Consider the following 144,179-nt stretch of genomic DNA (forward strand, 5'->3'; position numbering starts at 1 on the left):
AATATTTGCCTTGTAATTAAGCTAGTATCTTAAGTACTAGTATCTACTAGTAAGTGTATTATCTTTATTTTTCTTGTAATCATTTCTGACTGTTATGCCTCGTTATTTGTATTTGCTTAAGTCAAAATCTCTCTTTATAGTTAATAACTTGTTTTACTGTTTTATCTAATCCAGTGTGTTTAAATTGAAGTATCTGGGTAAATCCATTTAAGATAATAAACTGGCATATTATTCCTTTAAAGGAATAATTAACTTAATATATTTCTACTGTCCAGAAAAGGGCTGGGCAGTACACGATATACATTTCTGGGGAAGAGCTGGGATTGTGGGTGTGTTGAGGTCACCTTGCAGTATAACTAGTATTCCTCATTTTTGGTTTTTAACTGATTTTCACCAATAAATTACCAGGTTTTTTAAATAAAGGAGTTCGGTTTTTACTGATTTACACCCGTTTATCAAGCCACTCAGTATTTTTTTCGAGTGCTTACTTTTGTTAAACATTAACGTCCTGCAGCTCTGAGATTGAAGCAGTTCCACAGTGCAAAACACAGAACACACACATGGTGAAGGTTAGAAAATCAAACAATGTTAATATCACGCTGTGATTGGATCACAGGTAGACGCTTTCCACCTATTTCTTTGCATCCATTTAGTACAGTGCTGAATTTAAACAATCAATCCTCCACAAATATAGATAAGGTAAAAATGGGGCAAAACTACAAATCTATGCCTGAATACCAACAGGAAAATCAGTGCTAAATTTTCAAGGAAAGTAAAGACGGGTGTGAAGAGGATGCATTGCACTACAAGTACTGCACCATTCAGGTCAGTGCATGTGCTGACAGAATAAAGGACCATGTCAAAAGCAAGTGACACAAGAAGTTTAAAGGAGAAAGTGCGCTTTGGCATAAACCATCAATATCAGGAGCTTTCACTAGGGCTTTAATGAAAGAGGACACAGCACAATTGTGTCAATGAATTTGTGTGTGCTCTTTATTTCACCAGACAACTGAGAGGGGCCTGTTTGTGACTTTGTGTGACAATATTGTCCAGCAGCAAAAACCCTTCCTTATGCAGACCACCTCACTCATAAGTATATGAAAGCATGTGATGATACTTTAATATCTAAACTGATGGAATGACTTGATGGAAATGTGGTGTCTAGTCTGATTTTTGATGAGTTTCCTGATGCTTTTCACCATCCAGTTATTGGCCTTTTGTTTTCCTTGTTTTATTTCAAAGCGAATAAACCCGCATTGTTTTGTGCTGATGTGATATTCATCCTCTCTGCTGACAGACGTTTTGTCGATGCAGCAGTAACTGACATATTTGAGATGTGTGATGCTGTATGGAATATGGGAGACACCTCATGATATTGTTGACACCAATATTTTAAAATTGCAAGAAATCTGACCAGATATGCCACATGAGATATTTGCAAAAATGTTACAATTTCCAAATATGATAATCTTGTTTATATGTTTTTATCAACTTTGTATTACGAGTTATAGATATGTATGGTATATCTGTATTTCCAAACTTGTGTTGTATTTCTGGGTGACACCCCCAGACAGTTGGCATCCGCATTGCCTACCCTGTTTGATGGCTTATCAGAAGTCATCAACTGTACAGTGAACCCATTGAAAGGTGATCAGAAACAGTCAACATGGATTCACCAATGGCAAGTCATGCCTGACCAACCTGACTGCCTTCTATGATGAGATGACTGACTCTGGATTTGGGGAAAGCGGTGGACATGATATACCTTGACTTTAGCAAAGCTTTTGATACGGTCTCCCCCAGTATTCTTGCCAGCAAGTTCAAAAAGTATGGACTATAAGGTGGATAGAAAGCTGGCTAGATCGTTGGGCTCAGCAGATAGTGATCAATGGCTCGATGTCTAGCTGGCAGCCGGTATCAAGCGGAGTGACCTAGGGGTTGGTCCTGTGGCAGGTTTTGTTCAATATCTTCATTAATAATCTGGATGATGGAATGGATTGTACCCTCAGCAAGTTTGTGGATGACACTAGGCTGGGGGGAGAGGTATCATAGAATCATACAATATCAGAGTTGGAAGGGACCTCTGGAGGTCATCTAGTCCAAACCCCTGCCCAGAGCAGGACCAATCCCCAACTAAATCATCCCAGCCAGGGCTTTGTCAAGCCTGACGTTAAAAACTTCTAGGGAAGGGGATTCCATCACCTCCCTAGGTAACGCATTCCAGTGTTTCATCACCCTCCTGGTGAAAAAGTTTTTCCTAATATCCAACCTAAATCTCCCCCACTGCAACATGAGACCATTACTCCTTGTCCTGTCATCTGCTATCACTGAGAATAGTCTAGATCCATCCTCTTTGGATCCACCTTTCAGGTAGTTAAAAGCAGCTATCAAATCCCCCCTCATTCTTCTCTTCCATAGACTAGTTCCCTCAGCCTCTCCTAATAAGTCATGAGTTCCAGACCCCTAATCATTTTTGTTGTCCTTCGCTGGACGTTTTCCAGTTTTTCCACATCCTTCTTGTAGTGCGGGGCCCAAAACTGGACACAGTACTCCAGATAAAAGAAAAGGAGTACTTGTGGCACCTTAGAGACTAACCAATTTATTTGAGCATAAGCTTTCATGAGCATCCAATGAAGTGAGCTGTAGCTCACGAAAGCTTATGCTCAAATAAATTGGTTAGTCTCTAAGGTGCCACAAGTACTCCTTTTCTTTTTGCGCATACAGACTAACATGGCTGTTCCTCTTAAAGTACTCCAGATGAAGCCTCACCAATGTCGAATAGAGGGGAATGATCACGTCCCTCGATCTGCTGGCAATGCACCTACTTATACACCCCAAAATGCCATTGGCCTTCTTGGCAACATGGGCACACTGTTGACTCATATCCAGCTTCTCGTCCACTGTCACCCCTAGGACCTTCTCTGCAGAACTGCTGCCTAGCCATTTGGTCCCTAGTCTGTAGCGGTGCATTGGATTCTTGTGTCCTAAGTGCAGGACTCTGCACTTGTCCTTGTTGAACCTCATCAGATTTCTTTTGGCCCAATCCTCCAATTTGTCTAGGTCCCTCTGTATCCTATCCCTACCCTCCAGTGTATCTACCACTCCTCCCAGTTTAGTGTCATCTGCAAACTTGCTGAGGGTGCAATCCACACCATCCTCCAGATCATTAACGAAGATATTGAACAAAACCGGCCCCAGGACCGACCCTTGGGGCAGTCCACTTGATACCGGCTGCCAACTAGACATGGAGCCATTGATCACTACCCGTTGAGCCCAACAATCTAGCCAACTTTCTACCCACCTTGTAGTGCATCCATCCAGCCCATACTTCTTTAACTTGCTGACAAGAATACTGTGGGAGACCGTGTCAAAAGCTTTGCTAAAGTCAAGGAATAACACGTCCACTGCTTTCCCTTCATCCACAGAACCAGTTACCTCATCATAGAAAGCAATTAGATTAGTCAGGCATGACTTTCCCTTGGTGAATCCATGCTGACTGTTCTTGATCACTTTCCTCTCGTCTAAGTGCTTCAGAATTGATTCCTTGAGGACATGCTCCATGATTTTTCCGGGGACTGAGGTGTGGCTGACCGGCCTGTAGTTCCCAGGATCCTCCTTCTTCCCTTTTTTAAAGATTGGCACTACTTTTGCCTTTTTCCAGTCTTCCGGGACTTCTCCTGATCGCCATGAGTTTTCAAAGATAATGGCCAATGGCTCTGCAATCACATCCGCCAATTCCTTTAGCACTCTCGGATGCAACGCATCCAGCCCCATGGACTTGTGCACGTCCAGCTTTTCTAATTAGTCCCAAACCACTTCTTTCTTCACAGAGGGTTGGCCACCTCCTCCCCATGCTGTGCTGCCCAGTGCAGTAGTCTGGGAGCTGACCTTGTTCGTGAAGACAGAGGCAAAAAAAGCATTGAGGTAGATACACTGGACAGTAGGGATAGGGTACAGAGTGATCAGACAAATTGGAGGATTGGGCCAACAAGGACAAGTGCAGAGTCCTGCACTTCGGACAGAAGAATCCCATTCACTGCTACAGGCTGGGGACCAACTGGCTAAGTGGCAGTTCGGCAGAAAAGGACCTGGGGATTACGGTGGATGAGAAGCTGGATCTGAGTCAACAGTGTGCCCTTGTTGCCAAGAAGAATAACGGCATATTGGGCTGCATTAGTAGGAGCATTGCTAGCAGGTGGAGGGAAGTGATTATTCCCCTCTATTTGGCACTGGTGAGGCCACAACTGGAGTATTGCATCTAGTTTTGGGGCCCCCACTACAGAATGGATGTGGACAAATTGGAGAGAGTCCAGTGGAAGACAATGAAAATGATTAGGGGGCTGGGGCACATGTCTTATGAGGCTAGTCTGAGGGAACTGGGCTTATTTAGATTGCAGAAGAGAAGAGTGAGGGGAGATTTGATAGCAGCCTTCAACTACCTGAAGGGGGGGTTCCAAAGAGGATGGAGCTAGGCTGTTCTCAGTGATGGTAGATGACAGAACAAGAAGCAATGGTCTAAAATGAAATGGGGGAGATCTAGGTTGGATATTAAGAAAAACTATTTCACTAGGAGGATGGTGAAGCACTGGAATGGGTTATTGTAGCGAGGTCGAAGACTCACTGGTGAGGCGCCTCCTGCTGGTCATTTTGGGAATTAGCTCTTCACCAGCTTTGGAGCTCCCTCTGCTGGCCAGTGTCTTGCCTGCCTCAGGCCACCCATGTCCCTCCCAGACCCCAGTTCCCCTTTATCCTGGGGTTCTGCCCACTGCAGTACCCCCAAACGCTGGGTCTCCACTCCCAGGGGAACCCCCAACCCTCTAAGCCCACCTTGCCTCAGTGGCTGCTGCCAGTCATCATCTAGACCTTGCTCATTGGGGCAGACTGCAGTCTGTAAATCACTCATCACTGGCAAGGGGGTTTGGACCAGCTGCCTCTGCCTAACCCCGGATGGTACCTCTGCAGCCCCAGTAGCTTCTTTAGGCCTTGCACAAGGCCTGCAGCCTGAGGAGTTACCAGGCTGGAGCTCCCCAGCTCCTCTTGCCTTTCCCCAGCACTACTCTACCTCAGGCACCCTTCTCTCCCAGACAGCCTGGTCCTTCTCTCTCCAGAGAGTACCAATGACATAGGGAAGGGTAGAAGAGATGTCCTGGAAGCCAAATTTAGGCTGCTAGGAAAGAGACTGAAATCCAGGACCTCTATGGTGGCATTCTTAGAAATGCTTCCAGTTCCAGGTGCAGGGCCGGGTGGGCAGGCAGCGCTTCAGAGTCTCAATGCGTGGATGAGACGATGGTGTAGAGAGGAGAGGTTTAGATTTATTAGGAACTGGGGAAACTTTTGGGATAGGGGGAGCCTATACAGGAAGGATGGGCTCCACCTAAACCAAAGTGGATCCAGCCTGCTGGCACCTAACATTAAAAAGGTTGCAGAGCAGTTTTTAAACTAAGAGATGGGGAAAGCCTATGGCTGCAGAGGCGCACGTGGATCAGACAGAGACTTCTCTTAGAGGAGAGTCTATTGATAGAGATTCTCAAGGTTTTAGTCAGGAGGAGGGGATGGAAGAGGATCAAGTATGGGCCACATCAGACGAGAAACATTCACATAAAGAATCTGACACATCAGAAAAAGGCAGACAAATAAACAGTGACAAGTTTTTTAAAGTGCTTGTACACAAATGTTAGAAGTCTAAATAATAAGAGGGGTGAACTAGAGTGCGTCATGTTAAAGGAGGATATTGATATAATAGGCATCACAGAAACCTGGTGGAGTGAGGACAATCAATGGAACACAATCATTCCGAAGTACAAAATATATCGGAAGGACAGAACAGGTCATGCAGGGAGGGGAGTGGCACTATATGTGAAAGAAAATGTAGAATCAAATGAAATAAAAATCTTAAATGAATCCATATGTTGCATAGGATCTCTATGGATAGTAATTCCGTGCTCTAATAAGAATATAACAGTAGGGATCTATTATCGACCACCTGACCAGGACAGTGATAGTGACGATGAAATGCTAAGGCAGATTAGAGAGGCTATCAAAATAAAAAAACTCAATAATAGTGGGGGATTTCAATTATCCCCATATTGACTGGGTACATGTCACCTCAGGACGAAATGCAGAGACAAAATTTCTCGGTACTTTAAATGACTGCTTCTTGGAGCAGCTGGTACAGAAACCCACAAGGGGAGAGGCAACTCTCAATGTCGTCCTGAGTGGAGCGCAGGCTCTGGTCCAAGAAGTAACTATAACAGGACCGCTTGGAAATAGTGACCATAATATAATATTTAACATTCCTGTGGTGGGAAGAACACCTCAACAGCCCAACACTGTGGCATTTTATTTCAGAAAGGGGAACTATGCAAAAATGAGGTCAGTTAAACAGAAATTAAAAGGTACAGTGACTAGAGTGAAATCCCTGCAAGCTGCATGGACACTTTTCAAAGACACCATCATAGGAGCTCAACTTAAATGTATACCCCAAATTTAAAAACACAGTAAAAGAACTAAAAAAGAGCTACTATGGCTTAACAACCATGTAAAAGAAGCAGTGAGAGATAAAAAGGCATCTTTTAAAAAGTGGAAGTCAAATCCTAGTGAGGTAAATAGCAAGGAGCATAAACACTAACAAATTAAATGTAAAAATGTAATAAGAAAAGCAAAAAAGGAGTTTGAAGAACAGCTAGCCAAAAACTCAAAAGGTAATAACAGAATGTTTTTAAAGTACATCAGAAGCAGGAAGCCTGCTAAACAACAAGTGGGGGCCCCGGGCCAATTGAGATCCAAAAGGAGCACTTAAAGACAATAAAGTCATCGTGGAGAAACTAAATGAATTCTTTGCTTCAGTCGTCATGGCTGAGGATGTTAGGGAGATTCCCAAACCTGAGCTGTCTTTTGTAGGTGACACAGCTGAGGAATTGTCACAGATTGAAGTGTCACTAGAGGAGGTTTTGGAATTAATTGAGAAACTTAACAGTAACAAGTCACCAGGACCAGAGTTCTGAAGGAACTCAAATGTGAAATTACGGAACTAACTACTATAGTTTGTAACCTCTCCTTTAAATCAGCTACTGTACCCAATGACTGGAAGATAGCGAATGTAACTCCAATTTTTAAGAAGGGCTCTAGAGGTGATCCTGGCAATTACAGACCGGTAAGTCTAATGTCAGTACCGGGCAAATTAGTTGAAACAATAGTAAAGAATAAAATTGTCAGACACATAGAAGAACATAAATTGTTGTGCAAAAGTCAACATGGTTTCTGTAAAGGGAGATCATGTCTTACTAATCTATAAGAGTTCTTTGAGGGGGTCAACAAACCTGTGGACAGGGGGGATCCAGTGGACATAGTGTACTTAGATTTCCAGAAAGCCTTTGGCAAGGTATCTCATCAAAGGCTCTTCCATAAATTAAATTGTTATGGGATAAGAGGGAAGATCCTTTCATGGATTGAGAACTGATTAAAAGACAGGGAACAAAGGGTAGGAATAAATGGTATATTTTCAGAATGGAGAGGGGTAACTAGTGGTGTTCCCCAAGGGTCAGTCCTAGGACCAATCCTATTCAACTTATTCATAAATGATCTGGAGAAAGGGATAAACAATGAGGTGGCAAAGTTTGCAGATGATACTAAACATGCGGACTATGTGGCTCTGGGAAGAAGGATAAAGGAGTTGGAGGCGCAAGTGGTGTTCTCATCTGTCCTCCCCGTGGAAGGAAAAGGCCTGGGTAGGGACCGTCGAATCGTGGAAGTCAACGAATGGCTACGCAGGTGGTGTCGGAGAGAAGGCTTTGGATTCTTTGACCATGGAATGGTGTTCCATGAAGGAGGAGTGCTGGGCAGAGACGGGCTCCATCTTACAAAGAGAGGGAAGAGCATCTTTGCCAGCAGGCTGGCTAACCTAGTGTGGAGGGCTTTAAACTAGGTTCACCGGGGGAAGGAGACCAAAGCCCTGAGGTAAGTGGGAAAGCGGGATACCGGGAGGAAGCACAGGCAGGAATGTCTGTGAGGGGAGGACTCCTGCCTCATACTGGGAATGAGGGGCGATCAACAGGTTATCTCAAGTGCTTATATACAAATGCACAAAGCCTTGGAAACAAGCAGGGAGAACTGGAGGTCCTGGTGATGACAAGGAACTATGACGTGATTGGAATAACAGAGACTTGGTGGGATAACTCACATGACTGGAGTACTGTCATGGATGGTTATAAACTGTTCAGGAAGGACAGGCAGGGCAGAAAAGGTGGGGGAGTAGCACTGTATGTAAGGGAGCAGTATGACTGCTCAGAGCTCCGGTACGAAACTGTAGAAAAACCTGAGTGTCTCTGGATTAAGTTTAGAAGTGTGTGCAACAAGAGTGATGTAGTGGTGGGAGTCTGCTATAGACCACCAGACCAGGGGGATGAGGTAGATGAGGCTTTCTTCCGGCAGCTCACTGAAGCTACTAGATCGCATACCTTGATTCTCATGGGTGACTTTAATTTTCCTGATATCTGCTGGGAGAGCAATACAGCGGTGCATAGACAATCCAGGAAGTTTTTGGAAAGCGTAGGGGACAATTTCCTGGCGCAAGTGCTAGAGGAGCCAACTGTGGGGGGGGCGCTTTTCTTGACCTACTGCTCACAAACCGGGTAGAATTAGTGGGGGAAGCAAAAGTGGATGGGAATCTGGGAGGCAGTGACCATGAGTTGGTTGAGTTCAGGATCCTGACACAGGGAAGAAAGGTAAGCAGCAGGATACGGACCCTGGACTTCAGGAAAGCAGACTTCGACTCCCTCAGGGAACGGATGGCCAGGATCCCCTAGGGGACTAACTTGAAGGGGAAAGGAGTCCAGGAGAGCTGGCTGTATTTCAAGGAATCCCTGTTGAGGTTACAGGGACAAACCATCCCGATGAGTCGAAAGAATAGTAAATATGGCAGGCGACCAGCTTGGCTTAATGGTGAAATCCTAGCGGATCTTAAACATAAAAAAGAAGCTTACAAGAAGTGGAAGGTTGGACATATGACCAGGGAAGAGTATAAAAATATTGCTCGGGCATGTAGGAATGATATCAGGAGGGCCAAATCGCACCTGGAGCTGCAGCTAGCCAGAGATGTCAAGAGTAACAAGAAGGGTTTCTTCAGGTATGCTGGCAACAAGAAGAAAGCCAAGGAAAGTGTGGGCCCCTTACTGAATGAGGGAGGCAACCTAGTGACAGAGGATGTGGAAAAAGCTAATGTACTCAATGCTTTTTTTGCCTCTGTCTTCACTAACCAGGTCAGCTCCCAGACTGCTGGGCTGGGCATCACAAAATGGGGAAGAGATAGCCAGCCCTCTGTGGAGATAGAGGTGGTTAGGGACTATTTAGAAAAGCTGGACGTGCACAAGTCCATGGGGCCGGACGAGTTGCATCCGAGAGTGCTGAAGGAATTGGCGGCTGTGATTGCAGAGCCATTGGCCATTATCTTTGAAAACTCGTGGCGAACCGGGGAAGTCCCGGGTGACTGGAAAAAGGCTAATGTAGTGCCAATCTTTAAAAAAGGGAAGAAGGAGGATCCTGGGAACTACAGGCCAGTCAGCCTCACCTCAGTCCCTGGAAAAATCATGGAGCAGGTCCTCAAAGAATCAATCCTAATGCACTTGCATGAGAGGAAAGTGATCAGGAACAGCCAGCATGGATTCACCAAGGGAAGGTCATGCCTGACTAATCTAATCGCCTTTTATGATGAGATTACTGGTTCTGTGGATGAAGGGAAAGCAGTGGATGTATTGTTTCTTGACTTTAGCAAAGCTTTTGACATGGTCTCCCACAGTATTCTTGTCAGCAAGTTAAGGAAGTATGGGCTGGATGAATGCACTATAAGTTGGGTAGAAAGCTGGCTAGATTGTCGGGCTCAACGGGTAGTGATCAATGGCTCCATGTCTAGTTGGGAGCCGGTATCAAGTGGACTGCCCCAAGGGTCGGTCCTGGGGCCGGTTTTGTTCAATATCTTCATAAATGATCTGGAGGATGGTGTGGATTGCACTCTCAGCAAATTTGCAGATGATACTAAACTGGGAGGAGTGGTAGATACGCTGGAGGGGAGGGATAGGATACAGAAGGACCTAGACAAATTGGAGGATTGGGCCAAAAGAAATCTGATGAGGTTCAATAAGGATAAGTGCAGGGTCCTGCACTTAGGATGGAAGAATCCAATGCACCGCTACAGACTAGGGACCGAATGGCTAGGCAGCAGTTCTGCGGAAAAGGACCTAGGGGTGACAGTGGACGAGAAGCTGGATATGAGTCAGCAGTGTGCCCTTGTTGCCAAGAAGGCCAATGGCATTTTGGGATGTATAAGTAGGGGCATAGCGAGCAGATCGAGGGACGTGATCGTCCCCCTCTATTCGACATTGGTGAGGCCTCATCTGGAGTACTGTGTCCAGTTTTGGGCCCCACACTACAAGAAGGATGTGGATAAATTGGAGAGAGTCCAGCAAAGGGCAACAAAAATGATTAGGGGTCTAGAACACATGAGTTATGAGGAGAGGCTGAGGGAGCTGGGATTGTTTAGCCTGCAGAAGAGAAGAATGAGGGGGGATTTCATAGAATCATAGAATATCAGGGTTGGAAGGGACCCCAGAAGGTCATCTAGTCCAACCCCCTGCTCAAAGCAGGACCAATTCCCAGTTAAATCATCCCAGCCAGGGCTTTGTCAAGCCTGACCTTAAAAACCTCTAAGGAAGGAGATTCTACCACCTCCCTAGGTAACGCATTCCAGTGTTTCACCACCCTCTTAGTGAAAAAGTTTTTCCTAATATCCAATCTAAACCTCCCCCACTGCAACTTGATAGCTGCTTTCAACTACCTGAAAGGGGGTTCCAAAGAGGATGGCTCTAGACTGTTCTCAATGGTAGCAGATGACAGAACGAGGAGTAATGGTCTCAAGTTGCAGTAGGGGAGGTTTAGATTGGATATTAGGAAAAACTTTTTCACTATGAGGGTGGTGAAACACTGGAATGCGTTACCTAGGGAGGTGGTAGAATCTCCTTCCTTAGAGGTTTTTAAGGTCAGGCTTGACAAAGCCCTGGCTGGGATGATTTAACTGGGAATTGGTCCTGCTTCGAGCAGGGGGTTGGACTAGATGACCTTCAGGGGTCTTTTCCAACCCTGATATTCTATGATTCTATGATTCTATGCTCAAGATAGTTAAGACCAAAGCAGACTGTGAAGAACTTCAAAAAGATCTCACAAAACAAAAAAGTGATTGGGCAACAAAATGGCAAATGAAATTTAATGTGGATAAATGTAAAATAATGCACATTGGAAAAAATAATCCCAACTATACATACAATATGATGGGGGCTAATTTAGCTACAACTAATCAGGAGAAAGATTTTGGAGTCATCGTGGATAGTTCTCTGAAGACGTCCACGCAGTGTGCAGCGGCAGTCAAAAAAGCAAACGGGATGTTAGGAATCATTAACAAAGGGATCAAGAATAAGACGGAGAATATCTTATTGCCCTTATATAAATCCATGATATGCCCACACCTTGAATACTGCATACAGATGTGGTCCCCTCATCTCAAAATGATATACTGGTATTAGAAAAGGTTCAGAGAAGGGCAAATAAAATGATTAGGGGTTTGGAATGGGTTCCATATGAGGAGAGATTAAAGAGGCTAGGACTTTTCAGCTTGGAAAAGAGGCGACTAAAGGGGGATATGATAGACGTCTATAAAATCATGAGTGGTGTGGAGAAAGTGAATACGGAAAAGTTATTTACTTTTTCCCATAATATAAGAACTAGGGGCCACCAAATGAAATTAATGGGTAGCAGGTTTAAAACAAATAAAAGGAAGTTCTTCTTCACTCAGTGCACAGTCAACCTCTGGAACTGAGGAGGTTGTGAAAGCTAGGACTATAACAGGGTTTAAAAGAGAACTGGATAAATTCATGGAGGTTAAATCCATAAATGGCTATTAGCCAGGATGGATAAGGAATGGTGTCCCTAGCCTTTGTTTGTCAGAGGGTGGAGATGGATGGCAGGAGAGAGATCACTAGATCATTACCTGTTAGGTTCACTCCCTCTGGGGCACCTGGCATTGGCCACTGTTGGTACTGGGCTGGATGGACCTTTGGTCTGAACCAGTATGGCCATTCTCATGTTTTTATGAGCTAGAGGGAGACTGACCCAGCTCCTCCCTGATCCCTTATAACAGGACCAGGTGTGGCCTGATTGGGGCATGGCCCCAGCTGTGGCTGCTTCCCCAATCAGCCTACTTTTCCCTCATTGTTCAAGAGTGGGGTACAGTTACCTAGGGAGGTGGTGGACTCTCCATGCTTAGAGGTTTTTAAGGCCCAGCTTGACAAATCCCTGACTGGGATGATTTAGTTGAGGTTGGTCCTGCTTTGAGCAGGGGATTGGACTAGATGACCTCCTGAGGTCTCTTCCAACCCTAATCTTCTATGATTCTATGAAAGGAGCCAGGGGATACATGGCTCAGCAAAGCATGTAGGGGCATGCCTGTGAACTGAGAACTCTAAGGCCTTTCCAAGTGCTATAAAGTTTGTGTTTGGAACAAAGGAAGTACCAGACACATGGCAAAAGGACTATAAAAGGCAGCTGCATCACCTCCATTTTATATTCAGTCCTGCTTCTTACCTCTGGAGTAACTTTTCTACAAACTGAAGCGCTGAACAAAGGACTGAATGACTTATCCGAGCTGTGGATGTGTTCCAGCGGGACTTTCAAGACAGCAAATTCACCAATACTGCTAAGAACCTGACATATGGACTTTGAAGTCTTTGTATGTATGTGACTGCTTTACCATTTAACCACTCTCTTCTTGTTCTTTCTTTTTTCATAGAATCATAGAATATCAGGATTGGAAGGGACCTCAGGAGGTCATCTAGTCCAACCCCCTGCTCAAAAGCAGGACCCATACCCAATTAAATTATCCCAGCCAGGGCTTTCTCAAGCCTGACCTTAAAAACTTCTAAGGAAGGAGATTCCACCACCTCCCTAGGCAACGCATTCCAGTGTTTCACCACCCTCCTAGTGAAAAAGTATTTCCTAATATCCAACCTAAACCTCCCCCACTGCAACTTGAGACCATTACTTCTTGTCCTGTCCTCTTCCACCACTGAGAATAGTTTAGAACCATCCTCTCTGGAACTACCTCTCAGGTAGTTGAAAGCAACTATCAAATCCCCCCTCATTCTTCTCTTCTGCAGACTAAACAATCCCAGTTCCCTCAGCCTCTCCTCATAACTCATGTGTTCCAGACCCCTAATCACTTTTGTTGCCCTTCGCTGGACTCTCTCCAATTTATCCACATCCTTCTTGTAGTGTGGGGCCCAAAACTGGACACAGTACTCCAGATGAGGCCTCACCAATGTCGAATAGAGGGGGACGATCACGTCCCTCGATCTGCTCGCTATGCCCCTACTTATACATCCCAAAATGCCATTGGCCTTCTTGGCAACAAGGGCACACTGCTGGCTCATATCCAGCTTCTCGTCCACTGTCACCCCTAGGTCCTTTTCCGCAGAACTGCTGCCTAGCCATTCGGTCCCTAGTCTGTAGCTGTGCATTGGGTTCTTCTGTCCTAAGTGCAGGACCCTGCACTTATCCTTATTGAACCTCATCAGATTTCTTTTGGCCCAATCCTCCAATTTGTCTAGGTCCCTCTGTATCCTATCCCTGCCCTCCAGCGTATCTACCACTCCTCCCAGTTTAGTATCATCCGCAAATTTGCTGAGAGTGCAATCCACACCATCCTCCAGATCGTTTATGAAGATATTGAACAAAACCAGCCCCAGGACCGACCCCTGGGGCACTCCACTTGACACCGGCTGCCAACTAGACATAGAGCCATTGATCACTACCCGTTGAGCCTGACAATCTAGCCAACTTTCTACCCACCTTATAGTGCATTCATCCAGCCCATACTTCTTTAACTTGCTGACAAGAATACTGTGGGAGACCGTGTCAAAAGCTTTGCTAAAGTCAAGATACAATACATCTACTGCTTTCCCTTCATCCACAGAACCAGTAATTTCATCATAGAAGGCAATTAGATTAGTCAGGCATGACCTTCCCTTGGTGAATCCATCCATTCTTTAATTTTAATAAACCTTTATTTTAGATACTAAAGGATTGGCTGGCAGCGTGGTATTTTGGGCAAGATCCAACCTAATACTCACCAAGCAATGTGGCTGGCCCTGTGGGGTTCAGAAGAAAATTTTGTAGTGAGAAGAGTTTTTAAGTAACTCCTCACCTTACTGCACCTAGGTCCTGACTGGGAGCCAGAGAACTGGAATGCAATAAAGGGGGCTGTTTGGTTTCTTTTTTTGCTTCTTGATAACCAGTGTGGGGGATCAGAAGCACAGTTTGTGACTGGTTGAAGAGTTTAACTTTCGTGTTAACCACCAGTCTTGGGAATGTCTGCTCTCTCTTTTGCAGGTTGCCCTGACCTTGGCATTTCCAGTGAGGGCTACCCTAGGCTCACCGGGTCACACGATGTACCAATAAACTTGGAAAATGTGGCCACAACTAATAGATTCTGCTTCCTACATAGCTAAGTGGGCATGGAGATTAAACTCAATTGGAAAACGGAGCTGCTACATAATACCTGTCCTGCTGATCTGATTAATGTTGCGCTGTCAGCAGCTACTACTACAGAATCATAGAATCATAGAATATCAGGGTTGGAAGAGACCTCAGGAGGTCATCTAGTCCAATCCCCTGCTCAAAACAGGACCAACACCACCAAGAAGAAATGAAAGACCTGAAATCTTGCATCATTGGATTCGGGGCCATTTTCAAGCATGCAAACAAGTTGAAGGCTTTGTTTTACACAGTGCGAGAAGAATACAGAGACAACTGCTGCTTACTTACCCCTGTTGTGCCACATCAGTGGATGAGCTTGTACTTTGCTACCTGTCATGTAAATAACATGTAGCCTGGGCTAATGCATCTCCTTGATCACGGGTTCTCCACCTTTTTCTTTCTGAAGATCCCCTAAACATGCTATAAAAACTGCAGGATCTGGGTGGAGGGGACTTGGGACTCCAAGGCAGGAGGGGACCTCAGGCATAGCGTAGTTTAACTTCTGTATTTGGAGGGCAGGGGCTGGTGGGGCTCAGGCCATCTCCACATGGCAGGGTCCAGGGAGGGAGCGCAACCTCCACCCCCTAACTCACCTGTCTGGGTCGTGGTGGAGCAATGAAAAATTATAACTCAAGGGGTGGGGCTCAGCTCAAAAAATTTGAAAGTTGCTCAGGATGCATGTGCCGGGGAGCTAGGGGCTGTGTGCAGGGAGGGGATAGCTAGGGGCTGCGTGCGGGCAGAGGGGTAGCTCAGGGTGCAGGGAGGGGGTAGCTAGGGGCTGTGTGCGAGCAGAGGGGTAGCTCAGGGTGAAGGCAGAGGTAGCTAGGGGCTGTGCAGGCAGGGGGTAACTCAGGGTGCAGAGACGGATTAGCTAGGGGCTGTGTGTGGGCAGAGGGGTAGCTTGGGAGGGCCCCCTTGTCATCACTGCTACCCAAGGACTCTGCATCCTCTGAGCTGAATCCCCCTGCCTGGGGGGCTCTTACTGACTGCATGAGCAGTCAAAGTGGGCTGGGAGCTTAGGAGCAGCTGCAATCCCAGGCAGCAGCAGGAGACGGGACCACCGCTGCTGCCTGCTCCATGGCACCATCCAGAGCAGCAGCTGCCCCACACTGCCCGGCTTTGACTTCCTGCCGCCACAGGTGCTGGAACTAGGTGTTGAAGTGGATTACATTCTATACATGGTTTACAATTTGGTTCAATGGCTCTCAGCACCCCTACTATAGAAATTGTTCCTGCACCCCTACCCGCCTCCGACCCCTTCCCTTCCCTTCTCTTCCCCCTACCCCTTCAACTCCACCCTTGGGCTCAGAGCTTTTGCCCCGCTGAGAGCACTGGGGCTCAGGGCTTCAGCCCCACAGCTCCCAGCTTTAGCCCTGCATGGGCTCCAGGTTTCAGTCCCTCGGCTTCCAGCTTCAGCCCTGCAGGGGGAGTCGGGGCCGCCACAGACCCCTGATTGAGAATCACTGTCTTAGATCATGCTGAGTTTGTTGGTTCTAAAGCAGAAACTCTGAAGAGGCTGGCAAATAACTGAAATGACCACCAGATTCTGCGCACCAAGGTAATTTCATAATGGAAAACTTAGAATCACTGTGTAACACACAGAAAACACAAGTTTTCTGCAGTTACTGCCAACACGTTTGCCACTACAGATATTTACTGGATCCTAACAACCAAAATCTCAACTAAATTTAGCACAAAAGCTGCAGGAGAAACATACGGTGAGAAAACTCAGCTGTTTTTGGAAATCCTTCTGACCCCCGTAACATGAGAAAACTAAAAAATTGTTCAAAAGCTTCAACACAACGCTCAGTGAGAAATGGGAGAGAACTGTGACCCTGAAATGTTTGGTATGTCCAGAATTGAAACAAAACCAAATTGCAAAATACCAAACTTTCTTGTGAAACCCCAAAGTTTCAGCCAGCTCTAGTTGTGAGTGTGACCCTGGCAGGAAGCAAGAGGCAGGGCTTCCTTTTGAATGCAGTACTTTTTGGGGAGAGAGGCCATGTCTACACTAAAGAGCCTACAGCAGCACAGCTGTACTGGGAGAGATCTGTCCTGTCAACATAATTAAACCACCTCCAACAAATGGCAGTAGCTAGGGTGGCGAAAGAAGCGCTCCCACCACCCTAGCACTGTCCATACTAGTGCTTCTGTCGGTGTAACTTATATTGCTGGGGGGGGAGATTGTCACACCCCTGAGCTACATATGTTATAGTGACAGAAGTGCTAGTGTAGACATGTCCTTTGATTTCTGAATAAGGAAACTGCCTGCTGTTGTTTGTTTCTGCTGTGTTCATGGAAACAGGCCTGTGCGGCCATTCTTTGTAAATGAACGGGATTGCACCAAGGAAATAATGACCCAAATAATCAGTTTCTTCACCTAAAGTCTCTTTAGACAGTCATTTCAATACCCTCAGCCAAGTCCATGGAGCACGTTGAAGACAGGGACTGAGACCTTGAACTTGTTTAAATTCTATAGGGAGCCAGAGGAGGCAATGCAGGACAGGTTTGATGTGTTCATGGTAGCCAGTTTCTGAGGAGACACACTGAAGCATTTTGTACTAGTTGGAGTTTCCTAGGTGCTGAAGGCTTCAGGCCCAATATATTGCCTGGTTGCTGCTTTGTAACATGCAGGAAAATAACCTGCTAGCAGAGAGATGTGGAGTTTCCCCATTCATCAATGCTTAGTGCAGGAATCAGGACTCCTGGGTTCTGTGCTGACTGAATTATTTATACCAAAGCAGGAGGGGGTTGCACTATTTGGCAGTGCTGCAGCTTCACTGCTAATTTTTATTTAATCAAACCCCAGCCACAGGGCTATGTGCAGTAATGTATCCAAGAGTGGTTTGTTCTGGCGTTTTAACCACCTATCCAGGCTGTGCAACACACTCTGAAGAAGGGGAGCACTGAACATGCTCAGGCTTGTCCCTTCAACCTGTTCCCAGTTGGAGCTAGAGGGGTACATAGGTCCCTGCACCCATGCTGGTCATACAGGCAGTGGGGCTAGGATCAGGGCACAGGCAAATCTGACCAGCATATGGGACCAGTTCACACAGGTCTGGGGCTGCCCAGAGCCACTAGCTCCTTCTGCTTGCCCTCTGATCACCTCAAATACCACTAGTCTTCTTCTCCCACTCCTAGCTTCACCTCTGTCTGTTCTTCTATTGCCCTATGCATCTGTCTGTCTATCACCATAAACACCTGGCTATCTATTTATCCCCATTCACTCCACACCACCACCACCATAGAGTCCGACAGATGAATTGACTTCAGTTTAAGTGACTGACACTGGAATGTGTGTGGCCTTAGCTGGGGAATTTGAAAACATTTCCCATGTAAGCCACTGGGGATTTATGTAAACACAATGAAGCAATCACATGGGCGCAGCGGAGGATCAGGAAAGGCAAAGAGGCCCTTCACCATGCTAAACCAAGAAGTGTATTGTATTGAGTTTTGTATTTTACAGTTCCTTGTGTGCAAAGGGTCACTTTTCGCCCCCCCCCCTTCTGTGGGGATGAGCCTGCCCTCCCTGAGATGGCCAGGAGGACTCCATCTTCCCCCAGGTCTCATTGTAGATAGTAGCTGCTTCAGAGTTAATGTGACAAGGGGGCCACAATAGATAGAAACAGGCTCCAAGGAGATGAATTAACAGAAATGGGAACAGAATTCAGGATTCCTGACATCCAGCCATTCCCACAGTCAGGAATACAACCCAGGCATCCTGACTCCCAGCCTGTCCCAGAGTTGGGAATAGAATCCAGGAGCCCTGACACTCAGCCCTCCTTCACCCAATCTTGTCACTAGAATCCCCACTCACATCCCAGAGCGAGGGATAGAACCTAGGAGTTCTACTCCTACTCTGCTGCTACTCTGAAACCTAGGAGTCCTGACTCTCAGCCCCCCCCCCCCCCCCCAAGATCCTATTGTCGTCTCTAAATAAAACTTGTGACCCTTTTGTCATTAGACTGTCAGATAGCTTTATTCAGGAAAACCTGCTCCCAGCACCCTACGGTGCAATCCCACTAGGGGGACAACACTCCCCCACAGTTAAAGACCCACTTTGGAGCTAGTTAAGAAGGAGAAGCAGTTGCTCACAGAGGATTTCAATGAGGTGCTAAATCTGCAGGGGCCTAATGTGACTGCAGTACACCGCATCTAGCAGGTCCAGGGCATCCAAAGGTGCTCCTTCATCTACTTCCCACATTGCATCCTTCCACCCACTGTGAGAGGTCATGGCCCTCACAGTGTTTCCTCCAGGCCAGCCTGAGAAGGATAAACAAAGAAAGCAAGATCAGCTGGCATTGAGAGCAGTGCTGTCGCATTGGGCCAGGATGGGCCAGTCCTAAGATGCAGCCCTCTGGGCGGGGCAGCTGGGTAACAGCTATGCAGGGTTTACTCACCAGGCTCTGAGATGCAGCTGCCTTTCGGGTGGGGCAGCCAGGTTACAACCACACAGTGAAAATGTATGGGGATAACTCCCAGGGTGCTGAGCAGTAGTTGCCTCCGGGGTGGAGCATTTGGGGAACAGCAACACTGCATAAGGATTGCTTGTCCAGCACTGAGATGCAGCTGCCTATGGGCAGGGCAGCATGTTAACAGCCTTGTTGCTCTGTGGAGTTTTGTCTTTTGTTTGGTTGTATAAACAAAGTACTGCGCTACACTGTATGTTTTCTTTACACTGCATTGTATCGTGGGGTTGTCTGGTGTAGTGCCTTGTTGCACTAAATACAGCTGTATAACATTGTGTTTCATGGCATTGACTATGTAGTTCCGTGCTGTAGCAGTACATTGTGTAAAGCTGTATAGCGGTGTGTAGTGCTGTGCGGTTTCATGTTGCGTGCTGCAGAGCTGGGTGGGCAGCATAGTGCCATGTTACCCTGTGCTGCATATTTTGCCATGCACTGCTACACTGGCACTCCACCCCCACCCCTCCACCAGCTCCCCCTTACCAGGCCCCCATTCCCCTTGGCTGTTGCACAATCTGCATGGCACACACGATGTCATCGTTGATGTTACTGGTCAGCAAATCTGGTGGTGGGGGAGGAGAAGAGAGTGAGGATAGGGCATAACCCTTGGAAGCTCAACACTGTAGCATGGGAGCCCTGGTCCTCCTAGCAGGAGATACCACCATTCAGCCAACCAACCCAGCCCCCATTGTGCTGCCCTCTGCTGTCCACTGAAGGCAAGGGTGACCTTCCTTTGCCATTCCAAAATGTCTTGGGCCTGACGTTGGTTCCCCTGACTACCAGGAGGACTTGCCCCCTACAGGCCCCACCCTGCTCCCTGCCGCACAGGTCTCTAGCACTGAGCCATGGCCTAGGGGTCAGGACCAGGACTGGAAAGGAGTTACTCACCACTGCAGTGCATGTGACAGAGGTTCCGGGCGGAGCGCTTATAGTCATCACACCACTGGCGGCTGTTGATCTGGAAGATGCCGTTGTCAGTGCTGCCATCAGCTTCATGATCCACGGTGTCCGTGTTGAACCGGCTTTCATGGAACGCCATGCACAGCCCTGGTACAGGATTTAGTAATATACGGGGAGGGCGGGGGGAGGGATATGCACAGAGCCCCATGCAGGATGGGGCCGGGGGAGTAGGGTGACCAGATGTCCCGATTTTATAGGGACAGTCCTGACATTTGGGGCTTTGTCTTATGTAGGTGCCTATTACCCCCGACACGGTCCCCATTTTTCACACTTGTTGTCTGGTCACCCTAGGGGGAGGGATACGCATCGAGCCCCATGGGGAGGGCAGGGGGAGGGATACGCACCGAGCCCCAGGGGGAGGGCAGGGGGAGGGATACGCACCGAGCCCCAGGGGGAGGGGAAGGAAATATATGTACAGCCTCATGAGGAGGCCAGGAGATCACTCACAATCAGCCAGGCTGTAGCCTCGGAACCCATCCATCCCTGCCTGGTGCAGCACCTGGGCCAGCTCGCAGCGCCGGAAGATCTTTCCCATGTTCCCCACAAGGAGGCAGGCCACGATGGACAGGAGCACGAGCGCTGCCATTCCTGCAGTGTGGCCAGAGCTGGAGGCTGCACTCTAGGTGATGTCTGAGCACAGCTGGGGCCCCAGGCCCAGCACAAGCTGCTTACACAAGGTGCACTGTGAAGGAGGAGGCAAGCAGTTGGGTTAGTGTCTGTTGTGGGACCTTACCATCAGCAGGGCAACCATAGTAATGAGAGCCTGGAGCCTGTCTGCCCACTCTGCTGGGCAGCCCTCAGACTAGGCGCCATGGCTAGGCCAGCGAAGAGGGCCCAGGGGGCCAGCACTGCATGGAAGCTGACAGCCCCGGGGATCATGGAGTGTTGTCAGGGCTGCAGGGGTGCTGATGGCTGTCCTTCCCCCTTTGTGGGCCTAGCTGGAATAGGAACTGTGAGTTTTGGCCCCTGCCTGGATTCTTGGATCCCGTTCCAGATAGCTGCTCACTGGGCCTGTGGAGTGTAGAGCAGCAGCAAGTCCCAGATTCCTCCTGAGTGCCAAAGTCAGGGCTAGTGTTCCAGAACCCCCTGGGAACTTGTGATGTCATGGCTTCACTGCTTCTAGAACCTTCCCTGTCTGAGGCATGGGTCTGTTGTCACTACTGGGCCTACAAAGTGTACCCTTACTGTGAGCTCCAAGATAAAAGTATGGTTCTAGCCCCAGCTTCAGGGGTGGAGCCGGGGAGTATTGGTCTACTGTGTTAAAGCTGATCAAGTACAGCTACACCAAAAGTTCTAAGTTACAGTCTATCTTTCTCCTTGTGGTGACAGACAATTCATATCACTTCTAGGGTGCAACAAACAGAAAGAAAAACAACAGAAAAGTACCTGGGGATTACAGTGGACGAGAAGCTGGATATGAGTCAGCAGTGTGCCCTTGTTGCCAAGAAGGCCAATGGCATTTTGGGATGTATAAGTAGGGGCATTGCCACCAATCGAGGGACATGATTGTTCCCCTCTATTCGGCACTGATGAGGCCACAGCTGGAGTACTGTGTCCAGTTTTGGGCCCCCCCCCCAGTACAGAAAGGATATGGACAAATTGGAGGGAGTCCAGCGGAGGGCAACGAAAATTATTAGGGGGACTGGGACACATGACTTATGAGGAGAGCTGGAGGGAACTGGGCTTATTTAGTTTGCAGAAGAGAAGAGTGATGTGGGATTTGATAGCAGCCTTCAACTACCTGAAGTGGGATTACAGAGGATGGAGGTAGGCTGTTCTCAGCGGTGGCAGATGACGGAACAAGTCTCAAGTTGCAGTGGGGGAGGTCTAGGTTGGATATTAGGAAAAACTTGGAATGCTCAGCTTTGTGGTTCACACAGCAAGCTTACACCCTTCTCTGAGAATGTATTCATCTTTCGTATGGCAAGAAAGGTGATTAGAGATATTCAAATAACCTAGTCCAGATTAGTGAGCCAGAGGGCACCTTCGGAAATGGCTTGATGTAAATCTGATATGCCAGTAGCAAACAATCAAAGTGAGCACTGATTTACAGTGTGGTCCATAATTTGTGACTGGTGTCAACAGTCACAATGTGTGTTGACTCGCATCTTCCAAAGGTGTATGAGATGACAGCATCTGCCATGCAATGTTCTAAAATGGTTCACTGGACTCGCCTTGTACATCAGTCATGAATCATAGAATATCAGGGTTGGAAGGGACCTCAGGATGTCATCCAGTCCAACCCCCTGCTCAAAGCAGGACCAATCCCCAATTAAATCATCCCAGCCAGGGCTTTGTCAAGCCTGACCTTAAAAACTTCTAAGGAAGGAGATTCTACCACCTCCCTAGTGAAAAAGTTTTTCCTCAATATCCAATCTAAACCTCCCCCACTGCAACTTGAGACCATTACTCCTTGTTCTGTCCTCTTCTACCACTGAGAATAGTCTAGAACCATCCTCTCTGGAACCACCTCTCAGGTAGTTGAAAGCAGCTATCAAATCCCCCCTCATTCTTCTCTTCTGCAGACTAAACAATCCCAGTTCCCTCAGCCTCTTCTCATAACTCATGTGTTCCAGACCCCTAATAATTTTTGTTGCCCTTCGCTGGACTCTCTCCAATTTATCCACATCCTTCTTGTAGTGTGGGACCCAAAACTGGACACAGTACTCCAGATGAGGCCTCACCAATGTCGAATAGAGGGGGACGATCATGTCCCTCGATCTGCTTGCTATGCCCCTACTTATACATCCCAAAATGCCATTGGCCTTCTTGGCAACAAGGGCACACTGCTGACTCATATCCAGTTTCTCGTCCACTGTCACCCCTAAGTCCTTTTCCGCAGAACTGCTGCCTAGCCATTCGGTCCCTAGTCTGTAGCTGTGCATTGGGTTCTTCCGTCCTAAGTGCAGGACCCTGCACTTATCCTTATTGAACCTCATCAGATTTCTTTTGGCCCAATCCTCCAATTTGTCTAGGTCCTTCTGTATCCTATCCCTGGCCTCCAGCGTATCTACCACTCCTCCCAGTTTAGTATCATCCGCAAATTTGCTGAGAGTGCAATCCACACCATCCTCCAGATCATTTATGAAGATATTGAATAAAACCGGCCCCAGGACTAACCCCTGGGGCACTCCACTTGACACCAGCTGCCAACTAGACATGGAGCCATTGATCACTACCCGTTGAACCCGACAATCTAGCCAACTTTCTACCCACCTTATAGTGCAGTCATCCAGCCCATACTTCTTTAACTTGCTGACAAGAATACTGTGGGAGACCGTGTCAAAAGCTTTGCTAAAGTCAAGAAACAATACATCCACTGCTTTCCCTTCATCCACAGAACCAGTAATCTCATCATGATTTTAAAGATATTTCAGTTCTGGAATAATACAAGACCAGTGTGTCTCTGTTGCTGCAATAAGAGTCAGACAACTGACCATAACAAACCTCCAAATAATGAATGGCCAAAGCTTTCACTTCTGTCTTTTTCCCACCCTGCTGCTTACGGTGGTTACCTTAATAGCCACCACCTACAACGGGGCTATAGTACTGTCCTGCCCTCAGGTGACCAACCATCAGACCCATCCTTTAAATTCTCTGGGAATTTTGAAAATTCCCTTCCTGTTTGCTCAGCAAGGCATGGAGTGCTCTCAGCTAACCTTTCCAGCTGACCATGCCTCCACGCACCACGTGATCCCCAGTATGGAGCAATGGCGAGGTGCTGGACCTCATCAGTATTTGGGTGGAGGAAGCTGTCCAGTCGATTCCTTCGAGCAGATATCAAGGGACATGATGGAAAGGAGCCATGACCGGGACGCACTGCAGTGCAGGGTTAAAGTGAAGGAGCTATAGAACACCTACCACAAAGCCTGCAAGGCAAACGGCCGCTCCAGTGCTGTCCCCACGACCTGCCATTTCTACAAAGAGCTGGATGCAATATACTTGGGGGCAACTCCACCTCTACTCCAAGGACCACCCTGGTCACTTCAGAGCCCAGTTCAACAAGGCAGGAGGAGGAGGAGGAAAGCGGGAGCGAGGGTGCTGAGGAAGAGGGAGACACCCCGGCATCCCTAGATGCATGCAGCCAGGAGCTGTTCTCAAGCCAAGAGGAAGGTAGCCAGTCACAGCGGCCGGTGCTTGGGGAAGGACAAACACCAGAGGAGGTTCCCAGTAAGCAGCTTTTATTTTGGGAAGGAAGTTGTTCAGTGCGGACTCTTGGGGCAAGGAGGGTTAGGGATACATGCATGCCTAGATGCGGAATAGGACGTTGATGTGCTCTTTCACATTCCGGTACAGCTGATTCAGACCCATCAGTTTGTATGTATAGTTGGGATTGTGTTTTCCAATGTGTATCATTTTGCATTTATTTACATTGCATTTTGTTGCGCAATTTAGTGAGATTCCTTTGTAACTCTTCCCAGTCACCTTTGAACTTAACTATCTTGAGTAAATGTTGTATTGTCCACAAATTTCACTACCTAGCTGTTTATCCCCTTTTCTAGAGCATTTCTGAATATGTCGAACAGCACTGGTGCAGTGCAGGTCCGTAGGGGAACCTGGCTATTTACCTCCCTCCATTCTGAAAACTAACCATTTAGTCCTACCCTTTGTTTCCTATCTTGTTTGGAAGTCTGGATCCCAGCTTCCATTTTTGCTGCAGCAGGGCAGGGAGCACTTTCTGTTACGCAGTAAATATCATTATGGGATTCAAATGCTGACCGCCTGGTCCATTTGAGGACTTCAGTACCCGTGTACCACTATCAGATAAAAGTGCTGCTTCTCTAGCTCAAGTAGCTATCTGTGCATGTGGCTAGGATTTGAACCTGTGGCTACTTGCCTATGAGACAGACAGCTTTCAGTAGCCCAAGGTGTTTGTACTGGCTTGCTAAGCAGAAAGTTCTGATTTTAGCAGCGATATTATGGTGTTCACTCCACACTGACCTCCTTGGGAAGGAGGTGTGTTCCATAGCCTCTAGAGGGAAGACTGCCAAACACTCTGTTATGAAGCCAAGTTTGCCTTGCCTTTGTTATGCTCCCAGACTCTCCAGATTGGAGCATTTTATTGGAGAGAAAAGATTGAGCCAGGCCCCTCTGCCTTGGCTATCCCACCACAGCTAGTGATGGAATTCGCTCTAGTGGAGCAGTGTGTCCATTGGGAGGGGGAGGCAATGACAACCCCTGAGGGATTCTCGCCAGACAAAAACCCTTCAGAAGCAAGAGTTGAGGCAGTTGCATCTGAAGAAGTGGGCTTTTTACCCACGAAAGCTTATGCCCAAATAAATCTTAGTCTTTAAATTGCCACCGGACTCCTCATTGTTTTTGTGGATACAGACTAACATGGCTACCCCTCCGATAGTTGAGGCAGACACACCCCAAAAGCCCTCAGGGAAGGAAGCAGCCTTCCCCATCCCATGCAGAGATGGTCTGTGACAATCTGAATGACCTTGAACAGGATGGAAGAGGGAGAAATCTTCATCTCACCTCAGCATGTGGGAACAAAGGTTAACCCAGCGGGAGGATGGGGAGGTCAATCCACTACTCCCTGTACCCAGAGAACCTGGGAGGATGCCACAGGATCCCCAGGCCCTGACCTGAGAGGAGATGGAGCAGAGTAGGGGCTTTGGCTGTGAGAGAGGGTCCCTTACCAGAGGTTGGGCTCCCTCCGTGATTTCAAGCAGTGTGCATGGTTCAGAGCCAGGCCTTGCCTGGTCCCCATAATGCCCCAAGAGAGTGAACTCCAGGGCAGCACCAGGGCTGCTGATGCCTTAAGGAACAAAGTCACCATCCCTAGGCACCGGGTGGGAGGAATAGGTCTCAGGTTCACATCCAAAGGTTTTGGGGTGACAGATATAAGGGGGGCATGGGAGACCTCTGCTGCAAATCCTCTCTGCAGGGTCTAAAACGAACATGTGTATATGGGGTCGTTGTCAACCAGCTGGTTTATGAATGATGTGCCAGCTTGTTATAAGCTGATTTATTATCTGAATAGCTGAAATTTGAAATTACCAGACATAGTAGCAGACATGGCACAACCTGCAGGCTTTCCCAGGCTACTGGTCCAGACCGCTTGCTGGCCCTTTTCCGAAAGGGGAAGCTGTGACAGAGATTTTGCACTCTTGGCAGGGGGCTCAGGGGGCTGTTTTTGTTAGTGACAAAAGGGAAAATAGAATGTTTGAAGTAAAATGTCTCAGGTATTCCATATGTGGGGTCACCTCTGAGAATGTTCTGGACCTTTGTAGAACCTCATGGAATCTTCCAGACTTTCTGAGAACTACATTTTCCTCCAATGTCCTAGATATCTGGACCTTTGTAGAACCTCATGGAATCTTCCAGACTTTCTGAGAACTACATTTTCCTCCAACGTCCTAGAAGGTCAGCCACACCCTTATGGGTATATAAGTGTAAGGGGACTGTTGCCCCCTTACTAACATTCAATGGGGTTGTTTTAGTTGCTAGCTCCCAGTACTAAAAAGGGGGAAGGGTCGATGGGGAATCAGGACCCTGAGACTGACAGCCCCCAGGAACAATGGGGAGAGGCCAATGCTCCAGGTCAGCCTGAATGACAAGGGGAGCAGGCTAATCAGGGAGTCAGGAGGCCAGGGAGGTCCTGTCCTCTGTGTGAGCTGGAATTGCCTGGGTCAGAGTGGGGCTGAGCCAAGGAGAAAGCAGGGGCTCAAGCTGAGCTGGGGTGCAGAGCTGGGCCAGATCCAGAGGAACCAGAAAAGCAGCCCAGAGAGAACAGACCCTGTCCTGGAAGCAGAGCTGCAGCCCCAAAGCCAGAGGCACAACCCAGAGAGAGCAGACCTGCAGGAACCAGAGCCAGAGGGGCCAGAAAAGCAGCCCAGGAAGCAGGTCAGTGCTGGGAGCAGAGTTACAGAAGCACCCTGCAGAGCAGACCTGTCCTGTGAGTGGAGCTGCAGCACCCAGAGCCAGAGGGGCCAAAGAAGCAGCCCAGGGAGCTGGAGGCAGAGCAGCAGCAGGGCTGAGACCAAGTGGTGGAGCTGGAGCTGGAGCCGTCTGGAGCTGGGTGTGGTGAGCAGCTGGGGAGACCGAGGGGGACCCTGGGCGTGGGCCCAGCACAGGGAGACACCTCAGCCAAGAGGTTCTGCAGGCCAGGCTTGGATCGTAACCCCGACAGGGCGGGGGTGACGCTGGGAAGAAGGGTCCTACCACTTAGAGCCTGAGCGCGTGTGGCCACCACCAGAGCAAGTGTCCAACCCACAGCATCCCTACAGCACAGCCAGGGCCGGAGAAGGGGCCTGGGACTTACAAGGAGCAGACTGTGAACTGCCCTGACACTTCAGAGACACTGTTTGTGGTGTTCCCTGCCACAGAGCGGGCTGATGTGTTTTCTTTAACCTTTCCCATTTTGCCTTATCCTTTTTAAAATTAATTGTTGATTAAATAACTTGTATTTGCTTTAACTTGTATGTAATGGTCAGTGGATCAGAGAAGTGCCTAGTGCAGAGAGAGTACCTTGGAGTGGGGACACCCTAGCCCCTGTCCTAGGTGACCACAGCAGGGTTGGGGATCGAGCCCCCCAGGAATCCTGGGCCCAGCCTTGTTGGGTTTACGAGGACTCTGCCAGACAGGAGAGTGGAAGGGGAGTCCTCAAGGGCAGGGAGGCCTCTAGGTAAACGAAATGGGAGCGAGGACTCAGATCCTTTTGCTAGCCCACTTCACCGGGGTAGTGCAGAAGCCAGGAAAGTTCTCCACAATAGCGGGACTATTCCCCCGCTTACATAATTGGTGTCACGAACAGGATCCTATCCACAGGGTCCACCCCATTGGTTTACTGGTTGAGTTCTGATAGCACTGTCCAGGCCTGGTCAAGAACCCTACCATGGCTGGAATTGAAGAACTATGGGCCCAGTTTGCTGAACTTCAATGCAGATTGTCAGACCAAGCTGAGGCATTACAACAAGCTAGAACAGAACAGAGAGAAACCTTATCACTGGCTAAGGCGGTAATAGACCAACAGGCAGCAGAAGCTAAGAAACCCCCTACTATTTATGTCCCACAGGAGTGGAAGGTCACGGAGTTCGGTGGCTTTCCGACTAGACCAGGAGACATTACGGTAGAGGAGTGGGTCAAGTCTGTGAAGGTGGCTCTGCGTGTGCTAAGAGTACCTGAAGAAGATCATGTGGACTTCGTAGAGGAGCACCTCAAGGGCCATGCCAAGGCCACAGTAAAGTTCATGGCAGTGGCAGACAAAAAGGAGGTGGAAAAGGTGTTTGAACTCCTCCTAGAAGTGTATGGAGACAAGGTACCTATTGGAACCCGACTAAAGGAGTTCTTTGAGTGAAAGCAGGAACCCAGTGAAACTATCTGGGCATATGTGTATGACCTCCAGGAGAGAATGAGCAAAGTGGAGTGGCGAGACCCTCAATGAGTTCCAGACCCAGATACGGTTCTGAAAGAGCAGTTAGTGCTGGGGCTCCAGGATGATTCCTTCCACCGCAAAATGAAAAGGAGGTTTAAGGAAGAGCCCAGTAAGAAGTTCCATGAACTCATGCAGGCTGCCATTATGTGGTCAGAAGAAGAGGAAGTTCCTGTGACAGAGACAGCCAAGCCTAACCCCCGTACACGAAGTGGGGAGCCTAGTTAATGCAGCTGCTGGGGAAAAGGCCCTACCCCAAACACAGTTAACACTGGAAAGTTTAAGTGAGGTTGTCCAAAAACTGGCGGTCCAACAGGAGGAGATGATAAAAGTGATGACTGAGTTAATGAAGGAAAAAAATCCCATTAGTATATCAAAGTATCCAAGGACACCGGGATCCCGAAGAGCCCCACCAAAGGATGAGCTGGGAAGGTACATCTGTTACACTTGTGAAAAGCCAGGGCATACTAGCCGGGAACGTCCACTGAGAGGGAGAACAGAGTCCCAGGCACTGAAAACCAATGGGGCACCAGGAGCGAGTGGTCCATCTACAGTAGAAGGCCAAGCAGTGGCAGAAGGATTCCTAGGCCTCTCCTTGGTGGAAAATCACTCTGCATACAGTGTTGAAAGGAATGTGGGCAATGCCAGCATACCTAATGACTTCTGTAAGCGAGCATTTGGAAACTGTCTAACTGCTGAAGTATGTATAGCAGGGGTGAAGACCAGATGTTTGTTAGATACTTGCTCAGAAGTCACCACCGTCACTGAGTCGCATTTTCAAAAATATTTGAAAGACAAGGAACTGACCATGCACAGCACACAGTTTGTACGTCTAACAGCAGTTAATGGACTGGCAATCCCAGTGGTGGGATGCCTCGAAGCAGACATAGACTACACGGGCCAGACACAGCCAGGGAAATGCATCTTCATCCTGAAAGACAGAGACTCTGAAGGGAGCCATATGGGAGAAGGAGTCCCAGGGATTTTAGGGATGAACATCATTAGTGAGCTGAAGGAGCTACCATTGCCAGAAGAAGGAACCAGGAGGATGAACCGTGATGGGCACTCTAAGAAGAACGCTGTGCTGAGTAGAGTGCTGGCTTGAGCACAGAGACAAAACCATTCATTGGGCCCTGCGGGGCAGATTGGAAATGTTAAAGTGGGCAGAAAACAGAAGACTGTTATTCCTCCTCGGAGAGGGAAGTTCCTTGATAAACACTGCTGTGTATCAGAAAATGCCAGTAGATATCGAGCTGTTGTAAAGCCTACATCTGGGGTAAACCTACCTAATGGACTTCAGTCAGCCAATGTACTGACTAGTACCATCAAAGGAAGAGTACCAGTGAGTCTTCTAAACTCAAGCTAGGGAGTTGCAGCCTGAGGAGGTGATCCCTCAGGTGAAGGTAACATTTGGGGAGAGGGGAGAACAATTTGCCTTTCCTCAGAAAAGATGTGATGGGAGACTGCTAGTTCCAGTTCAAGCGGCATGACAAGGGCTGATTCCTGCACAGGTGGCTAACTTAAGGGTGTTGCCAGAGAAGCATCAAGAAGCCTTTTCAAAGGATGAGGTGACCAATTTCGATGACTGGGTCAAAGGTGTCCACAAGACAGCCAGTGAAGTTGCTCAGTACAGCTAAAGACACAGCCCAAAGTAGGAAAAGGACTTATGATCGCAAGTCCAGTGGGGCTCTCATCAGACCTGGTGACAGCGTACCAGTTCGTAGCCACAGACACCAGAGACGTAATAAAATACAGGACAAATGGGAGCCAAGTCCCCACACTGTGGTCACCCACAACAATCCTGAACTGCCAGTGTATGCTATCCAGCCTGAACAAGGAGGTCCTGGGAGAGTAGTACATAGGGACCAGCTAAAGTATTGGACTTTTATTCTTACCAGGGCTCGTAGGAGGCACAGAGCAGCATTTCCAGAGGAGACTAAAACCAATGGGGTAAACCCAAACCCTACTGGGAATGGCCAGATCCCTCAAACTCACGCATTTTTACCCGAGAACAGGGAATTGGAAAATATGAGTAACGAACCACCAGTTTTAAGAAGGTCCCAGAGGGCTAATAAGGGTGTACTTCCTCTTAGACTTAGAGATGATTATGTTATTGGTTTCATAGAATCATAGAATATCAGGGTTGGAAGGGACCTCAGGAGGTCATCTAGTCCAACCCCCTGCTCAAAAGCAGGACCCATACCCAATTAAATCATCCCAGCCAGGGCTTTATCAAGCCTGACCTTAAAAACTTCTAAGGAAGGAGATTCCACCAACTCCCTAGGCAACGCATTCCAGTGTTTCACCACCCTCCTAGTGAAAAAGCTTTTCCTAATATCCAATCTAAACCTCCCCCACTGCAACTTGAGACCATTACTCCTTGTCCTGTCCTCTCCTACCACTGAGAATAGTCTAGAACCATCCTCTCTGGAACCACCTCTCAGGTAGTTGAAAGCAGCTATCAAATCCCCCCCTCATTCTTCTCTTCTGCAGACTAAACAATCCCAGTTCCCTCAGCCTCTCCTCATAACTCATGTGTTCCAGACCCCTAATCATTTTTGTTGCCCTTCGCTGGACTCTCTCCAATTTATCCACATCCTTCTTGTAGTTTGGGACCCAAAACTGGACACAGTACTCCAGATGAGGCCTCACCAATGTCGAATAGAGGGGGACGATTACGTCCCTCGATCTGCTCGCTATGCCCCTACTTATACATCCCAAAATGCCATTGGCCTTCTTGGCAACAAGGGCACACTGCTGGCTCATATCCAGCTTCTCGTCCACTGTCACCCCTAGGTCCTTTTCCGCAGAACTGCTGCCTAGTCATTCGGTCCCTAGTCTGTAGCTGTGCATTGGGTTCTTCCGTCTTAAGTGCAGGACCCTGCACTTATCCTTATTGAACCTCATCAGATTTCTTTTGGCCCAATCCTCCAATTTGTCTAGGTCCCTCTGTATCCTATCCCTGCCCTCCAGCGTATCTACCACTCCTCCCAGTTTAGTATCATCCGCAAATTTGCTGAGAGTGCAATCCACACCATCCTCCAGATCATTTATGAAGATATTGAACAAAACCGGCCCCAGGACCGACCCCTGGGGCACTCCACTTGACACCGGCTGCCAACTAGACATGGAGCCATTGATCACTACCCGTTGAGCCCGACAATCTAGCCAACTTTCTACCCACCTTATAGTGCATTCATCCAGCCCATACTTCCTTAACTTGCTGACAAGAATACTGTGGGAGACCGTGTCAAAAGCTTTGCTAAAGTCAAGATACAATACATCCACTGCTTTCCCTTCATCCACAGAACCAGTAATCTCATCATAGAAGGCGATTAGATAAGTCAGGCATGACCTTCCCTTGGTGAATCCATGCTGACTGTTCCTGATCACTTTCCTCTCATGTAAGTGCTTCAGGATTGATTCTTTGAGGACCTGCTCCATGATTTTTCCGGGGACTGAAGTGAGGCTTACTGGCCTCATGAAGTGTTTTAATGAATATTGTTATGTATAGTATGAAGAAATAGATGTGAAATGTCAAATATGTTAAATGTTCTTTTTGATAATTGTTAATGGGTTTTTAATATGATACGATGTGGGTATATGGTGTTACTATGGGGCCCGGATGTACTGGTGTGAATATTGTGGCTGTCGCAGAATTTTAGCAAGGGGGAATGTAAGGGGACTGTTGCCCCCTTACTAACATTCAGTGGGGGTGTTTTGGTTGGCTAGCTCCCAGTACTAAAAGGGGAAGGGTCAATGGGAAATCAGGACCCTGAGACTGACAGCCCTCAGGAACAATGGGGAAAGGCCAATGCTCCAGGTCAGCCTGAATGACAAGGGGAGCAGGCTAATCAGGGAGTCAGGAGGCCAGGGAGGTCCCGTCCTCCGAGTGAGCTGGATTTGCCTGGGTCAGACAGAGTGGGGCCCAGCTTTAAGGAGAAAGCAGGGGCCCAAGCTGAGCTGGGGAGCAGAGCTGGGCCAGATCCAGAGGAACCAGAAAAGCAGCCCAGAGAGAACAGACCCTGTCCTGGGAGCAGAGTTGCAGCCCCAAAGCCAGAGGCACAGCCCAGAGAGAGCAGCCCTGCAGGAACCAGAGCCAGAGGGGCCAGAAAAGCAGCCCAGGAAGCAGGTCAGTGCTGGGAGCAGAGTTACAGAAGCAGCCTGCAGAGCAGACCTGTCCTGGGAGCAGAGCTGCAGCCCCCAACCCAGAGGCACAGCCCAGAGAGAGCAGACTTGCCCTGGGAGCAGAGCTGCAGCAACCAGAGCCAGAGGGGCCAGAGAAGCAGCCCAGGGAGCTGGAGGCAGAGCAGCAGCAGTGCAGAGACCAAGTGGTGCAGCTGGGGCTGGAGCAGTCTGGAGCTGGGTGCAGTGAGCAGCTGGGGAGACCGAGGGGGACCCTGGGCAGCGGGCCCAGCACAGGGAGATTCCTCAGTCAAGAGGTTCTGCAGGCCAGGCTTGGATCATAACCCCAATAGGGCGGGGGCGACACTGGGAAGAAGGGTCCTACCACTCAGAGTCTGAGAGCATGTGGCCACCACCAAAGCAAGTGTCCAACCCACAGCATCCCTGCAGCACAGCCAGGGCCTGAGAAGAAGGCCTGGGACTTACAAGGAGCAGACTGTGAACTGCCCTGACACTTCAGAGACACTGTTTGTGGTGTTCCCTGCCACAGAGCGGGCTGATGTGTTTCCTTTAACCTTTCCCATTTTGCCTTATTCTTTTTAAAATTAATTGTTGATTAAATAACTTGTATTTGCTTTAACTTGTATGTAATGGTCAGTGGGTCAGAGAAGTGCCCAGTGCAGAGAGAGTACCCCGGAGTGGGGACACCCTAGCCCCTGTCCTAGGTGACCACAGCAGGGTTGGGGGTCGAGCCCCCCAGAAATCCTGGGCCCAGCCTTGTTGGGGTTGCGAGGACTCTGCCAGACAGGAGAGTGGAAGGGGAGTCCTTAAGGACAGGGACGCCAGTGGGTAAAGGAAGTGGGAGCAAGGACTCAGATCCTTTCGCTAGCCTACTTCACCGGGGTAGTGCAGAAGCCAGGAAGGTTCCTCACAATAGCGGGACTATTCACCCGCTTACATAAGGGTCGGGGTGTTGCCAGCCAGTCAGTGAGAAATAAGAATGAACTGAAGTGAAGGGAGAGCCCAGCTGCAACTTTATATATATATATAATTGTGAAAGTGTTGGCTCCTCTGATGCTGTGCTTTAGCTCGTGAGGGCAAAGATGAGAAAAGCAGCCTTCTGAACGAGTGTTAACATTCTCATACTCTCACCTAGTGTAACTCTGTTTAATACTGGTCTACATAGTGCTGGTGCACAGATCAATTTCTTGATGTTAGTAAATTTCAATTATTCTTAAAATTAAAGTTTCTATAAGCTTAGCTGAAACAAAATTTTTATTTGCTTAAAAATGGCATGAATATATACACATTTACAGTTCCTAGCATACTAATTTATCATCTTATATGACAGGGCTAAATCATGCAAATTGTGCATCAAAGTCATGAAATGGGCACAAAGGCAATAAATAAGGTATTGAAAAGTTTAACAAATGGTGGAGGGGGGGGGCGTGCGGGATTTGGTGTAGGGCTGGCCCTGCTCTTGGGCTCACAAGGCCATGGTATCAACTGTATAAAGGTTGTATGTGTTCATGTAGGCTGGGGATTGTATTCTGTCCCCATGGGAGTGTCCTGCAGGAACTAAAACCACTGTGGGGGGTGATTAATGGAAACCCCTATGCAGTGGATGAGCAACTGGATATGAGTCAGCAGTGTGCCCTACTTGCCAAGAAGGCTAACAGCATATTGGGCTGCATTAGTAGAAGCATTGCCAGCAGTTTGAGGGAAGTGATTATTCCCCTCTATTCAGCACTGGTGAGGCCACACCTGCAGTACTGCATCCAGTTCCCGCCCCCCCCCCCCAGAAAGAATGTGGACAAATTGGATAGAGTCCAACGAAAATGATTAGGGGGCTGGAGCACATGACTTACAAGGAGACGCTGAGGGAACTGGGCTTATTTAGTGTGCAGAAAAGAAGAGTGAGGGGGGGATTTGATAGCAGCCTTCAACTACCTGAAATGGGGTTCCAAAGAGGATGGAGCTAGGCTGTTCTCAGTGGTGGCAGATGACAGAACAAGGCGCAATGGTCTCAAGTTGCAGTGGGGGAAGTCTAGGTTGGATATTAGGGGAAAACTATTTCACTAGGAGGGTGGTAAAGCACTGGAATGGGTATCTAGGGAGGTGGAGGAATCTCCATCCTTAAAGGTTTTTAAGGCCTGGCTTGACAAAGCCCTGATTGGGATGATTTAGTTGGGGTTGGCTCTGCTTTGAGCAGGGGGTTGACTTCCTGAGGTCTCTTCCAACCCTAATCTTCTATGATTCACATACTGCTCTTTCCAGGAGAGAAGGCTGCTGCGTCCGTGTGTGTTTGTGTACACACGTTTGTATCTGTGCACAGATGTCCATATGTGTAGCCCTCCAGCTGGCTCACCCAAACTGGCTGTTCTCTGTGACTCAGCCAAAGCAAGAGCTGCCCCGTCAGTTCCCACTGTGCTGTTGCCTTGGTGGTGGTGGTGAAGGGGTGGGGTGGGCAGTGCTGGGGATCAGGGTTCACCCCCTCAGGGAATAGGTCAACCCCACACACAGCTGGGGGCCAGGGCCTAAAGGTGTATGTGAAGGATCCATATACAAACAGCCCCAGTGCCTTACCCCAGCAATGGACTCATCTCTGCTTCAGGTGAACAATCCTTGTATAAACAGCCTCTGTGCCTCACTGCAGAGGAGGCTGCATCTCAACACTGGGTGTAAACAGCCCGGGCCACACACCGAGCCCCAGACAGATCCCTGGCTGACAGCAGAACCCAGAGAGGGTAATGAGCCATAAGGAGCTGCATTGGCTGAGGACCCCAGAGACCTAGGGGAATTGTGGACCACTGCAGCAGAAGACAAAGTAGGAGGTAGCCCAGGGGACTGAAACATTGCTCCAGTTGTAGAACCAGGGAACCGGTCAGCATGTTTCAGGAGGATCCCCATTGCCAGGGCCCTAAAGTCTATGCAGAACCTCACCGTCCCTTCAGACTTTGGGATCAGGACTATTGGGCTTCATCATTCACGCTGGGACTCTTCCATTATCCCCCAGGGCCAGCATTGCCTCAAGTTCTTTCTGGACCACTTCCCACCTTTTTCTGGGAAGTGGGCAATGCTGGGTGCAGACCTTCTGCCTGGGAATGGTGTCTATGATGACTGGTAATGTTCATCTGCACTAGATGGAAAGATAAAATGGAGGGAAAGTCTTGGACCAACTTTTGTAGCTTTGCTTTTTGTTCCGGGTCTGAGACCTGCCAGGGCCCTGCTTTGGGACTCTGAGGAGCAGGAAGGATCCCAGTTCCTCTACCGCAGATACCCCACGCTCCTAGGTGGTGTCCTGCTTCCCTGATGGGCCAATAGGCCACACATCCCCATGGAGGTGGGCAGCTTTGTTGACTCTGGCCCTTGGGCCATGCAGCCCGTTAAGGAAGGGCCACTTTATTGACTCCAGCCACTGGCCCACAGAGCCCTGTAAGGAAGGGCTACCTATTGACTTAGGCCATCAGGCCACACTGCCTGAGAGTGAGGGAAGTCTAAGGGAGTCTAAATACTAGACAGTACTAACCTGCTTGGTAGTCAGTCACCATTATGGAATCTAGCCGGCGGCAGTACATCCCTTCTGTTTAACCATTCGTGACCTGACACCCTGTGACAGGGTGTACCTACGCTGCAATACAAGGCCAAATTGTCCTGACTCTATGGTTTTTGTTTCCAGCTTATGGTGGCTGAGCATACATGGTTATGCTAAAGCCATACACAAGTCCAGGTCTCTCATAACATATATTTTTCTTCCCCATTGATTTAGTTTCCTGTAGCACCAGCTATTCAGAGTGTGGGGATAGCAGGTTAGATTCCTGAATCAGGCCCTGGTGAGCCCCAGCTGCACCGCCTGCTGAGCCCCAATGCATACTGGACAGGACCGTGCAGACTCCCTGAGGGGCCCCAGTGCATGCTGGGAGAAAGCAATGGAGAGAGGCCTGCTCTGCAGCTCAGCACTGCTGCCCTACCCTCACCCACCCCCTCAGAAGGGGGTAAAAATCGTATCTTTCTCACTCAGGTTTAACCCTTCTGTCAGGTGGAGTCAGCAGCAACAAGGGCCAGGTTCAATATCTAGGGATGCCTCTTAATAGTACAAAACAGAAATAGCTTCAACCTCCACCCAGTAATTTGGGAAAATTAAATATCACCCCTGGGCATCTCTAAGAGGTAGACTCACAAGCATTGAGTCTGTGTACAACAAAGAACATTTTTAGTAAAACGGGAAAAGGAACCCAGCATTAATTTTGGAAAACACCACAATTCAAAAGTATATGACCATGAGCAAACACCCATCTCAGAGTACACGGGGCAGTACTCTTTGCCTCAGTTTCTCATCTTGCAGTGTAAAAACACACCACTCTCCCCAGTGCACCCTCCTCACAGTTACTGTCCTCAATCAGTAAAGACCCATAGTTCAGAGGTGTGTTCACATGAGTTCACCCCAAAAGCGTTGAGCACTGCTTCTGTGCTCACCATTGCAACTGTCTCATAGTTGCTAGTGTTCACTGGGCCAGGACTGTTCACTGGGCCACTGCTACTGCCATTTCTCTGCTGTGATATCACATTCTGAGGTGCTACTACTTAAAACAGCTCTGTGATTTTAAGAGGTGGAAGGAACCTCACGTCTACCACAGACTTTGCAATTTCTTTCAGTCCATTACTACCATACCCCAGATCTAACACTCAGCACCTAGTTATCAGTGATTTCAGCTCTAGTGATCACTGAACCCACACAAAAACTCTAATCAGCTCTATTTTTAAACACTACAGAGAACAGTAGCAAATAATACCTAGGACTCCCTAGTAAGACCCCATACCCCCAGACATGAACACTCACTTTTACTCTCTTTCTTCTGCCCTAGGTATTGGCATCCCTGCCCCCTGCATAGCAAGTGAGATTCAGTTTAGGGTAAGCCCCTCAATCAGGGCAGGCTAAGTACAGTTCTGCTGCCCTTTACTCATATAATAGGGATAACAACATTTCATTACCCCTGCATTCAATAAAGTGATTTGTAACCCAAGACTAGCAAAAACTGATCACTTTGGCAAAGCAGCTCCATCATGCTGTGCACCTAGAAAGAGTAGGTGAGTTTATGAAAATACAGTCTGTTCCTGAAATCTTTTCATCTTGGCTCATTGCTAGATGTCAGAGGAGAGTTCATTCAGCCTTTGCTTACACAAGTAATCCTTGTCCTGTGGCTTCTGGCTGGATCCCCCTGCAGGTCACATCCTTCCATGTCATCCAAGGGGGATGGTGGGGATGGGGAAATCCATGACTCCTACCCACCCCTGGCCAGGTGCAGGTCTCTGCTGTTCATAGACTGCTCTTGCTGTCACTGATGGTTGAGGTGGGATACTTCTTCCTGCTGAGGGCACTGCTGTGCTCTTGCAGAGATGGGGTGTCACTCAGGCCCACAGTGTCTTGACTCTCAGCCTTGGGAGGCTGGGATGATGAATCTTTCTGGAGTCTGGGTGTGGGGGCAATTAATAATGCAACTAGAGAATTAAAAGCCCCATTCAATTATAGTAATCCCTCTCCCAGTGTAAACCCTCTCTGCAAGTTATTAGTACCATGCTATGGTCATGCAAAGAGACCCTGTCCAAGATCAGGGCCTCTTTGGTGCCAGATATTGTCCAGACCCTATCCAAGATCAGGGACCCATTGTGCTGGATGCTGCATAGACCTCCAACCTAGACTGGGTTCCCCATTGTTCTGGGCACTGCACAGACAACAAACAGGCACTGAGAGAAGTAGGGAATTGCATAAGGTCTCTGGAAGAGGAAGGAATAGAACCCAAGTGTCCTGATCCCATGTGTCAGACATGAGGTGCTCCTGGACCAGCCCTCACGACATGGGAAATAGGGTGGCAACATTTTCTCCAATAAGCAAGGGGGCTGCACTGGGATCCCAGGGACTGAACCTGAGCAGGCGCACCCTGAAGCCCCACTTGTATTTGGAGGAAATAATAAAACCACATTACTGGGAGATTCAGTTTGGCTTTCAGCCCTGAAAGCTACTTCCAGCAGAACTGTGCCCCCTACTGAACCTCCATCCAGCTCCCTGCAGCACTACATCCCCTTCTGCAGCGGTTCTCAACCAGGGGTCCATGCGCCCTTTCGTGGGGGGGACGGGACGGGACCCTGTGGCTGAAACCCAGATCCCAAGCCCTGGCACTCTACGTCATGGGGCTGAAACCCTGAGCCCCAGCACCCCCCACCACGGTGCTGAAACTCCAAGCCCTGGTCCCCCCCACCAACTGCAGTGCCAGAGCAGGACAGTCCCTGGGGCAGCTCCCCACCCCACTTCCTCCTCTCCCTGCCCCTGAGGCCCCCACCCCCTGGCCAGGTTGGAAGCAGGAAGCCAGAGTCTGGGCAATGCGGGCAGCTGCTGCTCTGGCTAGTTTCATAGAGCAGGCAGCCTAGTTTCATAGAGCAGGCATTCCCCTGTCTGCTGCTGCTGGTGCCTGGGGTTGCAGCGGCTCCTCAGCTCACACATCTGGTAAGAGCTGCCCAGGCAGGGGGACCCTGCGCTGTGGCCAGCAGAGCCCTTGGGGAGCAGTGACCGCAGGGGAGCCCTCCTGGCACACAGCCCCTAGCTACCCCCTCCCTGCACCCTGAGTTACCCCCTGCATGCACACAGCCCCTAGCTCCCCCCTCCTTGCACCCTGAGCTACACCCCCCACCCACAGCCCTGAGCCCCCCCCTCCCTGTACTCTGAACAGTTTTCAAACTTTTGGAGCTGAACCCACACCACACACAACCCAGACAGGCTAGGTGGCCTGACGTGGTGAGTCAGAGGGTGGAGGTGGCGCTGCCTTCCTGGACCCCACTGTGCGGAGCTGGCCCAAGCCCCACCAGCCCCTGCCCTCCCCCAATAGAAATCAAACTACGCCTATGTCCAGCGGCCCACTCTTGGTCTGGAGCCCTGATTCCCCTCCCCCTCTGGACCCTGGAGTTTTTATAGCATGTTGAGGGGGGCCTCAGAAAGAAAAAGGTTGATAACCCCTGTTCTACTGCACCCCTGCCACCCGACTCCATACAGCATTGCGCCCCCTATTCAGGCCCTGACCCTCTCCCTGAACCCTGGTGCCCCCTACTGACACCCTATCCCAATCCCTGAACAACAACACCCCATACTGAGCCTCCACCATGATCCTTGAAGCACAGCTCACACTACTGACCCACCCGCTCCCAGCAGCAAGGGGCCTTCTACTAAGCACCCCGCCCCACTCTCTGCAGCACAGGACCCCTTATTGCCCCCGCCCCACTCCAGGCAGCACAGGACCCCTTGAATATTTCATGTATGTCTCCTATCCTATCCAGTCCCACTTGGCCTGTATGCTGCAGCCTGGGGCAGGCACCATCTTGGATCCTGGGGATGTTCAGGCCCCTCACCTGTTCTTGGCCGAGGCAGCACGGTCCCGCTGTCGGCGGTTCTTGAACCAGTTCCCCACCTGGGTGGGGGTAAGGCCAGTGGCATGGGCCAGATGGCGCTTGCAGGAGGGGTTGGGGTAGGGGTCCTGCAGGTACCATTCCCGCAGCAGGTTCCGTGTCTTCTCCTGGGGACAGAGAGAAGGGCAGTGGGATGGGTATCAACACAGGGATGGGGTCAGCAGGGAGACCCTTATACCCTATCCTGATGAGCCTTCCCAGCCATGCACAGGCCCATATAGAGCATTCACCATCCTGGTGGGCAGCATAATCCACTGCAGTCTATTCACTGGGTGGTGGTTGTGGGAGACAGAATCATCCCCTCCAGTCTGTCCCACCTGAGGAGGAGGTGGGATTGCCCTACAGAGCATTCCTCTTGGGGAGGGGGGGCAGAGCTGTCCCCAGCAGTCTATTTAATCATCGCCCACAGTCTATTCCCTGGGGGTGGGGGATTGTACCCTACACTCTATTCTCTCACCAAGGAGCTGTCAATCTGCTGCTCATGACCCTCTTCCTCTCCTGCCCCACCACCCGATGCCCTGCTCACCTTGAAGCTGCTGGCCCTGTGCTGGATGTTGCTGTTGGAGAAGGATAGTCTCCTGCATGATGGGTACTGGTCCAGGCCCCCCAAGGTCCCTGGGGCCCCACGGGGTGAGGCCTGGCTGCAATAGGGTGCCAGCAGGGCTGCGGTGTGGGGGCCCAGCGGCCCCAGCTCAGGGCAGGCCCGCACCCATGGAGGGACCTGGTGGCACCTGTGGGCAAGGGTAGGCGGCAGGGCCCAGAGGAACCGTGCCAGACGCTCGAACTCCCCACTCTCCTGCAGGGCCTCACAGACTCGGGCCACCTGCCCTGGGGGGAAGAGTGACAGACCAGGTAGTGGTAGTGGCATAGGGCCAGTGGGGGGATGGGACCAGGGCAGAGAAAGGTGTAGGTTTGAATATGGGATGGAGAGGTAAAGTGCAGGAGGCAGGAGGGTATAGAGCAAGAAAAGGGGAACAGGGCAGGGGATCGGGATGGGAGTATGGGATGGAGGAGGGATGAGGCAGGAATCAGGGCAAGCGGGGATGGGGCAGTTTTGTGTCGGGCTGGAATGAGAGGAATGGGACAAGCAATCCGAGTATGGAACAGAGGGTTATGGGTCTGGGATTGGGGTGTGAGGAACAGAGAGGGACAGGGCAGAGGATTGAGGGGGAGGCCTATAGGAGGCAGACAGAGGGAATTGGACAAACTGAGGATGGGAGAGAGAAATAACAGAAATGATGTTAGTGCCACTACCCAGTAACTAGGCAGAGCTTTGCATCAGTCCTTCCCTTGCCACCCACCCACCCCCCGCACCCTGGGCAGTGCCATGGAGGGCCACCTGGCTCAGCCAGATGACATGGCAGCTCTGAGGTTTGATCTCCAGACTCACCAGCTATGCTGACTCCCTTAAAGCCTCAGCTCCTCAGACGGGGGTGGGGTGGGGGGGAATCTCAGCCTCCATGGAGGAAAAAGGCACTTTCTAATCTTTGTGTTTGTAGAGAGAAGGCTGGGGACATGACCCCCACCTCCCACGAAAGCTGGGGACTCAAACTCCCCCCCCATCCCACCGAAAGTTGTTGATGTGATATATGCCCATCCTAACTCCCCAAGGAGGCTGGAACCAGACCCCTGCCCCTCAAGAAAGCTGGAGATGTGATCCCTGCTCCCTCCCCACAAAGGCTGGAGACAACCCCCAGGCCCCCCTGAAGGGTCACAAAGCAGAAAGCAAAGAAAGAAGCCAACATGGATTACTTTTAAAAATCTTGGTTTGAAGCCAATCTCATGCAATTTTGAGTGGCTGACTCTGCTGGCCCAGTCAGGGACCCAGAGAAAGCAACTCACCTGTCATGTGCAAATGGTGGATTGGTTGGAGATGGTTAGAAAGAGGACCAGACGCCAGGCCATCCAGCTAGGTACTGAGAATATAGATAAGACATATGGGCTGGGGACAATTTCTGGGCCCTAAGGACTCAGGAGCCCCAATGAGAACCAGCAGACCAGTGACTCCTAGTGCGATATCATGTGAGAGCGATTAAGAAGGAGCAGAGTGGTGGGATCCCTTGGGATATGACCTTAGTCAGACTAACAATGAGTCCTGTATCTGGCTTTGGGGTGCACACTTCAAAGAGGATGGTGACAATTTGACAATCCAATCCATAATAGTGAATAATTAGGAGTTTTAATAAAGAGAATTTAAAATACTCTTTATAAAGAGTAAAGAATTAATAATAATAATAAAATAATAAAGAATTTTCAATCCTTGAGGGGGCCACTTGGGATCTGGGGCAAAAATTGGGGATTGGTCCTGCTTTGAGCAGGAGGTTGGACTAGATGACCTCCTGAGGTCCCTTCCAACCCTGATATTCTATGATTCTATGAAATACGATCTACCTATTCACCCTCTCTAATATACAGCCACTATACATCCAAAACGTATCTATCCATCCAGTCCATATCTATCTATCCAGTCATTGTGACAAAGTCAGCTGGACAGCTGCAAGAGGGTGTGGGAAGGCAGGCATGTTAGCCCTAGAATGTTAAAGGCCCTCTTCCCTATAAGCTGAGAAGGGGTTACCTCAGGTCAATTAGGAACACCTGGATCCAGTAAAGGGCTGCCTGAGAACTTTTAAAACTGGAAGGGAGAGAGAGACAAGCTGTTACCAGGCTAGTGGCAGCAGGGAAGTAAGCTTCTCCAGAATGGGAGGCTACACTCCTCCCCATAGGGGAAGCAGACAAGCCTGAGTGCCTTCTAGGGGAAGGACTGACATCCTGGGGCAGGCTACAGGGCAACACCCAGCCTCAGTGAGGAGGCAGGGGAAGGTATCATCCCTTTGTTTTCATGTTTATGGGACTATTGCCCTTTTGTTTGTGTAGGATCACCCAGTAGGGCCAAAGGAGCACAGATAATGGGAGGATGAACACTCCTCGGAGTAGGGTGGGGCTGATTTACCCATCACCAGAGGGGGAAGTGCTTGGTCCAGCAAGGCGAAGGAGGTGCCTTGCCACACCATCCACCCACCCCAATATACAGCTATCCATCCAATACACATCTACGGGGTCAGTTCTAGGGGTGGACAAGCAGGGCAGTTTGCCAAACTGCTGGGCGTTTTTTTTTTGTTTTTTTTTGCTCAGCAATGAGGTGCCCAAAAACATACAGATTTCAGAGTAACAGCCATGTTAGTCTGTAGTCGCAAAAAGAAAAGGAGTACTTGTGGCACCTTAGAGACTAACCAATTTATTTGAGCTACAGCTCACTTCATCAGATCCATACTGTGGAAAGTGTAGAAGATCTTTTTATATACACACAAAGCATGAAAAAGTACCTCCTCCCACCCCACTCTCCTGCTAGCAATAGCTTATCTAAAGTGATCACTCTCCTTACAATGTGTATGATAATCAAGTTGGGCCATTTCCAGCACAAATCCAGGTTCTCACCCCCCCACCCCCCACACACACAAACCCACTTCCTTGCCTACAGACAGCCCCCCAACCTGAAGCAAATACTCACCAGGAACCACATACCACACAACAGAACCACTAACCCAGGAACCTATCCTTGCAACAAATCCCGTTGCCAACTGTGCCCACATATCTATTCAGGGGACACCATCACAGGGCTTAATAACATCAGCCACACTATCAGAGGCTCGTTCACCTGCACATCCACCAATGTGATATATGCCATCATGTGCCAGCAATGTCCCTCTGCCACGTACATTGGTCAAACTGGACAGTCTCTACGTAAAAGAATAAATGGACACAAATTAGATGTCAAGAATTATAACATTCATAAACCAGTCGGAGAACACTTCAATCTCTCTGGTCACGCGATTACAGACATGAAAGTTGTGATATTACAACAAAAAAACTTCAAATCCAGACTCCAGCGAGAAATTGTTGAATTGGAATTCATTTGCAAATTTGATACACTTAACTTAGGCTTGAATAGAGACTGGGAGTGGCTAAGTCATTATGCAAGGTAACCTATTTCCCCTTGTTTTTTCCTACCCCGCCCTCCCTTAGACATTCTTGTTAAACCCTGGATTTGTGCTGGAAATGGCCCACCTTGATTATCATACACGTTGTAAGGAGAGTGGTCACTTTAGATAAGCTATTACCAGCAGGAGAGTGGGGTGGGAGGAGGTACTTTTTCATGCTGTGTGTGTATATAAAAAGATCTTCTACACTTTCCACAGTATGCATCCAATGAAGTGAGCTGTAGCTCACGAAAGCTTATGCTCAAATAAATTGGTTAGTCTCTAAGGTGCCATAAGTACTCCTTTTCTTTTTGCAAAAACATACATTAACTACAAATACATGTCTATCTATCCACCCTCATAAACATCTATCCATCCAATACACATACATCTACCCAAATCCCATAGCCATCCCCAACGTGCATCTATCCCTCTATCCCCAATAAACTTCTCGCCGTCCATCCCAATACATATCCACCCACACATCTGCAATATGTATCTATTTCTCTGTGCATCCCCAATTTGTATCTATCTGTCTGACACTCAATACATATCTTCAATCTGTGATGGCTGGGAAGGTGCTCCATGGTGAGAGTGTTGATCTGTACCCCAAAACATGGTTTATGTTGAGCGGCGGAGAACCAGCTGAGCAGCGGGGACAGCAGAGCAGCACACAGCAGGAGTTTGCCTGGGACTGGTAAGTATCCGAGTCTGTGTTTGTTTGCTTGCTGAGGAAGTATCCGAGCGTGTGTTTGCTGGGGGGGCAGTGTGAGAGCCTGAGTGAGTGTCTGATTGGCTGCTAGCCTGCAGGGGGCGGGCAGTAGGGTGTCTGTTTGTTTGCGACAGGGAAGCCTGGCTGTTTAAAAATAGCCAGAGCTTCGCGAACCAGCTGAGCGGCGGAGAACCAGCTGAGCAGCGGGGACAGCAGAGCAGCACACAGCAGGAGTTTGCCTGGGAGTTCGCCTGGAGGGAGCCCAGTGAGGCTTACGTCTTGCAAACTGCTCTGAGGAAGCTCATAGTAGGAAGGTGATATGGAAGGGGGGGGGTTCAGCTGTTGTGACCTGCACTGGATGTGCCATGTTTGTCTTTCTTCCACAGGACAGAAGCGACTTTGTCTGTACAAAGTGCAAGCTGGTCTCCATATTGGAAGAGAAGATTGAAGGTCTGGAGCAACAGATAACAACCCTGCGTTGCATACGGGAAACTGAGGATTTCCTGGACGAAACTCAGGATAGGCTTCTAGGGGCACAAAGCTCTACAGATATAGAGCAGGTTGCACAGAGGAGCCAAGAGGCCAGTGAAGAAGCTTGGCAACATGTGACCTCCAGAAGAGGTAAGCGGAATGTCCGGGTTCCAGTAACACAGACACAGGTAACTAACCGCTTTCATGTTCTCTCCACAGGTATCGTTGCGGAGAGTGGACCAGATGATATGTCTGGGGCGAGAAAGAAGAAGGGGACTCCGCTGGTTGGAAGGCATGAGATGCGCTGTCCTGAGGTTGGGGGTTCCACGACCACCACCCCCAAGAGGAGAAGGCGGGTGGTGGTGGTCGGGGACTCTCTCCTCCGGGGGACTGAGTCATCTATCTGCCGCCCTGACCGGGAAAACCGAGAAGTCTGCTGCTTGCCAGGGGCTAAGATTCGCGATGTGACGGAGAGACTGCCGAGACTCATCAAGCCCTCGGATCACTACCCCTTCCTGCTTCTCCACGTGGGCACCAATGATACTGCCAAGAATGACCTTGAGCGGATCACTGCGGACTATGTGGCTCTAGGAAGAAGAATAAAGGAGTTGGAGGCGCAAGTGGTGTTCTCGTCCATCCTCCCCGTGGAAGGAAAAGGCCTAGGTAGGGAGCGTCGAATCGTGGAAGTCAACGAATGGCTACGCAGGTGGTGTCGGAGAGAAGGCTTTGGTTTCTTTGACCATGGGATGGTGTTCCATGAAGGAGGAGTGCTGGGCAGAGACGGGCTCCATCTTACGAAGAGAGGGAAGAGCATCTTTGCCAGCAGGCTGGCTAACCTAGTGAGGAGGGCTTTAAACTAGGTTCACCGGGGGAAGGAGACCAAAGCCCTGAGGTAAGTGGGAAAGCGGGATACCGGGAGGAAGCACAGGCAGGAATGTCTGTGAGGGGAGGGCTCCTGCCTCATACTGGCAATTAGGGGCGATCAACAGGTTATCTCAAGTGCTTATATAAAAATGCACAAAGCCTTGGAAACAAGCAGGGAGAACTGGAGGTCCTGGTAATGTCAAGGAACTATGACGTGATTGGAACAACAGAGACTTGGTGGGATAACTCATATGACTGGAGTACTGTCATGGATGGTTATAAACTGTTCAGGAAGGACAGGCAGGGCAGAAAAGGTGGGGGAGTAGCACTGTATGTAAGGGAGCAGTATGACTGCTCAGAGCTCCGGTACGAAACTGCAGAAAAACCTGAGTGTCTCTGGATTAAGTTTAGAAGTGTGTGCAACAAGAGTGATGTAGTGGTGGGAGTCTGCTATAGACCACCGGACCAGGGGGATGAGGTGGATGAGGCTTTCTTCCGGCAGCTCACGGAAGCTACTAGATCGCATGCCCTGATTCTCATGGGTGACTTTAATTTTCCTGATATCTGCTGGGAGAGCAATACAGCGGTGCATAGACAATCCAGGAAGTTTTTGGAAAGCGTAGGGGACAATTTCCTGGCGCAAGTGCTAGAGGAGCCAACTGGGGGGGTGCTTTTCTTGACCTGCTGCTCACAAACCGGGTAGAATTAGTGGGGGAAGCAAAAGTGGATGGGAATCTGGGAGGCAGTGACCATGAGTTGGTTGAGTTCAGGATCCTGACGCAGGGAAGAAAGGTAAGCAGCAGGATACGGACCCTGGACTTCAGGAAAGCAGACTTCGACTCCTTCAGGGAACGGATGGCCAGGATCCCCTGGGGGACTAACTTGAAGGGGAAAGGAGTCCAGGAGAGCTGGCTGTATTTCAAGGAATCCCTGTTGAGGTTACAGGGACAAACCATCCCGATGAGTCGAAAGAATAGTAAATATGGCAGGCGACCAGCTTGGCTTAATGGTGAAATCCTAGCGGATCTTAAACATAAAAAAGAAGCTTACAAGAAGTGGAAGGTTGGACATATGACCAGGGAAGAGTATAAAAATATTGCTCGGGCATGTAGGAATGTTATCAGGAGGGCCAAATCGCACCTGGAGCTGCAGCTAGCCAGAGATGTCAAGAGTAACAAGAAGGGTTTCTTCAGGTATGTTGGCAACAAGAAGAAAGCCAAGGAATGTGTGGGCCCCTTACTGAATGAGGGAGGCAACCTAGTGACAGAGGATGTGGAAAAAGCTAATGTACTCAATGCTTTTTTTGCCTCTGTTTTCACTAACAAGGTCAGCTCCCAGACTGCTGCGCTGGGCATCACAAAATGGGGAAGAGATGGCCAGCCCTCTGTGGAGATAGAGGCGGTTAGGGACTATTTAGAAAAGCTGGACATGCACAAGTCCATGGGGCCGGACGAGTTGCATCCGAGAGTGCTGAAGGAATTGGCGGCTGTGATTGCAGAGCCACTGGCCATTATCTTTGAAAACTCGTGGCGAACCGGGGAAGTCCCGGATGACTGGAAAAAGGCTAATGTAGTGCCAATCTTTAAAAAAGGGAAGAAGGAAGATCCTGGGAACTACAGGCCAGTCAGCTTCACCTCAGTCCCTGGAAAAATCATGGAGCAGGTCCTCAAAGAATCAATCCTGAAGCACTTGCATGAGAGGAAAGTGATCAGGAACAGCCAGCATGGATTCACCAAGGGAAGGTCATGCCTGACTAATCTAATCGCCTTTTATGATGAGATTACTGGTTCTGTGGATGAAGGGAAAGCACTGGATGTATTGTTTCTTGACTTTAGCAAAGCTTTTGACGCGGTCTCCCATAGTATTCTTGTCAGCAAGTTAAGGAAGTATGGGCTGGATGAATGCACTATAAGGTGGGTAGAAAGCTGGCTAAATTGTCGGGCTCAACGGGTAGTGATCAATGGCTCCATGTCTAGTTGGCAGCCGGTATCAAGTGGAGTGCCCCAAGGGTCGGTCCTGGGGCCGGTTTTATTCAATATCTTCATAAATGATCTGGAGGATGGTGTGGATTGCACTCTCAGCAAATTTGCGGATGATACTAAACTGGGAGGAGTGGTAGATACGCTGGAGGGGAGGGATAGGATACAGAAGGACCTAGACCAATTGGAAGATTGGGCCAAAAGGAATCTGATGAGGTTCAATAAGGATAAGTGCAGGGTCCTGCACTTAGGACGGAAGAACCCAATGCACAGCTACAGACTAGGGACCGAATGGCTAGGCAGCAGTTCTGCAGAAAAGGACCTAGGGGTGACAGTGGACGAGAAGCTGGATATGAGTCAGCAGTGTGCCCTTGTTGCCAAGAAGGCCAATGGCATTTTGGGATGTATAAGTAGGGGCATAGCGAGCAGATCGAGGGACGTGATCGTTCCCCTCTATTCGACATTGGTGAGGCCTCATCTGGAGTACTGTGTCCAGTTTTGGGCCCCACACTTCAAGAAGGATGTGGATAAATTGGAGAGAGTCCAGCGAAGGGCAACAAAAATGATTAGGGGACTGGAACACCTGAGTTATGAGGAGAGGCTGAGGGAGCTGGGATTGTTTAGCCTGCAGAAGAGAAGAATGAGGGGGGATTTGATAGCTGCTTTCAACTACCTGAAAGGGGGTTCCAAAGAGGATGGCTCTAGACTGTTCTCAATGGTAGCAGATGACAGAACGAGGAGTAATGGTCTCAAGTTGCAGTGGGGGAGGTTTAGATTGGATATTAGGAAAAACTTTTTCACTAAGAGGGTGGTGAAACACTGGAATGCGTTACCTAGGGAGGTGGTAGAATCTCCTTCCTTAGAGGTTTTTAAGGTCAGGCTTGACAAAGCCCTGGCTGGGATGATTTAACTGGGAATTGGTCCTGCTTCGAGCAGGGGGTTGGACTAGATGACCTTCTGGGGTCCCTTCCAACCCTGATATTCTATGATTCTATGGTTTCTGTGACAGGTGCTGAGCCTGCTGGAGGGAATGGTCAGTTTGAACACCTTTCTCAGAGACAGATGCAGTCATAAGAGGAGTGATTTAACCCATTTAGATTAAATTGTTCCAGATGCCAAGCAATGGAACAGCCATCACAGGCATTCTTCTAGATCATTGGTTCCTAAACTGGGGGGCAAGAAGAAATTCCAAGGGGGAACGTGAGGCTGCCTGGCCCTTGAGCTCCCTGCTGGGGAGGCTAGCCCCCAGCTCCTCCTCTGCTGTCCCCCCCGCCCCCATGCCCCTCGCAGCCATGCCACCATGCGGGCAGCGCGGCTTGTGCCCGTCCACCTCCCAGGCTTTCCAGTAAGCCAGTCCTGCCACTCTGAGTGGCCTGGTAAGGGGGGTGGGGGGGTGGGGGTTGGATAAGGGGCAGGAGGTCCCGGGGACAACGTTCCCTCTAATTTTTGACAGGTCGTGTGTGCAAAAAATTTCTTCTGTGCAAATTTTTGAAGCAGAGTTCAAATTTGTGCACCATGAGGCAAATGCACTCAAGCGAGTAAAATGCTTATACATTTAAAAAGTTTTAATTTGCAATTTGTAATAATAATAGTTTTACACCATGTTATTTTATAAATGTCATTTTAAATACTTAGAAAAAGGAAATTTAACCATTCTTCATGAAGCAGAAGTTAGTTTTAAGCATTACCCTTTATGATCTTTTTTATAGACAATCACGAGCATATATCAAGCACATATTAATCATGATCATTATCAGTCCATAGGCTTCTGCCCATTGGTGTCCACTTTCACCTTTCATTCTATACACATGTCCGAAAAGACTTTGATAAACATATGATAAAGAATTTAATAAGTATGCCATTATGTCCATTTATATGGGTTTTCAGATAGAGACATCATAAGTTAAAAAAGCAAAACAAGAGTTTGTGTTTTAAATTTAAAATTTTCCTAAAAAATATCAATAAATGATTATCAGCCAAGAATAAGATATGTAATTACAAATGCATTTTAAATTTTCTTATTGGTTGAAATGTCAAAGACTGCTAAACTAACCTTACTGTTTTTCCCTGCGATCTTTTTCATTTGCACATTCAATATAAACTCTGTCCAGATCTATCAGTCCTCCATCCAGCTGGTAACTCTTAATATACATCTGCATGTTCAAATGATCTACTTGTAAACGATTCTGTAGTGTTTTTTAGAGTGTTCATTAAGCTAAAGCCACGCTCACAGTCTGCACTTGATGCTAGGAATGTTCCTCCAATATCCATCAACTTTGCAAGATCCTGAAACTCTTCGTTCGGGTGAGCAAATATCACCATATCCGGGAAACTTAAAACCAGTTGGCTTTTGATTCTTTTGGCTACTGCAAACTTGAAATCGTTGTACTGACTGACTATAACAATCTCTTCAGCAAGAAAGTCTTTGTATTTTGAACATAGGGATTTGACAGATTTCGCTTTAAGAAATCCAACTTCCATACATCATTCCACATTCTTCCTGTTGAAAATTCTCCTGAAGCTCTGGCGTCTCGACAATAGACACAAACCACTCCGTTGTCCTCATGATATGTGAATATTTCACAAAGTTTAACAAGCATTACACTTTCAGAGTAACAGCCGTGTTAGTCTGTATTCGCAAAAAGAAAAGGAGTACTTGTGGAACCTTAGAGACTAACCAATTTATTTGAGCATGAGCTTTCGTGAGCTACAGCTCACTTCATCGGATGCATACCGTGGAAACTGCAGCAGACATTATATACACACAGAGATCATGAAACTATACCTCCTCCCACCCCACTGTCCTGCTGGTTATAGCTTATCTAAAGTGATCATCAAGTTAGGCCATTTCCAGCACAAATCCAGGTTTTCTCACCCTCCACCCCCACAAACTCACTCTCCTGTTGGTAATAGCCCATCTAAAGTGACAACTCTCTTCACAATGTGCATGATAATCAAGGTGGGCCATTTCCTGCACAAATCCAGGTTCTCTCACCCCCTCACCAAAATCCACACACACAAACTCACTCTCCTGCTGGTAATAGCTCATCCAAAGTGACCACTCTCCCTACAATGTGCATGGTAATCAAGGTGGGCCATGTCCAGCACAAAGAAAGCCTGGATTTGTGCTGGACATGGCCAACCTTGATTATCATGCACATTGTAGGGAGAGTGGTCACTGGATGAGCTATTACCAGCAGGATAGTGAGTTTGTGTGTGGGGTTTTTGGAGGAGGGTGAGGGGGTGAGAGAACCTGGATTTGTGCAGGAAATGGCCCACCTTGATTATCATGCACATTATGAAGAGAGTTGTCACTTTAGATGGGCTATTACCAGCAGGAGAGTGAGTTTGTGTGTGGGGGGGTGGAGGGTGAGAAAACCTGGATTTGTGCTGGAAATGGCCCAACTTGATGATCACTTTAGATAAGCTATTACCAGCAGGACAGTGGGGTGGGAGGAGGTATTGTTTCATGATCTCTGTGTGTATATAATGTCTGCTGCAGTTTCCATTGTATGCATCCGATGAAGTGAGCTGTAGCTCACGAAAGCTCATGCTCAAATAAATTGGTTAGTCTCTAAGGTGCCATAAACATTACACTATGTGACTTCGGTGTAACCGTTTCTGTAGTCTCATCCAGTCTTCCAGATTTAAATGAAGTCACTGTTCTTTTACGCTTTAGACCTCTAGACAGTGACATTTTGGGATTGATTTTTACCAGATTGGTTTATTTAAAATTAATACTTTTATTATACGGCTACTATTTCAATGGGCTTAGCAGCGTGACTCGACAAAAGGGCAAACAGGAGATCAGTCAGATCAGGATACCTGAAGTTTGTGCATAGCTCCAATCATGCCCACGCATCTGGGGCAAAAAAATGAGGGAAAATGGAGATGTGTGGGTCCGACCTTCCCAACATGATCAACGTTCCACGTTTGAAATGCTGGCAGGGAGGGGTATGATTCATTGCCCTCCTTTCCCTTTTCTCCCCTTGCCAGCTAGTAGAATCTGGCTGTGTTGACAGATGGCAGGGTAACAGTGTCAAAAGTCGCCCGTAAATGATATTTCGGCCTGACTCCAATAGAGTATTTCATTTTTTGTGCATGTGGTGTTTCGCTGTGCACGGGGGGGTTTAGGATCTGTGTGTGCGTGCACAGCGAACCAGGAACAGTGTCCAGGGGGCAGTCAGGGGACAGGGAGTGGTTGGATGGAGCAGAGGTTTTGGGGGGGCGGTCAGGAGACAGGGAACAGGGGGGTTTGGATAGGTGCGGGAGTCTCGGGGGGCCTGTCAGGGGGCGGGGATGTTGATTGGGGTCAGGGCAGTCAGGGGACAAGGAGCAGGGGGGTTGGATAGGAGGTAGGGTCCCGGGAGGGGGTAGTCAAGGGTCAAGGAGATAATAGACCAACAGACAAAATTATAATTATTATGTATACATAATAAGTATTCATAAAATTGTCCAATTACAGGTCTATATTATTTAACTACAATAAAGTATTAACAATCTTCTCGTTTCTGATTATGAATATAAGTAGACAAGAATAAAGGTATAACATAAAGTACAATAATAAAACTACAACTATAAATAAAAGTATATAACTGCAATGTTTTCAAATTTCATACCACAAAATGGAATATTTTTTTTTTTTTTGCCTTTTGACGTGTCGGAGTGCCATATCAGTCGGTGAGGAAGCCGAAGAACGATGTAGAAAGCAAGGGAACTTTTAAAAACTTCCTAGCTCACTTGCGAGAGTATTCAAGACTCTCGAGACTTCGAGAGTGTTCTATCATGGGAGTGGTTATCTCCACCACTCACAATGCAAGATCGGCTACTTGCCGGACTGGTGGTGGGGTATATATAGGGCAGCACGCGTCCCTACGTAATAGTAGTAGTAGTAAATAAATGTTTGCGACAACTCAAATTAACTTGCATCCGTTATTATTCATGAATCAGGAAAATTATTTTTATAGATTTTTTTATAATGTATTATGGCCACGATTAAGAAAAGGAAGTATGATGAAGACTACATTAAGTATGGTTTCACCATCATGGAAAAAAATGGGATCGATCATCCTCAATGCATAGTATGCCACGCAGTTCTCAGCAATGATGCCTTGAGACCTAGTCGTCTTGAGTGACACTTGGCAAAGAGCCACAACGCTTTGAAAGAGAAACCAAAAGAGCTTTTTGCTGCTAAACTTCAACATTTAAAATGCATGAAGCTGGACACTACTGGAGCTTTTCATTAAGCGTCGGCCAAAGTGGTAGAAGCATCTTATGAACTGTCATTGCTCATCGCTAAAGCTAAGAAAGCGCACATAATAGGAGAAACTCTTGTGAAGCCTTGCTTATTGAAAGAAGCGGATATTGTGCTTGGTGCTGAAAGCAAGAAAAATATATCGGAAATTTCGTTTTCTGACAATTCCACGAAACATCGCATCGATGACATGGCGAAAGATCTAAAACTTCAAGTTGTGGAGGCAGTGAAAGCTTCTCCTTTTTTCGCAATTCAGTGCGACGATACCACTGATGTAGTACAATGCTGTCATTTGTTTGTCTACGTTTGATTCATTAACGATGGAACTGTGAAAGAATAACTGCTTTTTTCGAAGGAATTGATGACCACATCAAAGGCTTCGGATGTTATGAAAACGTTTTCTGACTTTTTTTTTTTTTAAGAGAATGGCCTTTCATGTGAAAAACTGGTTGGTGTATGCACAGCCAGTACTCCAGTGATGCTTGGCTCTTGCTCTGCATTTGTGACCTTGGTGAAAGAAAAAAAATCCAGCCATAACCATGACTCACTGTGTCATACACAGATAAGCATTGGCTGCTAAAACCCTTCCAGATGACTTACATGACTCGTTGAATTTGGCCAAAGTTGTCAATTTTGTGAAGAACAGTGTTTTAAATACGAGACTTTTTGCAGCTCTTTGTGCAGATTTGGGAGTGGATCATAAAATTATTTTGTTTCACACAGAGGTATGATGGCTTTCCAAAGGGAACATGCTTTCGAGATTATTCGAACTGAAAGATGAAGTGGAAATTTTCCTCAAGCAACAGAAAAAAGAAGAGTTATAGCATGCATTTACAGACCACACGTTTCAACTTTCACTGGCATACGTCATGGACATTTCTGAATCTTTGAACAATCTCAATTTGAAGTTGCAAGGAAACAACACTGAAAACATTATAGTGCACCACGGTGCCATCAAAGTGTTTGCGGAAAAAATCAAGCTTTGGAAACATCGAACACAAGCCCAGATGCCTAACTTTTTGTCTTTTCCAACATTTTCATCACTCGCTGAAAATGAAGGTTTCCAAGAACTTTGTAAAGAGAATGCAAAGAACAAAGTTGTGTTTCATCTGGACTGCCTTGCTGACGAATTCATCTGCTATTTTCCAGACAACTTTTCTGGCAACCCTGTTCATAAATTAGCACATAATCCATTCAGTGTTGATGTCGATTCATTGCCAGAAGTATTGCAAGAACAAGCACTCAAAATGAAATACGATTCAAGTGCAAAAGATAATTTTGAAAACTTAAGCCTGGAACAATTTGGGATAAAATATTTCCCAATTTACCCGAAAAGTTGGAGAAGAAGCACTACATATTATTCTTTCGTTTTCGTCCATGTACCTCTGTGAAAAAAGCTTTTCAAGTTTAGTCATAATAAAAACAAAACAAAGGAATCAACTGGATGTCAAAAACAATTTGCGTTGCACACTTTCATCTTTCAAACCTAGGATTTCCCAACTCATGAAGAAAATGCAGCATCATCCTTCACATTAAATTTGTTTTGTTTATGCTATTTCTTATCTTAAATTTCATTTTTATTTAATTTTTGTGCCAAGAAAAACTATTTGTGCTTATTTTTAATTTTAAATTACAAATTGAATTTGTTAAAAGGGGGGTTGGATGATGGTAAAGGAGAGGTGGGGGGCGTGAGGGTTTCTTGAAAATTAAAAAGGGGACACGATGCCAAAAAGTGTGGCTCACAATCGTTCCAGACTACCTTACCCATTTTAAGAGTCTGATTTGTCTTGTGTACCCCTCAAGATTCACCTCTTAAAAACTTATAAAATCAGACATAAAAATTCAAAAGTGTCACAGCACACTATTTCTGAAAAAATGGCTTACTTTCTCATTTTTACCATACAATTATAAAATAAATAAATTTGAATATAAATATTGTACTTATATTTCAGTGTATAGTACACAGAGCAGTCTAAACAAATCACTGTCTATGAAATTTTAGTTTGTACTGACTTCACTAGTGTTTTTTACGCAGCCTGTTGTAAAACTAGGCAAATATCTAGTTGAGTTTTTGTACCCCTTGGAAGACTTCCGAGTACCCCCAGGGGTACACGTAACCCTAGTTGAGAACCACTGTTCTAGATGGTTCAGCTGACCCACTGCCATTCTCATTGTCTACCCTGGGAAATGGGACAGGGCAGAACAAGCCAGCTCTCTGGGTGGATACTGTTACAGAATAAATGTTACTGAATTCCAGAATCATTGATCTGCTCCCTATTTCCCCATACAGACAAGGCCTAAAGAAAAGGCAAGACTTGGCACCATAGTTGCATCGGGATGATTGGGACCAAAGACCCAACTTCCCTGAGAAATGGGAGACCAACATGCAGGGCAAGCTGAGGTTATGGCTACAGATCCAGAAAGGTGTGATTGTGGCACAGTTAGGCATAACATGCCAGCTTCAATCTAGCTAACATGGGTAACAACAACAAAGAAGTTGCAGCAGCGTGGACCCCTGTCATTAGCCAGCCACTGGAGTACATCCCTGGCAGGCTGGTACTGGGGCAGCGAGCCCATGATGCCACATGTTCACTACCAGCATTATCTGCACCTGCTAGACTGAAGTTAGCATGGGCCCCATGGCTTCCTACATGACTGTGAGCTGGACCCATTGGGTTCCAGTAGCTCAGTGAGATTAGAAGAGACTGGATGTGTGTGTTCCTAAATTTTCTCCAAAGTTTTGTTTCTGCTGCTGAATATGGTAGCTGGATTTAAGAGGATGCACTTGTGACAGCCAGGTGGACCTGCTCAGTAAGAAGGGTTTGACACAGACGGGGTTGTACCCAGATCCCAGGTTAAGTGTGGGAGAATTGTGAGATTCCCACACCCAGACAAGTAAGGGCAAGAGATCAAACACCTGATGGGATGCAAGGAGGTTGACCGGACTGTGGCTACCCTGTAAATATGACAGCATCTATCTGTCTATCTAGACCAGGGGCACTTTTAGATCAGAACAAAGTAACAATCTGGGCTGCTTTATTTATTGTGGATAAGGGATATGGATTGCTTTAGCAAATCTTTAACTTCAAAAAATTCTAATTATATTGCAGAAAAAATGTGGGATTTATTAATAATAATACAGGGGCCTATCAGTTGTCAAACTTGTTTCCAAAAATTAGGAAAAAGAATGGTGAAAAAGAGAGGGATAAAGCGAAAGATGGGTGTGTTTGGCAATTGATAGATAGACATAGCATGATGGGTCCCTGGTATCAGCTGGAGCCTTTATCAAACCAATAACCCCTCTACATTCAGATCAAATGTAACATCTTTTTAAAGGATGTAGAAAGGTCTTTGCTGGGAAAATTCACATAAGATAAAATAGTTAGCAGCTTTAAAAGGATATCCCCAATCTAGCATTATTTGTTTATCCAATTTGTGGATGACACTGTCTTGTGTCTCTGCCTGCTTTCTGTCTCTTCCCCTGTCTGTCTATTTCCTCTCTGTCTTTCTAGGTCCTTGTCAGTCTAAGATTGTTCCTGTCCCTCCAGTATCTGATAAAACATTTGCATTCTGCTAATAAATTGTTTAAGAAATCTGGCTCACCAGTTGCTACTAAAGAGAGCTCTAAAGTGCGCTAGGAATCCTAAGCCTCAACAATGTTCCAAACTTTCATCCAAATTAAGAAATAATAAATGCCTTTACTTAAAAAAATAACAGCATAAATGTATTTCATTAGTAAAATAATACATGCAGGTCAGCTTTCCAGCAATGTTGGAATGACAGAATCCATTCCAATCCCAAAGCGCTGGAATAAGGAGGACGTTATTCGAGTTAATGATTATTACTGAGAACTGGACTAATGCTACCCGGAGAGGTGGCTGAGCCCCACTTCAGAAATTTACAAATAACTCAGCATGAGGGAAATTCGTACTTTGTTGATTTGTTCAATTGTCAAGTCCTTTCAGAACAAAATTCCTCTCTTAAGAATCTTTTAGCTGAAACAGTGACTCGGGTTGAAGGAAAATGTTCCGAAATAGACTAAACTCAGAGTCGCGAAGATCAAAACTTGGCAGGGAAAGGAGCTCATAGGCGGTGGGTGCCAGCGGAGAAGGGGTGAAATGAACCTGCGCCCCTGAACGCACACACTCGAAGGCCCCCTTCCGCGGGAAGGTTTGGCGCCCACCCCCAGCCTTCACAAGGGGCTCCGCTCCCGGTCCCGCGCCCGGGGTCCCGGCTGTGGCCCAAGCCTGGGCCCCCGGCCCTTACCCCTGTCCGGGTCCCCACTCCCGGAGACACGACTGTGCTCCCAACCCCACTGAGCGGGGCGAGACACGAACAGGTCTCAGGTGGCAGCTTTCAACACCCCCACCACTAAAAGCTGGAAGAGAGGGTCAGTACGTCCGGGAGTTACCTGCGGCAGCTGACGAATTTCTCCGGGTGGAGGCTCAGGGGTGAAAGCCGGAGGACCCTGCACTCCCCCACCGAGACCGGCGATGCTCCGCGATGAGCGGAAGCCCGGAGGTTTCTATGCGCTGTGCCCTGCGGCTGCGGCGGCGGCTAATCGCGCTGCCCAGGAGTTTCCGCAGACCAGGCGTCTCGCTCCTAGCCGAGGACAGGAAGGCGAGTGCGAATGCTGGGCTGGGGGGGGAGGCAACTGAATGAACACGGAGGGAGCTCAGTTTCTCCGGGGACAATTCAGAGTCACCCCTGGCCTGGGGGGAGGGCCAGATTCCGGGCACTTCGGGTGGATATTGGGTGCAGAGTGAGGCTGATGACCGGGGGAAACCCACATCTGGCAGTGGGGTGTGGGGCCTGTGATGGAGGGAGGGATAATCCGAAGAGTGGTGTCCCCACCGTCTTTTGCTCCTCTCCAATTGGTATAAAGAAAAGGAGGACTTGTGGCACCTTAGACACTAACAAATTTATTTGAGCATAAGCTTTTCTGAGTTACAGCTCACTTCATCGGATGCATTCAGTGGAAAATACAGAGGGGAGATTTACACGCAGAACATGAAACAATGGGTGTTACCATACACACTCTAACCAGAGTGATCAGGTAAGGTGAGCTATTACCAGCAAGGGGGGGAGGGACCTTTTTAGTGATAATCAAGGTGGGCCATTTCCAGCAGTTGACAAGAACATCTGACAGGTTTCAGAGTAGCAGCTGTGTTAGTCTGTATCCACAAAAAGAAAAGGAGGACTTGCGGAACCCTAGAGACCAACAAATAAATTTCATCTCAGGCACCCTGACAGCAGGATTGTCTGGCTATGTAGACTCCCTCCTCAGGCCCTTCGCTACCAGCCCTCCCAGCTATCTTCGAGACACCACTGACTTCCTGAGGAAACTACAATCCCTCGGTGATCTTCCTGAGGACACCATCCTGGCCACTATGGATGTAGAAGCCCTCTACACCAACATTCCACACAAAGATGGACTGCAAGCCGTCAAGAACACTATCCCTGATAATGTCACGGCAAACCTGGTGGCTGAACTTTGTCCTCACCCATAACTATTTCACATTTGGGGACAATGTATACCTTCAAATCAGCGGCACTGTGATGGGTACCCGCATGGCCACACAGTAAGCCAACAGTTTTATGTCTGACAGAACAACGCTTCCTCAGCTCTCGTCCCCTACTGCCCCTACTCTACTTGCACTACATTGATGACAACTTCATCATCTGGACCCATGGAAAAGAAGCCCTTGAGGAATTCCATCATGATTTCAACAATTTCCGTCCCATCATCAACCTCAGCCTAGACCAGTCCAAAGAAGTGGTCCACTTCCTGGACACTATGGTGCTAATAAGAGATGGTCACATAAACACCACCCTATACCGGAAACCTACTGACCACTGTGCCTACCTACATGCCTCCAGCTTTCATCCAGACCACACCACACGATCCATTATCTACAGCCAAGCTCTTCGATACAACCGCATTTGCTCCAACCCCTCAGACAGAGACAAACACCTACAAGATCTCTATCAAGTATCCTTACAACTACAATACCCACCTGCTGAAGTGAAGAAACAGATTGACAGAGCTAGAAGAGTACCCAGAAGTCACCTACTACAACAGGCCCAACAAAGAAAATAACAGAATGCCACTAGCCATCACCTTCTGCCCCCAACTAAAACCTCTCCAATGCATCATCAAGGATCTACAACCTATCCTGAAGGAAGACCCATCACTCTCACAGATCTTGGGAGACAGGCCAGTCCTTGCTTACAGACAGCCCCCAGCCTGAAGCAAATACTCACCAGCAACCACACATCACAGAACAAAACTACCAACCCATGAACCTATCCTTGCAACAAAGCCCGTTGCCAACTGTGCCCACATATCTATTCAGGGAACACCATCACAGGGCCTAATCACATCAGCCACACTATCAGAGGCTCATTCACCTGCACATCTACCAATGTGATATATGCCATCATGTGCCAGCAATGCCCCTCTGCCATGTACATTGGTCAAACTGGACAGTCTCTACGTAAAAGAATAAATGGACACAAATCAGACGTCAAGAATTATAACATTCAAAAACCAGTTGGAGAACACTTCAATCTCTGTCACTCGATTACAGACCTAAAAGTTCAATTCTTCAACAGAAAAACTTCAAAAACAGACTCCAACGAGAGACTGCTGAATTGGAATTAATTTGCAAACTGGATACAATTAACTTAGGCTTGAATAAAGACTGGGAGTGGATGGGTCATTACACAAAGTAAAACTATTTTCCCATGTTTATTCCCCCCGCCCCCATTCCTCAGATGTTCTTCAAAGAGAAAGGGAGTACTAGTGGCACCTTAGAGACTAACAAATTTATTTGATGGTCTCTAGGGTGCCAAAAGTACTCCTTTTCGTTTTTCGGATACAGACTAACACGGCTGCTACTCTGAAACCTCTAATTAGTATGTGTGACTTAAATGCTCTCCCCTGCCCTTGCTATGCTCATCTCCCCCGTGCCATGCTCATCTATCCTCTGCACCCGCCCCATAGAATATCAGGGTTAGAAGGGACCTCAGGAGGTCATCTAGTCCAACCCCCTGCTCAAAGCAGGACCGATCCCCAATTAAATCATCCCAGCCAGGGCTTTGTCAAGCCTGACCTTAAAAACTTCTAAGGAAGGAGATTCCACCACCTCCCTAGGTAAAACATTCCAGTGCTTCACCACCCTCCTAGTGAAAAAGTTTTTCCTAATATCCAACCTAAACCTCCCCCACTGCAACTTGAGACCATTACTCCTTGTTCTGTCATCTGCTACCACTGAGAACAGTCTAGAGCCATCCTCTTTGGAACCCCCTTTCAGGTAGTTGAAAGCAGCTATCAAATCCCCCCTCATTCGTCTCTTCCTTAGACTAAACATCCCCAGCTCCCTCAGCCTCTCCTCATAACTCATGTGTTCTAGTCCCCTAATCACTTTTGTTGCCCTCCGCTGGACTCTTTCCAATTTTTCCACATCCTTCTTGTAGTGTGGGAACCAAAACTGGACACAGTACTCCAGATGAGGCCTCACCAATGTCGAATAGAGGGGAACGATCACGTCCCTTGATCTTCTGGCAATGCCCCTACTTATACATCCCAAAATGCCATTGGCCTTCTTGGCAACAAGGGCACACTGTTGACTCATATCCAGCTTCTCATCCACTGTAACCCCTAGGTCCTTTTCTGCCGAACTGCTGCCAAGCCATTCGGTCTTTCGTCTGTAGCGGTGCATGGGATTCTTCCGTCCTCTGCACTTGTTGTTGTTGAACCTCATCAGATTTCTTTTGGCCCAATCCTCCAATTTGTCTAGGTCCCTCTGTATCCTATCCCTCCCCTCCAGCGTATCTACCACTCCTCCCAGTTTAGTGTCGTCTGCAAACTTGCTGAGGGTGCAATCCACACCATCCTCCATATAATTTATGAAGATATTGAACAAAACCGGCCCGAGGACCGACCCTTGGGGCACTCCACTTGATACCGGCTGCCAACTAGACATGGAGCCATTGATCACTACCTGTTGAGCCCGACAATCTAGCCAGCTTTCTATCCACCTTATAGTCCATTCATCCAGCCCATCCATCCCCATCATGCTCATCTACCACCTCCCATCACCCTGCTTATTTACCCCAGCCCCCATGACCCCCACCACACACATTTATCCACCCTGCTCATTTACTCCCTGCCCCCCACCACACACATCTACCCCCCCTTGCCATGATCATAGATCCCCCATCCTCCACCCCTCCTGCTTATGGACTCCCTGCCTCCAACTCCAACCCCCACATGCTATGTTTATCTACCCCTGCCACCCACTCTACTCCACAGACACACTCATCTACTCCATGCCCCCCACCACCCTACTATGCTCATCTACACGGTCCACCACCCTGCCACACTTATATACCCCCTGTCCCCAGACCCCACTCTGCCACACTTATCTACCCCTGCCCCCATAACTCCACCACACTCATCTACACTGCCCCCCACCCCTCCACCACCTCACCATGCTCATCTATCCCGTCCCCTTCCTCCTTGCAATACCAGCCCCCACGCCAAATCACAAACCCACCATTCACCAAAGTCACATCTCTCTTTCCCTTCACCACACCCCCAGTCCAAAACAGGAGTATTGAGGTTATATTTGCTCTGTATTTGGCACGGATGCAACCACTAGCCAAAAGTATAACTGGGTTAAACAAATTAGAAAGTTCATGGAGGCTAGGTCCATCAATGGCTATTAGCCAAGATGATCAGGGACACAGCCCCTTGCTCTGGGTGTCCCTAAGCCTCTGACTGCCGGATTCTGAGACATGATGACAGGGGATGGATCACTCAATAAATTGCCCTGTTCTGTTCACTCTCTCTGAAGCAGCAGGCACCAGCCACTGTTGGAAGGCAGGACACTGGGCTGGATTAACCATTGGTCTGACCCAAGGTTGTCCTTATGTTCGTTGCTGGAATTCTGTGTCCAGTTCTGGTGCCCATAATTCCAGAAGGATGTTGGTAAACTGGAGAGGGTTCAGAGAAGAGCCATGAGAATGATTAGAAAACATGGCTTACAGTGATGGACTCAAGGAGCTCAGTCTCCAAAGGAGCATAACAGAAAGAAGGTTAGGGGTGACTTGATCACAGTACCTACATGGAGAACAGAAATTTATCTACGTCTCTTCAGTCTAGCAGAAAAAGGTATAACCAGATCCAATGGATGAAACTGAAACTAGACAAATTCAGACTAGAAATGAGGTACAAATTCGTAACAGTGAAGGTAATTAACGAGGCTCATTGTGGATTTCCGTCACTGGCAATTTTTAAGTCCAGATTGGCTGTTTTTTAAACTAAGTCCAATGGCCTGTGTTATGCAGGAGGTCAGACTAGATGATCACAGTAGTCCCTCTGGCCTTACAATCTGCCCCTAGGGCTGGGCCCTGCAGTCTAAGCATGTCGCTCAGTCCTGGTTACATCCCCCTTTTTGTTCTTTCAGTTCAGGAGGGGTTTGTTCGGAAGGACACTTCGGGCCCTACCTATGCTGCCCCCTGGCTGGGGGGCAGGGGCGGCTGTGGCAGTGAGGGGAGTGGCAGAGCTGTGTGTGTGTGTATGGTGTGGCTTTGCAGGCCAGTGCTGTTAGGAGTTGGAGCCAAAGCACCAGCTGTGTTAAATAGCCTCTCTCAGGATCTGAGCCGCAAGCTGCTTGCAGCCAAGCAGGAATTGATGAGCCTTAAGGGATTAGGGGGACAACAGCCTCGCTGATCAACCACTTAGCATTCCTGCACTGTGTTAAATAAGTAACACCTGTTCACCCGGCTGAGCTGCCAGGTCTGGCTGAGAGCAGCCCCAGCCCAGGCAATGGGGTGGGTGGGGAACAGCTCACTGCTGTCACAAACAGAAAAGGAACTCAGGAGCCCTGGCTGCCAGCTCCCCACCCTGTTTTAACTACTAGAACCCACTCCCCTCTCAGAGCATAGATAGAGCCCCAGAGCCCTGATTCCCAGGCTTCTGTCCTAACAAAACATTCCGTGTGCTATGCCGTTGGTGCACCTGCTCATGTTAGGCCAAGGGGCCTGGTCTGCAGTTGCCGGGTTTCTAGTAACGTGCGGCGACCAGAAGAATGTGCCTGTGGTGTGAGGAACAAGGTGCTCCAGCTGCCCCCTTAGTGTCCTTTAGCTGAACTGGCTCTTAGAGCAGAGTAATTCTGGGAAAGCCAGGTGCACCCAGGGTTCTTAGTGAAAACGGGACCATCAGAGACTGAAAGGCCATGGTAGGAGCCATGCAGTGAGCCATTTGCAGAGAGGGCCTGTGACCCATAGCAAATGGTGGGAGTTCACAGACATATGAGATCAATTTGAAAAAAGGGAGGTTCTGATGAATTGGGCACCAGCCTGCAGCATTGACTGGGCTCTAGCACCAGAACATTTTACACCCCCATGATAAAGCAGTTTGTTATCATTAGGGCTCAGAACTAATGTTCCATTGAGGAAACAAGCCAGTTTGCACTTCTCCCAGTTGTTGCTTCAGGCAGTTCAAGACTCAGGCAGGGCCTCCTATATTTAGATCTGCAGCCCCCAGGGCAGGTTCTGTGCTTCCCTATACCATGTAGGTGAATACACAGTGTCCTGTGCCGCTGCCTGACTGGCTGCTACCTTTATAGGACCCCTAGTCAGTGACGCCCCGCCCCCTAATCAGGGCTCAGCTTCTCTCCCAGCACAAAGCCCCTACACATACAGATACCACCAATACAAAACCAAACACACAAATACCTTCTCCTCCAACAGAACTCCCACTCAAACTCCCCTGTTTACAGCTCTGTTTGCTAGCTCCTGTGCCGCTGCCTGACTGGCTGCTACCTTTATAGGACTCCTGGTCAGTGAAGCCCCGCCCCCTAATCAGGGCTCAGCTTCTCTCCCAGCACAAAGCCCCTACACATACAGATACCACCAATACAAAACCAAACACACACAAATACCTTCTCCTCCAACAGAACTCCCACTCAAACGCCCCTGTTTACAGCTCTGTTTGCTAGCTCCTGTGCTGCTGCCTGACTGGCTGCTACCTTTATAGGACCCCTAGTCAGTGAAGCCCCGCCCCCTAATCAGGGCTCAGCTTCTCTCCCAGCACAAAGCCCCTACAAGCCTCTACACATACAGATACTACCAATACAAAACCAAACACAAACACCTTCTCCTCCAACAGAACTCCCACTCAAACTCCCCTGTTCACAGCTCTGTTTGCTAGCTCCTGTGCCGCTGCAGCTGTCTGTAGTCCTAAAGCCTTTGCAAAAGGTTTCTGGGGAGGGCAGCCTTATTGCGTCCTTCATGGTAGGACACTTTACCACTCCAGGCCAGTAACACGTACTCGGGAATCATTGTAGAACAAAGCATTGCAGTGTATGTTTGCTGGCATTCAAACAACATCCATTCTTTATCTCTCTGTGTTATCCTCAGGAGAGTGAGATATAATTCATGGTCACCTGGTTGAAATAGAGTGCTTTTCTTCAGGGGACACTCAGAGGAGCCCATTCCTGCTGGGCTGTTTGCCTGTGGCTATACAGAAATGTTCCCCGCTGTTAGCCACAGGGAGGGGGGAAGGTTGAGGGGGTAGTGACGCGGTGGGAGGAGGCAAAATGTGACCTTGTAACGAAAGCACATGTGCTATGTATGTAATGTTAACAGCAAGGTTTACCCTGAAAGAGCGTAGCCACTGTTTTATAAAATGTGTCTTTTTAAATACCGCTGTCCCTTTTTTTTTCTCCACCAGCTGCATGTGTTTCAATGATCACAGGATCTTCTCCTTCCCAGAGGCTAGTGAAGCTTAGAAAGAAAAAAAAACGCACTCGCGATGAAATGTTCTCCGAGCTCATGCTGTCCTCCCACACTGACAGAGCACAGACAAATGCGTGGAGGCAAATAATGTCAGAGTGCAGGAAAGCACAAAATGACCGGGAGGAGAGGTGGCGGGCTGAAGAGAGTAAGTGGCGGGCTGAAGACAGGGCTGAAGCTCAAATGTGGCGGCAGCGTGATGAGAGGAGGCAGGATTCAATGCTGAGGCTGCTGCAGGACCAAACCAGTATGCTCCAGTGTATGGTTGAGCTGCAGCAAAGGCAGCTGGAGCACAGACTGCCACTGCAGCCCCTCTGTAACCAACCGCCCTCCTCCCCAAGTTCCATAGCCTCCACACCCAGACGCCCAAGAACGCGGTGGGGGGGCCTCCGGCCAACCAGCCACTCCACCACAGAGGATTGCCCAAAAAAAAGAAGGCTGTCATTCAATAAATTTTAAAGTTGTAAACTTTTAAAGTGCTGTGCTTAAAGTGCTGTGTGGCATTTTCCTTCCCTCCTCCACCACCCCTCCTGGGCTACCTTGGTAGTCATCCCCCTATTTGTGTGATGAATGAATAAAGAATGCATGAATGTGAAGCAACAATTACTGTATTGCCTCTGCAAGCGGTAATTGAAGGGTGGAGGGGCGGGTGGTTAGCTTACAGGGAAGTAGAGTGAACCAAGGGGCGGGGGGGGTTCATCAAGGAGAAACAAACAGAACTTTCACACCGTAGCCTGGCCAGTCATGAAACTGGTTTTCAAAGCTTCTCTGATGCACCCCGCGCCCTCCTGTGCTCTTCTAACCGCCCTGGTGTCTGGCTGCGCGTAACCAGCAGCCAGGCGATTTGCCTCAACCTCCCACCCCGCCATAAATGTCTCCCCCTTACTCTCACAGAGATTGTGAAGCACACAGCAAGCAGTAATAACAATGGGAATATTGGTTTCGCTGAGGTCTAAGCGAGTCAGTAAACTGCGCCAGCGTGCCTTTAAACATCCAAATGCACATTCTACCACCATTCTGCACGTGCTCAGCCTGTAGTTGAACAGCTCCTGACTACTGTCCAGGCTGCCTGTGTACGGCTTCATGAGCCATGGGATTAAGGGGTAGGCTGGGTCCCCAAGGATACATATAGGCATTTCAACATCCCCTACAGTTATTTTCTGGTCTGGGAAGAAAGTCCCTTCCTGCAGCTTTCGAAACAGACCAGAGTTCCTGAAGATGCGAGCATCATGCACCTTTCCCGGCCATCCCACGTTGATGTTGGTGAAACGTCCCTTGTGATCCACCAGAGCTTGCAGCACTATCGAAAAGTACCCCTTGCGGTTTATGTACTCGGCAGCTTGGTGCTCCGGTGCCAAGATAGGGATATGGGTTCCGTCTATAGCCCCACCACAGTTAGGGAATCCCATTGCAGCAAAGCCATCCACTATGACCTGCACATTTCCCAGGGTCACTACCCTTGATATCAGCAGATCTTTGATTGCATGGGCTACTTGCATCACAGCAGCCCCCACAGTAGATTTGCCCACTCCAAATTGATTCCCAACTGACCGGTAGCTGTCTGACGTTGCAAGCTTCCACAGGGCTATCGCCACTCGCTTCTCAACTGTGAGGGCTGCTCTCATCTTGGTATTCATGCGCCTCAGGGCAGGGGAAAGCAAGTCACAAAGTTCCATGAAAGTGCCCTTACGCATGCGAAAGTTTAGCAGCCACTGGGAATCGTCCCAGACCTGCAACACTATGCGGTCCCACCAGTCTGTGCTTGTTTCCCGAGCCCAGAATCGGCGTTCCACAGCATGAACCTGCCCCATTAGCACCATGATACATGCATTGGCAGGGCTCATGCTTTCAGAGAAATCTGTGTCCATGTCCTGATCACTCACGTGACCGCGCTGACATCGCCTCCTCACCCGGTATCGCTTTGCCAGGTTCTGGTGCTGCATATACTGCTGGATAATGTGTGTGGTGTTTAATGTGCTCCTAATTGCCAAAGTGAGCTGAGCGGCCTCCATGCTTGCCTTGGTATGGCGTCCGCACAGAAAAAAGGCGCGGAACGATTGTCTGCCGTTGCTCTGACGGAGGGAGGGGCGACTGATGACACGGCTTACAGGGTTGGCTTCAGGGAGCTAAAATCAACAAAGGGGGTGTCTTTACATCAAGGAGTATTTCAGGCAGGATTTCACGGAGGGTTCCAATAAGAAATGGTGCACCTAAGTTATCGTTCTTATTGGAACAAGAAGGTTAGCCTGGCCTCTGATTGATACATGGCTAGATTTACCTCGCTGCACCTTCTCTGTGAGTGACTGCAGTGTGACCTAGAAGAATGAGTCCCCTAGACAGGGGAAGGGGGGAAGCAAATGAGTACAAAACAAATCTGGTCTATTTCTTGTTTTGACCCACTCTATCTATCTTTTACATCTTTGGCTGGCAGCAGACGGTGCAGAAGGACTGCATGCCATCCACATCTCATGGCTGCTCAGCAGAAGATGGTACAGTATGACTGCTAGCCATCCTCATCTCTTGCCTGCCTGGCAGAAGATGGTACAATACGACTACTAGCAATCCTCATCTCTTGCCTGCCTGGCAGAAGATGGTACAGTACGACTGCTAGCAGTCCGTATCGCCTGCCTGCTCACCATAAGACGGTTCAATAGGACTGACTGCAGGACTAAAGAGAATGACCTGGTCAAGTCACTCCAAATTTAGTCCCTGCGCCCATGTCTGCCCAGGCGCTCCCAGCCGACGTGGCCAGGAGCACCTCGGACATGACGATGACGGCTACCAGTCGTACTGTACCGTCTGCTACCACAAGGCAAGGGGTTGCTGCTACTGTGTAGCAATGCCGTACCGCGTCTGCCAGCACCCAGGAGACATAGGGTGACGGTTACCTGAGCGGGCTCCATGCTTGCCGTGGTATGGCGTCTGCACAGGTAACTCAGGAAAAAAGGCGCGAAACTATTGTCTGCCCTTGCTTTCACGGAGGGAGGGAGGGAACGGGGCCCTGACGATATGTACCCAGAACCACTCGTGACAATGTTTTAGCCCCATCAGGCATTGGGATCTCAACCCAGAATTCCAATGGGCAGCAGAGACTGCGGGAACTGTGGGATAGCTACCCACAATGCAACGCTCCGGAAGTCGACTCTAGCCTCGGTGCTGTGGAAGCGCTCCGCCGAGTTAATGCACTTAATGCACTTAGAGCATTTTCTGTGGGGACACACACACTCGAATATATAAAACCGATTTCTAAAAAACCAACTTCTATAAATTCGACCTTATTCCGTAGTGTAGACATACCCTAACACGGCTGCTACTCTGACACTTGATACAGTTACACAATTGTTAGATGAGCTTTTTAATCCAAAGATCTATTTGAAGCCCCACATTGGAAACTAGGGAAAACTGGTATAATTACTGTTTGAAATGGATAAAGATCAGAGAGATTTGGTTATTGCTTGAAAACAAGTTTAATATAAAATGTATTTTATAAACAATTGGTTAATAATTTGGAGCTTTCCTGAAAGTTTTATTACTGGAGGCAGGCATGGCCAGTGCAAGGATGTTTTGCGCCCTAAGTGAAACTTCCACCTTGTGCCCGTCCCCCCCCCAAGCCCTGTGGCAGCTCCCCTCCGCCCTGAGGCACCCCCCCCACAGCAGCTCCGCCCCAGCTCACCTCTGCTCTGCCTCCTCCGCGATCATGCCCCCGCTGCCACTTCTCCCGCCTCCCAGGTCTGAGGCACCAATCAGCTGTTTGGTGGGCAAGCCTGGGAGGGAGAGAAGCCGAGCAGGGCGTTGCTCAGGAGAGGAGGTAGAGCAGAGATGAGCTGGGGTGGGGAGCGGTTCCCCTGTGCGCTGCCCCCTCCCCCCAGGTACTTGCTGCAGGTGGCCCTCCCCGCGCCCCCCCAACCCCAGCTCACCTCCACTCCACCGCCTCCCCAGAGCGCACTTTTGGCCGCCCCCAACCACTTGGCGCCCTAGGCGGCTGCCTACTTTGCCTAGTGGTTGCACCGGCCCTGGAGGAAGGAAGCGTGAACCACCAAACTCAGTGTCTTCATGTTCATGGCAAGGGTCAGTGTCCATATTATTCTAAATAAGGAGGATTTTGATCACATATTTGTAGATTTATAATGAAACAAGCTATTTCCTGTCCTTACAGAGCAGCTGCGAGCTCTGGAGAAGAAAAGCAAACCGGGCAACGCGGCGAAGCAGCTTCCTACGCGTAAAGCCCCCATCCCCCCCGCCCGTGAGGGGCTCTCGGCTGGTTCCCCCGTTGGCGCTGCGGGGTGACGGACTCCCCGGCCTGGGACCCCGCGAAGGAGAAGCTTTGTGGAGGGGCTCAGCCAGCCCTACCGAGGCTGCCAACGCGGGACCCCGACTCCCCGCACCCTCTGAAGGCGGCATGTCCTGGGCCCGCAGCGTCACGCCAGACACGCGGTTCTGCTGCAGACTCGGGGGTCGGGGACTCCGCGGTGCTCGGGGCAGACCCGGGTCCATGACACGCTGGGGCTGGGGGGCGGGTGCGAACCCTGGGGCACTCGGGCACTGGGTGTCCCAGGCCGGCCCCGCCCCAGCCCCGGGAGCGGGCAGGGAGGCAGCACAGCCAGAGGCACCGCGAGTCACCCCCTGGCGGGGCCGGGCTGCAGCGGCAGGGTCTGGGTGCAGCACCCGGATATGACTGCCTTGGCTGGGGTTTGGGGGACCCCGGGCTCCTCCCGCCTCATTCCCCCAGCCCGCAGCGCCCCTAGAGCCCCACCAGGAGCACTGACCGGAAGTGAGGGGCGGACCCGGGCGCGCAACGGACCGGCGGCAGGGAGCGGAAGTACGTTGCCCCGGTGCCCGCTCCTTTCGAGTCCCACGGGGAACTTCCGGTTCGGCAGCGACCTCTTCCGGGAATCGCTCTAACGGACCCCCAGCGGGTGAAGCGCACCCCGCCATTTCCCTGGCTGGGGATCGAGTGGAGCAGGGACCGGGCAGGGCCGGGGAGTGCGTGGGCAGGAGGGGCAGGGCTGGGGGTCCCCGCTGCACTGCACCGGCTGGAGCCCGCCCCCCGCAGCGCGCTGGGGCGGGGCGAGGAGACAACATCTCCCCGGGGGGGGGCCTCCCCAGCTTCACGGCAGCTTCTGCTTCCGGCGTCGCCCTGCCGGCCCCTCGCTCGAAAGATGGGAAGGCGGGGCAGGGCCTGGCAGCGACTGGCGGGAGATGGAGGCAGGGGAGAAACCACATCTCCCATGATGCCCTGGGGCCTGCAGCAGGTGGGGGAGACCCTACATCTCCCATGATGCCCTGGGGCCTGCAGCAGGTGGGGGAGACCCTACATCTCCCATGATGCACTGGCTCACTCCCTCTCCCCGCCCAGCTCAGGGGCAGCCTCACCCAGTTACAGAGCTTGTGGCCCCGGGATTTCCCCTCCCCTGCCCTGCGCCTCCCCCCAGTCTCCATAGGGTTTGCAGGTGGGGTGCCTTTGGGGGTTGGGGTTAGGGGAAGATGGGAGGGGCTGGGGGCAACTCAGGTTGTGAGGGTGGCCACTCACGTGTTCCCAGAATGCCAGGGAGACAGGGCGGGGGAGGTAATGACTGTTATAGGAGCAACTTCTCTTGGGGAGAGAGACAAGCTTTTGAGCCAGGCAGGGCTCTTCTTCAGGGCTGGGAGAGGGTCTCAGAGCTGCCAAGCCAGAGGGGGTACTTGGGACCTTATCAGACTGGCTCAGTGAAGATGGGGTGTTGACAGACCAATACAGACGCTCTCCAGAGAATGGAGCAGCTTCCGCCCATGCAGCTAGGCAATGAGCATTTCCCACAGCCTGGAGCCAAGGGGGAGGCGGCAGCTGCTGTTCTAGCTCCTCAGGGACAGCCCTGTCACCCAACAGACACTTCTCACTCAGCCACAGCTAAGGGTGTTGGGTTCCTCTGGTGGGAGTGTGGAGCAGCCATTTGTTTTCCTGTTCACACTCCTCTGCGGTATGAAAATCGGGGAGGGGAGGCAGAAGCCCCACTTCCCTCCCTAAATGATGTCCATTAGGGGAAGCCAGGACAACAGGGTGGGGTGGCAAGTGGTGGCCAGACTCTTGCCACAGGGTAGAGTGTAGCTCAGGGTCCAGCTCAACTTTCTCCCTGTACCACTGGCCCCTCGTCCCCTTCCACCACTAGGTCAACCTAGGAACTAAGGCAGGAATGGGGTGAGGAAGCAAGTCAAGCTGAGCAAGGCAGGCAAAAGCGAGTCTTGCCATCATGGGCCTCTCACAACGATGTCCTTTTTGTGTGCCACAGCTGACAAAAACATCCCGGACAGAGAAGCAGCAGGCCAAAAGAGAGCCATGGAGCTCCCAAAGTAGCTCAGTTGGGAGAGCATTAGACTGAAGATCTAAAAGTCCCTGGTTCAATCCCAGGCTTTGGCAGGCCCTTTCCTCCTCCTTTGTGCAGGGGTGGCTTGTTTTCTGGGAGGGCATTGGCACCTTTACCTGAGGCGGGTCCCTGATTTTGAGCTTCCCAGCAGGACAACAGAGCAACAACTGGCCCACCTGACCTTTAACAGTAAGAGAAGGGAACTGTCTTTCCCTGGCAACTTATTGGTGGACCCAATATGGCAGGAAGAGAGTGAAGTAGGGCAGCCGTCAGGAAGGGTGTGGGGCAGTGACAGGCAGGGATTGGGGTCGAAAGCTCCTCTGCACAGGTTGGGATGGGAAGGCGGGGTTAGAATTTCCCTCCAAAGCTATTTTAGGGTCTGATCCTACAAGCCTCCCACGTACCCAGTGCGGGATGGCTCCAGACTCCTCACCCAGTCCAGTGTTGGTGTATACAGCAGAGAATTGGAAGCAGCAAATCGGGGGGGTCGTATAAAGAGACTAGAAATACAACAATTTACTTCTGAAAGAGAAGAAAAGACGACATTACCAAGCTGCATAATGGGGCGACCTGACCCTCAGAGACTGCGAAGGGAAATCTCAGGGGCTCTGCTCACCTGGCCCCAGGCCTGTGTCCTCAGGACAGGTCTGTGGGAGAAGGGAAATCGCCAGAGAGAGGAGTGGGACCCAGTGTGGATTTTTGGGCTGTGGCAGGGAATTTAGGTCCTGAGACTGGAGCCATAAAGAGGGAGTGAGTGAAGGCTCCCCTCTGCTTTCAGGCTGAAGGAATCCTGGGTTGGTCAGTCTGTCCAGGGGGGGTCACATTGCTCACAGGCAAAGAGCGGAGGAGAACTGCCCCCAGAATGACACATGCAGATCCTGGAGAAAAAGAAAGAGAAAAGAGACCAGCAGCAGGTGAAGGTGGCTGAGTGGGGGATTCCCTTGCGTGTGTGACGGAGCACTTGGGAAGCTGTGTCCATTCAAACACACTGAGCTTTAATATGGAGGAAGGCCGGACTTCTGTGACTTGGTAAAGGATTTAGGTGTCATAATGGACATACAACTCAGCATGAAATCCCCGTGCGATGCTGTGGCCATCCTTGGATGCACAGACAAGGAGAATAGTGACTAGAAATAGGGCACCAGAGATATCTCTGTATACCACCATGGTCAGACCAACACCGGAATCTTGCATACAGTCGTGTTGGCCGCATTTTAAAAGGAAGAATGAAAAATTGGACAGGGGACAGAGAAACCCCCCCCCCAAAAAAAAAAGGAGCTGAAAAGTTGCCTTTCAGTGCGATACAAGAGCTGAATCTGTTCAGTTTCTCACAAAGACCAAGAGGTCACTTGATGACAGTGCGCAAATCCCCTCACAAAGAGAAACCTGGGTACGAAAGGGCTCTTTCACTGAGCAGCGAAAGGCAGAACAAGAACCAATGGCTGGAAGTTCATGCCAGAGAAACTGACATTAGAAATTTGGGACACATTTGAGATTGGGTGATTAAACATTGGAACAAGGTACCCAGGGCAATGATGGATTCTCCACTCCACGTGGAGGTGACAGGAGGGGGCAGGAGGTGCTGAAGCAAGTGCTCTCAGGTGATATAGAAAACAATTTCTCTCCGGTGCTTGGCCGGTGGGCCTTGCTTACATGCTCAGGGTCTCACTGATATCCATTTTGGGGGGTTAGGAAGGAATTTCCCCCAGGTCAGATTGGCAGGGATATTGGAGTTTTTGCCGTCCCCTGTGGCATGGGGCACAAGTGACTTGCCTGGATCAGCTGGGTGTCATGTGTCTGGGGGTCACACTGGATTATTTTGTTGTCTTGACTGGCCTGAAAATCTAGACCTGGATGTTCTGGCTCTAATGTTGCAATGTCTGACCTATGGTCACTCCAGCTCCCAAGTGCCTCTTCCGAGTCGAATCCCCAGCCAGTCTTCAGAGGACGGCAGCTGCTGCGCAAGGCAATCGGAGCTGGTGGGAGTGACTCTGGGGCAGTCACTAGCCACAGAAAACAGACCCTCTCCCAACACCCCGACTGCTGCCCCTCAGGTCTCTGGCCGTACAGGAGATGGGCCAGGCCCCCGTGGGAGGAATGAGGGGGATAGAAACCCCCAGGATGCAGAGTTGTGTGTTTCAGCCATGTTGGTGCATGGGTCTCACTCAGACCCATGCACTGTACCCACACGCAGAGCCAGTTCGGACTGTTGAACCCCAGACCCATGAGGGACGTGTTCAGCTCAGCATCAGTTGGGCTTTAACCCATGAGAAATAACCCTGGAGTTATAATGGGGTCTCAGGGCCAGAGGACCCCAGACCCCTGAGCTGTCAGCGGAGAGCCAGGTGACCCGTCAGCACGAGGCCTTGTGCGTCAGCAGGAGGCCTTGTGCGTGGGGGGAAGACACATGGCTCAGGGAAAGGGGAAGATCACACACACAGCCGGAGCCCTCACCCGGTCCTGCACCCCTGCCCCAGCCCGGTGCCTGATCCTGCACCCTGAACCCCTCATTTCTGGCTTCACCCCAGAGCCTGCACCCCCCATTAGAGCCCTCACCCCTCCTGCATCCCACCCCCCTGCCCCAGCCCAGTGATAGTGAGTGTGGGTGGGGGAGAGCAAGCCACCAAGGGAGGGAGAATGGAGTGAACTGGGGGCGGGGCCTCTGAGAAGGGGCAGGGCAGGACCTGAGAGAAGGGGCGGGGCTAAGGGGTTCGGTATTGTGCAGAAAGTTAGTAACCTGACATCAGGCCTGGCATAGGTGCTGCCTTTTGGTTTTGCCAGTAGGTCCCCCATCCCAGCTCTGCCCTCTCCCCCAAGGCCCCAGCCCCACCTCCACCCCACCCTGCTCTGCCCCCTTCCCTGAGGGCATCCCACTCAATCCTTCCTGCCCCCTCCTGCCTTAAGGGCAGGGTGTGTGTGTGTGTTTGGAGGGGCTCAGCTCCCCCCAACTGGCAATTTTCAGCATATTCATGCACTTTTCATATTCAACCATTTGGGAGCCCTGTGGATGCGATGGGGTGTCTGGAATGGGGCGTGTGTGATCCCACGGTGCCCCTTCCCCTCTGCCTGCAGAGCTGAGGACAGACGGGTCTGAGGAGCAGAGCAGGAGCTCTGGGAAGGAGAAGAGCAATATGAAGATGGTGTCTAAGACGAGGCCAGGTGACTTCTGTGGAGGGAGACATGCTGGACAATGCCAAGGATTGGGGAGACAACCAGGTGTGAGCCCAGGGCGCAGAGAGCTGGGGAGGATGTCTGTGTCTGAAACACTTCCCTGTCCTCTCTCACAGATGGAGTCCAAGAGGGATAGGAAGGAGAGAATGAGCACCCCAGTACTCAAGAATAATAAGGTGCATCCTAGCTGGGCCCAGGGCTCTGCGGGGTTAAGACCAGTGGAAGGGACAAGAGTCTCCTGTGCAGAGTGACGATTTTGGGTGCAGGTGCACTGGGATGCTTCTAATTGTAGCTCCGAGAACATCATGGGAAGGGGGTTCAGAGCAGATCCCTGGGGTGTGGGAGATGCGAAAAAAAGAGCCCCGCCATCACGGTAGAGCGTGACCGTAACTTTTGTTTTTCCTTCTTGCATTGTGTTTGGCACCAAGGGAAAAGAAGTGTGTGTGTGTGTGTGTGTGTGTCTTGATGCCAGGCAAGACCTGTCCAGCTCACCCTCTCTCTCTTTTTACTGCCTCCTACCACAGGCCCTGGGCCGGAGAAGTGCACATTGATCCCCACAGGCTTGGTCTCGAGGCCTGCACCATCTGGCGGGAGGGAAAAGAATCATACCAGGTCCTGGAGGCTGGGTAGCTGGATTACCCAGCTGATATTCTATGATTCTATGATTCTATGAATTACTAGTGCTAATCACAATTGTCACATTTACAAATTCTATTCAGATCCCACGATGTGAAGTGTCAAAAGGAGGAAACACATGGACGGCTACACATGCAACCTGTGGTAATAAAGCTAATGAAGACTATGAGAATCTCCCCATAGAAAGATGTACCACTAATACTCCAACAGGAATTTGGCAGTGTCGGTATATGGTTTATGGATTAGATGGGGGAATCCCAACCAGGTGGAGAATATCAAATTTATCAGGAAATATCGCATGGTACTCCCTGGGTGCTGCCATGATTAATGATAGTGGAAAACACAGTTACCCAGCTATGTGGTTTGTTACAGAGGGTCCAAAGAATATAACCCTCTGGTCTCCTGGAGCAAATGAACCCTCTTGGGAAAATAGGGCCCCACATTTAGGGTGTGATGTTACCATATGTAACCACAATGGTACTTCCATGGAAGATAATCCCCGAAGGTGTGATTGTTATGTACATATTACATTAGGCGTAAAATCCCCTTTGGGATGCTGGGTGTATGATGGAGTTAACCATTTTACAGACTGTAACCCTACAGGTGATATGGATGCCAAGTTGGAAGAATCCAAATTTAAAGTGGCCACAGCCTGGAGCCAAGAATATTCCCCGACGAGCAAATGTATGGGAGCCATTGTGGGAGCAGGTGCAGCCAGCACTTTTTAACATGTCCTTTCACTCTATTACATGGGTGGTACGCCCCAAGGAATGGTGGGTGGACCAAATCCATCCTAATTGTAGTATGTACATAAAAGGATTGAAACAACAATTCAATGCATGGGTGAGGGGACACACCTGGAATCGTCGTCGGAAAAGGGGGTTGTGGGCAGCGGGGAACACTATGCTGGGTACATGGAATCTGGGGGACGAGTGGGTAACCAAACAATTAGTAAGCCAAAATGTGAAATTTCAACAACAAATTAATGAATTAATGGCACAGCAACTATCAGCAGTTGCCACAAGGTGGAGGACAGCAGTAGAGGTAAACTTGCAGTTAACTCATTGGGCAGGGGACCTGTTGACATGGGTAGAGGATGGCTTCAGAAGACTAACATGGGGAGAAGTGTGCGTAGGTATTCAAAATGCTCAGTTAATAATGTTAATGGATATTATGAGAGATGCTTGGTCAGAACAATGGCCTTCAGTATTAAATCGGGAGGCTAGCCCATATCTATCCACAATTGCAAAAACATACCCATCTACCTGGAAAATAACATCCCCGACCTATGGGGACAGTTCTTGTGTAATTGTTACTATGATACCATGGGAAGGAAATGCAAATAAGGTGGTTCCCTTGAACCCTATGGGAGTTAGTAGGGAAGGGGGAGCACGTTGGGAGCCACTAGGGAATAGGTGGGGGGGCTGGAATGGTGTAAATTGGACTGTCATCACATTAAGCAGTTGTATATCCAGAGGAGGAATATGGATGTGCCCCTCTTCTATGACTATGGAGGAGCAGGATCAATGGCCTATTGCAAAGGGAGGGCATTTAGGGGTAATGTATATGGGGTACGGTGTATTCTGTTGGGAATGTATGCAATCCTGCAATATAACACTAGGAGGCAAAATCCTTCCAGTGTATGACCAAATTATAAACTTCTATACACTGCCACCTGGACTATGGTGCACCAATGGATCAGTGGACTTCATCGTTGTAAACAATCGAACCGGCACCTACTACCCCATGCCGTACCAAGTAGTTGAATTGGTTTGGACAATACCAAATTTCACTGTGGATATTCAATGGACACACAATATGGACAAAAGTACACAAAGATTACAAGAGCAACTTGCTGCAAGCGCCAACAGTTGGACACACTTACAATACACACTACAGGATGGCGCTGACAAAATTTTAACCTTATCAAAGGAGGAGAAGCAGTGTTTTTGGTGGTGGCCAGGATGTTGGACCATACTGCAGTGGTCAGGACTCTCGGTGTTGCTGTGGATTATCATAGCAGCTAGTGTATTGTTAACTATATGTGTGTTACATTGCATATGGAAACGATCAAGGGGGGCACAACCCCCTAGAGAACAGCCACTAATTATAACCTATAAGTAATGTAGTAAGCCCCCCCCACCTATGTGTACTAGACAACCCGGACCCAACCTTCTCGGGCCCACTATACTGGGAAGTCTGGAACACTAATTGGAATAGGTGTAGTATGCCCGTACAAGAGAAGGTGCAGGGCATGGTACTACACAAGGGGCAGTGGGACAGATGGAGCATCGACACCTGCCACCTTGATGCCTGGCCCTATCAGGAAATGTGTCGCCATATGTCCTATGCTTTTCCAGGGATACCTGGGCAGGAGGATCCCAAAAGAAAAAGAAAAAAAGGGGTGGAGTGTTAGGATATAGATATTCAGGCCTGCCTGTAAAGGCCTGTACTTTAAGAATTTAGGTGTATTCTTATCACTTGGCTAGTTAGAGGTATAAAAGAAAGAATCAAAATCACTGTCTGCCAATGTAAGGTCCTTCTCTTACTGTGACAGTCTGGGGCCCTGTTCTTAGGCTAAGGCCTTTGGCTAAGCGACAGAGGCAGCCATAAGCTGGGAAGCGACCGGTCACATCCTCACATTCCAAAGTAGTCACAGGGAAAGAAGGTGCTATTGGGCTGTTAGGAATACAATCCTGTCCTGATAGTGCCTATCAGCTCCAGAGAAAGGGAAGTGCCTAGAAAATGTAAAAGAAAACTTAGTTTGATAGCATCCTGTCTGGCAAGAACTCACTTATCAATACTGGGATGTGAAATCCTCACTTCTGTATTGTCTTGCCATTATAGTTCCCACTTTGCTATTGTTTGTCTGTATAATCTCTGTCTGGTTCTGTGATTGTTCCTGTCTGCTGTATAATTAATTTTGCTGGGTGTAAACTAATTAAGGTGGTGGGATATAATTGGTTACATAATCATGTTACAATATGTTAGGATTGGTTAGTTAAATTTTAGAAGAATGATTGGTTAAGGTATAGCTAAGAATATTACTATATAAATTAGGGGCAAACAGGAAGTAAGTTGGGATTCGGAAATAAGGAAAAGGAACTTGTGTTTAAGCTTGCTGGAAGTTCACCCCAATAAACATCGAATTGTTTGCACCTTCGGACTTCGGATATTGTTGCTCTCTGTTCATGTGAGAAGGACCAGGGAAGTGAGAGAGTGAAGGAATAAGCTCTCTAACAAGTTGGTTGAGTTCAGGATCCTGACACAGGGAAGAAAGGTAAGCAGCAGGATACGGACCCTGGACTTCAGGAAAACAGACTTCGACTCCCTCAGGGAACGGATGGGTAGGATCCCCTGGGGGAACTAACATGAAGGGGAAAGAAGTCCAGGACAGCTGGCTGTATTTCAAGGAATTCCTGTTGAGGTTACAGGGATAAACCATCCCGATGAGTCGAAAGAATAGTAAATATGGCAGGCGACCAGCTTGGCTTAACGGTGAAATCCTAGCGGATCTTAAACATAAAAAAGAAGCTTACAAGAAGTGGAAGGTTGGACATATGACCAGGGAAGAGTATAAAAATATTGCTCAGGCATGTAGGAATGAAATCAGGAGGGCCAAATCGCACGTGGAGCTGCAGCTAACAAGAGATGTCAAGAGTAACAAGAAGGGTTTCTTCAGGTATGTTGGCAACAAGAAGAAAGCCAAGGAAAGTGTGGGCCCCTTACTGAATGAGGGAGGCAACCTAGTGACAGAGGATGTGGAAAAAGCTAATGTACTCAATGCTTTTTTTGCCTCTGTCTTCACTAACAAGGTCAGCTCCCAGACCGCTGCGCTGGGCATCACAACATGGGGAGTAGATGGCCAGCCCTCTGTGGAGAAAGAGGTGGTTAGGGACTATTTAGAAAAGCTGGACGTGCACAAGTCCATGGGGCCGGACGAGTTGCATCCGAGAGTGCTAAAGGAATTGGCGGCTGTGATTGCAGAGCCATTGGCCATTATCTTTGAAAACTCGTGACGAACGGTGGAAGTCCCAGATGACTGGAAAAAGGCTAATGTAGTGCCAATCTTTAACAAAGGGAAGAAGGAGGATCCTGGGAACTACAGGCCAGTCAGCCTCACCTCAGTCCCCAGAAAAATCATGGAGCAGGTCCTCAAGGGAATCAATCCTGAAGCACTTAGAGGAGAGGAAAGTGATCAGGAACAGTCAGCATGGATTCACAAAGGGAAGGTCATGCCTGACTAATCTAATCGCCTTCTATGACGAGATTACTGGTTCTGTGGATGAAGGGAAAGCAGTGGATGTATTATTTCTTGACTTTAGCAAAGCTTTTGACACGGTCTCCCACAGTATTCTTGTCAGCAAGTTAAAGAAGTATGGGCTGGATGACTGCACTATAAGGTGGGTAGAAAGTTGGCTAGATTGTTGGGCTCAACGGGTAGTGATCAATGGCTCCATGTCTAGTTGGCAGCCGATATCCAGTGGAGTGCCTCAAGGGTCGGTCCTGGGCTGGTTTTGTTCAAAGTAAATGATAAATAAATGGTCTGGAGGATGGTGTGGATTGCACTCTTAGCAAATTTGCGGATGATACTAAACTAGGAGGAGTGGTAGATACGCTGGAGGGCAAGGATAGGATACAGAGGGACCTAGACAAATTGGAGGATTGGGCCAAAAGAAATCTGATGAGGATCAATAAGGATAATGCAGAGTCCTGCACTTAGGACGGAAGAACCCAGTGCATTTCATTTGCCTAAAGACTTGTTGGTTTCAGAGATACCTGAGTCGCCCCGGTTCAGCACCGACACATTCTTGGTACTGATCACATCTCAGTGCCCAGACATACATGCAGTACCAATGGAGTCTCCCACAGCATCCATGACAGCTCCACCTCTTCCCAGTGTCGAGGCGGAGGAGGAGGATGACAGATTCTCCTCAGTCTCCTTGGAAGGCTCTCTGTCCCACTACCAGGGAGCGAATCACCCAGAAACCTCTGCAGAACCAGCTTACCACCATGAGAGACATGACCCACACAGTTGGTATGGACACGCTTGGGTGCACCCATCAATGCCCTTTGCACCACCCCAGTGACCATACTGGTCTATACCCCAATTCTTGAGGGCCCCTAGTGTTGCTCATCACGATAGGAGAAGACAATCTCCTACTGCTTCTCTGTCTAGGTCTCCCGATCCACAGGAGGAGAACAGGCAGTGAGATGAGACAAAGGGATTACTCCAGTGACTAACATCTCTTCATCATCTCCTGTTGAAGCTGTTATGCCTCCCCCACCAACTTTGGCAAATGACTTCAAACCATTTCAAGACTTCATCAAGAGAGAAGTGGATTTTCTACATATTCCACTGGAAGAAGTCAAGGTGTTGCAACACAAGCTGTTCGACATGCTACACTCTTCATCATCAGCCTGTATTGCACTCACTATTAACGAGGTATCGCTGGACCCAGCAAAGACTATGTGGCACAGTACATCCCACATGCAAGAGAGCAGATAAAAGTATTATGTTCCCTCTAAAGACTCGGATCTTTTATTTTCCCACCCATTCCCAAAATCCCTTGTAATCGATGCTGTAAATGAACATGGCAGACAGCACCATGCTAAATCAACATCCTATGACAGAACTTAAAACAACTTGAAAATCATATTCTTAGGTGACCCTGCAATTTAAGGTTGCTAATTACCAAGCTCTTATGGCAAAATACAACCATATCAATTATTCTACATTAAACACCTTCATTGACCATCTCCCATTAGTTTCACGTGATCACTACTGAGGGTCAGCTTCTTGCAAGGACATTGTTGCAGGCACCTCTCTAAACACCTGACACAGCTGCCTGCTTCATCTCAACAGCAGTGGGCATGCGGAGCTTCCTGGCTTCACCTTTCTGGCTTTCCAAGGAAAGTCCAGTCTACTGTGGAGGACCTTCCATTTGAACGATCCAAATTATCTGAAGAGAAAATGGATGAATCCCTCCACATACTAAAAGACTCTAGAGCCACTTTGCATTCACTGAGAATTTATGCACCTGCACAAAAAAGAAGATATAATAAATCACAGATGACACAGAGATCCTGGCCTGATCAATTTTCTCCTCCCCAAAGGCATTATGAACCCCAACAGAAAACACAATGAATATGAAAGTGAAGATCAACTCCCCCACAGTCATCAACATCACAGCCATCTACATCTATGCACAATTTTTGATATGTTGTTTGAGGACCCGAGGTACCATCCCCATTTTAATTTGCTGCAAAAACACAAACATCACCACTACTTTGGCAACTGCCTTACTCTTTTTCATCAGAATTGGGACCAAGTGGGTTTTGGAGATCATCTCCACAGGATTTTCGATCCATTTTACCTCCCTCACTCCTGCCTACCGCTCCCCCCGACCCTCCTCAGGAACCCTTCTCATGAGCAGCTTTTACATAAGGAAACAAGCTATCTTCTGAACCTAGGTGCTGTAGAACCAGTTCCTACTCAACACAGCGGAAAGGGCTTCAACTCCAAGTACTTCCAGATACTGAAAAAGAATGGTGATTGGACACACATTGTGGATCTAAGATCACTCAACAGATTTGTAAAGATACAACGCTTCAAGAAGGTGACTTTGGCAGCAATAATCCCATCTCTGGACCATGGGGACTGGTTCTCGACCCTTGACCTACAAGATGCTTACTTCCATATCGCGAGCCACAGAAGGTTTCTAGTATTCACTCTGAGACAAGACAACTTTCATTGTCTGCACCCAGAGTGTTCTCAAAGGTCCTTTCTATTGTTGTGGTGCTCCTTCGCAAACAAAGAGTGATAATATTCCTGTATCTAGATGATTGCCTGCTCAAGGCATGCTCCTTTGATGATGCTTTGACGCCCCCACAAAAGACTGTGGACCTATTCCTCCAACTGGCTCTAAAAGTAGACATCCAAAAGACCATATTAACTCCAATATAACATCTGGAATTTATAGGGGCCTACCTAGATGGAGCAGAGGCCAAAGCCTTCCTTCTCTTATGCAGGTTCAACACCTGAGTCAACTTAATCTCAACAGGACAGGCCAACCCTCAAACCTTGGTCAGAAATAGTCTTCAACTACCGGGACACATGGTGGCAGGCACCTTTGTAATAAATCACGTGAGACTCCACATGTACTGGTTTCAGTGGTGGTTCAGCACATACCAAGCACACACAGTATAAACAAACTTCTATTGATGCCCTCAACAGTCAAAAACTCCCTCAACTGGTAAAAAGACTCTCACAATGTCTGCTCAGGAGTTCCCTTCACTCAACCACCCCCAACGTTAATAATGACAACAGATGCATACCTACTGGGATGGGGAGCCCTCCTGGACACAAACATTAGTCAAGGCAAATGGTTCCCCTTCGAATCCACATTGCATATCTACTTACTGGAACCCAGAGCAGTCAGGAAAGCTTGTTCACATTTTCTCCCACTGATCGGGGGAAGCATCTAAACATTATGATAGAGAACACTGCATGTATGTTTTACATAAATCACTAGGGAAGAGCAGGCTCACCTTCCCTTTGTACCAAGGCAGTGACACTCTGGACCTGGTGCATTCACCACCCCATAGAACGGCTTCCGTATGAGGAGAGATTAATCAGGCTGGGACTTTTCAGCTTGGAAAAGAGGTGACTAAGGAGGGATATGATAGAGGTCTTTGGGGCAGCTGCCTGTTAGGATAAAGATATTCAGGTCTGTCTGTAAAGGCCTATACTCTAAGAATTTAGGTGTATTCTTATCACTTGGCTAGTTATAGAGGTATAAAAGAAAGAATCAAAATCACTGTCTGCCGGTGTAAGGGCCTTCTCTTACTGTGACAGTCTGAGGCCCTGTTCTTAGGCTAAGGCCTTTGGCTAAGCAACAGGCAGCCATAAACTGGGAAGTGAATGGTCACATCCTCACATTCCAAACTAGTCACATTGAAATAAGGTGCTATTGGGCTGTTAGGAATACAATCCTGTCCTGATAGTTCCTATCACCTCCAGAGAAAGGGAAGTGCCTAGAAAATGTAAACGGAAACTTAGTTTGATAGCATCCTGTCTAGCAAGAACTCACTTATCAATAGCTGGGACGTGAAATCCTCATTTCTGTATTGTCTTCTCATTATAGTTCCCACTTTGCTATTGTTTGTCTGTATAATCTCTGTCTGGTTCTGTGATTGTTCCTGTCTGCTGTATAATTAATTTTGCTGGGTGTAAACTATTTAAGGTGGTGGGATATAATGGTTACATAATCATGTTACAATATGTTAGGATTGGTTAGTTAAATTTCAGGAAAATGATTGGTTAAGGTATAGCTAAGCAGAACTCAAGTTTTACTATATAATCTGTAGTCAATGAGGAAGTGAGTGGGTGTGGGTGGAGAGGGTGGATGGGGGAGGGAGATGGGAACAGGGAATGGGGGTAAGGAAATTGGACTCATGTTTGGCTAAGGGCAGGAATGGGAACAGGGACACAGGTGTAAGGCTCTGTGGTGTCAGAGCTGGGAAGGAGGATACTAAGGAAGGAAACTGGAATCATGCTTGCTGGAAGTTCACCCCAATAAACATCGAATTGTTTGCACCTTTGGACTTCGGGTATTGTTGCTCTCTGTTCATGCGAGAAGGACCAGGGAAGTAAGTGGGTGAAGGAATAAGCCCCCTAACACTGCCATTGGCCACTATCGGAGGACAGGATAGTGGGCTTGATGGACCTTTGGTCTGACCCAGTCTGGTTGTTCTTATGTTCTTATTTGTGGCAAGGTTTACTCATGCCCTGAGACATCATCTTGTTGTCGTCTTATGATGGAAAGGGGTGATGGCAGCGAGATGCACTTCCAGGGAGCGTAGCAATAACCCTGACATTTTCAGTTCTAGGATGCAATCTACCACAAGTGGTAGTGGAGAGGATGTAGGGGTAACATGTTTCCAGTCACACCAGAGCTGGAATCTCTTCCACTATTGAATAGACATGGTCTTTACTTACTCAGAGCAGGTAATTTCTAAGTGTTGGAAGCATTGAGTTGGAGAACCTGTCGATTGGGGTGATGGACCTTGCCAGTACCCTGAGAGGGGAGATGAGGAACAGGCTGCTGAGTGATTGGCATGCAAATCACCAGTTGAGTACGACATGGGAATCACGTTCGTCATGGCCACAAGGGGTCTGTAAGTGTAACCCTGGCCCTTTCTTTTCTTTCCTCAGGCAAGACCTTTGATATTAGAGGAATTGGAGGCAAGGCATAGAGGAGACCTGTGTTCCAATGTAGGAAAAGATCATCTCTGAGAGAGTGATGACCCAGGACAGCTCCGGAGCAGAACTGGGAGCACTTCTTGTCTCTGGCTGTGGGGAATAAGTCTATCTTTGGGACTCCCCAAAGTAGAAATATGCTGTGGAGAATGGAAAGGTCTATTTCTCATTTGTAATCCTGGGAAAAGTCCCTGCTGAGAGTGTCTGCAGGAGTGTTCTGTGTGCCCAAGAGGTGAGCTGCTGAGATGTTGGTGTGAACATAAGAGCATAAGAACAGCCATACTGGGTCAGACCAAAGGTCCATCTAGCCCAGTATCCTGCCTTCTGACAGTGGCCAATGGCAGGTGCCCCAAAGGGAATGAACAGACAGGTTATCCTCAAGTGATCCATGCCTATCACCCAATCCCAGCTTCTGGCCAACAGAGGCTTGGGACACCATTCCTGCCCATCCTGGCTAATAGCTATTGATGGACCTAGCCACCATGAATCTATCTAGCTCCCTTTTGAACCCCGTTATAGTCTTGGCCTTCACAACACCCTCTGGTAAGGAGTGCCAGAGGTTGACAGTGCGTTGCATGAAAAAATACTTTCTTGTGTTTGTTTTAAACCCGCTACCTATTAATTTCATTTGGTGGCCCCTTGTTCTTCTATTATGAGAAGGAGTAAATAACACTTCCTTATTTACTTTCTCTATACCACTCATGATTTCATAGCCCTCTATCATATCCCCCCTTAGTCGCCTCTTTTCCAAGCTGAAAAGTCCCAGTCTTATTAATCTCTCCTCATACGGAAGTCGTTCTATACCCCTAATCATTTTTGTTGCCCTTTTCTGAACCTTTTCCAATTCCAATGTGTCTTTTTTGAGGTGGGGCGACCACGTCTGCACACAGTATTCAAGGTGCGGGTGAACCATGGATTTATATATAGGCGATATGATATTTTCTGTCATATTATCGATCCCTTTCTTGATGATTCCCAACATTCTGTTTGCTTTTTTGACTGCCGCTGCACACTGAGTGGATGATTTCAGAAAACTATCCACAATGACTCCAAGATCTCTTTCTTGAGTGGCAACAGCTAATTTAGACCCCATCATTGTATATGTATAGTTAGGATTATGTTTTCCAATGTGCATTACTTTTCATTTATCAACATTAAATTTAATCTGCCATTTTGTTGCCCAGTCATCCAGTTTTGTGAGATCCTTTTGTAGCTCTTTGCAGTCTTCACAATCAGATGTTCTACACTGTCATGAGACCTCAACCATGTCCTTCGGTTTCTTACAAGACTTCCCTTCGAACCCATGGCTTCCTGCTCTCTTCTATACCTCTCTATGGAAACTACAATCCTAGTGGCCATTATGTCTGCACGGAGAGTGGGAGAGATAGGGGCTCTATTGGTATACCCCCTGTTTACAGTTGTTTTAGAAGACAAGGTTACAATATGACTGTACCCCACATTCCTACTGAAAATATCTTCACACTTCCACATAAACCGGTTTATCCATCTCCCCACTTTCTTTCCAAAACCACACCAGGATAAAAGGGAGGTGACACTACACACTCTCAATGTCAGGAGAGTCCTTTTATTTGGTGAGGATTAAGCCTTTTAGGAAATCTCGCAGACTACTTCTCTCCATTGCAGACAGATCTAAGGGAGCCTCAATCACTAAACAAAGACTCTCGAGATGGATATCAGACTGCATTACCCATTGCTCTCACAATTATGGCATTCCACCTTCCTGTACGGTTCAAACTCACTCCAGGAGATCTCTCTCCACTTACACAGCCTTACATAAGAATGTTCTGATCACAGACATGTGCAGAGCAGAAACGTGGACATCTGCTCACACATTTGCTGAACAACATGCAGTCACCCACATCTCAGCAGAGGCCCCTTAGAAGTGTGTGAGGGGCCCACAGGCACCTGAACTGTGGCTGCACCCCACATGCCATGCCCCGCCTGAGGCCCTGCCCCTTTCTCCCTGTGCTCACGCCACCCATTGCCCCCAAGGCCCTGACCTCACACTACCTCTTCTCCCCAAGCCCCTGACCTTGCACCAACCCTTCCCCCAAAACCCCAACATCACTCTCGCTTCCCCCCAAAACCCCGCCTGCTGCTCACTCCTCTCCCCCCACTGTTACTTGCCTTTACAGCTGGCAAAAAGTGGGGGGAGGGCCTGACCCCTTGATCCCCCCAATTCCGGCACCCCTGCATCCTCTGCTATATTTTATTCCAGTGTCTGATGCTCAGAACTAGACTCGACTCTGAAACCCCACCCCTCAGTTAAGGGTACTGCTGCAGAGTCGCCGAGACACCGCTGAAAGAAGGAGAAAGGGTTACTCACCTGGTGCCGTAACTGTGGCTTTCTGAGATGTGTCCCTGTGGGTGCTCCACTACTTGCCCTCCTTCCCCTCTGCTTTGGAGCTCTGACCTATGAGCTCTGTGGTAGAGAAGGAACTGGGGGCACTTTGTCTGAACAGCGCTATATTGACCTAATGCGGAGCACGAGATGGGGAGAGCGTATGTGGGGGCCAAACAGAAACTGCTACCTAAAATCTCCGATGTGAGCCGCAGGGCTGTGAATACACAGAGCATGGAGTAACACACACCTCGAAGAACTGCAGTTACTGTGCAAGGCGAGGAACCCTTTCTTATCCCATTTTACACTCAGGGAACTGAGGCCCAGAGAGCTCAGGGCCCCAATTCAGCTAGATACAGGCTTAACTTTACGTATGTGAATAATCCCATTACTATAAGTCAGTCTCTCACTGTCAGGCATTTTTTTCCAGCCCTCAAATAATTTTTGTGGCTCTTTTCTGCATCCTTTCTAGTTTTTCAACGTCTTTTTTCAAATGAGGTCAGCCAGTTGTTCCGACAGCCCCACAGCCAGCTGCACTGACTGCCAGCCACTGTTGGAGTGGCCCAGGGCAGCTGGCCCCGGGGACCACCGGACCAGCAGCCAGTGGGGCTGGCCCCAGAGAGCGCCTGAGCAGTGGTCCCTCGGGCGGCTGAAGCAGCTGCTGCTCAGTGTCCCCTGGCAGCTGGTGCAACTGGCCCTGCTCCCCCTCCAGCAGCAGCCCCGCTAAGATTTACTTAGGGGACTTATGGTATAAATCATGAACTGGTCACAGGTGGTGAATTTTTTTGTTTATTGCCCATGACCTGTCCACAACTTTCTCTAAAAATACCCGTAACTAAACTGTAACCTTAGGCCTGGTACAGCAGTGACTGAGTGAGGGTCTAAGGTCTGTGATGTACAGGAGGAACCCTTCTGGCCCTGAACTCTGTGAATCTATGATTTTCTGTAAAATGGCAGCTCTTTGCTAGTATGAGAGGGGACCATTGCCCCCCGGAATCTCACCTCTTTCACTCTTCTTTCTTTAGAAAACCTGCAATCTGAAGTGGAGAAAGAGAGAGGTAAGTTCCTAGGACAAGTTCTCTGAAATAATAGTAGGAATAACCCAGTTAATGCAACAAGATGAAACCTCACCTCTTTCTTCCTTTTCTCTTCCAGAGTTTCTGCACGCTGAGCTGGAGAACGAGAGAGGTAAATGTCTGGGCTCTCCGGAGGCTTGAACAATTTTCTCTCACTGTACATAGTCAGACGCACTTTGGCTTTTGTCTCTGCACTATCTGTTAGGAGAGGCTCTGGGAATCAAACGGACGGGGCGCTCTGACTAATCATAGAGTGGGGTAACTGCTCCATAGATAAGGTTGCTGCTCAGTTTCCATAATAAGCCTGATTTTAGCCCCTTCCTTTAAAATCTGCACACAGGGGAATGTCCATATCCAAAACTGGTGGGTCTGCCTGGGCCCATGTACCTTTTTGCTGCTGAATTTAAAGGAATGGAGGGGTGGGGGGATTCGGATGCCCTGGAAACAGGGGCTCAGCGCAGTCCCAAAGTCTCCTAGCACTCTCCGACACTTTGAGGCACAAACTCAGTGAGAAGGAGCCAGCTCATGTTGCTGGGCCCATGAGCTGAGATCCAGTGTTCAGGGCCAAGGGTTAGCTCATTAAACCCTCACTTCCATGTTATCAGGGCCTAGCCCCTCACCAAGCTGCCTGGCACATGGGGAGTGTGGACACTACACCACACGTGAGCCCAGCTAGGGCAGGGCCATAGGAGCCCAGCGAGGGTCAGATGCCAAGAAGGGGAGTGTAATCGACAGTGCCCAAAGCCACTAAGAGCTCTATGAGGATGGAGCTCAGGCCAGGAGACCTCGGCAGAAAGAGGGCAGCAGAGAGCACAGTGGAGAGGGCAAAGTGGTCCTTTAAAGGCACATTCCCTAACCCAGGAGCTGTTGTAGAACTGACTGCATACCCATGTCTCTCTGTTTGCAGAGAAATCCCTGGCTGAACTTGGTAAGTGCCATGTGTCCCCTTTCCCCCACCCCATATGACATTGTGTCCTATGCTGGCAGTCCGTGCTCCGGGGAGTGCTCACCTCTTGGTGTGTTTGATTTCAGGCTGGAGTAAAGTCAGCAAAAATGCAGGTAAGTGAAGCTGGTATTTTAATGTCAGGCCCCCTGCACCACTCTGCTGCCCAGCAAATGCGCACATGCCAGAAGTCACAGGGAAAGAGCAGTATGGTCAACGAAAATGCCAGATTCGTCCCCAGTTTACTTGCATAAAACAAATGCTCACACTTAAGTATGGAGTCCCGAGCTCTCCAGTGTAACTGCAATAACTCAGAGTGCTCCTAAGGCCGGGAACTTACCTGCTGTCAATTCAGGGGGGTAGGTGCTCACAGCAGTTGGTAATTATGGTTCAGAGTTGGGTTTTTACTGGACACATATGGTGAATTCTCATGTGTTGCGTTGTTATTAACTTCATGAACTAGAAGGGTTCTAGAAAACTGTAAATTACCTTAACTGGCTGCGGGTAATTGCCTTAATGCTTTTTGGACTCTGGTGAAATCTCTGTTTTTACGGAGTTGTCAATCAGTAGCCCTTTGGCCAATTCAGTTCAAATATGGTAGAAAAATTCTACATCAGACCTGGACCAAATCTACCAAATTTGAGTCTGATATGACTTGGTGGGTATTAGAATAGAGGGCTCCCAACTCAGGTGTAGATTGGAAACTCAGTTGCTGTCTTAGCTGTGGAGACGTGGTAGCGGCCCCACAGCACTGATTTTGTGGTAGGTGAATACTGAGTTCTTTTGATGGTTGAAATGATCTCCGTGTGTGTAACACCTGAGCTCATTCCTTACTGGGGCCTCTGTAGAGGTTACAGACAGGCCCAATGGGAGCTAGAGGCATCTCCATCTCTTCCAGGGGAACTATTTGCCCCTATTGCCTGGGAGGAGAGCTGCAGTGAAATGCAGAGAAGCAGATCCCTGGGAGTTAGAGGTGGGAAATCAGAGAGTCTCCTAGCCAAGACAGAGCTGGTGGGAGGATGGGAAACAGCCTCGATGGGCATAGGCACCAACTTCTGCTGGTGCCCATGGGTGCTCGACCCCTCCTCTACCCCCAGCCCTGCCCTGACTCCACCCCTGCCCCGCCCCCATTCCAACCCCTTCCCCAAAGTCCCCACCCCAACTCCGTCCCCTCCCTGCCCCTATTGGACTCCTTCCCCAAATCCTCTCCCAGGCTCCGCCTCTTCCCCTGAGTGCGCCACGTTCCCGCTCCTCCCCCCTCCCTCCCAGAGCTTGTTACGCTGCTAAACAGCTGTTTTGTGGCTGCAAGCTCTGGGAGCTAGGAGAAGCAGGGACACAGCATGCTCAGAGGAGGAGGCAGAGGTTAGGTGAGGTGAGGTGGAGGTGCGGAGCTTGGCTGCCGGTGGGTGCTGAGCACCCACTAATTTTTCCCCGTGCGTGCTCCAGTCCTGCAGCACCCACGGAGTCAGCACCTATGCTGATGCTCTACCCCATCTCTGCAGCGATGGTGAGTCTGGATCCGGACACGGCTCATCCCAGCCTCAAGGTCTCTGAGAATCGGCGATCTGTGGAATAGAGGGGCTTGCAGCAGGACGTGCCTGACAACCCTGAGAGATTTGACAGTGAAACCTGCGTGCTGGGTTTGGAAGGGTTTGCCTCGGGGAAACACTACTGGGAGGTAGAAGTCGGAGGTGGTAGGGCCTGGGCTGTGGGGGTGGCCAAAGAATCTGTCAGGAGGAAGGGCTGGATCAGCTTTTCTCCTGAGGAGAGGATCTGGGCCGTGGATCAGTGTGGGAGCCATTACTGGGCTTGCACCTCCCCAGAGACCCTCCTGTCCCCGACTGGGAGCCCTGGGAAGATCGGAGTGTATCTGGACTATGAGCGGGGCCTGGTGTCATTTTATCATCCTGGTATGGAGGCCCCAATCTACACTTTCACCACCTCTTTCACTGGGCAGCTCCACCCTTTCTTCTGGGTCTACTCCCCAATCACGCTGTTTCCCTGAGATATGGCACTGTGGGGATAGCACCTCTCACTGGTCAAAGACGTTTTTTGTTCTGTTGTTTTCCGAAATGGACTAATTTTTCATTTTTAAATATTTTCCATTATTTTTTTATTCCTCTCAAAACTTGGAATTTTCCAGAATGAATATTTTCAGTTTTGAAAATCCTACCGTTTGACTAAGCTGAGGGCTCAAAATTGGCAAAGCAGAAGAAATCCTGATATTATGGTGATGAGTGTGGTGGAAGAAGCTACATAGAATAGAACAGAACCCAATAAACAATACATCATAGGACCCCTCCATCCAAATAAAAGGTTTAAGTTGAAAATTTTGTAATAATGCAAGAAAAAAAAACCCTCAAGAAAATCCAAATGTATGTATGAGCAGTATGACTGCTCAGAGCTCCGGTATGAAACTGTAGAAAAACCTGAGTGTCTCTGGATTAAGTTTAGAAGTGTGTGCAACAAGAGTGATGTAGTGGTGGGAGTCTGCTATAGACCACCGGACCAGGGGGATGAGGTAGATGAGGCTTTCTTCCAGCAACTCACGGAAGCTACTAGATCGCATGCCCTGATTCTCATGGGTGACTTTAATTTTCCTGATATCTGCTGGGAGAGCAATACAGCGGTGCATAGACAATCCAGGAAGTTTTTGGAAAGCGTAGGGGACAATTTCCTGGCGCAAGTGCTAGAGGAGCCAACTAGGGGGGGGCGCTTTTCTTGACCTGCTGCTCACAAACCGGGTAGAATTAGTGGGGGAAGCAAAAGTGGATGGGAATCTGGGAGGCAGTGACCATGAGTTGGTTGAGTTCAGGATCCTGACAGAGGGAAGAAAGGTAAGCAGCAGGATACGGACCCTGGACTTCAGGAAAGCAGACTTCGACTCCCTCAGGGAACGGATGGCCAGGATCCCCTGGGGGACTAACATGAACGGGAAAGGAGTCCAGAAGAGGTGGCTGTATTTCAAGGAATCCCTGTTGAGGTTACAGGGACAAACCATCCCGATGAGTCGAAAGAATAGTAAATATGGCAGGCGACCAGCTTGGCTTAATGGTGAAATCCTAGCAGATCTTAAACATAAAAAAGAAGCTTACAAGAAGTGGAAGGTTGGACATATGACCAGGGAAGAGTATAAAAATATTGCTCGGGCATGTAGGAATGAAATCAGGAGGGCCAAATCGCACCTGGAGCTGCAGCTAGCGAGAGATGTCAAGAGTAACAAGAAGAGTTTCTTCAGGTATGTTGGCAACAAGAAGAAAGCCAAGGAAAGTGTGGGCCCCTTACTGAATGAGGGAGGCAACCTAGTGACAGAGGATGTGGAAAAAGCTAATGTACTCAATGCTTTTATTGCCTCTGTCCTCACTAACAAGGTCAGCTCCCAGACTGCTGCGCTGGGCATCACAAAATGGGGAAGAGATGGCCAGCCCGCTGTGGAGATAGAGGTGGTTAGGGACTATTTAGAAAAGCTGGATGTGCACAAGTCCATGGGGCTGAACGAGTTGCATCCGAGAATGCTGAAGGAATTGGCGGCTGTGATTGCAGAGCCATTGGCCATTATCTTTGAAAACTCGTGGCGAACCGGGGAAGTCCCGGATGACTGGACAAAGGCTAATGTAGTGCCAATCTTTAAAAAAGGGAAGAAGGAGGATCCTGGGAACTACAGGCCAGTCAGCCTCACCTCAGTCCCTGGAAAAATCATGGAGCAGGTCCTCAAAGAATCAATCCTGAAGCACTTGCATGAGAGGAAGGTGATCAGGAACAGCCAGCATGGATTCACCAAGGGAAGGTCATGCCTGACTAATCTAATCGCCTTTTATGATGAGATTACTGGTTCTGTGGATGAAGGGAAAGCAGTGGATGTATTGTTTCTTGACTTTAGCAAAGCTTTTGACACGGTCTCCCACAGTATTCTTGTCAGCAAGTTAAGGAAGTATGGGCTGGATGAATGCACTATAAGGTGGGTAGAAAGCTGGCTAGATTGTCGGGCTCAACGGGTAGTGATCAATGGCTCCATGTCTAGTTGGCAGCCGGTATCAAGTGGAGTGCCCCAAGGGTTGGTCCTGGGGCCGGTTTTGTTCAATATCTTCATAAATGATCTGGAGGATGGTGTGGATTGCACTCTCAGCAAATTTGCGGATGATACTAAACTGGGAGGAGTGGTAGATACGCTGGAGGGGAGGGATAGGATACAGAAGGACCTAGACAAATTGGAGGATTGGGCCAAAAGAAATCTGATGAGGTTCAATAAGGATAAGTGCGGGGTCCTGCACTTAGGACAGAAGAACCCAATGCACCGCTACAGACTAGGGACCGAATGGCTAGGCAGCAGTTCTGCGGAAAAGGACCTAGGGGTGACAGTGGACGAGAAGCTGGATATGAGTCAGCAGTGTGCCCTTGTTGCCAAGGAGGCCAATGGCATTTTGGGATGTATAAGTAGGAGCATAGTGAGCAGATCGAGGGACGTGATCGTTCCCCTTTATTCAACATTGGTAAGGCCTCATCTGGAGTACTGTGTCCAGTTTTGGGCCCCACACTACAAGAAGGATGTGGATAAATTGGAGAGAGTCCAGTGAAGGGCAACAAAAATGATTAGGGGTCTAGAACACATGACTTATGAGGAGAGGCTGAGGGAGCTGGGATTGTTTAGCCTGCAGAAGAGAAGAATGAGGGGGGATTTGATAGCTGCTTTCAACTACCTGAAAGGGGGTTCCAAAGAGGATGGCTCTAGACTGTTCTCAATGGTAGCAGATGACAGAACGAGGAGTAATGGTCTCAAGTTGCAGTGGGGGAGGTTTAGATTGGATATTAGGAAAAACTTTTTCACTAAGAGGGTGGTGAAACACTGGAATGCATTACCTAGGGAGGTGGTAGAATCTCCTTCCTTAGAGGTTTTTAAGGTCAGGCTTGACAAAGCCCTGGCTGGGATGATTTAACTGGGAATTGGTCCTGCTTCGAGCAGGGGGTTGGGTCCCTTCCAACCCTGATATTCTATGATTCTATGATTCTATGATTCTATGAATGTTTTCAACAAAAACATCTCTTTTTGTAAACCGGCCAAATTTCCTCAAGATATTTTTTGAACGAAAACTTTTGTTCAGTTCTAATTAACACCTGTAATTGCACATAATCAATGAATGTTTCCTGATTCGTAGTACTGTAATTTATCAACTGACCATCATTGATGAGAGGAAGGGGTAAGAACATCTCTTAAACCCTGTCCCAAAACATCACATTATCCGAACTGGATAAAACGCTCCAAGAAAGCACATTCCTAACCAATAACCATGTTCTGTGACATTACTGGTGAAAGAAATGGAGTCAGAGGAATGGAGGGAGCTCCGGTTCTCTGGATGAGTGTTGATCATGGGGTTCACAGCATCCAGGAAGGCTTAAGCTAAACCCAAAATGACAGGTATGTCCTACACCAGCTACATGTAGAGTTTTAGGCCAGAAGGGACCATGAGATCATCCAGTCAGACCTCCTCTATATCACAGGCCACGAACACACCCAGCACGCTCACATCAAGCCCAACATCAAAGATTAAACCAAACTATTGCAGCCCACAGGTGACTAGACTCTTACATGCCAAAGCCATGGAGCCCCACCCAGCCTGAGCGAAACAAAGCATGGGGGCAAAAACTAGATCAGTCTCATAATACTTCCCCTGCGTCAAAATACTGCCCTTGAAGGGGCACTAGCCTTCGCCACCCCCACCCACCTCGGTTCCAGTGTCTCTGGTGTCTAAACAGGATTTCCTTAAATCAAAACAGCCGGCTTCTCCCACCTCCTGCTGCAGGATTAAAGGAAAGCAGTGCTTTCTTATGTTAGCCACAGGATCTGATCATCTCCTCTATTAATTGGATGATTTAAGGAGCTGATGACCCAAACCAACATCATTGTTAACCCACCGACTTATGGAGTCAGTCTTGGTTGTGACCTGGATATGATCATTGTTTTCAGAGGTTCACAGATTCCAAGGCCAGAAGGGACTTTTGTGATCAGCTTGTCTGGACTCCTGTGTAACACAGGCCAGGGATCTGCCCCACAATAATTCCTGCTCGAACTAGAGCAGATATATTTTTTTTAAATCATCCACTCTTGATTTAAAAATGGTCAGTGATGGAAAATCCACCACAACCCTGGGTAAATGGTGCCAGTAGTTAATTACCCTCACTATTAAACATGTTTGAGAGGGATAGCCATGTTAGTCTGTTTCAGCAAAAACAATGAGGAATCCTGTGGCGCCTTGAAGACTAATAAATTTATTTGGGCATAAGCTTTCATGGGCTGGAACCCACTTCATCAGATGCATGAAGTGGAAACTTCAAGTGGGCAGATATAGATACACATGCAAACACAGGTACAAGGCCTGTCATGTACACCGGGAGATGGTAGGTTCCAGGGCTGCTACCAGCAGGTCAGGCTCCATTGAGATTATTGAGATGCAGGCTCAACTCCCTCAGGCCGTCTTCCCCATTATTTCCACCTGTGCCCAGCATGCTTTCAAGAAGGTCCCGGATTCAGGCAAGCCTACCAAAAGCTTTGTCAGTATCCGTCAGGGTGCCTCAGAGTCCGTTTTGGATTTTACCAACAGATTGCATGAGGCTATCCTCCGACAGGTGGATAACACTGAGGCAGCTCACGAGCTCCTGTTAAAATTGGCAGTTGAAAATGCAAACGAGGATTGCCGCCGTGCTCTCCAGGCAGCGCAAGCCTCTGGTATTTTAGAGCTCTCAGACATGCTGCGGGCGTGCCAGAACGTCGGCACACAAGCCCACAAACCTGGAGTTCTGGCTGCCGCCCTGAGAAAAACCGGGAAGGAGGGGAAGCGTTGTTACCGCTGTGGTAAGGAGGGTCATTTTCAGCGGAAGTGCCGCTCATCTAAGGCACCAGCCCGACCCTCAAAGAAGTGCCCCAAGTGTGGGAAAGGTTATCACTGGGCTAATCAGTGTCGTAGCGGGTCGAGAAACCGCACGATGGGTCCCCCCGAACCCAGGGCCAAACGGGGGTGTTTCCCACTCAGACAACCGCTCCTCTGCCTTAAAATCCGTAGACTCTATGAGGGCGGCGACTGCTGGAAGTGCAGGGCTTGATTTGATCATGCAGGAGGACACTGACTTTTGGCTGCCAGGGGAGGTCTGTGCCATACCTACACAGGTGACGGGACCTCTCCCTGCCGGCTTTGTGGGTCTTGTTCTCCCTCGCTCACATGCTGGGAAACAGGGCTTTTTTGTCATTCCAGGGGTCATTGATGCTGATTACACTGGCATTATTAAGGTTCAGTTGTGGACTCATCTTCCACAGTCGCTCCTGCGTGGACGGTCAATTGCACAATTGATTTTAGTCCCCTATCAGGTGCCAGCTGCCGAGGATCGAACTCGGGGTGGAGGCGGCTTTGGATCGACGTTGTCTCACTCGCCGTCTCACAGGGCGTCTTCTCCACTTGTTGCTCTGACAATGTCAGTCCGCCCCTCAAAACCTCAGTTAACACTTCTCTTAAATGATGTTCCTTTTACAGGGCTGGTGGACACTGGAGCTGACGTTACGGTGATTCGTGATCTGGAGTGGCCGGTTAGTTGGCCTACGGTTCCTTCTAAAGAATTGTGGGGGATCGGGGCCCGGGCGCCAAAGTTTGTCTTGGGTCACAGTCTCTAAACCGGGAGGCCGTACCCTTACTACTATCCGCCCTTTTGTACTCCCTGTCCACCTCAATATTTGGGGCCGTGATTTACTTACAAAGTTAGACACCACCCTCGATCTTAACATCTGATGGCCCAAAACCCTCCCTCACCCACCGTGCCCTCCGCATTACCCTTGGTATGGCAATCCTTAGAGCCCGTATGGATTGACCAGTGGCCCCTCCCTCTAGAAAAGCTAAAAGCGCTTCATTCGCTTGTGCAGCAGCATTTCCAAGCACAGCTATTGGAGAGCTCCACTAGTCCCTGGAACACCCCGGTGTTTGTTATTAAGAAAAAATCGGGTGCTTGGCGGCTGTTACATGATTTAAGGGAAATAAATAAATGCATCCAACCTATGGGCCCCTTGCAGTTTGGCTTACCAAATCCAAATTTAATTCCTCAAACCAATCAACTTTGTGTGTTACATTTAAAAGATTGTTTTTTCACCATCCCCCTTTGCCCACAAGATCGTGAAAAAATTGCATTTACGGTGCCACAATATAATAATCAGCAACCCTCTCAAAGGTATCAGTGGAAGGTCTTGCCCCAGGGAATGCAAAATAGTCCAACCTTGTGTCAGCTTTTTGTGGATTGGGCACTTGCCCCTTTCTGTGCCCGGTACCCTATGCTAAAGGTCTACCATTACATGGATGACATTTTGCTTAGTGGTCCCCGGGTCACGGCACAACAGCTTGAATCTTTGTCTCAGATTCTCGGCCAAAATGGCCTGTTAGTGGCACCAGAAAATATCCAACACTCTTATCCCTACCACTACCTCGGATATAAGGTTTTACAAACCTATGCTGCTCCGATTCGTCCGGAATTAATTCTACCTCAACCCCTAACCCTTGTTAAATTACAACAGATTTTGGGTCATTTAAATTGGATTCGGCCCTACTTTCGTCTCCCCACTTCAATGCTGCAGCCGTTGTTTGAGCTCCTGCGTGGAGCCCGGGCACCGGGTGCAGTTATTGCCATCACTGAGGAGCATATTGCCTGCATTCAACAAATCAATGCAGCATTGAGTCAGGAGTTTGTGGACAGACTCCCAGAGGTCCGTCCCTTACGGTTCGTTCTTCTTGCCACCCCTCATACGCCAACTGCGGCTCTGTTTGTACCCCATACAGACACAGCCCTTTCTATTATAGAGTGGCTATACCTTTCATCCACCCCTCCTCGAAATATTTATCCGTATTTAGATGCCCTATCTGATCTTGTTCGTAAAGCCCGCCACCGTGCAGTGCAACTCACTGGCACTGATTTAGTTGCCATTGTGCTCCCCTTGTCCCGTACTGAATTTGACTCTTTGTGCCACACCTCCTTGGCCTGGCAGGTTGCTCTTTGTGATTATGTGGGAGAGATTTCTTACAATCCTCCAAAAGATCCTCGATTGGTCATTACCCAAAAGGTGCTCCTAATTGTTCATCGTCTTAGCCGCTCTCAACCCATTGTTTCCGCTGTCACTCTTTTTACTGATGGCTCTCCCCACCGAGGTGTAGTCACTTATCAGTTGGGTGACCCCCCTCGTTGGCATTCTCGTTTTACACTGCCTCAGCGTTCTGCACAGCGTTCAGAATTGGCTGCTGTTATTTTGGCCTTTCAACTTTTTGCTGATTGTCCCTTTAATTTAATTGTGGATAGCCATTATGTTTATCAGGTAATTGATCATTTACCCCTTACCCTCATTACCCCTCAGGTTGATGCGGACCTCCTTCGCCTGTTTTTGTCTTTGCAGCATCTTATTGCCACTCGTCATTTCCCTTACTTTGTTGCTCATATTCGCAGTCATACCCCTCTGCCTGGGCCACTCACTGAGGGCAATGCACGCACCGATCGCGCGTTGCGTGGTCAGGTAAATTCCCTTTTTTCTGACCCCATTGAAAGCCATGCCTTTTTTCATCAGTCTGCCTCTGTTTTGGCCCGGCAGTTTCACATTTCTGCTGATCATGCACGTTCCATTGTTCGTTCCTGCCCCCACTGTGCTGCTGCTGCTCCTACCTTTTCTTATGCCGTTAACCCCAGAGGTACCGCAGCAAATCAGCTGTGGCAAATGGATGTTACTCATGTGCCACAATTCCGCCCCTATTCGTTTTTACATGTTTCCGTTGATACTTATTCGGGCTTCCTTTGGGCAACCCCACAACGTGGGGAAGCCACTAACAAAGTTATTCACCATTTGCTGGCCTGCTTTTCTGTTATGGGTCGCCCCTGCCGAATTAAAACAGATAATGCCCCAGCCTACTGCTCTGCAGCCCTCTCCACCTTTTGTGCCCACTGGGACATCCGTCTTAAACACGGAATCCCTTATAATTCCACGGGCCAAGTCATTGTTGAACGTGCCAATCGCACACTCAAAACCTTGCTTGATAAACAATTAAAACAAGGGGAGCTGCGTCTCCGAACCTTAGGAGACATTCAACAACAAATGCATATCCTCTTGTTTACTTTAAATAATTTAACATTGAATGCAGATCAGCAGACCCCTGCGGATTGGCATTTTCACAAATCTGAGGTACTGGAAAGACCGCGTGTCTTTTACTGTCAGCTGCCTGATCCACAGTGGCTGGGCCCAGTACCTCTAATCACTTGGGGTCGGGGATATGCTGCTGTGTCTCTCCCTGCAGGACCATTGTGGGTTCCAGCTCGGTGTGTGTGACCGGCACTTAAACAACATGGCATGGCACCAGGGGCTGTCGAATCCCATACCAGAGTTTCAGCTGACTTTGGAGGAGACTGCGTTGCCCCCCGAGTCGACAACGACGGGACGGAAACGGAGGAGACGTAGTGTCCCAAACCGGCCCGTGACATGGGGAGCAGTAAAAGCATTGGTCGCCGTGGCCCAACAAAGACTGGCAGCAGATCAACAGCCAGAGACTCCTAAGACTTTGTTTGTGGCGATTCTCGCCCAAATCACTGCTAATTCTGTGATGATTGTGTGCCTTTTGTGCCTGCTATTTCCTGTAGGGGTTGGCTCGGAAGCGCTTCCCCCGTTATGAGCCCGAATGACATATAACATATGGGAAAGATTGGCTTCAATAGCAAATGTTACCCACTTTTGTCTATCTAATTCTGTAGCAGCCGGAGATTTGTTAGGTACATGCCTTATTCCAGTATGTCATCACCCTGAGGAGATGGAAAATAAGACACTGTTTTCTCCTTATGAGAATCTTTCTTCCCAGTACTCTAGCATGGCTAATTGGGTCCCAGCCAACTATACTCTGCCTCGCACGGCTATATCCCTCCACACACTGTACCCGGCCGGGGCTGACAATGTCACCTGTGCGCGTGTAGTTAACTGCACTAGTACAAACGTGCCTTTGGGCTGTCGAAAAATTTCTCAACCCCTTTTAAATTGCTTCCATGCTGTTAATGTTTCATACAATTATGGCCATATCATCCTACCATCAGGATGGTTTTTTACTTGCGGTTCACGCACCTTTAATTATATCCCTGCAAATTTAAGTGATGGCACCCTTTGCTGTCTTAGTAGAATGACACTTATATTGCCTTTTGCTGGTCAAAAACGTAGTAGAAGAAGTGTACACCTTTCAGATGATTGTATTGCAGATGTTGAGCTTTTTAGTCATGCTGAGTATACTGCTTTAGCAGCCTCTATTGTTGGGGTCCCCACGCTTGCCATGTATTCAGCCAGAACTTTAAATAACCTGGCATGCTTTGCAGCAAAGGCAATTAATACAACATCCCAGGCTATTGCCTTACTTAACACAGAACAACACGAATTAAGGGATGCAATCTTGGATAACAGAGCAGCCATTGATTTTCTGCTCCTGAAACACCATCTAGGCTGCTCCACGTTTCAGCACATGTGTTGCTTTAATTTAACTGATAATAGTCGCTCCATAGAAACTAGACTGGCTGAATTGGCCAATCTTACAACACACATACGCCAAGATCTGGGGTTTGAGGGTTTTTGGAATTGGCTTACAGGTTGGCTGCCCTCTCTAGAATGGCTGCGACAGCTTTTCGGTTATGCTGTGTTTGTAATTATTGGGCTTATTTTTTGCTGCTGCTGTGTACAATGTATGCCTTCCTTGTTAAGATTTTGTGAAATTTCGCCCTGGAAAGCGCCCCAAGTTATGTCCTTGTCTGTCTGGGAGTTAAACAGCATGACAAAACAAATTGACGGCTACCATGAGATGGCCGAATATCATTAAATAAAAAACGGGGGGATGAAGGGTTCATGTTTAGTTATTCCACCTGGAAGCAGGCAGGGCACACCCTGACTGTTTTGTAGAAGCAATGCACACATTGCTCTATCCAAGTACAAGGGCTAGATATGAACCATGAGAACTTGATTGTTGGGACAGTGACTGTGGGAAGCTTTCTTAGCCTGGGCTCAAGGCCTGAGAACCAGCATTGTAGTAGATAAAAGATGGTAAATAAGTATATTAATCAACGTCATACTTTCCTTTGTGTAACTTTTTGCGGTAGCAGTGTGTAATGCTTAGGGGGGAGAAATATAATAAAAGGAGAAGGAGGAAGGCGGGGGGCAGAACAGCCCATCTCAGCTGACCAGCCTGCTTCCTTGCACAAAAGCTGTGTTCTGTCTCATCATTGAATTGCCACATCCCATTACACCTTGAGCATCCCAACCAAAATCTCCTTTTCTAACGGCACCCCACAGAGTCACTCTACCCAAGAGACTCTGCTCAAGAGACTCGGGGCTTACACACAAACAATCCGAAGCCTCCCACCCCCGACTCCCCACCCCGGAGCAAGAGTGATGTGTGTGGCCAATTCAGGCCATGCACAAAGCATTTCCCTCGTGGAGGAAGAGTGACACGACGTGGCCACTTGGTGTAATGCAGAAAGCATTTCCCTCACGGAGCAATGGGGACACTGCGTGGCCAATTCAGGTAGTGCTCAAATCATTTCCCTCCCGGAGCAACAGTGACACCGGGCAGCATCTTGGAGTAAGACACAAATCATTTCCTCACGGAGCACCAGTTGCACAAACTGAGTTTAAGAATAATAATAATAATTAATAATAAAACTAAACAAAAAATAGATAGGTAGATTTTCAGTGATTAGAAGGGAGAGCAAACAGAAGAAGGCAGATTGCTAAGCAACTACAAATACGCACGCATACTGAGCCTAAGATCTACAAGAGACTGGATTCAAGAAGTAATTGCCCATCCTACATGTCTTTCGGCACCTTGAAGAGTTTCTGTAGCTTAGACTTGCCGTTGTTTCTCTTTACAGACTACACTCCTGTTTTACGCTGGACTTCCCCCTTCTCATTTCCTTTGTCTCTTCAGGTACTTTCAGCAGCCTTTCTACTGCCCTGCATGATTTTCGTCCGCTCCGACTTTACCATGGCTCCCGAGACCTCCCTTGTGGGAATGCACACCTACCCGCGTCCTGGGAAGGGACACGGCACGAGGAGAGAAGAGGAGAGAAGAGAACGAGAGAGTTGGCGAACACAAGAGAGAAAACAGAGAAACATGAGAGCAAGGCGAGCAACTCACCACCTGGAGTCATCCTCTTCGATCCAAGCTTCAGTTGTGGAGAAGACACCGTTCCTGACCAAAGAAACGAGCAGCCTCTGAAAATGGGACCTTTTCTCCCTCGTAACCACAGCTGATCAGGAACCTTTGCTTACAAACCGAACCAGAATGGACGGGGCTTCCCGACCCGGACTCAGGTGGGGCGTGAGCAGAGTCCTCACCAAACCAGACACTTTTCTCTCCGAGACTGGCGAGAGCTCGGCTCCCAGATGGAGTTCTCTTGCCTGGCATCACCAACGGTCACAGGCTCGCTGCTCTCACTCACATTCCGTCGCATGAGGGCAGTAGACTCTGAGGCTGGACTTCTTTTTCCTTGCTACTAAACCCAGCCCAAGGGGAAAAAAACAAGTAAGTTACCATCTCAGTCGGCAACGTCACGGTGGCTCCTCTGTTTGCCTCTTCCACACGGCGGGGAGCCGCCCTCCACTCTCCTCCCATTACACCTTGAGCATCCCAACCAAAATCTCCTTTTCTAACGGCACCCCACAGAGTCACTCTGCTCAAGAGACTCTGGCCCCTCTCCACCTTCATCCCCCCGAGCCCCGTCCCCAGCAAGGACGCCCACGGCCGCTGAGGAGGACGACAGCGAGTGCGGACGAGGAACTGGAAGCACTGACCTGGCAGCCAGGTCTGCAGAGGGCAGAGAGCGGAGGCCTTGTTCCGCCCCTTGGAAAGAGGCCCAATCGGCTCAGGCTCCCTCCTGCCGTGTTCCCCTCTGGCGAGAGCTCCGGCACCATTCCTCGCCAGAGCCGCTGCGAAAGCCGAGCCGCAGCCCTCACTCCACAGCGCTCGACATGTTGTGGGTCGTCTTGTGTTGCGTGTGACAAGTTGTGGGTCATTTTGTGTTGAGTGAGTGTGTGTTTGTGAGATGTTGTGGGTCGTGTGTGTGATGTTTTGTGTGTGATGCTTTCCGTGTCGCGGGGTGTGTGTGTCTTTGTCGTGTGTTATTTTTGGGTGTCGTGTTCTGTGCCCTTCTGTGTCATCGTATCGAAAAGCATTTTGGTGAATCATTCGAGGAGAGCTTTAGCACTAGTACTTGTCGATAATTTAAGTCTCCTTAGGAGTAATTTTCTTGAACCAATCGCTACGAACTCTCCAGGAGAGACGCTGGATTGCTGGAGTCTTTACCACTAGCTACTTGTAAAGAATGATTTTCTACCTTGAGTCCTTTGCACGAACCGATCTGTTCCAACGCACCAAGGGAGAATGCCTTTGCTTTTCTGCTGGATGATTCCGTGGGAAATTTATCAGAGGACGGCTGAGGAATGAATTGTCTCATTCCTAGTCAGTTTCACGGACCGATTTTAGTCCAAATCTCCAGGACCTAATTATGACTATAGTACGGAGGATGATTCCATGTGTAATTAATTGCTAACATTCATCAGAAAGAACTGCCTCCTTTTTAGTCATTTCTACCAAATCGTCAACTGATATCTACCTAATCACAAGGAGCCAATGTGAAAGGCTTTTGGAGGAGGAGTCCATTTGTCACTCATTGATTATTAGCATTGAAAAGTTATAACCTTCTCTTTTTTGGCAATTTTCACGATAAATCTCTTCCAAATGCCGAAGAGAGAATAGACTTGCTTTTTGGTGAATGGTTCCATGAGAAAGACATCAGGATACCTGATTACGAAAGACGTTCTCATTTTCAGTAATTTTCGCAACCTGCTCTGTACCGTCTGACGAGAAGTGAATCCTCGGGGCTTTCAGGAAGATTCCCTCTCAAATGTATCTGTCGCACAGGTCAAAGATGAATTTCTCTAGTTTAGTATATTTCGAGAAACGATTTCTTCCAAATAACCAGCAGGGAATCGAAAAGCGTTTTGGTGAATCATTCGAGGAGAAATGGATCCCTAGTACTTGTCAATCATGTATGTCTCATTATGAGTAATTTTCTTGAACAGATCTCTACCAAATGATCAGGCGAGATTACGTAGAGCTTTTCGAGGAAGAGTGCATGAGACATCAACGGCTACATCTGATTAGTAATGAATGTCTCATTTTTAGCAATTTACACTACCCATCTGTATGTGTGACGTGTTCTGTGTGTGTGCGCGCGTCGGTGTCCTGCTGTGTGTGTTGTCTTGGGTGGCCACAACACAGGGTAATGCACAAAGCATTCCCCTCCTGGAGGAAGAGTGACACGACGTGGCCACTCAGGAGTAACACACAAACAATCCGAAGCCTCCCCCCCACCCCCCACCCCGGAGCAAGAGTGATGTGTGTGGCCAATTCAGGCCATGCACAAAGCATTTCCCTCCCGGAGCAACAGTGACACCGGGCAGCATCTTGGAGTAAGACACAAATCATTTCCTCACGGAGTACCAGTTGCACAAACTGAGTTTAAGAATAATAATAATAATAATTAATAATAAAACTAAACAAAAAATAGATAGGTAGATTTTCAGTGATTAGAAGGGATAGCAAACAGAAGAAGGCAGATTGCTATGCAACTACAAATCCGCACGCATACTGAGCCTTCAAGAGACTGGATTCAAGAAGTAATTTCCCATCCTACATGTCTTTCGGCAACTTGAAGAGTTTCTGTAGCTTAGACTTCCCGTTGTTTCTCTTTACAGACTCCACTCCTGTGTTTAGGCTGGACTTCCCCCTTCTCATTTTCTTTGTCTGTTCAGGTACTTTCAGCAGCCTTTCTACTGCCCTGCATGATTTTCATCCGCTCCGACTTTCCATGGCTCCCGAGACCTCACTTGTGGGAATGCACACCTACCGCGTCCTGGGAAGGGACACGGCACGAGGAGAGAAGAGGAGAGAAGAGAACGAGAGAGTTGGCGAACACAGGAGAGAAAACAGAGAAACAGGAGAGCAAGGCGAGCAACTCACCACCTGGAGTCATCCTCTTGGATCCAAGCTTCAGTTGTGGAGAAGACACCGTTCCTGACCAGAGAAACGAGCAGCCTCTGAAAATGGGACCTTTTCTCCCTCGTAGCCACAGCTGATCAGGAACCTTTGCTTACAAACCGAACCCTAATGGACGGGGCTTCCCGACCCGGACTCAGGTGGGGCGAGACAGAGTCCTCACCAAACCAGACACTTCTCTCTCCGAGACTGGCGAGAGCTCGGCTCCCAGATGGAGTTCTCTTGCCTGGCATCACCAACGGTCACAGGCTCGCTGCTCTCACTCACATTCCGTCGCATGAGGGCAGTAGACTCTGAGGCTTGACTTCTTTTTCCTTGCTACTAAACCCAGCCCAAGGGGAAAAAAACAAGTAAGTTACCATCTCAGTCGGCAACGTCTCAGAGGCTCCTCTGTTTGCCTCTTCCACACGGCGGGGATCCGCCCTCCACTCTCCTCCCATTACACCTGGAGCATCCCAACCAAAATCTCCTTTTCTTACGGCACCCCACAGAGTCACTCTGTTCAAGAGACTCTGGCCCCTCTCCACCTACATCCCCCCGAGCGCCGTCCCCAGCGAGGACGCCCACGGCCGCTGAGGAGGACGACAGCGAGTGCGGACGAGGAACTGGAAGCACTGACGTGGCAGCCAGGTCTGCAGAGGGCAGAGACCGGAGGTCTGGTTCTGCCCCCTTGGAAAGAGGCCCTCAGCGCTCGACATGTTGTGGGTCCTCTTGTGTTGCGTGTGACATGTTGTGGGTTATTTTGTGTTGAGTGAGTGTGTGTTTGTGAGATGTTGTGGGTTGTGTGTGTAATGTTTTGTGTGTGATGCTTTCCGTGTCGCGGTGTGTGTGTCTTTGTAATTTGTGTATTACTCCAAGGGGCTGCCCGGTGTCACTGTTGCTCCAGGAGGGAAATGATTTGAGCACTACCTGAATTGGCCACGCAGGGTCACCATTGCTCCGTGAGGGAATAGCTTTCTGCATTACTCCAAGTGGCCACCCTGTGTCAATGTTGCTCCATGAGGGAAATGCTTTGTGCATGACCTGAATTAGCCACACACATCACTGTTGCTTCGGGGTGGGGGTGGGGGGAGAGGCGGGGGATTGTTTGTGTGTTACTCCTGAGTTGCCACGTCGTGTCACTCTTCCTCCAGGAGGGGAATGATTTGTGCATTACCCTGTGTGGCCACCCAAGACAACACACACAGCACGACACCAACGCGCACACACATACACACACACACAGAACACGTCACTAATACAGATGGGTAGTGTAAATTGCTAAAAATGAGACATTCATTACTAATCAGATGTAGCCGTTGATGTCTCATGCACTTCTCGTCATACGGTACAGAGCAAACAGAGGAGCTTCCGAGACTTTGCCGACTGAGATGGTAACTTACTTGTTTTTTCCCCTTGGGCTGGGTTTAGCAGCAAGGAAAAAGAAGTCAAGCCTCAGAGTCTACTGCCCTCATGCGACGGAATGTGAGTGAGAGCAGCGAGCCTGTGACCGTTGGTGATGCCAGGCAAGAGCCCTCCATCTGGGAGCCGAGCTCTCGCCAGTCTCGGTGAGAGAAGTGTCTGGTTTGGTGAGGACTCTGCTCACGCCCCACCTGAATCCGGGTCGGGAAGCCCCGTCCATTGGCGTTCGGTTTGTAAGAAAAGGATCCCGATCAGCCGTAGTTAGGAGGGAGAAAAGGTCCCATTTTCGGAGGCTGCTCGTTTCTCTGGTCAGGAACGCTGTCTTCTCCACAACTGAAGCTTAGATCCAGGAGGATGACTCCAGGTGGTGAGTTGCTCGCTTTGCTCTCCTGTTTCTCTGTTTTCTCTCCTGTGTTCGCCAACTCTCTCTTTCTCTTCTCTCCTCTTCTCTCTTCGTATCGTGTCCCTTCACAGGACATGGGTAGGTGTGCGTTCCCACAAGGGAGGTCTCGGGAGCCATGGAAAAGTCGGAGCGGACAAAAATCGTGCAGGGTAGTAGAAAGGCTGCTGAAAGTACCTGACGAGACAAAGAAAATGAGAAGGGGGAAGTCCAGCCTAAAACAGGAGTGTAGTCTGTAAAGAGAAACAATGGCAAGTCTAAGCTACAGAAACTCTTCAAGTTGCCGAAAGACATGTAGGATGGGAAATTACTTCTTGAATCCAGTCTCTTGAAGATCTTAGGCTCAGTATGCGTGCGTATTTGTAGTTGCTTAGCAATCTGCCTTCTTCTGTTTGCTCTTCCTTCTAATCACTGAAAATCTACCTATCTATTTTTTGTTTAGTTTTATTATTATTATTCTTAAACTCAGTTTGTGCAACTGGTGCTCCGTGAGGAAATGATTTGTGTATTACTCCAAGGGGCTGCCCGGTGTCACTGTTGCTCCAGGAGGGAAATGATTTGAGCACTACCTGAATTGGCCACGCAGGGTCACCATTGCTCCGTGAGGGAAAAGCTTTCTGCATTACTCCAAGTGGCCACCCTGTGTCAATGTTGCTCCATGAGGGAAATGCTTTGTGCATGACCTGAATTAGCCACACACATCACTGTTGCTTCGGGGTGGGGGTGGGGGGAGAGGCGGGGGATTGTTTGTGTGTTACTCCTGAGTTGCCACGTCGTATCACTCTTCCTCCAGGAGGGGAATGATTTGTGTATTACCCTGTGTGGCCACCCAAGACAACACACACAGCACGACCTCGACGCGCACACACACACACGTCACTCATACAGATGGGTAGTGTAAATTGCTAAAAATGAGACATTCATTACTAATCAGATGTAGCCGTTGATGTCTCATGCACTCTTCCTCGAAAAGCCATACGTAACCTCGCCTGATCATTTGCTAAGATCTGTTCATGAACATTACTCAGAATGAGACATACATTATTGACAAGTACTAGTGATCAATTTCTCCTCGAATGATTCACCAAAACGCTTTTCGATTCCCTGCTGGTGATTTGGAAGAAATCGTTTCTTGAAATATACTGAAATAGAGAAATTCATCTTTGACCTGTGCGACAGATGAATTTGAGAAGGAATCTTCCTGAAAGCCCCGAGGATTCACTTCTCGTCATACGGTACAGAGCTGTTTGCGAAAATTACTCAAAATGAGAACGTCATTCGTAATCAGGTATCCTGAGGTCTTTCTCATGGAACCATCCACCAAAAAGCAAGTCTATTCTCTCTTCGGCATTTGGCAGAGATATATCGTGAAAATTGCTAAAAAAGAGAAAGTGATAACGGATCAATGCTAATAATCAATGACAAAGGAATCGTCCTCCAAAAGCCTTTCAGATTGGCTCCTTGTGATTAGGTAGATATCAGTTGACGATTTGGTAGAAATGACTAAAAAGGAGGCAGTTCTTTCTGATCAATGTTAGCAATTAATTACACATGGAATCATCCTCCGTACTATAGTCATAATTAGGTCCTGGAGATTTGGACTAAAATCGGTTCGTGAAAATGACTAGGAATGAGACAATTCATTCCTCAGCCGTCTTCCGATAAATTTCCCACGGAATCATCCAGCAGAAAAGCAAAGGCATTCTCTCTTGGTGCGTTGGAACAGATCGGTTCGTGCAAACGACTCAAGGTAGAAAATCATTCTTTACAAGTAGCTAGTGGTAAAGACTCCAGCAATCCAGCTTCTCTCCTGCTGAGTTCGTAGCGGTTGGTTCAAGAAAATTACTCCTAATGAGACGTAAATTATTGACAAGTACTAGTGCTAAAGCTCTCCTCGAATGATTCACCAAAATGCTTTTCGATACGATGACACAGAAGGGCACAGAACACGACACCCAAAAATAACACACGACAAAGACACACACACCCCGCGACACGGAAAGCATCACACACAAAACATCACACACACGACCCACAACATCTCACAAACACACCTTCACGCAACACAAGACGACCCACAACATGTCGAGCGCTGGGGAGCGAGGGCTCCGGCTCGGCTTTCGCAGCGGCTCTGGCGAGGAATGGTGCCGGAGCTCTCGCCAGAGGGGAACACGGCAGGAGGGGGCCTGAGCCGCTTGGGCCTCTTTCCTAGGAGGCGGAACCAGGCCTCCGCTCTCTGCCCTCTGTAGACCTGGCTGCCAGGTCAGTGCTTCCAGTTCCTCGTCCGCACTCGCTGTTGTCCTCCTCACCGGCGTGGGCGTCCTCGCTGGGGACGGGGCTCGGGGGGATGAAGGTGGGGAGGGGCCAGAGTCTCTTGAGCAGAGTGACTCTGTGGGGTGCCGTTAGAAAAGGAGATTTTGGTTGGGATGCTCCAGGTGTAATGGGAGGAGAGTGGAGGGCGGATCCCCGGCGTGTGGGAGAGGCAAACAGAGGAGCTTCCGAGACGTTGCCGACTGAGATGGTAACTTACTTGTTTTTTCCCCTTGGGCTGGGTTTAGTAGCAAGGAAAAAGAAGTCAAGCCTCAGAGTCTACTGCCCTCATGCGACGGAATGTGAGTGAGAGCAGCGAGCCTGTGACCGTTGGTGATGCCAGGCAAGAGCCCTCCATCTGGGAGCCGAGCTCTCGCCAGTCTCGGTGAGAGAAGTGTCTGGTTTGGTGAGGACTCTGCTCACGCCCCACCTGAATCCGGGTCGGGAAGCCCCGTCCATTGGCGTTCGGTTTGTAAGAAAAGGATCCCGATCAGCCGTAGTTAGGAGGGAGAAAAGGTCCCATTTTCGGAGGCTGCTCGTTTCTCTGGTCAGGAACGCTGTCTTCTCCACAACTGAAGCTTGGATCCAGGAGGATGACTCCAGGTGGTGAGTTGCTCGCTTTGCTCTCCTGTTTCTCTGTTTTCTCTCCTGTGTTCGCCAACTCTCTCTTTCTCTTCTCTCCTCTTCTCTCTTCGTATCGTGTCCCTTCACAGGACATGGGTAGGTGTGCGTTCCCACAAGGGAGGTCTCGGGAGCCATGGAAAAGTCGGAGCGGACAAAAATCGTGCAGGGTAGTAGAAAGGCTGCTGAAAGTACCTGACGAGACAAAGAAAATGAGAAGGGGGAAGTCCAGCCTAAAACAGGAGTGTAGTCTGTAAAGAGAAACAATGGCAAGTCTAAGCTACAGAAACTCTTCAAGTTGCCGAAAGACATGTAGGATGGGAAATTACTTCTTGAATCCAGTCTCTTGAAGATCTTAGGCACAGTATGCGTGCATATTTGTAGTTGCTTAGCAATCTGCCTTCTTCTGTTTGCTCTCCCTTCTAATCACTGAAAATCTACCTATCTATTTTTTGTTTAGTTTTATTGTTATTATTATTAAACTCAGTTTGTGCAACTGGTGCTCTGTGAGGAAATGATTTGTGTATTACTCCAAGGGGCCGCCCGGTGTCACTGTTGCTCCAGGAGGGAAATGATTTGAGCACTACCTGAATTAGCCACACACATCACTGTTGCTTCGCCTTGGGGGTGGGGGGAGAGGCGGGGGATTGTTTGTGTGTTACTCCTGAATTGCCAGTCGCGTAACTCTTCCTCCAGGAGGGGAATGATTTATGTATTACCCTGTGTGGCCACCCAAGACAACACACACAGCACGACCTCGACGTGTACACACACACACAGACACACACAGAACACGTCCCTCATACAGATCGGTAGTGTAAATTGCTAAAAATGAGACATTCATTACTAATCAGATGTAGCCGTTGATGTCTCATGCACTCTTCCTCGAAAAGCCATACGTAACCTCGCCTGATCATTTGGTAGAGATCTGTTCATGAACATTACTCAGAATGAGACATACATTATTGACAAGTACTAGTGATCAATTTCTCCTCGAATGATTCACCAAAACGCTTTTCGATTCCCTGCTGGTGATTTGGAAGAAAGCGTTTCTTGAAATATACTGAAATAGAGAAATTCATCTTTGACCTGTGCGACAGATGAATTTGAGAAGGAATCTTCCTGAAAGCCCCGAGGATTCACTTCTCGTCATACGGTACAGAGCTGTTTGCGAAAATTACTCAAAATGAGAACGTCATTCGTAATCAGGTATCCTGAGGTCTTTCTCATGGAACCATCCACCAAAAAGCAAGTCTATTCTCTCTTCGGCATTTGGCAGAGATATATCGTGAAAATTGCTAAAAAAGAGAAAGTGATAACGGATCAATGCTAATAATCAATGACAAAGGAATCATCCTCCAAAAGCCTTTCAGATTGGCTCCTTGTGATTAGGTAGATATCAGTTGACGATTTGGTAGAAATGACTAAAAAGGAGGCAGTTCTTTCTGATCAATGTTAGCAATTAATTACACATGGAATCATCCTCCGTACTATAGTCATAATTAGCTCCTGGAGATTTGGACTAAAATCGGTTCGTGAAAATGACTAGGAATGAGACAATTCATTCCTCAGCCGTCTTCCGATAAATTTCCCACGGAATCATCCAGCAGAAAAGCAAAGGCATTCTCTCTTGGTGCGTTGGAACAGATCGGTTCGTGCAAACGACTCAAGGTAGAAAATCATTCTTTACAAGTAGCTAGTGGTAAAGACTCCAGCAATCCAGCTTCTCTCCTGCTGAGTTCGTAGCGATTGGTTCAAGAAAATTACTCCTAATGAGACGTAAATTATTGACAAGTACTAGTGCTAAAGCTCTCCTCGAATGATTCACCAAAATGCTTTTCGATACGATGACACAGAAGGGCACAGAACACGACACCCAAAAATAACGCACGACAAAGACACACACACCCCGCGACACGGAAAGCATCACACACAAAACATCACACACACGACCCACAACATCTCACAAACACACCTTCACGCAACACAAGACGACCCACAACATGTCGAGCGCTGGGGAGCGAGGGCTCCGGCTCGGCTTTCGCAGCGGCTCTGGCGAGGAATGGTGCCGGAGCTCTCGCCGGAGGGGAACACGGCAGGAGGGGGCCTGAGCCGCTTGGGCCTCTTTCCAAGGGGGCGGAACCAGACCTCCGCTCTCTGCCCTCTGTAGACCTGGCTGCCAGGTCAGTGCTTCCAGTTCCTCGTCCGCATTCGCTGTCGTCCTCCTCATCGGCGTGGGCGTCCTCGCTGGGGACGGAGCTCGGGGGGATGAAGGTGGGGAGGGGCCAGAGTCTCTTGAGCAGAGTGACTCTGTGGGGTGCCGTTAGAAAAGGAGATTTTGGTTGGGATGCTCCAGGTGTAATGGGAGGAGAGTGGAGGGCGGATCCCCGGCGTGTGGGAGAGGCAAACAGAGGAGCTTCCGAGATGTTGCCGACTGAGATGGTAACTTACTTATTTTTTCCCCTTGGGCTGGGTTTAGTAGCAAGGAAAAAGAAGTCAAGCCTGAGAGTCTACTGCCCTCATGCGACGGAATGTGAGTGAGAGCAGCGAACCTGTGACCGTTGGGGATGCCAGGCAAGAGCCCTCCATTTGGGAGCCGAGCTCTCGCCAGTCTCGGTGAGAGAAGTGTCTGGTTTGGTGAGGACTCTGCTCACGCCCCACCTGAGTCCGGATCGGGAAGCCCCGTCCATTAGGGTTCGGTTTGTAAGAAAAGGTTCCTGATCAGCTGTGGTTAGGAGGGAGAAAAGGTCCCATTTTCAGAGGCCGCTCATTTCTCAGGTCAGGAACGGTGTCTTCTCCACAACTGAAGCTTGGATCCAAGAGGATGACTCCAGGTGGTGAGTTGCTCGCCTTGCTCTCCTGTTTCTCTGTTTTCTCTCCTGTGTTCGCCAACTCTCTCTTTCTCTTCTCTCCTCTTCTCTCCTCGTGCCGTGTCCCTTCACAGGACACGGGTAGGTGTGCGTTCCCACAAGTGAGGTCTCGGGAGCCATGGAAAAGTCGGAGCGGACGAAAATCATGCAGGGCAGTAGAAAGGCTGCTGAAAGTGCTGGGAAGTCCAGCCTAAAACAGGAGTGTAGTCTGTAAAGAGAAACAACGGCAAGTCTAAGCTACAGAAACTCTTCAAGTTGCCGAAAGACATGTAGGATGGGAAATTACTTCTTGAATCCAGTCTCTTGAAGATCTTAGGCTCAGTATGCGTGCGGATTTGTAGTTGCTTAGCCATCTGCCTTCTTCTGTTTGCTCTTCCTTCTAATCACTGAAAATCTACCTATCTATTTTTTGTTTAGTTTTATTATTATTATTCTTAAACTCAGTTTGTGCAACTGGTGCTCCGTGAGGAAATGATTTGTGTATTACTCCAAGGGGCTGCCAGGTGTCACTGTTGCTCCAGGAGGGAAATGATTTGAGCACTGCCTGAATTGGCCACGCAGGGTCACCATTGCTCCGTGAGGGAAAAGCTTTCTGCATTACTCCAAGTGGCCACCCTGTGTCAATGTTGCTCCATGAGGGAAATGCTTTGTGCATGACCTGAATTAGCCACACACATCACTGTTGCTTCGGGGTGGGGGTGGGGGGAGAGGCGGGGGATTGTTTGTGTGTTACTCCTGAGTTGCCACGTCGTGTCACTCTTCCTCCAGGAGGGGAATGATTTGTGCATTACCCTGTGTGGCCACCCAAGACAACACACACAGCACGACCTCGACGCGCACACACACACACACACAGAACACGTCACTCATACAGATGGGTAGTGTAAATTGCTAAAAATGAGACATTCATTACTAATCAGATGTAGCCGTTGATGTCTCATGCACTCTTCCTCGAAAAGCCATACGTAATCTCACCTGATCATTTGGTAGAGATCTGTTCATGAACATTACTCAGAATTAGACATACATTATTGACAAATACTAGTGAACAATTTCTCCTCGAATGATTCACCAAATCGCTTTTCGATTCCCTGCTGGTGATTTGGAAGAAATCGTTTCTTGAAATATACTAAAATAGGGGTTGATTGGACACGTAGCTGGAGTTGGGTAGGGTATTTTATTGGCTACTATTTATTTATTTATTACTATTTATTTATTCACGTAGCTGGAGTTGCATAGGGTAGGTCAACTTATAGGTGCCGACTCTGTGGGTGCTCTGGGGCTGCAGCACCCGCAAAGAAAAATTAGTGGGTGCTCTGCACCCACTGGGAGCCAAGTTCTCCTCCCCAGTGTGTGTGTGTCTAGGAATCAGGACTCCTGGGGTCTATCCCAACTGTGAGCGGAGTGGGGTCTAATGGTTAGAGCAGAGAGCTGGCAGGTAGGATTCCTGGGTTCTAGTCCAGGCTATGCAATTGATTCATTCTGTGACATGGCTCGTTCTGCCTTGTCCTCCTGTGACATGTGGAGCACAGAGACCTGCCCCAACCCTTCCCTTCCGGCTGGGTGGTGGAGGAATTAATGGCCGTAGAGCCTGGGTTCTAAGATCCTGGAGCAAAGCGTCCTGGAGAAGGAATTTGTTCCCCAAGCTTGACTGGCTCCCTGCCCCATCCCTCCCTCCATCAATCAGAACGAATCCCTCATGGCAGAGCTGTTGTCTGGTTACCCACAGTGCAGATCCAATCTATTGTGTCCTGGCTGCTGTTCAGCTCAGGTTAACAGCATGGTCTGTTTCTGTGAACTCCCCCAGAGCTTTCGAATGGAAGTGAGAGTCTTCTTCACATCCTGCTCTAAACTGTGAGTAGTGTCGCTCTGTGGCTGTTGAACAGCTGCTGCATTCCTACCCCAAAGGTGGCATCATTTCAGTGCTGGGTGAGTGATCCCTGTGTAGTGTTGTTGAGTGCTGTTGCACATCAGCTATGCTCCATCCAGAGTCTGCATTTCAATGCCAGGTGAGTGATCCCTGTATTGTGTTGTGTGGGGGAGGGATAGCTCAGTGGTTTGAGCATTGGCCTGCTAAACCTAGGATTGTGAGTTCAATCCTTGGGGGGCATTTACAGATCTGGGCAAAAATTGGGGATTGGCCCTGCTTTGAGCAGGGGGTTAGACTAGATGATCTCCTGAGGTCCCTTCCAACCCTGATGTTCTATGATACGCTGCTGCGCTCCACCCCAGAGGTATTTGTATTTCAGTGCTGGGCGAGCAATCCGTGTGTTGTTATGCAGCTACTACGCTCCACTCCAGAAGTGGCTGCAATTCAGTGCAGGGTGAATGAAAGTCCATGTCTCATTTTGCAAAGCATGGCTTCTCCAAGCAAGGGTGCTGTCTGTCCCATGTTCCTGCTCAATAGACTCTGGATTCTTAGCATCAGCGGAGCTACATTTTGAGCAGTGGTGGAACCAGGAGGCAGCTGGGTCATTGGTGGTTCCACCTTCAGTTATACCTATTGGCTTGAAAAGGCGCCACACGTATACCTAATGGCTGGCGAGGGGGGCAGTTGCCCCCCGGCCCGCTATTAGCTCTGCCACTGATTCTTTTTAAATGTTCAGTGCGCTGCTTCCACCAGCCACTTTGATTTCGTTTTGTTTTACAGACCAAGCAAAACGCAAGCGGCAACCTGGCCAGAAGCAGATCCGTGTAATTGAACAGACTCATCCAATTACTGAGCCTTCCCAGAGCCAGGTGCTGCCCTCACGATACATCAAACCTAGAGGACCTGCTAGGCTCCCAGTAGATGTAGCCTAGAGCCAAACGCAGGCCAGGCAATGTGGCTTCGCCCATGGAGTTCAGGTCCAGGGATTCAGTAGGGAGTAAATGGCCAGCACTGGATGCTTCAGGTTTTGGTGCCCACCCAGAGACGGCTGGGGGCTGATTTTCAATTACACACCTGTGGCTGGCCCAGGCCAGCTGACTCCAGCTCCCGGGGCTCGGGCTAAGGGGCTGTTTAGCTGCGGTGTAGCCTTTGGGGCTCAGGCTGGAGCTTCGACTCTAGGATGATGCGAGGTGGGAGGTTCCCAGAGCTCGGGCTCCAGCCCAAGCCAAAACATCTGCACCACAAATAAACAGCTGCTCAGCTCGAGCCCTGTGAGCCGGAGTCAGCTGGCCCGGGCCAGCCGTGTGCACGTAACTGCAGTGTAGACACACCCTAAGTGCCCACAAGCCCCCTGGGAGCTGCGGGTATTTAGCACCTCTGAAATCTAGGCCCCAGGTGTCTCAAAGTTAGGGGCCATTCAAAATCTTCTTGCCAGTGTCTTCCTCCACCCCCCACTGCTCCTCGGACCTTCCTGTTAACTGCTGGAAATGGCCCACCTTGATTATCACTACAAAAGGTTTTCTCCCCCCCGCTCTCCTGCTGGTAATAGCTCATCTTAAGTGATCCCTCTCCTTACAGTGTATATGATATCACCCATTTTTTCATGTTCTGGGTGTATATAAATCTCCTCACTGTATTTTCCACTGAATGCATCCGATAAAATGAGCTGTAGCTCATGAAAGCTTATGCTCAAATAAATTGGTTAGTCTCTAAGGGTATGTCTACACTACGAAATTAGGTCGAATTTATAGAAGTCGGTTTTGTGGAAAGCGTTTTTATACAGTTGATTGTGTGTGTCCCCACACAAATGCTCTAAGTGCATGTAGTCGGAGGAGTGTGTCCACAGTACCGAGGCAACCGTCGACTTCCGGAGCATTGCACTGTGGGTGGCTATCCCACAGTTCCCGCAGTCTCTGCCGCCCATTTGAATTCTGGGTAGAAATCCCAGTGCCTGATGGGGCTAAAACATTGTCGCCGGTGGTTCTGGGTACATATCGTCAGGCCCCCGTTCCCTCCCTCCCTCCAGGAAAGCAAGGGCAGACAATCGTTTTGCGCCTTTTTTCTTGAGTTACCTGTGCCGACGCCATACCACGGCAAGCATGGAGCCCGCTCAGATCACTTTGGCAATTAGGAGCACATTAAACACCACACGCCTTATCCAGCAGTATATGCAGCACCAGAACTTGGCAAAGCGATACCAAGGACAAGTAGGCGATGTCAGCGTGGTGACATGAGTGATGAGGACATGGACACAGACTTCTCTCAAAGCACGGGCCCCGGCAATGTGGGCATCATGGTGCTAATGGGGCAGGTTCATGTGGTAGAATGCCGATTCTGGGCCTGGGAAACAAGCACAGACTGGTGGGACCGCATAGTGTTGCAGGTCTGGGACGATTCCCAGGGGTTGCGAAACTTTCGCATGCATAAGGGCACTTTCATGGAACTTTGTGACTTGCTTTCCCCTGCCCTGAGGCACAAGAATACCAAGATGAGAGCAGCCCTCACAGTTGAGAAGCAAGTGGCAATAGCTCTGTGGAAGCTTGCAACGCCAGACAGCTACCGGTCAGTCGGGAATCAATTTGGAGTGGGCAAATCTACTGTGGGTGCTGCTGGGATGCAAGTAGCCAACGCAATCAAAGATCTGCTGATATCAAGGGTAGTGACCCTGGGAAATGTGCAGGTCATAGTGGATGGCTTTGCTGCAATGGGATTCCCTAACTGTGGTGGGGCTATAGACGGAACCCATATCCCTATCTTGGCACCGGAGCACCAAGCCAGCGAGTACATAAACCGCAAGGGGTACTTTTCGATAGTGCTGCAAGCTCTGGTGGATCACAAGGGACGTTTCACCAACACCAACGTGGGATGGCCGGGAAAGGTACACGAGGCTTGCATCTTCAGGAACTCTGGTCTGTTTCAAAAGCTGCAGGAAGGGACTTTATTCCCAGACCAGAAAATAACTGTTGGGGATGTTGAAATGCCTATAGTTATCCTTGGGGACCCAGCCTACCCCTTAATGCCATGGCTCATGAAGCCGTACACAGGCAGCCTGGACAGTAGTCAGGAGCTGCTCAACTACAGGCTGAGCAAGTGCAGAATGGTGGTAGAATGTGCATTTGGACGTTTAAAGGCGCGCTGGCGCAGTTTACTGACTCGGTTAGACCTCAGCGTAACCAATATTCCCACTGTTATTACTGCTTGCTGTGCGCTCCGCAATATCTGTGAGTAAGGGGGAGATGTTTATGGCGGGGTGGGAGGTTGAGGCAAATCGCCCGGCTGCTGTTTACGCGCAGCCAGACACCAGGGTGGTTAGAAGAGCACAGGAGGGTGCGGTACACAGCAGAGAAGCTTTGAAAACCAGTTTAATAACTGGACAGGCTACGGTGTGAAAGTTCTGTTTGTTTCTCCCTGATGAACCCCCCCCGCCCCTTGGTTCACTCTACTTCCCTGTAAGCTAACCACCCGCCCCTCCTCCCTTCGATCACCACTTGCAGAGGCAATAAAGTCATTGTTGCTTCACATTCATGCATTCTTTATTCATTCAGCATACAAATAGGGGGATGACTACCAAGGTAGCCCAGGAGGGGTGGTGGAGGAGGGAAGGACAAGGCTACACAGCACTTTAAAAATTTAAAACTTGAAAACTTATTGAATGCCAGCCTTCTGTTGCTTGGGCAATCCTCTGGGGTGGAATGGCTGGGTGGCCGGAGGCCCCCCGCACTGCGTTCTTGGGCGTCTGGGTGTGGAGGCTATGGAACTTGGGTAGGAGGGTGGTTGGTTACACAGGGGCTGTAGTGGCGGTCTGTGCTCCTGCTGCCTTTCCTGCAGCTCAACCATACGCTGGAGCATATTGGTTTGATCCTCCAGCAGCCTCCTCTCATGATGCTGCCGCCACCTTTCAGCTTCAGCCCTCTCTTCAGCCCGCCACTTACTCTCGTCAGCCCGCCACTTACTCTCTTCAGCCCACCACCTCTCCTCCCGGTCATATTGTGCTTTCCTGCACTCTGACATTGTCTGCCTCCACGCATTCGTCCGTGCTTTGTCAGTGTGGCAGGATAGCATGAGCTCAGAGAACACTTCATCATGAGTGTGTTTTTTCACCTTCTAATCTTCACTAGCCTCTGGGAAGCAGAAGACCCTGTGATCCTTGAAACACATGCAGCTGGTGGAGAAAAAAAAAGACAGTGGTATTTAAAAAGACACATTTTCTAGAACAATGGCTACACTCTTTCACGGTAAACCTTGCTGTTAACATTACATACACAGCACATGTGCTTTCGTTCCAAGGTCGCATTTTGCCTCCCCCCACCACGTGGCTAGACCCTCCCCGTGGCTAACAGTGGGGAACATTTCTGTTCAGCCATAGGCAAACAGCCCAGCAGGAATGGGCACCTCTCAATGTCCCCTTAAGAAAAGCACCCTATTTCAACCAGGTGACCATGAATGATATCACTCTCCTGAGGATAACACAGAGAGATAAAGAATGGATGTTGTTTGAATGCCAGCAAACATACACTGCAATGCTTTGTTCTACAATGATTCCCGAGTATGTGCTACTGGCCTGGTGTGGTAAAGTGTCCTACCATGGTGGACAGAATAAGGCTGCCCTCCCCAGAAACCTTTTGCAAAGGCTTTGGGAGTACATCCAGGAGAGCCGCAAATGCCAGGGCAAATTAATCATTACACATGCTTGCTTTTAAACCATGTATGCTATTTTAAAAGGTACACTCACCAGAGGTCCCTTCTCCGCCTGGCGGGTCCGAGAGGCAGCCTTGGGTGGGTTCGGGGGGTACTGGCTCCAGGTCCAGGGTGAGAAACAGTTCCTGGCTGTTGGGAAAACCGGTTTCTCCACTTGCTTGCTGTGAGCTATGTACAACTTCATCATCATCATCTTCCTCGTCCCCAAAACCTGCTTCTGTGTTGCCTCCATCTCCATTGAAGGATCAAACAACACGGCTGGGGTAGTGGTGGCTGAACCCCCTAAAATGGCATGCAGCTCATCATAGAAGTGGCATGTTTGGGGCTCTGACCTGGAGCAGCCGTTTGCCTCTCTGGTTTTCTGGTAGGCTTGCCTCAACTCCTTAAGTTTCACGCGGCATTGCTTCGGGTCCCTGTTATGGCCTCTGTCCTTCATGCCCTGGGAGATTTTGACAAAAGTTTTGGCATTTCGAAAACTGGAATGGAGTTCTGATAGCACGGATTCCTCTCCCCATACAGAGATCAGATCAGGTACCTCCCATTCGGTCACTGTATCACACTGGGAGCTCATGTTCAGCTACTTATTCACTTCTACCCCCAAATCTTTTTCAGAGTCACTGCTTCCCAGGATAGAGTCCCCCATCCTCTAACTAAGGCCTACAGGTTTTGTTCCTGGATGTATATGTTTACATTAGCCATATTAAAATTAGGGCTGTCAAGCAATTAAAAAAATAATTGCGATTAACTGCGCGATTCAAAAAATGAACCGTGCGATTCAAAAAAGAATTACGCGATTAATTGTGCTGTTAAACAACAATAGAATACCATTTCTTTTAAATATTTTTGGATGTTTACTACATTTTCAAATCTATTAATTTCAATTACAACACGGAATAAAGAGTGTACAGTGCTCACTGTATATTTATTTTTGATTATAAATAATTGCACTGTAAAAAACAAAAAAAACCCTATTTTTCAATTCACCTCATACAAGTACTGTAGTGCAGTCTCTTTACCATGAAAGTTGAGCTTACAAATGTAGAATTATATATATATAAAAAAAACTGCGTTCAAAAATAAAACAATGTAAAACTTTAGAGCTTACAAGTCCACTCAGTCCTACTTCTTGGTCAGCCAATCGCTCAGACAAACAAGGTTGGTTACAATTTGCAGAAAATAATGCTGCCTGCTTCTTGTTTACAATGACACCCGAAAGTGAGAACAGGTGTTCGCATGGCACTGTTGTCGCTGGCGTTGAAAGATATTTTCGTGCCAGATACGCTAAAGATTCATATGTCCCTTCATGTTGCAATCACCATTCCAGAGGACATGCTTCCATGCTGATGATGGGCTCTGCTTTTGATAACAATCCAAAGCAGCGTGGACTGACACATGTTCATTTTCATCATCTGAGTCAGATGCCACCAGGAGGTTGATTTTCTTTTTTGGTGGTTTGGGTTCTGTAGTTTCTGTATCAGAGTGTTGCTCTTTTAAGGCTTCTAAAAGCATGCTCCATACTTTGTCCCTCTCAGATTTTGGAAGGCACTTCAGAATTTTAAACCTTGGGTCGAGTGCTGTAGCTATTTTTAGAAATCTCACATCGGTACCTTCTTTGCGTTTTGTCAAATCTGCAGTGAAATCTTAAAACGAACATGTGCTGGGTCATCATCCGAGACTGCTATAACATGAAATATGTGCAGAATGTGGGTAAAACAGAGTAGGAAACATACAATTCTCCCCCCAAGGAGTCCAGTCACAAATGTAATTGATGCATTATTTTTTTAATGAGCATCATCAGCATGGAAGCATGTCCTCTGGAATGGTGGCTGAAGCATGAAGGGGAATATGAATGTTTAGCATATTTAGCATGTAAATACCTTGCAACGCTGGCTACAAAAGTTCCATGCCTTCTCACTTTCAGGTGACATTGTAAATAAGAAGCAGGCAGCAGTATCTCCCGTCAATGTAAACAAACTTGTTTGTCTGAGCGATTGGCAGAATAAGAAGTAGGTTAGGTAACCAAAAAAAAATCTGCATTTGTAAGTTAGACTTCGAGGTCTAGTGGGTATGAGTGGGGGCGCTGGGGGTGGGAGTCAGCACTCCTGGGTTCTATTCCTGGATCTGTGAGGGAGGGTTGTCTACTGTTTAGATCAGGAGATGGAGAGTCAGGACTCCTCCTGGCTTTGCAGCTGACTCCCTGTGTGACTGAGGGCAATTCCCCGCACCCGCCCGTGCCTCAGTCATACGGGGATAATGACACTGACCCAGCTCTTGGGGGTTGGGGCTGGATTCATTCCAGTCTATACAGCACCTCTGAGGGAGGTGCTAGGAAAGGGCAAGACATAAGTAACCAACAGACACTAATGGGATGCACCATGTGATTCTCTTTCTGTCCCTAGCGCATGTGACTGTGGACCCCAACACAGCCAATGCCTACCTGCTCTTGTCCCGGGATCAGCGGATCGTGAGGGTGGGCAACAATAGGCGGGACGTCCCCAGTAACCCCAAGCGGTTTGACACGTGCACCTGCATCCTGGGCCGGCAGCGGTTCACAGCCGGGAAGCACTACTGGGAGGTGGAAGTGGGGGACAAACCATGTTGGACACTGGGGGTCTGTGAGGAGTGTGTGAGCAGGCAGGGAATATTCACGCCCTCACCAGCGACTGGTTTTGGGACGGTGTGGCTGCACAATGGGGATGAGTATGCAGCGCTCACTTCCCCCCTGCCCGAGTTTATGCTGAGAGTGAAGCCTCGGCAGATTGGCATCCTCCTGGACTTTGAGGCCGGAGAGGTGTCCTTCTACAACGTGACTGGCAGCTGTCACATCTACACCTTCAGTGGCATCTTCTTGGAGCCCCTGCGGCCATACTTCTACCCGAGGGTGCGGGCAGGCAGCCTGAATGATGCCCCTCTGACCCTCCCACAGGGAACACAGCAGCCATGAGCCAGTCACAGCCGCCTTGGCACCTTGGGCTTTCAGGACTTACCAATGAAAGGCTTTCTTAACAACACATAATTCACCAGCGGAACTTACTGCCACAGGATATTGAGGGGGCCAAATGTCTAGTGGGATTCAAAAAAGGATGAGACATATATATGGATGATCCAAATATCACCAGCTAGAGAGGGCAGGAGACACCAGGACTATAAAACCATCTCCACAGGGCAGGAGCCAGCCACTGACTACAGGGGGGCACATTCCCCAAAGAGAAGGTTATTCCATAATTACACACTGCAGGGTCTCTGGTACCCTCCTCGAAGCCTCTGACTATGGAGACAGGATACCTGGCTTTCGGGCGCTGCAGTGAGCTAGCACAGCAAATCCTGTGCTCTCTGGGTGCTGTTAGAGCAAGAAATTGGTCACTGAAGCTGATAATCAGCCACAGAGCAGGAGCACTGACCCACGATAAATGCCCCCACACTACTAGACCTTCCTGCACAGCCCCACACAGGGGAGTCTCCATCCAGCATTGCCATTCCCCAGCACTGGAATGCAGAGTCAGCAGCATCTGCAGGGAGGCCCAGGGAGCAGGAGGGGATGGGTGAGAAGACCTGAGGGCCTTGCTCAGTTTGCAAAGAATCCAGCTGCATCATCTTTCGTAGGTGGTGTGGCTGGTGGAGACTTTGGGTCTCCGGCATGTCATGCTCCTGGCCTAGCCGCTTGGTTCAAGGTAGAGCATTGCTGCCTGTGTCCTGTAACCTCCAGCAGCCAAGCTCCTTGGGGCAGCCATGGAAACATTGCCTTTGGCTACCCTTGTTTTAAAGGGCTCGGGGAGCATGGACACGAGGATGGAGTCGCGTGTCTGTAAAGGGCGGGGCCTGCCAACACGAGCGAGCCAGCTCCAATCGGCAGTTCGCCTCTGACCTATTCCCCCTTCTAGTGAAATACCGAAGCCTTCCTTCCGCTGGATGCTTCTGAGCCCAGCCCAGCCCATGGGCCAGAGTTGTCCACAGCCCTGTGCGTGTTCTGTCCCTGGTCTCACTGACGGTGTGTGTCAGCATGCAAACCCAGTGCAGACTTCAAAGCCTGTTGGCCCATAAACCTAAGCTCTCTAGGTCCTTTTCTCCCACCAATAAACCATGCATTCCAATAGCCTTGTATAAGCTGGCAAAGCATCCCTTGTGATCTGAGAGCTGCTCACCCCCACCTTCTGGGGGAAGGGGGAGAGCTAGGAGATCCAGTCCAGCTGGAGCCATGGTGCTCTCAGGACTCAGCACTCTCATGGGCCCTTCGTGTTGCATGTGTGATTCAGGGACTACTATGACTGTCTGAGGGAGCAGCCCATTCCCTAGCCCTGTGTGCACCTCTCTGTGATGGGACTTCACCCCAAGAAGCCAATGTGCTGCATGCAGCTAAATAGTCCAGCCCCCCTCCAGTCCCGGTAATGAAGGCAGAGTGAGAGGAATTTCACACACAGAGAACCCCCTAGACTGTTCCGAAGCTAGGCAGAGAGGGTGGGACAAGGGGATCTCTGAGGCGTACTGTAGCCAATGGGATAGCCAACTCCCTGTAGCCAATGGGATACATTTGGGTTAGGAAAAAGAAAAGGCGTACTTGTGGCACCTTAGAGACTAACCAATTTATTTGAGCATAAGCATCCGATGAAGTGAGCTTTAGCTTATGCTCAAATAAATTGGTTAGTCTCTAAGGTGCCACAAGTACTCCTTTTCTTTTTCCTAACCCAAATGTATCCCATTGGCTACAGGGAGTTCCAAGCTAGGACAAGTTCACCTTGATGTCTTTCTCCAGCAGGCGGATGGTTGCAGAATCTCTCCTGGGTTGCAGAATTGCTCCTAGCCAGGGCTGGCTTTGATGCAGCAGCCTGGGGATGGTGCCCCATCCTAGCTGGGCAGGGCTCATGCCCTCCTTGCCTGGCCAATCCCATCGGGCTCCCCTTGAATATGTCCAGGACGCGATGGCTGCAGCCCTGCAGCCGCTGTACAGCCATGGGCACAGTAGGCTTGTGTGTGGGTGTTCGTCTGGCTCCAGGGCTGGGGAGGGAGGAGGAGACCCGGGAAAGAGCAGCAGCAAGCCGTTCGCTGAGTAGACAGGACTGGGCTGGCAGCTCCAGGTGCATTCCCAGCTCCGCGGAGAGGGACGTCAAGGCTGGCTGGACTGATCCCTAGATCTAGATCCCTAGAGGGCAGGTGCGTACAGGGGTCTGGACACAGAGAATGGCCGACACCCTGTCTCCTGGCAACTGATGGCCTGGGCCCTTCCCCCTTGCAAGGTGAGACCTAAGGGTCGGAGAACAAAGGAATCAGGTGCCCTCCTGGCCCGGGAAAGGGACAAAGCCCAGAGGAGGAGGGGCTGGAGGGAGTTTCAGTTTGGGGCTGGCTGGGACATGGAGTGAAGGGCAGACGTGGTTGTCTGGCTCACTGCCCCCCAAAATGGACCCAGCTGAAGGGTCCGGTTCTCGACACCTACAAGCTCTGTATTAGACCATGTTCCTGTCGTCTAATAAACCTTCTGTTTTACTGCGGGAAGCAGCGTGGGGTGAGGGATGTGGTGGCCACGGCTTCCTGCAGCCCCCATTGGCCTGCAGTGGGGAACTGCGGCCAGTGGGATCTGCGATCGGCCAAAGCTGTGGACGCGACAGGTAAACAAACTGGCCTGGCCCGCCAGGGGGCTTACCCTGGGGGGCTGCATGCCAAACGTTGCCGACCCCGGTGCTACAGCAATCTCCCGTACAGCAATGGCTGTTACAAGACAGCATAATTTAGAACAACCCAGAGTCTAAAGCTCAGGTGTATTTGAGGATCTGGGCCAGTACTTGGCTGTTTCTATAGTAATGACCCCTGAGCAAGCAGTGTAATGTACATGCTTATCACTGAGCTTGTCCAGAGGCTGCACGTCCATAAGAATGACTAGATGTCCTGATGTGTAATAAAAACACTTGGAGTCATAAAAAATCAACCCAGCCTACTTTACAGGGCCTGAGCCTTCTCTCCCTGACAGCATCTGAGCAGTAGGAGAATGGCTATTACGGGCCACTGTTATGGTTGTTGTATTCTATTTATAAAAGCATAATACTGGCCAGTATTATAGTTGCTGTATTGTGTTATAAAACAACAACAAAACATAGAAAAATCAAAATTACAAATTAATGTTTTGAATTAATTTGGGGAAAAGAATTTACAGCACAGTACAAGAATTTAAAACATTTAAAACATTCCTTTCTGTCTCTCCAGTATTATCGTCTCTTTTGTTCCAATTTTGGGTAGCGGGAGCGAGTAGTATAAGGGCCCTACCATCAATCAAACGTTTAACCCCATCCCTTGATCCCGTAAGCCCTGCACACAGGTCACTGGAAGTCCCAGCTCTTGGGAGTATTACTTCCAGGGTCAAGGTGGACGTATGTCCGGAAGCAAGGTGTGTCATGTGACCCCTGTAATAACTCCTCCCACTGTCCTCTGCTGATCAGGATGGATTCTGCCCCCACAGGAACGCTTCGAGAGAAGATTTGACCAATCAGGGGGAGTTCCGGGGTTTGTGTGACCCCTCTAAGAACTCCTCCCACTGCCCTCTACCAATCAGCAGGGGTTTCAGCCGCTGGGGACCACCCCGAGAGGAGATTTGCCCAACTGGGGGGAATTCTGGGGCAGGGTGACCCGTCAGGAGGTGGCTCGTGTGACCCCTCTAAGAACTCCTCCCACCACCCTCTACCAATCGCGATGGGTTTTGGCCACAGAGAACAGCCCCAAAAGGAGATTCGACCAAAATAGGGTGGGTTCTGGGACGGGCTCAACCACCCAGAAGAGGGTCATGTGACCCCTCTAAGAACTCCTTCCAATGTCCTCTGCCAATCAGAGTGCAGAACCATCACCTCATAAGTCCCAGCGCTGGGAAGAGGAGGCCATCTCTTACCAAGAAGATGTGTTTTAGAAATTGTGGAAAGGCTGAGAGGAAACGTGGACTCCTTTACCACCCCTGTGAGAACTTCAGACTTTGTTTTAGCCCCGAGGACCTTTGGAGTTGTGTGGAGAAAGCGCTACAGCAGCGACAGTTCTGAAGAGGATGAGAGAGAAGCCAAGGGGATTCCTTTGGCCCAGCCATTGATGGATATGCCAGAATCCGAACCTGAAGCCCAACTGCTCATGAGACACCCCGATGAGCATGGTGGCCTCTCGTCATCCGCCACCCTGGAGGAGGAAGGCGATCATGGCTTGCGGGAGGCACTGGCAGACAAGGTGAATGGAAAAGACATAGCTCAGGTACATGAATGATTAAGAAGCGACGGTCGATGATTGGGTGTAATGAGGTTAGGAACCAGGGGTTGTGTAAATCTAAAAACAAGCAGTGGGAACTTACGCTTGTTTCTTGTCTGAAAATCTCTCGACAGCTTGACGATGCCTTTCTAGAGGATCCGGAGGCCCTGGACGGCGTTGCATCAAGCAGCGAAGGTGAACCAGGCCCGCCTTGTTTTTGCTCAACGCCGCTAGAAATTGTTGAAGATGACTCCGAGGAGGACGGCTATGAGGAGTTTAGGAGGAGGCTTGGCATGGAACTCGCTGAGCCAGTGCCACATCACGAGCGTAAAAATGTTATGCGGACTATTGTACGCGTTGCTGTTTATGCTGTTCTTCATCACTGTCTTAGGGAAAAGCTTTTTGAAAATGGTGAGGGCTGTGTCATAGATGCCCCAGCCCAAGGGCACCATGACTGTGTGACTTGGACTTCAATGGATAGAAACTGCAAGCTCTGGGACCTGTGTGCTGAGCTATGTTTGGAAAGCTTATCGAACACTATTATTGCCATAGGTTATGTTATGCAACGTCTGTGCCTAACCCAAGAACATTTAGCGCAAGGGGTGATTTTGAGAAATGCTGTGCAATTCAGTGGAGACCCTGACCTTGTTTTAAAGAAAATGTCCAAACTGGAAGATGCCTGCTTACAGCATTACATTGACCGTCTGGCCCACACAAAAAGTGACAGAACCCTGCTTAAGAAAAAGTCTATTTGTAAGAAATCTAAAAGGATTAATTGAGAGAATGATGAAGGGACAAACATGCAATATAAAACTTGGTCGCTGTACATTTTAAAAAATCGAATGAAAAGGGCTTTGTGATTATCTGTGTTATGTTAGAAGGTCTCTGGCCCTTAAGTGAGCTAAAAGTTTTAATGGAGCCTCTGGGTTTGTTTTCAAGAAGCTGTATGACTTTTAAATGAAAAAAAAATGGTTTGTGAGAACCTAGGTCTTGTGTCTTTGTGTAAAAGAGACCCATTTACAGCAAAAAGCTGTGAAGTGGGAGGGGAACAAATCCTAAAAATGTGTTTACAGTGTAACCCTTCTGGCCATCAGAGTTGGCCACAACAGGGGCTGGATTCAGTATCTAGGAGTTCCCTCCCAGTAACACAATGCAAAACCGGGTCAAGCCCCCACCAGTGGGGCACTGAAGCTCCCCTATGACAAGTTGAAATCACTGACTACTGTGTTAAGTAGTAGTAGGGCCTGAGAGCTGGGGCACCATGAACCCAAAGTGACGTCAGCTCTGCAGTCTGTAACCAAACTCCTAAGAGAATCAAAATTACCTCTGACATTACACCATGGAGAGAAAGTGCAATTGGTGTTTGGGGCCCTCAGAAGGGGGCTCACATCACTAGGCACAAACCTCCAAACTCTCTCAATTCACTGGGTTTTGGAATCCTTGTCCCTTGCCTAGCGAGTGCTACTTAGTTGATGGCGAGTCCCTCCGTCATAAAAGGCCAAGGACAGTTCCACTGTCCTTGATTCACATAATCAGGATAACAGCACCTTATTCTTCCTGCCCCAATAACAGAGAAACTGGGGATCCCACAGCCGCCAAAGTGACCATTTGGGCTCCTGTGGGCTCAGGCTAGGTGGGGTGAGTGTCCTGTGCAAACGAGATCAGCTCCTGAAGTCCTTTTCCACAACTCACCACCAGATGTCAGGGTAGAGCTCATCCTGCCTCTGCTTACAACACGAAAACAAAACAGGGATGGATCAGACATGTGTTTGAGTACAATAGAGTTGACTCATCCTGTTGAACTGAATGGTTTTAACCACACCCCCACTGAATAGCGAAGGTAACTGTGATTACTTACCCTTGTTGCTAGAGGGATAAATTTGATGGGTGTGCACCCATAGTAAGGGAGGAGGGTGGCTGAGTTCGGATTAATATGAAATGAAATAAAACCTCAGGAATTCGCAGATGCTATTGGGTAGTTTAAATATAATCCCTGGAGTTGGTAGAGCACTATTGGACAGTGAAAATGACCCAGGAACTGGCAGAACTCTACTGGACAGTTTAAATATGACCCAGGAGTTGTTTGAATGCTATGGGTCACTCTTTCTAGCAATTCAAAGCCATTAAAAGTTTAAAATACTCTATTTACCCAAAAAACCCAAAACAACCAACCAAAAAATCCCACCACACACACACACACACACACACACACACACACACACACACACGGGTCTAACCCAAAACTGAAATGTTTGAAGGGTTCACAAATCTTCACCATGCTTTAGAACAATCATTTGCTCGAAAGACAAATTTTTAAAAGCTGTGGGTGCTTATTATGGTTGTGATACAACCATTTTATTTCAACCCCCCCACCCCAAACTTTAAGCATGAAAGAAACATGTTTAAAAAACAAGCCCCAAAGACATTTACTGGGATCTGCAAAGGGTCCCCACTTGGAAATGGGTACAGTTACATTACGGATTGGCGATTTACTGTTTAATACTGTAAGAAGGCCCTACAGAAAAATGTATTTTAACTAAAAGGAAAAAAATGTGGCCAAAAGCAGCTCGGTTGTGCAGACAGCTTAATTTGTTGGATCATACTAAAGAAGTTCTGTATTAAAATCACAAATGAGTTTGATTCCCCGTAGTTTAAATTCCAGGGTATTACTAATTAAGAGGTCTCTTGGGTTTTGGTGCTGTTTCTCTCCCTCTCCGTGTGAAAGTTGCAAGCTGCTAATTGTGTTAGTACATCCTAGACAGAGTCTCTTCTCAAAGCAACACTTTGTAACAACAGAAACAGCACACAGAGACTCCCCGCCCTTTCGTTGTATTTATCTGGCTTTGTTAACAATTGTGCTTTAAAATAGAGATAGAGGATGGATGTGGATGGATGCTTGGTGTGGATAATAACTGAATGATCAGGGAGGTGCCAGCCTAAGAATCCAGTGTCCGTCGGCCAAAGAAGGCGTCAACCAGAGGACCCCCGGAGGGCAGACTGGAATCCACCCAACAGCCTCAAGGATGGGAGAACCCAAGAACAAGACGGAGCCGTCAGGAATGTGCCATCTGCTGATTGATTCAGCAACAGCATGATGAAGCAATTCCCATAGGCTGGCATAGGAATAAATTCCTATAAAAATGGACTCTAGAAATGGAAAACTTTGGGGTCTGATTCTGCAAACCAACTTCCAGGAGCGTCAGATGTGCATCTGACAAGGCCCTGCTCCCTCCTCGTGTCCAGGCCACCTGGCCAGTGGCTTGGCATGAGCAACTCTAAGGCTGGTAATTATGATAACAACCTTGCAGAACCTCTGTGTGTGTGTGTGTGTGTGTATGAATGAATGTGTGAATAAATATGAAATTGAATGGAATGTTATAGCTATAACTAACTGCTTACTATGATTCTTTCTGTATGCACAATAAATGTGGCATTTTGCCTTTTCCCTTTTAATAAGATCCTGCTGGTTTTTATTTTATTGGTATAACAAATTCCCCCACCCCAGATCACAAAAGGGAATGTTAGGGAGGGGTGCCTAACGTCCTTAAGTAGCTATTATTTGAGAGTTGTAGCGATCAAATCAACCTGCTAGCTCCTATTTTGACGTCTGTTTGAAACAAAGGCTTAGGATGGTGTAAAAACCTCATGTATTTTGGAGACTCTTTCAACAGAAACTCTCTTGTATGGCTGCTGGACTGCAAAAGGAGCCATGCTCCCTGTTTTTAACTCTGAAAATATATATTCTATTATATCACTCGTTGGCCATGCTGTCTTAGTAAATAATGGTGCCTATGTTTCTTGCAGTGTGATCTGTTTAGCATGGAACCAATCACTTTGAACTGCATTTCATCACCGGGCCAAGGTAAAAACCAATTTAATTGTAGTTTCGCTTAATAACTTCAGGTATTACACAGGTTGGATAGAGATTTGGGGGTAATACTAACTAACATTTTTGCTTGTTCTTTAATCCAAAGGCCCAAACACATATGGGTGTGGGGTAGGGTGGGGGCGAAACTTTCTGCAATTGGCTTTTAAATGCATGTGGGTTTATTGAAAAGTATTTTGTTGCAAACTGTGTTTTAAATTCTCTCTCTCTCTCTCTCTCTCTGTGTAAAAAAACATAGGTGTTTTTTTTTTTAAGTATATAGCTGCAAACTGATGGTAATGGTGTGTTTCAAATTAACAGGGTGCTTTTTTAATGTGCAAAATGTATTTTAAACTGGATTTTAAAAGTCGATTTTAAAAGCAGTTTGGTTTTTATTTTTCAAAATGAGGTGCATTTAAAAAAATGTTTGCGGGTTTGTTGTTTTTTGTTTTAAAGTGGTAGAAATTCACCAAGGGAAGGTCATGCCTGACTAATCTAATCGCCTTTTATGATGAGATTACTGGTTCTGTGGATGAAGGGAAAGCAGTGGATGTATTGTTTCTTGACTTTAGCAAAGCTTTTGACACGGTCTCCCACAGTATTCTTGTCAGCAAGTTAAGGAAGTATGGGCTGGATGAATGCACTATAAGGTGGGTAGAAAGCTGGCTAAATTGTCGGGCTCAACGGGTAGTGATCAATGGCTCCATGTCTAGTTGGCAGCCGGTATCAAGTGGAGTGCCCCAAGGGTCGGTCCTGGGGCCGGTTTTATTCAATATCTTCATAAATGATCTGGAGGATGGTGTGGATTGCACTCTCAGCAAATTTGCGGATGATACTAAACTGGGAGGAGTGGTAGATACGCTGGAGGGGAGGGATAGGATACAGAAGGACCTAGACCAATTGGAAGATTGGGCCAAAAGGAATCTGATGAGGTTCAATAAGGATAAGTGCAGGGTCCTGCACTTAGGACGGAAGAACCCAATGCACAGCTACAGACTAGGGACCGAATGGCTAGGCAGCAGTTCTGCAGAAAAGGACCTAGGGGTTACAGTGGACGAAAAGCTGGATATGAGTCAGCAGTGTGCCCTTGTTGCCAAGAAGGCCAATGGCATTTTGGGATGTATAAGTAGGGGCATAGCGAGCAGATCGAGGGACGTGATCGTTCCCCTCTATTCGACATTGGTGAGGCCTCATCTGGAGTACTGTGTGCAGTTTTGGGCCCCACACTTCAAGAAGGATGTGGATAAATTGGAGAGAGTCCAGCGAAGGGCAACAAAAATGATTAGGGGTCTGGAACACATGAGTTATGAGGAGAGGCTGAGGGAGCTGGGATTGTTTAGCCTGCAGAAGAGAAGAATGAGGGGGGATTTGATAGCTGCTTTCAACTACCTGAAAGGGGGTTCCAAAGAGGATGGCTCTAGACTGTTCTCAATGGTAGCAGATGACAGAACGAGGAGTAATGGTCTCAAGTTGCAGTGGGGGAGGTTTAGATTGGATATTAGGAAAAACTTTTTCACTAAGAGGGTGGTGAAACACTGGAATGCGTTACCTAGGGAGGTGGTAGAATCTCCTTCCTTAGAGGTTTTTAAGGTCAGGCTTGACAAAGCCCTGGCTGGGATGATTTAACTGGGAATTGGTCCTGCTTCGAGCAGGGGGTTGGACTAGATGACCTTCTGGGGTCCCTTCCAACCCTGATATTCTATGATTCTATGATTCTATGAAATAAACTCAAAACTCCTGTTTGTTGTACAGCCTGAAATGGATTATTTTATTTTAAAGCTCTGACTTTTTAAATAGAAAAACACCCTAATGAATATTTTATTTTTAAGTTTACAAGACAGTTTCATGTGATTTATAATAATCATAATCATAATAATATTGTCTGCTCCACAGTACGGTCAAAACATGAGAGACCCTTAGACCAGAGGGTAAACAAGCTTAAAAGAAAAAGAAACAAGACAGCTGAAAAGAAAAATTCACCAGATGGATGGATGAAGCCCAGTAAATATACTGTGTTTGGGAGGTTATGAGGTTTTGTATTTTAAGTAAATACATCGGTGTGGGTGAGAAAGATGGTAAAGTTAAGTTTTGTAATATGTCCCTTCCCCACTAATCGGGTATGTGCAGTTCTCCTGACAATGCTGTAGTCAGAGCTACAGGGACACCTCCACCAGACCAGCCAAAGAACCAGAAATCTGCTTTGAGACCTTTAACAACTCAAAACAGCACAAGAGTGCAGATGAAGCATCAGGACAGTCCAAACCTCAAATACGTCAAAGCCAAGGACAAAACAAAAGACTCTGGTAAAAACCAACCACGCAAACACAACTCCAGTTCCTCAGCGGCCACCTCCACACCAAGCCCTGAGAAAACCGTGAGTGAAAACGCCCACCTACGATGCTTCGTTCAGAAGACTGAGGGAGGCTGTATCCTCGGGGGTTCTAAAAGAACGGCATTCTAAAAAGGTTTGGGGAAAATATGATGCTTCGTTCAGAATACCAGTGAACGGTGTATCTTCAGGGGGTCTAAAAGAAAGGAGGGCTGGAAAGCACATCAACAAAACAAAAGCTTTGGTGGGTGACTTTTTGAAAAATACTTCAATTTTTGGCTCTGCGCAGGCGTGACTAGTCGTGGAAAGGGGCCTGGGTAAAAGGGGTACCCTCAAGGATACACATCAGCTCAGGTGTAAGCAAAAGGGGGGACAGCGCTTGGTGGACTTGGTGGACTTGGTGGAGTAAAGAACTTCTTTACTCTTAGTCAAGATTCCTCTCTTTATGCCTCTAAGGATCATTTCAGCCCTTTTGGCCACAACTTCGCATTGGGACACCTTATGTTCAACTGATTCTCTGCCATGACTCAAGTGGTTTTCAGCATCATTGCTTCTTGAGATAGAGTCTCTCATCCTGTAAGTATGGCCTGCATTTTTTTTTGTTCCTAGATGGAGACATTTACACATGGTCATATTAAAGTGCACAGATTGTTTGCTTATGCCCAGCTTAGCAAAGGATCTAGCTTGCTCTGTATTGACTGCAAAGAGGTTACTCGGGTATGTGAGAGAGCAGAATTTGGCCTAGTGCATTGTGTGCAGCCTCTGTAAACTCCGAACAACTATTTTCCTTGGTTTCTCTCATTATGCTGCATTCTAGTCAGTATCCTCTCTTACCTTTTCAGGCGCCCCATAGACTAAATTTCCCAGGCCTCTTACAGCCATCTGCCGGACAATGCTGTTCCTATCATGTGACTTTTCTTCCAAGATGTGTAAGACTGGCTTAAGGAACTTCTTCTCCCTGAGCATGGGATCACTCATTAGCTGAAAGAAAATCAACCTGTCCATTAGCCCCAATATGATCATTAAGATTGGGAATAGCATTTGAGCAGACATGTCATACACTAAAAACAACAAGGAGTCCTCCTACAGCCCCAGTCTTGAGGATACAGACAAATATGGCTACCCCTCTGATACTTGGCACATAATACACTGTAACACAAATGAGAAATTCCACACAAATGAGAAAGGTCTACAAAACATGGAGCTTTCCTTTTGGGCACTAGAATAGGGAACCACTCACCTCTTGAGAGCCTCTTAGTGGCTGGGTATGGTATCACAGTCTTTTTCTCACCCCTGGTGCACCCTGCCAGCCGTCCTCAGTGCGTCTTCTGTGGCTCAGGCCTCTGGCTGAGTCCCAAAGTCCAAAGGAACCCCTTCTGGGGTAGTCAAGAACAGTCCCATTAGGGTCTCACTAGGGTCTCCAGCCCCAACTCTGGGTCCTTTACATTCTGCCCTTTGTTCAAGCTCTCCATTAGCATTGTCCCCTCCATGGGGCTTATGCCACTGTTGGTGGTAGGGGAACCTGGGCCTGCCCCTAACTCTGGGTTCCAAACCATGGATCCTATAAACAGGAGCTAGGCACTGCTTCATTTCAGGTCATTGTCGCTTCTTCCTACCGGCCACTTTTAGCTTCACCCTCACCTCAGGGTTAAAGTTCTTCGGGACTCTCTTCCTGAAAACCCAGCTTAAGTAAAGGCTGTCAGAATCAAACTCTGGCTGTCCCCTGAATTTCTGTGGCCAGAGAGCAGCGCCCTTTCTTGCCCCTCCAGTTCCTGCCAGGAACTGACCTGCTAAAGCCCTTCAGCTCCTTTTAGCCAAGCCTGATGGGCTCGGATTGGCTGCTTTCATGAGGCCTCTCTAGACAGACCCAGACTGGGGGCTCTTTTCCTGGGGCAGGGTGTAGTAGGACCATGGGGCCTCTTGTAAGGAGCCTTAAAGCCCAGGTACAGCCCATCACAGGCACAGAGAGGTTGTTTTTCTTAGAACCAGATAAGCCCCGAAGATAGTTGCTTAGCAGAAGTGGGAAATATGATGCAGATTTTGGAGGAAGACTGTGGAAAGGGAGGATGCTCCAGCAGGTATCCCCACACTAGCCTAGGACTTAGGAGACCCAGGTTTCATTTCCTGCTCCCTCAAAGACTTCCTGTGTGACCTTGGGCAAGTCACTTAGCCCTTCTGTGCATCAGTTCCCTGCCTGTAAAATAGGAAACATAGTGCTTCCCTACCTCGCAGGAGTGTGGTGGGGATACAGACATTAAAGAGTTTAGAGATACTCCGATACTAGAGTAATGAGAACCTAAGATAGACATTAATGTAGTTGTAGGTTGCTTGGTTGGTAGTATTAGGACACTCGGTTCATTCAGAAGATGTGCTGAGCTAAACCAAAATCAGGAGCTGTTGGTTAGGATCAGCACTAGGACTTGGCAGAAGAGGTCCAGTCATCCAAACTCTGTCCGTATCTCTCTCAGCCAGCACCCGTGGTTGTGTAGCTAGTATAGGCAATGACGGCAATAAAAACCACAGAGCGAGAGAGAAGGACTCAGAAAGGTATCGTGAAGTTCCTGGTGAGGTTTCCATATAAAGGAGGACCTATTCTACTGTCTGAAATGACAATTACTCCTATGAACTGAACTGTACAACTCCCGAAAGAAAGGCAGACAAGAGTCTAATGGTGAAACTGCTCTTCGGAGCCCTGTGTCTTACCTGGGCAAGGAAAGCTGTGCTGGTGACTCGGTGGTTTTCTGAGGGGGAATTCACCCAGGGGAGGAGGCTCTGTATGATCTCAGGTGTTATGAGTCCAGATCTTAGCAGAAGCCTGGAAGACAAAAGAAACCGCTCATGGGCTAGATTGCACACTTCAAAAACTCAGCTGCTCTGAGCATACAGCTCTGATATCTAGGAGTGGGAGCTGTGTGTTTCCACCCAGGACACCCCGCACCCCCCGCCCACAAAGCTATAAACGGGAGGTTCCCTCTCAGCCACTCTATTGGCTACTCATTCCCAAGGATAAAATGATGCCTCCTAGATCTCTTACCTCACCAGCAGACACACTCCCTCATGGTGTGTCTTGGGGTTTTCCACAAGAGTCCAAGTCCTCTGCTTCCTGAGTGCTCTCACCAGTCTCTCATTCCCCCCCTTGAAAAGCACAGATTCTAATGCTTTGATAGAAAGCCTGGGGAAAGAGAGGCACAGAACTGCAGCAATCAGGAGGAAGGTGCAGCTTGAACAGAGAGTCAGGAAGCCCCGGTTACTTCTCAGGTCTGCTGTTCAATCGGCAGTTCATCCATTGGCAATGTCCTGGACACCAGTGTCCCTGGAAGGACTTGATGCTGGGAGGTAAGTTTCAGTCTCATACATCTCATAGGACTAGTTTTGCTAGGGACAAAATTTTGCAGTCCTTTTTCATAGAATCATAGAATATCAGGGTTGGAAGGGAGCTCAGGAGGTCATCTAGTCCAACCCCCTGCTCAAAAGCAGGACCCATCCCCAATTAAATCATCCCAGCCAGGGCCTTTTCTCTTTCTGCAAGGAGTATGGGCACTAGCAGAGTACAGTGATATGGAAAAGATACATGATCAGGACCCAGAAACAGGGGTCATAGAGTGTGGTGATCACTAATGGACATTTTGGGGTCATATCTCCAGATATGAGGTGACAGAGTGCTGAGGGTTTGGACTTGAGTCAGCACTCTGGTCACTATTCGTACTAATTCAGTTCCTCACAGAAGACCTAATTGGATAGAGGTGTACCTGATTACGAGGTCAGATTGGGGCTAGTGAGTCAAGGAACCAATCATTCCATTAACAGGGAAACTGTATAAAAGGACATGGGCAGGAGCCCTTTGAGGGGAACAGACAGAGAAAGAAACTTGGGTGACCAGATGTCCCAATATTTGGGGCTTTATCTTATACAGGTGCCTATCCCCCCCCCCCCCCCGTCCTGTTTTTTCACACTTGCTGTCTGGTCACCCTAAGAGAAACAGAAAGACAAAAAGCTAGGAGAGCCTGACAAAGTGAGGTCTCTGAGTGGAAACACCTTACCCCCCACCTGACTTTTGGAGAAGAGCTTAGAAAGTTGAGATACAATATAAAGGTGCTATGTATTGTTAGGGGGATTAAATAGACTATACATTGGTGTTTACAAGCAAAAAAGTCTCAACGCGGTCTGTGTTTGTGGAAGATGTGGGGGTGCAACACCCCTCTCTGTCACAGCTGGGGGCTCATCAGGGATTTCCCTGTTATCTATGCAAATGGAGAGCCTGTTGGAGAAGCCGGTGTAGAGGTTTGGCAGTCCAGGCGATGGAGGGAACACTGAAATGGGTGATGAAGCAGCAAAGAGAAGTGTAGAACAGGGGTTCTCAACCTTTCTGTTTCTGAGCCTCCCCCCACCCTCAACATGCTAGAAATACTCCATGGCCCAGTTCCAGGCCTCTGCCCTGCCAGGCATCCGAGTTTGGGGCTCCTGGCTCCAGATTTTAACCCCACAGGGTGCAGGGGCTTGAGGCTTTAGTGCAGGTGCTGGGCTCAAGGGTTCAGCTTTCTGCCCTGAGCCCCAGCTAGTCTAAAGCCAACCCTGCTTGGCAGACCCCCTAAAACCGGCCCGGTTGAGAACTGCTGGTGTAGAACAGTGGTCTCCAAACGTTTTGGCTCACGCACCCCCAGGGTGACCTGCCGCAGATGCGCCACCGATGGAAGACCTGCCGCAGGCAGGCCGCCAGAGGGGAGCACCAGCCGTGGACATGCAGAGCTGCCGCCGAATGAAAAAAACGGCGGAGTGCCGTCCGGCGGCGCTACTGTTGCCACGCCCCCCCTCCCCCCGGGATCATCCCGCGCACCCCAGTTTGGAGACCGCTGGTGTAGAAGACCCGACAGACCTTCCAACAATCCCAGCGGGCAGAAAAACAGCCTTTCCTTGCCCGGTAGGTTTAACAGCAAAAGAGTCGGCAGGAATTTATACGGGAGCAAGCCCAGGTCTGGCAACAACTCCCCCAAAGTTTGGTGAGTCCCGTGACAGGAAATGGAAACCAGGCACAGGAGATCAGACTGTAAAATGGGACCCGCGAACAACCCCGATGTGTTTTTGGTTACTCTTCAAGGAGGAGCAGTGAGACCTCCTAGGGACAGAACAATGTGGGCCCTTCAACTGACACTCTTTTTATCCGGGGAAGCACATCTAGGGCTTTTAGTGATGAGCAGGCAAGAGATTATGACATGATTAAGGCTGCCATGCTGGACGAGGTGGGGCCTGTCTACAGAAAAGTACTGCCAGAAATGTAGAGTTGAAAGATGGATTGAGGGATTATGCCTCTGTGCATTTGGACAGAAATTAAAAGATTGGGCCACTCACTGGTAAGGCCAGATACTCAGACCGTGGGGGAGATCATGGACTGCATGGTTCTGGAAGTTTCTTCAGAGTCTCCCTGAGCATACCCGAGTATGGGTTCTGTGGCGCCAGCCAGTTCATCTGGACCCCACAGTTAAAGTGAGAGGAATTTGCAGAGGCGGACATTCCCAGAGTGAGTCAGTGGCTTAAGGGACTAGATTTGAGAAGGACCAGAGTGCCTACAGCTGGGAAGGGCAGCAAGAAGAAGAGGGAGGAGCCTCAAGGAACTGTAGTGGGAGCTTGGCCTAAGGCGTGCTTCCGACATGGACCTGAAGGACATCTAAAAAGAGACTGTCCGAAAATGGACTGTGGGTTTGCCCAGTTTTGTGGTTGGGACAAGACTCCCAGGCAGGGAAGAAAAAAGAAAGTACCTACCGTATCGGTCTGGGTAGGGAGGAGCCACCAAAGGGACTAATGGACACAGCTTCATCCTGTTTGCTAATCAGGCAGGAGTTAGTGAATTCCCACTGGATACTTCCCAGAGGTAGGATCAAAACTGAATACCAGGTCCATGGGGACAATAAATTCTGCCCAATGGCAGAGGTGACTCTGAAAATTAAGGGGAAGTTTAGGCAGAAACATGTAGGGGTAGTGGATGGATTGCCCCACTGCCTTCTACTGGGCATGGACTGGAATCCCTTTCTAACAGGGACACCAAGGCAGGTATGGAGGCCCAGGAGGGTGGAAATAAAACCTGAAGGGCCAGGGAAAGAGGAAATATATGTAAAGGGGCTGGAGGAACCTAGACACGAAAGTAGAGACAAGAGGGAGGAGAAAGAAAACAAAGGTCAAGCGTAAAGGTGACTTAAGATCATCCAGTGGGGTCAAAGAGTCATCAGAGCCCTTACCACCAGGATCTCAGGAGCAGGCATCCCTAGAACACTTTGGAGGGACTCGGAGCAGTCTATGTCCATGGAAGAGGCCGGGGCACAGCCTACCACCCCGTCACATATAGGTACCTAAAATGGGCCTGCACATGGGCCAACAGCATGAGCAGAATATATACTCGTGTCTGCAGCGCCAGCAATCACATAGCTAGGTACCCATCCATCTGAACAAATTCAAGTTTTGTGGACAAAACTGAGGCACCCATCTTGAAAACCTGACCCACTGTGGCCACTACATAAGATCAGCCTTACTGGCTCAGTCCAATGGTCCATCTAGTCCAGTACACTGTCTTCCAACAGTGGTCAATGCCAGCTTCTTCAGCAGGAATGAACAGAACAGGGCAATCATGAAATGATCCAATCCCTGTTGTCCAGTCTCAGTTTCTGGCAGTCAAAGGCCTAGGGACACCCAGAGCTTGGGGTTGCATCCCTGACCATCTTGCCTAATAGCCATTGATGTACCTGTTCTCCATGAATTTATCTAATTCTTTTTTTTTTAAACCCAGTTATACTTTTGGCCTTCACAACACCCCTTGGCAATGAGTTCCACAGGTTGACCGTGTGTTGTGTGAAGTAGTACTTCCTTATGTTTATTTGATACCTGCTGCCCATCCGTGAACAGAGCTGAGATCCTGGTTTCCTAGGAAAATTCAGAGACACTATAAAACCATGAAGTCTGTAATTTGAGCACCTTGTTGGCATGAAATAAAGAAACACAACAAGAAGAGAAACTAATAATGTTGCGAGATTGGTGGGAAATGTACATTAATGTGCTACCAGAGCTGAAGTCAACTGAGGACTCAGGAATCTTAGTGTTAACTGGCGAGGGGCAGAGAGTGGGTGCCGAGGGGCCTGGTACATACATTCTAGCTCACTAAAAGATTGCCCCATGAGTCTCAAATAAAAGCCCATGTCACCAATATCATTGTGAAACGCATGTACAGATGCTGTGTCAAGAGTCATGGATATGCATTGAAAATTACATTCTTAGGATCTGTGTCTCGGGACTAGTCACCAGGAAAGGTGACAAAATGGTTTTCTTTCAGGCAAGAAATGTTTATCCATCTGTTTGTTTACATGTACATTAAGCATGTAGGGTTCACATTCAGTTGAGAAGGACTGTGAGAACATCAAAGAAAGAAAAGTAGCAGGAAGTAGACAGGGGGTGGGGACCCAATTTTGGGGTACACATCAAAGGTTTGCTCTAGCTCTATTTGGGGGACATCTTTCACTTAGGAAGTAGATGGACCGCGAGTTTGCTTCATGAAAGAGGGGTCGCGATCAGGCTTGGTTGAGAACTTTGGGTGAGAAACATCTTGAGACAGGAGGTTAACCTGTTGGTTAAGTTTAGTTTCTAGGAGCAGGTTATGATTTCATTTGAAATGTAACCATTTTTTCCTTGCATTCTTACTCATGGTCACTGGAATCTCTGTTCTTTGATAATCTCGGTTCTTCTTTTCACTAGAAATATATCTAAGTGCTGTGTGTTTTGCAGTACAGAGTATAAGTATCGAGTACAGAGTCTAAAGAAGAAGTAATAAACTGGTGTGTACTGTTCCATTGGGAACAGCAGGCCTGACAATTCTGTGGGAGTTCAGTGGATAAAGGGCTGGACACTATACGGAATGGTCAGAAGATTCGGGGGTGGGTGTGTGCCTGTCATTAACCTGTACAAAGAGACTGAGGTCTGAGGAGGCCTGGGTGGCAGTGTTTGTTTTGCCAGAGCCTGGTAGTTTCAGGGAACTGACCCACAGCAGGCACAGACAAGACTTCCTCACTCGAAGGACACGTGATGGTAAGGTGCCTCGTAACCCTGGGAACTCCTGGGGAGCGTCACACAACTCTCCTGGAATTCTCTTGGTTTCTCTCCCTTCCTTCTAATTACCGGCAAGGGTTGCCCTCAGGAAGTTGTAGCCCTTTTCGGATTTCGCTCGGGCCGCTTCTCGTTGGCAAAGGCAGCTTTTGTCCGAGGGTTTGGCTGACCTGCTGCAGGAGAACAGGAAACAACTCTGGGAGCAGTTCCCGCACAGCTTTGCTCGACTGCAGGGCTGACACCACCTCAAAGATGGCACATGTTGCCTGAAAGGAGAGCATGGTAAAAAAGGAGATCTCTTCCCAACACCATCACACCCTCTCTTCCCGTCTGATGCCTGCTGTACTAAATTCTCCCTTCTGCCAGTAACTTGAATGACAGCGAGCAACTTGCTTAACTCCTGGCTCACTTTCCCACATCCGTATAAATGTGTATGACCTCCCAAGGCATGCTGCGAGTCCAAAGGAAGATTTGCAAAGCACTGTGAGAAACCTGCTCCAAAGACTTTCTAATGGCCAGATAGTATTAAGGAAATCAGTAACGTAGCTAAAACTGCCGTATTTGTTCCACAGACAGCAGAGCCGGACTCAGGGAAACAGTCCATCAGAGGAGAAGTGCCCACACAGCAATATTATACCACACTTCCCGCTTTCCATCAGCAGGATTGTCACAGGGCACAGGAAAGCCTGAAAGACGTGTCTGTCATCTAACTTACTGAGAGAGGTTCAGCAGTTGCCAAATGCTTGTCAATTTCTGTCTCTGAGGTGATGCTGCCTTCTGTTCTTGTTGGAGTCTTTATCTTCTCTATTAGGGCTTGTAGGACTTGAGTGGCAAGCAAGGGGTCTCCCCCCAGAGATCTCCACAGCTCAGCGGTGTCACTGCAGTTTAACAGAAGTTACAGGTGAGCCCTGGACACTTTTGTGGCTCACCCTGAATGCGTCATATTTTAGTAAAGACCAAATGTTCTCCTTGCCTATGATGAGAGAGTTAGGAGTCCTGTCCTCCTTTAACTCTCCTCGTGTTTAAATATGGAGTTTCCAGGTACAGAACTAAGTTAAGTGACCTAGTCTTCCTGCAGCCTAACCATTAACACTAGACTTCAGAAGGACAGGACACAGAGCGCCAACCTCACTTCCTGTTTTCTCCACTTCCCAGTCAATATGGAATCATGAGCATGTGGCTCCCAAAGATCTAGGGTTTGGAAGGCAAGTGGATGAAAGAACAGCCAGATTCCTACTCGATGGACATACAACTATGAGAACGAATATTCATGGCCATCCTAGGTCCCCTTCACAAATGGTGTCCCGACCCTCTGTTTGCCAAAAGCTGGGACTGGGCAACAGGGGATGGATCACTTGACAACGACCTGTTGTGTTCATTTCCTCTGGGGCATGTGGCACTGGTCACGGTCGCAAGACAGACTACTGGGCTAGATGGCCTTTTGGTCTGACCCCGTATGGCTGTTCTTATGGTCTTAGATTCCAGCACTGATCACTGATAACTCAGTTAGGGATCTTTAAACGAAATGGTGGATCTGCTTCCAGTCCACTTTTAAGTACCAAGGATGGCAACACTGCTCTAGCAGCCACACCCTCACCGATACCAAGCAGAGTTCTGATGATAATATTGGCCCTAGTCTGCAATCAGCCAGGGATTTGCACTGGAAGCTGTCATGCTACCAGGAAACCAACAGCCACTGCTCATTTCCAGAGTGAGCTCAATTCAGGCGTCTAGAGAGGTAGATGTTTCCAACAGTACACTCCAGTTATACCAGTAAAGATAGGTCTTTAGGATGTCAAAGCAGCTATTCATGAATGGAAACAGAATGACACTTAATTTCTCTCCGCACCCCACCTTAACGTGTTCTTGGACCTTCCTGCAGAAAGAGCCAGGCTATTAACCCTTAGGAATGATCCCAAACTGTCTGCTGCTTAAATGAAGCCCTACATCTCCTAGTAAAGCTGTGGGATCCATGTTTTACCAAGATGAATGCAATAGGTAGCGGTATATACCTGTCCATTGGCAGACATTTGCTGAGGAGGCTGGAGATCACTGCCTCTTGGTGATGGTGAGCTAGAATGGACACTGCCTCCACCAGGAACTGCCTCAAGCTGCCCTCCTGGATAGTAGGCACGTGGCGATATAGTATAGCCAGGATATCTGGCACCTGGAAGGAACAAAACCGGAAAGAAATGTCCCTTTTTCTTTCTCTCCATTTAGTCTACAGAATCAAAACCTTTATTTAGCCATTTGCTGCTTTTTTAGAAATGCCTCACTTCAAGAAGCAAATGTTCAAATATGTCTGCGTAACTTGAACCCACACAAATTGCCCACACACGGCTGTAAAAATTAACCCTGACACACACATAGACACACCAGGTAATTTAATGTGGTGGTGCCCAGCTATGCATTACATAAACCAGTTCACATGCACAAAAGGCGGCTTTGTTTGCCCAGATTTTGCAGGTGTGATTTAAGCAGCCAAATCTGACCATTTGCCTCGAAGAATGCAGAGCTCATCAACAACCACAAGCACAAAATATGCAAGTGCTTTAAAGACAGTGTGCAAATGCCTGGGACTATGAACAGGGGACTACCTCTCATATTCATTCCTAGCCCTTCACATCTTCAAAACACTGTGCAAACATGGCAGTTCTGCTGCGAGGGTTCCCTGTCCTGAGGCCTTTCACCAGCCTTGTTAGAAGATTTGTGGAGTGCTCCTTTCATCTAGCCCTAATGCACTGGGCTCCAGAATAAGGCATATAAATAGTGGATCCCAAAGACACTAGAGTTTTCTCCCTCCCTCCTTCTCTTCTTAAAGGGTAGGTCTACACAGCAAAAAAATCCCACAGCACTGAGTTTCAGAGCTCAGGTCAACCTGGGCCTATGGGGCTTGCACCATGGGGCTAAAAGTGGAGCTGTTCCTGCTCGGGCTGGAGCCCAGGCTCAGAAACCTGGCAAGAGGCTGGCAATAGCCCAGTGCTCTTTTTAATCCATGTAGCCCTTAACCATAGGCCTCCTAATATCTGGAGGCCTCCAAGTGCCAGTCATTCTGTCTTCTTGTCTTTTGCCCAGAGTCTGTTTTCTCAAGCCTTTTTTGGCTGAATACTTTGGCAACAAGCTAGACCAATAAACAACCAACCATCTTCCTTTTCCCTTGGATTATCTCGGTCTACTGCTATTGATTCTGCCATTGCCTATCTTAGGGTAGAAACAGAGATGGAATCGACTCTATGTCCGAGGGGGAGAAACAGCAAGATTTTTCTTCCTTACACATGAGGGCAAAGATCAAAAAGCCTAGAGTTCAGGCAGAAAAGCTCTCCAGTTCCCAGTTTTACCTTGTCCAGCATGGCACCTCCACACTCCTTCAGGATGATCTTCATCCACAGTCCAGCTGCCGTGGCACAGGTGGGGCTAGCAGACAGCAGACCACCCAATGTGGCCTCAATAAAGTCTGTGGCCTGTTCCGAGGGAAAGTACTCACTAACAACCTGGGAACAAATCAAAAACAGGAGAGACCGCAATGATGTTTGGGTCCAGCACTTTTAAAAATGGAAAAAAAGATACCTGCATCAGCAAATGGTGAATTAGCCTCCTGTCTAGCTCGCCATTTGGGA

General features: G+C 48.6%; 1 protein-coding gene, 1 long non-coding RNA gene and 1 other non-coding gene across 4 annotated transcripts; 1 reads left to right on the forward strand and 2 right to left on the reverse strand.

Annotated features, from left to right (window-relative positions):
- Positions 1–18,764: 18,764 nt before the first annotated feature.
- LOC140896494 (sperm acrosome membrane-associated protein 3) lies at positions 18,765–20,589 on the reverse strand. Its single transcript, XM_073308419.1, has 4 exons — positions 20,451–20,589; positions 19,932–20,090; positions 19,527–19,605; positions 18,765–18,840 (listed from the first exon to the last, which is right to left on the reverse strand). Exons 1-4 carry the CDS (start codon positions 20,587–20,589, stop codon positions 18,765–18,767), a joined length of 453 nt encoding a protein of 150 aa, XP_073164520.1.
- A 17,309-nt stretch (positions 20,590–37,898) lies between these two features.
- On the reverse strand, positions 37,899–57,846 carry LOC140896538 (uncharacterized). 2 transcript variants are annotated; one of them, XR_012154566.1, is made up of 4 exons: positions 57,632–57,846; positions 41,806–41,879; positions 39,907–40,070; positions 37,899–37,979 (listed from the first exon to the last, which is right to left on the reverse strand). It is a non-coding gene; the product is annotated as an uncharacterized LOC140896538 (long non-coding RNA). The 2 variants fall into 2 exon arrangements; XR_012154567.1 differs by lacking the exons at positions 41,806–41,879; positions 57,632–57,846 and adding an exon at positions 40,490–40,553.
- Positions 57,847–71,346: 13,500 nt separating this feature from the next.
- On the forward strand, positions 71,347–71,419 carry TRNAF-GAA (transfer RNA phenylalanine (anticodon GAA)). The gene has a single exon. It is a non-coding gene; the product is annotated as a tRNA-Phe (tRNA).
- The last annotated feature ends 72,760 nt before the right edge of the window (positions 71,420–144,179 follow it).

This window comes from Lepidochelys kempii, chromosome 12 (genome assembly GCF_965140285.1).
Source record: "Lepidochelys kempii isolate rLepKem1 chromosome 12, rLepKem1.hap1, whole genome shotgun sequence".
Lineage (NCBI taxonomy): Eukaryota > Metazoa > Chordata > Testudines > Cheloniidae > Lepidochelys > Lepidochelys kempii.

What these genes read in the sequence shown, in the direction of transcription:
- LOC140896494 (XM_073308419.1), bottom strand. Translation starts at nt 20,589, where the DNA reads ATGGCAGCGCTCGTGCTCCTGTCCATCGTGGCCTGCCTCCTTGTGGGG. An exon ending in AGGCTACAGCCTGGCTGATT is followed by an intron (nt 20,091 to 20,450) that starts GTGAGTGATCTC and finishes ATCCTGTACCAG; the next exon opens with GGCTGTGCATGGCGTTCCAT. An exon ending in CCAAGGGGAATGGGGGCCTG is followed by an intron (nt 18,841 to 19,526) that starts GTAAGGGGGAGC and finishes TATCCTTCTCAG; the next exon opens with GCTGGCCTGGAGGAAACACT.